We start from the raw sequence: 121,896 nt of genomic DNA on the forward strand, positions 1-121,896 counted from the left end.
AAGGAGGGAAAGTAGTGTACTCAGCATGTTTATACCAACTTCAATGGGTCGTGCGCATGACAGGTGTTTTCATTACCGTATTCTGACACATACAGCCCCATCTAGTGATCAATTTTCACACTATTTTTTACATCTGCCATACGTTTTCCCCCTTCACCAATCATACTCCATTGCAATTTGATGTCATTCTGACCAGTGGTGTTATTTCTACAGCGTTTTGAAAGTCTAACTTTAATTATAATGAACCCGTATTGTGATTCCAACTGTGGATCTCGGCAAAAATAAAACGTATGTACATTGCCAAATACGCTTATGAACACAAAAATTCATTCATTACCATGTACCCAACTGAAATATTATACTTCATGCAATTATAATGTAACTATAACTTCACTCATTAATACTATCATTAACAATCCAGTAATACACACGGTTGGTGCTTAGACTACCATGCCCAAATGAAAGAAACTTAAGTGAAAATTGATTTTTGTGAATGAGCCACAGGACTTAACTCGAGAATCAAGTTTTCAGGCCTTTAAGTAAAAATAATATGTAATCAAAAGTATCCGTACATACCTATAAATGCAGAACTGACTACTACACTACTTGCCATTAAAATTGCTACACCACGAAGATGACGTGCTTAGACGCGAAATTTAACCGACAGGAAGAAGATGCTGTGATATGCAAATGATTAGCTTTTCAGAGCATTCACACAAGGTTGGCGCCGGTGGCGACATCTACAACGTGCTGACATGAGGAAAGTTTCCAACCGATTTCTCATACACAAACAGCAGTTGACCAGCTTTGCCTAGTGAAACGTTGTTGTGATGCCTCGTGTAAGGAGGAGAAATGCGTACCATCACATTTCCGATTTTGATAAAGGTCGGATTGTGGAACGCCGTGCTGGACCCCAACGGCCTCTTATCACTAGCAGTCGAGATGACAGGAATCTTATCCGCATCGCTGTAATGGATCGTGCAGCCACGTCTCCATCCCTGAGTCAACAGATGGGGACGTTTGCAAGACAACAACCATCTGCACGAACAGTTCGACGACGTTTGCAGCAGCATGGACTATCAGCTCGAAGACCATGGCAGCGTTTACCCTTGACGCTGCATCACAGACAGGAGCGCCTGCAATGGTGTACTCAACGACGAACCTGGGTGCACGAATGGCAAAATGTCATTTTTTCGGGTGAATCCAGGTTCTGTATACAGCATCATGATGGTCGCATCCGTGTTTGGCGACATCGTGGTGAATGCATATTGCAAGCGTGTATTCGTCATCGAAAAAACTGGCGTATCACCCGGTGTGATGGTATGGGGTGCCATTGGTTACACGGCTCGGTCACCTCTTGTTCGCATTGACGGCGCTTTGAACAGTGGACGTTACATTTCAAATGTGTTACGACCCGTGCCTCTACCCTTCATTCGATCCCTGCGAAACCCTACATTTCAGCAGGAGAATGCACGACCGCATATTGCAGGTTCTGTACGGGCCTTTCTGGATACAGAAAATGTTCGACTGCTGCCCTGGCCAGCACATTCACCAGATCTCTCACCAACTAAAAACGTTTGGTCAATGGAGGCCGAGCAACTGGCTCTTCACAATACGCCAGTCACTACTCTTGATGAACTGTGGTATCGTGTTGAAGCTGCATCGGCAGCTGGACCTGTACACGCCATCCAAGCTCTGTTCGACTCAATGCCCAGGCGTATCAAGGCCGTTATTACGGCCAGAGGTGATTGTTCTGGGTACAGATTTCTCAGGATCTCTGCACCCAAATTGCGTGAAAATTTAATCACATGTCAGTTCTAGTATAATATATTTGTTCAATGAATACCCGTTTATCACCTGCATTTCTTCTTGGTGTAGCAGTTTTAATGGCCATTAGTTTACAATTGTTTACTCTGGATAATACTTACTTGCAAAGAAGTCTTACCCACTTAAGAATGTAGTCTGCCGCGCGGAGTTGCCGCGTGGTCTGAGGTGTCATGCCACGGGTTGCGCGGCCCCTACCGCCGGAGGTTCGAGTCCTCCCTCGGGCATCGGTGTGTGTGTTGTCCTTAGCATAAGTTAGTTTAAGTTAGTTCAAGTAGTGTGTAAGTCTAGGAACCGATTACCTCAACAATTTGGTCCCTTTGGAATTCACACACATTTTTGGAGAATGCAGTAACACTCTGGAGAATGCGGTAACACTGATTGAAAAACATAGTCGTCGTGCAAGAATGATTTCAGACGCTGATCACCTGCCCCATGAGCTGAGCCACCTCAGCAAAGGATCAGGAACAACAATACTTAGGTCCATATGTAAATGAAGTGATTTCATGGAACACTCACAACAAAACCACCGACGAGGAATAGGAAAAGAAACTTGCTTTCTTGCCGTTCTGTGGCTCCATGTAGGAAAAGGTAAGCCACCTGCTGAAATAACACAAGATCAAATCGATCTCCAAGTCTCCGACGAAAATCCGCCAGTTGCTAAGACCAGTCAACGACGCAGCAGGTCCCAGAACACCTGGCGTCTACAAGATACCTTGTGAGTATGGACATTCTTATGTCGGCCAAACAGTATGCACTGCGGGACAGTGCAGGAAGGACCATGAAAGGTTTTATCGCCTATGCTACCCCGACAAAATGCAAAAACCATGTCAAAAAATGTGCACACGAACAATTACTGTCCCTACAGATAACCGTTCGTTTGCACATTTTTGACATGTTTTTGGATTTTCGGAAATACAATTTTGACTGTGTTACGGTGATTTGAAAACAGTGCTGCCCGAAACTAGTCATCGAGTGAATAAAAAAAAGTGAAATTTGCAACTTGGGCTGGTTTCTCGCTAGTGTGTTTTGTGCCCACAGATGGCATATATACGAGCGTGGATTGAAATGTTCTCAGAACGGAATAGAAAAAAGTACTTATATCACTGAAACTTTTTATTTTTCAATGAAGTCTCCTTGTAAGTTAATGGATTTGGTCCAACGATGTTCCAGTGCCTTGATCTCATCTCGAAAATGAGATTCCTCCTGGCCTGCAAAGTAGTTATCAACCTCGGCTATCAATTCTTCGTTTGAAGTGAATCTTAGTCCAACAAGAAAAATTTTCAGTTTCGGGAAGAGAGGGACGTCTGACGGAGCCATATCCGGTGAATAAAGCGGGTGTGGCAACAATCCATACCTTAGTTCGTGTAATTTTGCCATGGCGACGGCACTTGTTTTTGACCCAGTGTCAAGAGTCGCGGATCCCATCTTCCAGATAATTTTTTCATTTCTAATTCTTCACTTAAAATGTGATATATCTTTTTAGATTATATCTGGCAACCTTGAGCAATTTCACGCACTTTGAATCGGTGATCCTCCCTGACTATTTTGTTCACTTTTGCAATGATTTCTGGAGTAGTGACACATCTTGGCCCACCACTGCGCGGATCGTCTTGTAAGCTCTCCCGACCAAATTTAAATTCATTTGACCACTTGGCAACAGTTGAATATGGAGGAGCAGAGTCCCCTATTGTAATCTGGAAATCGGCGTGAATGTCGTTTGCTTTCATATCTTTTTTTACGAAGTACTTCAGCACTGCTAGAATCTCGATTTTTTTCCATCTTCGCAAATCACCACGCGGGAACAAGAACAGTCACGTGACCGCCACAGCTCTCTTCCAAGAGCATTGACGTGCACGTGTTTACAGGCAAGAGTCCAATGAATATCACGTGAACGACTCGTTGCGCTAGCGCTGACCTCTCGTGGTGATTCAGAGAACTTTTCAACCACCCTCGTATTAAGGATATACAGGGTGGTCCATTGATCGTGACCGGGCCAAATATCTCACGAAATAAGCGTCAAACGAAAAAACTACAAAGAATGAAACTTCTCTAGCTTGAAGGGGGAAATCGGATGGCGCTATGGTTGGCCCGATAGATGGCGCTGCCAGAGATCGAATGGATATCAACTGCGTTGTTTTTTTTTTAAATAGGAACCCACGTTTTTATTACATATTTGGGTAGTACGTAAAGAAACATGAATGTTTTAGTTGGACCACTTTTTTCGATTTGTGATAGATGGAGCTGCAATAGTAACAAACGTAGGGCTCACAATTTTGGTAACAGGTAGGTTTTTAAAATTAAAATACAGAACGTAGGTACGTTTGAACATTTTATTTCGGTTGTTCCAATATGGTACATGTACCTTTGTGAACTTCTCATTTCTGAGAACGCATGCTGTTACAGCGTGATTACCTGTAAATGCAATAAATGCTAAAAATGATATGCGTTAATTCAGTGCATTTGGCAATACATGTAACGACATTCCTCTCAACAGCAAGTAATTCGCTTTCCGTAATGTTCGCACATGCATTGACAATGCGCTGACGCATGTTGTCAGGCGTTGTCGGTGGATCACATCAAATATACTTCAACTTTCCCCACAGAAAGAAATCCGGGGACGTCAGATCCGGTGAACGAGAGGGCCATGGTAAGTTGCTTCGACGACCAATCCACCTGTCATGAAATATGCTATTCAATACCGCTTCAACCGCACGCGAGCTATGTGCCGCACATCCATCATGTTGGAAGTACATCGCCATTCTGTCATGCAGTGAAACATCATGCAGTAACATCGGTAGAATATTACGACGGAAATCAGCATGCATTGCTCCATTTAGATTGTTATCGATAAAATGGGGGCCAATTATCCTTCCTCCCATAATACCGCACCATACATTAACCCACCAAGGTCGCTGATGTTCCACTTGTAGCAGCCATCCTGGATTTTCCGTTGCCCAATAGTGCATATTATGCCGGTTTACGTTACCGCTGTTGGTGAATGACGCTTCGTCGTTAAATACAACACGTGCAAAAGATCTGTCATCGTCCCGTAATTTCTCTTGTGCCCAGTGACAGAACTGTACACGACGTTCAAAGTCGCCGCCATGCAATTCCTGGTGCATAAAAATATGGCACGGGTGCAACGATGTAGATGAAGCATTCTCAACACCGACGTTTTTGAGATTACCGATTCTCGTGCTATTTGTCTGCTACTGATGTGCGAATTAGCCGCGACAGCAGCTAAAACACCTACTTGGGCATCATGATTTGTTGCAGGTCGTGGTTGACGATTCACATGTGTCTGAACACTTCCTGTTTCCTTAAATAACGTTAACTATCCGGCGAACGGTCCGGACACTTGGATGATGTCGTCCACAATACCGAGCAGCATACATAGCACACGCCCGTTGAGCATTTCGATCAAAATACCCTTACATCAACACGATATCGACCTTTTTCGCAATTGGTAAACGGTCCATTTTAACACGGGTAATGTATCACGAAGCTAAACCGTCCGCACTGGCGGAATGTTACGTGATACCTCGTACTTATACGTTTGTGACTGTTACAGCGCCGTCTATCACACAGCGAAAAAAGTGGTCCAACTAAATCATTCATATTACTACTCGAATATGTAATAAAAAATGAGGGTTCCTATTTAAAACAACACAGTTGATATCCGTTAGACTTCTGACAGCGCCATCTAGCGGGCCAACCATAGCGCCATCTGATTTCCCCCTTGAAGCTAGACGAGTTTCGTTCTTTGTAGTTTTTTCGTTTGATGCTTATTTCGTGATATATTTGGCCCGGTCACTATCAATGGATCTCCCTCTATATTAAGGACGCTATAAGTTGGCCGCCGCTCTCAAGTACTGATTGTTAAAAAGTCCGCACCATCAGGAAAACTTCGCGACAACTGTTCTCTGTTTGAGATTGCTGTCACTCTTAGCGACTCCAAAGTTATGACAGTTAATTTCCGGACGAATTTGTATTGTATTGTCTGTGTCAGCCGATGACTGACTGACAAGTTTTTGTACTTACGTTGACATGCATTATACAATGTAAGACACCATCATGGTAGTTAGCTAAATGTTTTGAGTGTCATTTTTCTTCTACTTGTTACATTGTATTACAACAGCCGTAATTTAATTTTGAATTTCTTGCTGGATATATGTTGTTGTTGTTGTTGTTGTCTTCAGATCTGAGACTGGTTTGATGCAGCTCTCCATGCTATTCTATCCTGTGCAAGCTGCTTCATCTCCCAGTACCTACTGCAACCTACATCCTTCTGAATCTGCTTAGTGTATTCATCTCTTGGTCTCCCTCTACGATTTTTACCCTCCACGCTGCCCTCCAATGCTAAATTTGTGATCCCTTGATGCCTCAAAACATGTCCTACCAACCGATCCCTTCTTCTAGTCAAGTTGTGCCACAAACTTCTCTTCTCCCCAATCCTATTCAATACCTCCTCATTAGTTACGTGATCTACCCATCTAATCTTCAGCATTCTTCTGTAGCACCACATTTCGAAAGCTTATATTCTCTTCTTGTCCAAACTAGTTATCGTCCATGTTTCACTTCCATACATGGCTACACTCCAAACAAATACTTTCATAAACGACTTCCTGATACATAAATCTATATTCGATGTTAACAAATTTCTCTTCTTCAGAAACGCTTTCCTTGCCATTGCCAGTCTACATTTTATATCCTCTCTACTTCGACCATCATCAGTTATTTTACTTCCTAAATAGCAAAACTCCTTTACTACTTTAAGTGTCTCATTTCCTAATCTAATTCCCTCAGCATCACCCGATTTAATTTGACTACATTCCATTATCCTCGTTTTGCTTTTGTTGATGTTCATCATATATCCTCCTTTCAAGACCCTGTCCATTCCGTTCAACTGCTCTTCCAAGTCCTTTGCCGTCTCTGACAGAATTACAATGTCATCGGCAAACCTCAAAGTTTTTATTTCTTTTCCATGAATTTTAATACTTACTCCAAATTTTTCTTTTGTTTCCTTTACTGCTTGCTCAATATACAGATTGAATAATATCGGGGAGAGGCTACAACCCTGTCTCACTCCTTTCCCAACCACTGCTTCCCTTTCATGCCCCTCGACTCTTATGACTGCCATCTGGTTTCTGTACAAATTGTAAATAGCCTTTCGCTCCCTGTATTTTACCCCAGCCACCTTCAGAATTTGAAAGAGAGTATTCCAGTCAACATTGTCAAAAGCTTTCTCTAAGTCTACAAATGCAAGAAACGTAGGTTTGCCTTTTCTTAATCTTTCTTCTAAGATAAGTCGTAAGGTCAGTATTGCCTCACGTGTTCCAACATTTCGACGGAATCCAAACTGATCCTCCCCGAGGTCCGCATCTACCAGTTTTTCCATTCGTCTGTAAAGAATTCGCGTTAGTATTTTGCAGCTGTGACTTATTAAACTGATAGTTCGGTAATTTTCACATCTGTCAGCACCTGCTTTCTTTGGGATTGGAATCATTATATTCTTCTTGAAGTCTGAGGGTATTTCACCTGTCTCATACATCTTGCTCACCAGCTGGTAGAGTTTTGTCATGACTGGCTCTCCCAAGGCCGTCAGTAGTTCTAATGGAATGTTGTCTACTCCCGGGGCCTTGTTTCGACTCAGGTCTTTCAGTGCTCCGTCAAACTCTTCACGCAGTATCTTACCTCCCATTTCGTCTTCATCTACATCCTCTTCCATTTCCATAATATTGTCCTCAAGTACATCGCCCTTGTATAAACCTTCTATATACTCCTTCCACCTTTCTGCCTTCCCTTCTTTGCTTAGAACTGGATTGCCATCTGAGCTCTTGATATTCATACACGTGGTTCTCTTCTCTCCAAAGGTCTCTTTAATTTTCCTGTAGGCAGTATCTATCTTACCCCTAGTGAGATAAGCTTCTACATCCTTACATTTGTCCTCTAGCCATCCCTGCTTAGCCATTTTGCACTTCCTGTCGATCTCATTTTTGAGATGTTTGTATTCCTTTTTGCCTGCTTCATTTACTGCATTTTTATATTTTCTCCTTTCATCAATTAAATTCAATATTTCTTCTGTTACCCAAGGATTTCTAGCAGCCCTCGTCTTTTTACCTACTTTATCCTCTGCTGCCTTCACTACTTCATCCCTCAGAGCTACCCATTCTTCTTCAACTGTGTTTCTTTCCCCCATTGCTGCCAATTGTTCCCTTATGCTCTCCTTGAAACTCTGTACAACCTCTGGTTCTTTCAGCTTATCCAGATCCCATGTCCTTAAATTCCCACCTTTTTGCAGTTTCTTCAGTTTTAACCTACAGGTCATAACCAATAGATTGTGGTCAGAGTCCACATCTGCCCCTGGAAATGTCCTACAATTTAAAACCTGATTCCTAAATCTCTGTCTTACCATTATATAATATATCTGATACCTTTTAGTATCTCCAGGATTCTTCCATGTATACAACCTTCTTTTATGATTCTTGAACCAAGTGTTAGCTATGATTAAGTTATGCTCTGTGCAAAATTCTACCAGACGTCTTCCTCTTTCATTTCTTAGCCCCAAGCCATAATCACCTACTATGTTTCCTTCTCTCCCTTGTCCTACTGACGAATTCCAGTCACCCATGACTATTAAATTTTCGTCTCCCTTCACTACCTGAATAATTTCTTTTATCTCATCATACATTTCATCAATTTCTTCATCATCTGCAGAGCCAGTTGGCATATAAACTTGTACTACTGTCGTAGACATGGGCTTTGTGAATATCTTGGCCACAATAATGCGTTCACTATGCTGTTTGTAGTAGCTTACCCGCATTCCTATTTTGCTATTCATTATTAAACCTACTCCTGCATTACCCCTATTTGATTTTGTATTTATAACCCTGTTTTCACCTGACCAAAAGTCTTGTTCCTCCTGCCACCGAACTTCACTAATTCCCACTATATCTAACTTTAACCTATCCATTTCCCTTTTTAAATTTTCTAACCTACCGGCCCGATTAAGGGATCTGACATTCCACGCTCCGATCCGTAGAATGCCAGTTTTCTTTCTCCTGATAACGACGTCCTCCTGAGTAATCCCCGCCTGGAGATCCGAATGGGGGACTATTTTACCTCCGGAATATTTTACCCAAGAGGACGTCATCATCATTTAATCATACAGTAAAGCTGCATGTCCTCGGGATAAATTACGGCTGTAGTTTCCCCTTGCTTTCAGCCGTTCGCAGTACCAGCACAGCTAGGCCGTTTTGGTTAATGTTGCAAGGCCAGATCAGTCAATCATCCAGACTGTTGCCCCTGCAACTACTGAAGAGGCTGCTGCCCCTCTTCAGGAACCACATGTTTGTCTGGCCTCTCAACAGATACCCCTCCGTTGTGGTTGCACCTACGGTACGGCCATCTGTATCGCTGAGGCACGCAAGCCTCCCCACCAACGGCAAGATCCATGGTTCATGGGGGGGGGGGGGGGGGGGGGGGTGGATATATGTACCGCATTTAAAATTGACACTGTCTGTAATCCCGAATTCATGTTACTTCTGGGTCAAAATTTTACCACAGCCGCTAATCGAACGAATCGCGCACGCCTGTGAATTATTAGTGTTGGAAAACGAACAATAAAACATGCCCCCTCTCACATCCTGTAGCCCCACAGTCACCAAGGTACTAACACTTCTGTCCCTTTGCTTAGTTCATGACCGAATTCACCAATTAAAATTAGACATATCTTGATATTACTGTCTCTGTAAGTATTTTTGTTTGTTACTGAACAGGAAAACTACACTCGTCAGAAGCTCTCAGCGTTGGTTGACTTTTTGTTGTCACGGTTGCTGCTCAAATTTTCTATGTATTGTTCGCGTGGACAGTAATAAACGTTTTCCAACTCTGTCAAATTAATAAACGAAAAGCGATAGTTTGCTTTTGTTCTACAGTATTAATTTATTGTTAGCCGGTTTTCGTTTGCAAGGCCATCATCAGACATTTGCTGACTACGGTTGCCAAAGGAGTTAAAATGTTTGTAAACGACCTGACAAAGAAGTTACGCATTTAAATTGGCGCACGAAAGCACAGTAAATGATATCTTTGACAGTGTGGTGTTAATCCAATGTAAAAAGTAAAAAGTTGAAGAATAAATAAATATAACGGAGACTAAACAGGAAAAAACTTTAACACAAAACTGGAAAACCATGCTTACATAACAGGTTATATTAATAAACAAAACCAATAAAATAAAATAAAATTAGTACTAGACAAGAATACTTGAAGAGGTATAAAAGAGCGTGATACAAAAACCAAACACACGAATTAGCAGTTGCAGCTACAGAATATATGAAGAACTTAAGGAATATCAACAAGCTAAACAGAAATGAATAAATGCAAGAAAATAGAGGAACGTAAGAGAACATATAGTAAATGCCATCTTTGAGAATGTAGTGGTACTGCATTTCAAAAAGTAAAAAGTTGATCTATATACAAGGAAGCAAACAGGAAAACCATTAATGCTGTACTCAAAAGGGAGCAAACAAGAAAAACACGCTCAAAAACGGTGCCTATGTAACAGTTCGCATTAAATAAATGAACAGAGTAAAATAAAAACAGTACTTGACGAGACAATTTCAAGAGGTATTAAAAAAATGGTTCAAATAGCTCTGAGCACTATGGGACTCAACATCTGTGGTCATCAGTCCCCTAGAACGTAGAACTACTTAAACCTAACTAACCCAAGGACATCACAAACATCCATGACCGAGGCAGGATTCGAACCTGCGACCGCATCAGTCGCGCGGTTCCGGACTGAGCGCCTAGAACCGCTAGAGAAACATGGAAAGTAATACAAGAGCCAATTAAAAGAAAGAGTTAACAACAGTGAACTGACTGTGGGGAGCAATGAAAAACTCATTTTTTTTATAATTTTGTAACAAGCGTAACAACAGTGTGGCACATATGTTTCTGAGAGTAGAACTGTAAAAAAACAAATCGTCTCTGTTATTTCCTACGAATTCTTTCAAGTGTTTATTGTGCCATCCGAAAAAAATAGTAACAAGTTGATGGGTTCAGAAATGAAGCCCCCAGGTTACGGTCGGTTAGCACCAATTCATAGGTAGGGCAAAGTTTGCAGCGTCACGACTTCAGCTTTTCATGTTGTGGTAAATAATGAAGTTACTCAGGTCACGCCATTGCAATCTGGATGTTTCCACCTGCACTTTTCCATGGCACATCTCGAATGGTATCACATTCGTTACATGTGGAAATCCGGCCTTTTACGTCTTTCTGTTCCAGATTGCAGCTACCATCCCGGTGATCAACCGTTTGTGCGCACTGCGGCGTTTCAGGTCGTGAACTTGTGAACTCGTTTGTGGCGCGATTCTTGCCGCTATAGCTGAGGTAGCCGCTAGCCAGCCACTACGTACCCCCACCAAGCCACCATCGAGCTGTTTTTGTTTTCCTCCTTCCCCCCACTCTTCCGCCTTCATGATACGACTCACGATGCTTAGATGCCTGACGGTTTCATAGGCCGGCGGCTGTATGTGGTAGACGCAGCTTTCTTGCAGCAAGGACGCACAACGTAAAAGCGCGCTAGAGTATCATTACGGAGCCCGTGGTCGCAGGAAACGACACGATGTCTCTAGTTTCCTGTGCTGATGGGAGAAAGTGGCAGGTAAGCAAGGTGTTCGCTGCTTATCGTTCTATTTAACATTTAGAATATTCGCCCGGGAAATTTTTGGAGCTAATTACGGAAGATATTTTACTTCTGTATTTATTGTTCCTGATAAAATTAGGGTTACGAGGCAAACTATTACTTCTAAACTGAGATCCTTCTATAATTCTACTAACATCATGTTAGATTTAGGTTTACACAAATAAAATAACAATGACACTAGGACAGCTATAAGACTATTAGTTGGACAATCAATGGTAAAGAAAGAACTAAGACTGTAAGCAGTTTGTAGCAACTTTAGATTTACGCTGTGGAATATTAATATTTCTATAACAATGCCGAAGTAGCAGACACTTTACAGCGACTGTCTTCATGTCTTTGACGAACGGCCGCTAAAATGAATACAGTACCTGTTCTAAGCTGTTCTTTCTGTCTACCTAACAATTTGAAAAACGTTCTTTTACCCTGCTGAGAAAGAACTAAAACTTCCTTCTTGATAGTTTTCATAGAAATTCCGTATAACTGCTGTGTTCCAAGAATAGAAATTACTGGAGGAGTATCCGGTGTACATGCCGGCTTTCGAAACTGGACCCTGTTAACTGTCGAAGCAGCTCTTCAGTAGCTATGCAGCCGCCAACTGATGCCTTGCCGGCACGGTAGCTCAGCGTGCTCGGTCAGAGCCGGTTGGCCTCTGTAATAAAAACTGAGTGGAAGGATCAGCCACCGAACTTGAACAGGATGTATTGTGACGTCCGCAACGACCAAACTTGAACGATCATTTAAAAAAAAGGAAAATGCCCCCAAGATACCGTACTCGGGGACGAATTCAGCTCTTCCATATTCCACTCACCCAATGTTCGCTCAGCCATGGGATGGATGTCCCGACTTGAAATATTTGCGTAATAATTTCCGAGGAATGTGAAAAGCGCTATTCAGTTTCTCGCTGGGGAAAAGCTATGTAAATGAGCAACATCCAAAAGACATTGTGTTGATTTTAGTGACTTTATGCGACAGCAACACTGATGTAGCGCATTCACAAATTCCATTCTGTTTTATCATAGTTACTGCATGAATATGTTTGGTTGAAATGGAGTGCAAAAGTAGACAAACATGGGCTGTACCCGAAGGTTACGAAACTTGCTGTTTAGTTTCCAGAGGGAAATACAGGGTTGGCCTTAGCTGGAGCGGGGCCATGCCCATAGCTTCCGCGCTGAACTCTCCCCCCCCCCCCCCCCCCCCATCCAACCTCTCTACAACACAGGTAATACATCTCCGTCGCGTTCAAAAGAATTCTAAGTTTCGTCACTGACATATTACCAATATATCAAGACTGTCACTACAGCAGACTTTCCGTTGTGATAAGAAAGTAATTAATCGGAGAAGGAATTTCAATAGGTAATATGATAATTACTAAAATGTCAATAACAAAAACTAACTTAGCTACGGGAATCCTTCCTTTTTAATGAAATTCATAGTAAAATGAGGTTCACAAGTCTTGTTCGGGAAGTAGTTAAATGTTTTCATCACTTGACTCTATATTTACAAGAAATTAAATGAGTTGTAGATTATAAAGTGTTTTCTGCCGTACACACTTAATGAAAACATCTTTTCCTTACTTTTTACGAGCATATTCATCAATATCATCTTCAGAATTCAATTCTGAAGCAAAGTCGTCTTCGACTGACAGCATTGCAAGGGAAACCAGCGTTCTTGCGTGATGCTGCCTCTGGTAAGGTTTAAACGTGAAAAGCTCCTTTCAGCTTAAGCGACAGTCAATGGCACGATTAGCAAAATTCTATAGGTAATATAAATGTTGGCAAATGGCTTTTCAATGTCATTTAAGTATTTCAATATCAACATAGTTTTCACATCCTCTGGCACCATTTCCGTGAACACTTCAGGAGGCGTGATGCAACAACGTCTTTCGAACGTTCACCATTTATGTTTACACTTAGCTCCTTCTCAAGATTTTTACTACGTAGCACTTTTCAATTCTTCGTCCTGTACTATTTTAAACTTTCTGGAGACAACAAGAAGCTGAACATTTCGGAATATAAAGCCTGTTGGCCAAGCTTTCTTTCAAGCTTTTTAACACCGTGTCAACGACAGGGGAGAAAAAATCGATATTGTGTTTCTCTTCTGGAGGTTAAACTGTGAAAACAATGTCGTCCCCTTCATAATGAAACTGCTTAGCCCTCTTGCCAATTCTCCTTTTTTTCAAATTTTGGTTCAATCTGTAAACTATCAGCTATCTCTTTCGCTGTTGTGTGTGCATTAACGAAACCTTCCTCACCTAAATTCTCAATAAACTTCACTAGTCCTTAGATGGGTTTAGTTGCTACTTTAACATCGTTTTCTCATTCAGCTGCCCTACTTGCGTTAAACACCTTTGAGGTGGTCATACCATATCACAATGCATATAACAAACATGAAGCTTTTTAATTCGTTCACAGCAAGCGAGTGTGCTCCGCTCTTTGTTTTCGATTCTATTATGCTGTTGCTCACATCAAGAAGGCTATCTCTGACTTCTCTTGCCTGGTGCCTACATCTTACTTTCCCATCAAGTATCTGAAAGCTTCTCCACTGTTAAAGTTGGTACTCTGTCCGATACGATTTCCCATCTCTGAGTGGATGCACCGAAACATATATATTCTTTGAATTATATCAAAACATGTAAGTGCATTTGCTGTAGATTTTGCCACATCTGATAACACAAGATTAAGACTGTGGTTGGCACGTGGCCTATAAAATTCTCTTGGATTGCACTGTAGGATTGTGGCTTGAACACCACTTCGACAACATTGTGTATTTGCGCCATCATTGTAATTTTGGCCACTCTATTCATGAGTGGCTCAAATGGCTCTGAGCACTATGGGACTTAACTTCTGAGGTTATCAGTCCTCCTAGAACTTAGAACTACTTAAAACTAACTAAGGATATCACACACATCCATGCCCGAGGCAGGATTTGAACCTGCGACAGTAACGGTCGCGCAGTTCCAGACTGTAGCGCCTAGAAACGCTCGGCCACCCCACGCGGCCTTAATCGTGAATATCGAGCGCTTGTTCATGTCTTTTCGACTAAAGGGTATGTCAAACTGTCAGGAGTACAATCAAGTATGGCAAAACAATGCTGTTTTTTTTTTACTTTGTTGGCAAGCAAATTTATGAACTCATTTGAATGTTTTTCCCAAGATAAAGGCCATGAATTGCTTAAGTTTTTTCTGCAAAACAGAGTCAAATTCTGCTATAATTTCGATGAAATAAAGAATATTATCATTATTTTCTTGATAGAGCTTGTCACCGGTTCCCCTTAAGGTCATATTACGTTGAGACAGGTTACCTGATATTGAGTGCAATTCGTTTTAGAACCTGACACCAATGTTACTTCTCTTTTTCCAGTAGTTCAAGGTCAGTTTGATCAATACCACTTTTTTGTTTCAAACGTATCTCACATTCTATAATTCTTTTTTGCTCTTGAAGCAGGTTTCCTCAATGAACCCATTCACTTGACACCTTGTTTGAGGGAGTTCCAAAAGTTTACAACAAAAACAAAAAACTTTGTCGGTAGATTTCGAATACACAAGCCATTTACGATCCCTTTTTTCTCCATTTAGTAAAGTTCTTTTGTAAAAGTGAGTTGAGAAAGTTACTCTGTTTTCATTTAAGGGATACTCAAAATTTATAAATTTTGTAGGGCCTTTCCGTACAGTTTCATTTATCATACAGGGTGTTAATGTTTTAGGCCAGGTGCCTGTGCCCGAATTTTGTGATTACTCCACCGATCTGTACTACTAGGCCTACCTGAATGTGGGATAGCAGGAGGTTCGCACCAAATGGTTCAAATGGTACTGAGCACTATGGGACTTAACTTCTGAGGTCATCAGTCCCCTAGAACTTAGAACTAATTAACCCTAACTAACCTAAGGACATCACACACATCCATGCCCGAGGCAGGATTCGAACCTGCGGCCGTAGCGGTCGCGCGGTTCCAGACTGCAGCGCCTAGAACCGCTCGGCCACAGCGGCCGGCGAGGTTCGCACTCCGATGCTTAATGTTCATTTGTGTCTAAAGCATCACATGATGAGAGGCTGTTGTTCATGCCATTGTCCTTAAAGCACACTTTAGTCTCACTGCCTGAATTTGCAGGACGAAGAAGTTTTTCGAAAGCGCCTTTTTGCGAGTTCAAAAACTGTTAATGTTGTAGCTTTTTCTTGATCTTTTGAGCACCTGAATCGTATTTTCTATATCTGTCCCTTTCGCTAGACATTTCTCGGTTGGCACTTTGAATTTCACAGGACAGGCAAAATCACTATCTTCCCCCAGAGTGCACACACAACACGTAAAACGGGATGGCCTGGATAAGTACCGTACTTTTAAACTGGCGACAATGAACAAATCATTCTGTGGAAAACACCTGCTGACGGAAGAATGTAATGCTTGTTAGCCACAACAACGAGTAGAAAGGTCGCGGAGAGGCGCTGAGAATCACTGAATCGCGTGCGTCTTAATTTACGCATAAGCAGTAGTCATGTGTTGGCAATAGATATTGCTATATCGCATCAGTATCATAGCCGCTGGTTCCCTTGACTCCGATGCAGGCTTCATTTTCTAAGACGTACTCCAGTGGCCATAACCGTGTCACAGTGGGTATATAACTGAATTACATTACACTAAAAGTAGTTTAAAAAACACATTATTGTTTTCAGTTTTTAATAACAAAATTGCGGGTGGCCATTTTCAAATTACCTTCTAATGTGTTGCGCGGTGCCTTTTGCGGTTCCAAGGTTTGCACATGCCTTGAGAAATGCAGTTAGGTATATTACTGGAAACGTGTCTGTGACAGGAAGATTAGTTCCTTCCTGTTAGTGTTTAGCAACTCATTCCGTCGTTAGGTCATTAACGACGGAGTACTTGTTTGTGCGGGATGAAGAAAAAAGCGGCCGTGGGCTTTGAGAGACTCCACTTGTGAGTCACCTGTGTTACGACAATAACAGTTTGTTCGCTAAAATTCGATATTTGACAGGGAGTAAACCACAGTTATAGTCATGTTAATCCCGTCATGAACAAACATGGACAAGAACTCTCAAAACTTCAACCGACAACAGGCACACTGTAATAAGTTTAAAATCAAAATCCGTTATAGTTGGCGACACTGTCGAAGTGTATTGTAGGGGAGGGAGATCTATGGAGTAGGCATCGCATACTGTGCTTATCACCAACATGAAACTGAAATTTGAACTTGACTTTTGGTTGTATTCTTTTGTTTACATTATCAGCAAACGAACGAAACTGTAATATTACACGTGTTTGTTCTGTTTCTGCAAATTTATTTATTAGTATCAACAACAAAGAAATGTTGTACAACGGAAGCATATGCATGAAAGGAGGCAATGTATATTCATTCTTATCTATATTAAAACAACTGTAGCGTGTTCTGTTTTTTAAAAATTAAAGTAGACACTTTAAACAATAATTACAGCTATAGATATCCATAACATCGAGCCAAAACGATACATCGGATTACTAAGTTAAAGTATCGAGTTACATGTATTTACACTGAAGCACCAAAGAAACTGGTACACCTGCCTAACATCGTGTACTACCGCAACACGACGTGGCATAGACTCGACTAATGTCTGAAGTAGCGCTCGAGAGAATTGTCACCATGAATCCCGCAGGGCCGTCCATTAATCTGTAAGGCTCCAAGAGGGTCGAGATTCATCTGAACAGCACGCTGCAAGGCGTCACAGATATGCTCAATAACGTTCATATTTGGAGAGTTCGGTCGCCAGTGGAAGTGTTTAAACTCAGAAGAGCGTTCCTCGAGCCACGCTGTAGCAATTCTGGACGTGTGGTGTGTCGCGCTGTCCTGCTGGATTGTCCATGTCCGTCGGAAATCACAATGGGCGTGAATGGGTCAGTCGTATCTAGAGGTGTCAGGGGTCCCGTATCACTCCAATTGCACACGGCACACACCATTAGTGTCTCCACCAGCTTCAACAGTTCCCTGCTGACATACAGGATCTATGGATTCATGAGGTTGTCTCCATACCCGTACACGTCCGTCTGCTCGATACAATTTGAAAAGAGACTCGTTCCACTAGGCAACATGTTTCCAGTCATCAATAGTCCAATGTCGGTGTTGACGGGCCCAGGCGAGGCGTAAAGCTTTGTTGTGCAGTCATCAAAGATAAACGGCTCCTAAAGCCCATATCGATGATGTTTTGTTGACTGGTTCGCACGCCAGCTGTTGATGGCCCAGCATTGAAATCTGCGGCAATTGCTCAAGGGTCACTTTTTGTTGCTCTTCAGTCGTCCTTGGTTCCGATCTTGCAGTATCTTTTTCCGGCCGCAGTGATGTCGGACATTTGATGTTTTACCGGATTCGCGGTACTTTCATGAAATGGTCGTACGGGAAACTCCCCACTTCATCGCTACCTCAGACATGCTGTGTTCCATCGCTCGTGCGCCGACTGTACCACGACACTCACTCACTCAAATGTTGATAACCTGCCATCGTAGAAGCAGCAACCAGTCTAACCCAGACACTTGTCTTATATCGGAGTTGCCGACCGCAGCGCCGTATTCTGCCTGTTTGCATTTCTCTGTATTTGTATATGCTTGCCTATACCAGTTTCCTTGGCGCTTCAGTGCATTTGTCGAAAGCAGGGCGAGTTCTTAAAATTCTCATTTTTTTGTGTATCACAATCTGTGAATCTGGCGAGGTAGGTCATGAAAATATTTACGAAGGGAGTTAGAAAGGCTTGTACCCGATCCCCATTGTTTTTCAGTCGGTACATTTAGCAAACAATTAAGGGAGCAACAAGTTTGGAAAGGAAATTAAAATGCAGGGAGAAGAAATGAAAACTAGGAGGTTTGCCGATGGCATTTTAATTCTATCGGACGGCAAAGGACGTAGAAAGGCAGTTGAATGGAATAGATAGTGCGTTGCACTGAAGTTCTAAGATGAACGTCAACAAAATCAAAACAAGGATAACAGGCTGTCGTCAACGTCAAATTAAAGTAGGCGATTCAGGGGAATTAATTAGATTGGGAAATGACACTTAAATTAATACCTGTAGACGAGTTTGTGACCAGCAAAATAACTGACAGTGGTCAGATCAGAGGATATAAAATACAGACTGGCAATTGCAAGAAAAAACGTTTCTGAAAAAGGAAGATTTAACAGCGAATACAAAGCTGTGTGTTACGAATTTTTTTCCTTTTTCTCGAAGTATTTGTATTTTGAAAAGTGAAACGTGAAACATGAATGATAAAAGTTCATGTTAGAAACGAACGGAATGGGGTGACCAGATTTCCAAAGCCAAAATATGGAACTCAGGTTGGAATTTTAAATGAATCCACATTTTGTGGAAACTTGTGTTAATACTATACTTATGTGGTAGATTCGTGTTAAACTACTTGGTTTATGCCACAACTGCAGAGATTATCGTACTATTTTCTTAAAATTCACTCTAACAAAATTTCAAAATACCTTGCATTACTAATCGAGAAGATATATTGCTTTATTATTGTCACATGTAAACACAAAATATAACTTCGTCACGAAGTCTTTAACTAGGGTAGAAAATGATTACTATTTACATAGGTTACTTATTTTTCAATCTCAGTTGGGCTGGAAGTTTCGTTGTGAGTAGATTCTGAAAAAAAAAATTTCCATATATATTTCACAGAAGACTGAGTCATTCAGGAGTTCAGGAATCTGTTTTCAATCGGAATTTTATAAGAATCAACATATAAAGTATCCTGCAAATGAATTTCAGTTATAACTATATCCTTAACGGCTTCGGCACTAAACTTCTGCCGGCCGCAGTGGCCCAGCGGTTCTAGGCGCTACAGTCTGGACCCGCGCGACCGCTACGGTCGCAGGTTCGAATCCTGCCTCGGGCATGGATGTGTGTGATGTCCTTAGGTTAGTTAGGTTTAAGTAGTTCTAAGTTCTAGGGGACTGATGACCTCAGCAGTAATGTCCCATAGTGCTCAGAGCTATTTTGAACTAAACCTATTCTTTCCATGGATTTATAAATCATTCGTGATCGAGAACACTCTTTCTGCAGTAGCATTACTGCAAGGTAGAGCTAGCACAAACGCAGTTATGAGCTGCAAATACTTGCAGCAGTTATCCTGAGATGTAAGGAAGTTTGACAATGGTTTAATCAAAGAGTGTATTTTCTTTATCCTTCCGGTATGACCACGTTTACTCTTCATTTTGTTATGCGACACGTTATTTAAAAACGGGGTATTTCAAAACAACGGGACGGTTAATGACAAACGGGACAACATACGTCCCATACGTACTTTGTCGGGTAAACAGGACACTTACGCTAAATAGGGGACGATCACGTAAAAAACGGGAATGCGTCACCCTAGAAAAGAAGCTTTTGAAATGTGGTGCTACAGAATAATTCTGAATTAACTGAGGAGGTACAGAATCGAATGGGGAAAAAAAGAAATTTATTGCACAGCTTGGCTAAAAAGAAGCGGTTAGTTGAGGAGACACATCCTGATGCGTCAAGGAATCATCCATTTGGTAATTGGGGGGGGGGGGGGGGAGAGTAAAAATGGCAGAGGAAGACCAGGGCTTGACCACAGGAAACAGATTCAAATGGATGCAGGTTGCGGTAAGTCAGAGGCGGTGGCAAAGGGCGGGGGGGATATTACACTGGTTAAAATGACTTCAGAAATCAGTGAATATATTACTCCACCAGTTAAAACACATTTTAACAAAAGAATAAAAGTGGCAAATAGCTTACTATCTAAACCAAAATACAGGGTGTCCGGAAAGTTTTTCCCAGATTACATAAATTGATAACTCGGGCTAGAAGTAGGATACAAATATGAAACTGGTGTCTAATTGTTCACAAACTAGGAAAGTTTTTTCCACACACCAGTAAACTTCCACATGAGTCATGAAGTGCACCAGAGGCAGTCCCAAAGGTGAATGTTTGGTGCGGGCTATTGCACGACCGAATTACCGGGCCATTCTTCTTCGCTGACGCTACCATCACATCTGTTGTGTATCTGGGCAACTGTATGCTGTTCCTCAGCTGCTTCAGTATCACCTCGATGTCTTGTTTCAGCAAGACGGTGCACCGCCTTATTGGTGTTTGGACGTCCGTGCCTATCTAAATATGACCTTTCCTGGGCGATGGATTGGTCGTGATGGGCCAACGGTTTGGCCTCCACGCTCTCCTGACATATCCCTATTAGACTTAATTTTATGGGGTTATGTCAAGGACGAGGTCCACCGGACACGTGTACCAGATCTTGAAACCCTGCGGCAACGGATAACCACAGTCGTTGAATCGATCCCTCAAGTGATGTTGGCTAATGTGTGGGCGGAAAAAGAATATCGCCTAGATGTGCTACGTGCTACCAATGGTGCTCATGTGGAAGTTTACTGATGTGTGAAAAAAAAACTTTGATAGTTCGTAAACAATTACACCAGTTTCATATTTGTATCTTACTTCTAGCCTGAGTTGTCAATTTATGTAATCAGGGAAAGACTTTTCGGACACCCTGTATATCATTTAACTTCAAATGGGCGTCTTATTATTTGTTTTTTACCCTGTACTCCAAAACAGTTACCAAGAACTACTTTAAGGAACGCCAAATTTTACCAGTTTGTCGGTGGAGGACTGCAACTCTCCTTTTGTTAAGCGACATTCCATTCCCCCAAACTCCCATCCCCCCTCCCCCATTAGCCCCCCTCCCGCCTTGGCCGACTTCCAGAATCGCCCCTGGTAGTAGCGCAGGGATGAAGAGGCTTTCACGATACAGAACCGCATGGAAAGATACAGCAAACCAGTCTAAAGAAAACAGTAATCGTGTCACAAGAACTAAATTTGAGAACAACACTAACAGTTTTGTATCTTAAACGATTGATAATTACCCACTCAATTTTGTACCTCAAAGTAAATTACTTTGACACCTTTGAGGCAAGTGCACTACTGGCCATTAAAATTTCTACACTAAGAAGAAATGCAGATGGTAAACGGGTATTCGTTGGACAAATATATTATACTAGAACTGACATGTGATTACATTTTCACGCAATTTGGGTGCATAGATCCTGAGAAACCAGTACCCACAACAACCATCTCTGACCGTAATAACGGCATTGATACGCCTGGGCATTGAGTCAAACAGAGCTTGGATGGCGTGTACAGGTACAGCTGCCCATGCAACTTTTACACGATACCACATTTCATCAAAAGTAGTGACTGGCGTATGGTGACGAGCCAGTTGCTCGGCCACCATTGACCAGACGTTATCAATCAGTGAGTGTGCTGGCCAGGGCAGCAGTCGAACATTTCCTGTATCCAGAAAGGCCCCTACAGGACCTGCAACATGCGGTCGTGCATTATCCTGCTGAAATGTGGGGTTTCGCAGGGATCGAATGAAGGGTAGAGCCACGGGTCGTAACACATCTGGAATGTAAAGTCCACTGTTCAAAGTGACGTCAATGCGAACAAGAGGTGATCGAGACGTGTAACCAATGGCACCCCATACCATCACGCCGGGTGATACGCCAGTTTTTTCGATGACGAATACACGCTTCCAATATGCATTCACCGCGATGTCGCCAAACACGGAAGCGACCATCATGATGCTGTAAACAGAACCTGGATTCACCCGAAAAAATGACCTTTTGCCATTCGTGCACCCAGGTTCGTCGTTGAGTACACCATCGCAGGCGCTCCTGTCTGTGATGCAGCGTCAAGGGTAAACGCAGCCATGGTCACCGAGCTGATAGTTGTTGTCTTGCAAACGTCCCCATCTGTTGACTCAGGGATGGAGACGTGGCTGCACGATCCGTTACAGCTATGCGGGTAAGATGCCTGTCATCTCGACTGCTAGTGATACGAGGCCGTTGGGATCTAGCACGGCGTTCCGTATTACCCTCCTGAACCCACCGATTCCATATTCTGCTAACAGTCACTGGATCTCGACCAACACGAGCAGCAATGTCGCGATACGATAAACCGCAATCGCGATGGCTACAATCCGACCTTTATCAAAGTCGGAAACGTGATGGTACGCTTTTCTCCTCCTTACACGAGGCATCACAACAACGTTTCACCAGGCAACGCCGGTCAACTGCTGTTTGTGTATGAGAAGTCGGTTGGAAACTTTACTCATGTCAGCACGTTGTAGGTGTCGCCACCGGCGCCATTCTTGTGTGAATGCTCTGAAAAGCTAATCATTTGCGTAACACAGCATCTTCTTCCTGTCGGTTAAATTTCGCGTCTGTAATATGTAATATTCGTGGTGTAGCAATTTTAATGGCCAGTAGTTTGTTTCGTTGGTATATGGAAAATACATAGTCTTCTACTACTCGTTTGATTATGAGTGCAAACTTTTAAAATAATTGCCGGAAATTACATCCTCATTGCGTTAGCAAATTTATTGGGTTACTTTCGCCCTTCTAATTTTTTTTTATGTTGACTGTCATAATTAATCCTGTGGTGCACTTGTCCACTGCAGTGGACAGCTGTTAACTGTCCAGTTTCTAAGTACCGTATTTTGCAACATTGTGGAGAATATGGACCAGGCAATCAGCTTTGACAAGTTTATCATTTTCAGCTAAAAGAACTGTATAAATGGGAAGCTTTCTGCCGAAACTGACGTTAGTGTTGTTAGCGGCGAATGCCGGACAATCCATTCTTCTCCAGTGTGTCTGTTGGTATCTTCGAAACTTGATAAGCACATTCATCGTCACATTCTACAGATTCCAGTAGGCGGTTGAAAACTCCGGTACCATAATCAAAGAATATCAGCAAATTAGAAACATTTTTCTGTTTTTTTTATTACGTGCATGTGTTGGTATAGCAAAGTACGTATTTTTTCTTGCGTGTTCTTAAAATATTTAACATGTACTTTGACCAGTACTTCGCATACAATAGCTTCCGCTTCTGTTCTTCTGCTGCTAAAACTTTTTGTGATTTTTTTAATCACTGCAGATATACGGTAATAATTTGCGTGAACAGTCCATACTGTTGTAACTAAGAGAACGCTTTACCACGTAATAAACTGATGTCCGTCCCCGAGACAGATTGTTCAGGCTTCAAGAAATATGTGGATAAGTTACTTGACGCCCTATTGCTAACAACAGTCATCTGAGATTTAGTAGATGCATCTTGCTTTACATCAGCAACGCCTACATCAGCAACCGAGAAATCTTTATTGTGCAGGCCATAGTACGCCGTGTATGGGTTCTCTTTTACTTGTGTTACCCAGGACTAATTATTTTGCCGTTCGGATTATACTTTGTAAGCCTTTCGGTTTTCTTAAAAGGTATTACACCACTTCTAGACGAATTATCTGTGTCAGTCACTTAAACTCCCTAATTTTTTTTATACTTTTAGGAATAACCTACAAGCGTAACATGCTCAGCACTCGACAGGTCTCACAAAACAAAGAATGAAACTTTGACAATCAAGAATGGAATTAAAAAATCCTTTCAGTATTGCTAATACGTGTAGCATTTAAACGAGTTAGCAAACGAAGTAAAATGTTGAACCTAAAATTGTAGAAAGAAAGTGAGATGGATAATAAACAAATAGAAGAATGTAAAACAAAAAGACAGAGGTAAACAGAAACTAGCGGCGCCGCGTGAGAGGGTAGGAAATGGTGAATGTCGGCCTCTCCCGGCACTATCATAGACTGATAGACAAGATATTTGTACGTGTCACGCACGTAGATGATGGGTACTTCCCAGCTGAATCGCCAAAGATTTGGCAATAACAATCGAACGAGGTTAGAACACGGGACAGAGCCTGTTTGGGGGATGTTTCGGGAAATAAGGGCTGTCTGGAAACACTGTTTGACAGAGACACATAATGCAGAAGTTACTTTCATTCTTAAGTTTTCCACACCAATTACATGACTTTAGGAGCGATCTGATATGTCTGTCATCATTCTTGCACTACCAGTATTTCATCATGCAATTGTTTCCGTTTTTCTATTCTTCTGAAGAGCCGCATTTTTGCAGCTGCATCGTACTACTGTCGAAGTTCTTTCCATTCTGTTCCAGCCACTATCTATACATCGCATTTCTTTCCATCCTCCTCTTCTATTGTCACAGCGATGACCTAGAAGAATAAGCTCTAGACTGAGGATGATGAATGGAGCCTTTAGATCAACATCGTCTGACAGGCGCAAATTGCTCAAGTCTAAAAGGCAATAGAGGTCAAATATATGACTATATCTCAGCAGTTTCCATGCATCACTTTCTAGCTATACAACGACGAACTACAGCTGCTGAAGCTGCTCAGCGTTTTCTTCGCAGCGCTTCTGGGTTCTTGTGCAATCAAGTAAGAGTATTTCGTCGTCGAGTTCAAACTGTTACGATCGAATTGAGTTGAAAATTTAATCAGTACCTTCTTCGATAGAGTGAAAAATAGTGTGACTGTTCAGAGAACACCGTGTGGCTGTGAGTAATAGCAAAGCAAAACCGCCGGCCGCTCAGTCCGGAACCGCGCGACTGCTACGGTCGCAGGTTCGAATCCTGCCACGGGCATGGATGTGTGTGATGTCCTTAGGTTAGTTAGGTGTAAGTAGTTTTAAGTTCTAGGGGACTAATGACCACAGATGTTAAGTCCCATGGTGCTCAGAGTCTTTTTTTGAAAGCAAACCCTTTGCGCAACAAAAATTGTCCAAGTAAATTCAGGATTTCATTCTAGAAAACCCTGGAAATCTCGTGGAATTATAGCACCGACTGAAAAATCATTTTTCATAATTGTCCGTTCTGTTGAGTCCCCTGTAGGGCAACTCGCAAAGGCTTCAGGCTACACGGCCGTTTCTTAATGCAATTTTTGAGCCACAAATAACGCAAAAAATACGGACCCACTGTTGGGGCATTTGACGAGGCTTTACGGCACGGAAATTGACACACGTTGTCGAAAGAGAGACGCGTTCACAAGCTCGTACCTTAGACGGATGGGACTGTGCCCAATTTCTTGCATCAAGAGACGAAGTGACAGCAGGTACACGTGGTTATAAGCAACGCAGTGTTGCAGCTGCTACTGGTGGCCACCATTGTGGAGGGGTGCTCCCTACATTCACGTTAGTACGCGTGGGCAGCCCGACACTCAGTGTTCATTGACAGTAAAGTGCATGTAATGGAGTTTGAAAGTCACAAATGCTTTTTTTAAATATTTGCGGCGCTAATTGTAAAAATCGTTATAAGAAACATGATTCAGCAGACTGTGGCGTATATGTGCAAGTTTGTATTTTGAAAGGAGGTACTAAGATGATTGTACTGAGATAGGATGCTAATCATGAAACAAGGCTGGACAGTTTTCAAGTCTTCCATGTATTCAGGGTGGTCCATTGCTCGTGACCGGGCCAAATATCTCACGAAATAAGCGTCAAACGAAAAACTACAAAGAATGAAACTTGTCTAGCTTGAAGGTGGAAACTAGATGGCCGCTAGATGGCGCTGCGTTTTTTTAAAAATAGGCTCAAATGGCTCTGAGCACTCTGGGACTTAACATCTATGGTCATCAGTCCCCTAGAACTAAGAACTACTTAAACCTAACTAACCTAAGGACGTCACACAACACTCAGTCATCACGAGGCAGAGAAAATCCCTGACCCCGCCGGGAATCGAACCCGGGAACCCGGGCTTAAAAGTAGGGACGCCCACATGTTTGTGTAGTACGTAAAGAAATATGAATGTTTTAGTTGGACCACTTTTTTCGCTTTGTAATAAAAGGCGCTGTAATAGAAACATATGGCTCACAATTTTGGTAACAAATAGGTTTTTAAAATTAAAATACAGAACGTAGGCACGTTTGAACATTTTATTTCGGTTGTTCCAATGTGACACATGTACCTTTGTGAACTTATCATTTCTGAGAACGCATGCTGTTACACCGTGATTACCTGTAAATACCACGTAATGCAATAAATGCCCAAAATGATGTCCGTCAATCTCAATGCATTTGGCAATACGTGTAACGACATTACTCTCAACGGCGAGTAGTTCGCCTTCCGTAATGTTCGCACATGCATTCACAATGCACTGACGCATATTATCAGGCGTTGTCGGTGGATCACGATAGCCAATATCCTTCAATTTTCCCCACAGAAAGAAATCCGGGGACGTCAGATTCGGTGAACGAGAGGTGCTTCGATGACCAATTCACCTGTCATGAAGTATGCTAAACAATACCGCTTCAACCAAACGCGAGCTATGTGCCGGACTTCCATCATGTTGGAAGTACATCGCCATTCTGTCATGCAGTGAAACGTAGTAACTTCGGTAGAACATTACGTATGAAATTAGCATACACTGCACCATTTAGATTGCCATCAATAAAATGGGGGCCAATTATCCTTCCTCCCATAATGCCGCATTATACATTGACCCACCAAGGTCGCTGATGTTCCACTTGTCGCAGCCATCCTGGATTTTCGGTTGCCCAATAGTGCATGTTATGCCGGTTTACTTTACCGCTGTTGGTGAATGAGGCTTCGTCGCTAAATAAAACGCGTGCAAAAAATTTGTGTATCGTCCCGTTATTTCTCTTGGGCCCAGTGGCAGAACTGTACACGACGTTTAAAGTCGCCGCCAAGCAATTCCTTGTGCATAGAAATATGGTACGGGTGCAGTCGATGTTGATGTACCATTCTCAACAGCGACGTTTTTGAGATTACCGATTCTCGTGCAATTTGTCTGCTACTGATGTGCGGATTATCCGCGACAGCAGCTAAAACACGTACTTTGGCATCATGATTTGTTGCAAGTCGTGGTTGACGTTTCACACGTGGTTGAACACTTCATGTTTCCTTACATAACGTAACTATCCGGCGAACGGTCCGGATACTTGGATGATGTCGTCCAGGATACCGAGCAGCATACATAGCACACGCCCGTTGGGCATTTTGATCACAATACCCATACATAAACACGATATCGACCTTTTCCGCAATTGGTAAACGGTCAATTTTAACACGGGTAATGTATCACGAAGCTAATACCGTCCGCACTGGCGGAATGTTACGTGGTACTACGTACTTACACGTTTGTGACTATTATCTATCACAAAGCGAAAAAAGTGGTCCAATTGAAATATTCATATTTCTTTACGTGCTACACGAATATGTAATACAAAATGGGGATTCTTATATTTAAAAAAAATCAGTTGATATCCGTTTGACCTATGGCAGCGCCATCTAGCGGGCCAACCATAGCGCCATTTGGTTTCCCCCTTCAAGCTAGACGAGTTTCGTTCTTTGTAGTTTTTTCGTTTGATGCTTATTTCGCGCGATATTTGGCCCGGCCACTATCAATGTACCACCCTGTATTTGTGAACTTTTATTTGCGAGGGCTGTCTGCAGTTATTGGATGTATCCACCATTTTTTTCTGTTTCCTTCTTCTGGCAACCAATAACCAAAAAGTCGAATTTGATGTTATGCTCAGTTCTGTCATTGTACTTCTCAATTCTCGACATGTGTACTTCATTTAAGTCGTTGCAAAACGGACCGTGCTAAAAAGGAAACTGTTAACATATTGCGTAGCTAACATTCTCGCAAACTTGTATCATTTACCTCAGGAAATATTGCTTTATTTAACGTATGATGTGGCCAGGTGTCTGCGGTAAAAAAAAAAAAAAACTGCGGTAATTTCCGTAAAATTGTGTTAAAAAACAACGCCCGTTTGGCCTCAGCCGAAGTATCAGTTTTAACACTGTTGTTGTAGAAAATAGTTGACAAACGTTTCCACATGCAAGTTACTACTGCGAAAGAACAAGTGTATTTCTCTTTTTACGGGGAGGGGGAGCTTATGTCAGCAGTGCGACGAATAATGAAGTTAAGGGTAAGTCACCTGGCATTTGTGTACGATTATTTGGAGAAACACATGTCCGCAAAGGATTTTCAAGGACAGATATTTTCATTGTAGACTGTAGTACCGATCCGTTTTGGTATTTGCGTCATTGTTTATTCACGCTCCAGACTTCCTGTCGATTTATTGCCTCAGGGTCGCTCTACCAGTGTAAATCCAATGTAAGACGTTGGAAGTCGTAATAAAATGCTTAGGACCGCTGAACCCTTGAGTAGTTGCGCGGTTAACGTAAGTCACCCAGTGATTTTCTTATTGTTATGTTAACCGCCCGTACGGGTTGTCCAGACTTGAATTTGTATAGCTTCGAGTTACACTTTAAAGGTCAGTGTTTCGCCTTTGTTGTTTGAATTCGGCTATTGTTTGGGAGTATATAAGAGTTGTCATCCACGTGACAAGGTTCAATTTCGACAGGTAAATTGTTTATTTTCCACTGTTTGGTGTCTACATTACTGGGTTTATGCTAAACATTGTATAATATGCTTGAAACCTGTATTGGTTTGCAATCCCATGGACCATACGAACGAAGCAGCAGCCCACATGATGTAGTAATAAGAATGGTGGAGCCAATTGCGGCGCTAACAGAAATGTAACCGCCGATAACTGCGTTTCGACTTTTTTTTTCCTGGAAGTCTCAAAGATAAGGAGACTGGTTATGTGGGACCACTTCACCGAAAGAAACGAGAATTACCGCTGAAGTTTCTTCCAAAGGAACAAAGGACAGACAAATATTCAATTTTAGGCTTTCCAAGGGAAACGACCCTTGTATCGCACCGCCCCTTAGAATAATAAAGCCATGTTTGTAATTTCTGCAATGCACCACGACGATGTTACCGATAGCAGTACAGGGGATGCGAAACTGTCTGAGATCATATCAATTTACAAAATGACAAAGTCATGGACTTTGTTGACCAGCTGTCTCAAAACATAATGTGGCTCGAAATACAAGGCACTGACCTATCATAGTGGTAAACAGTTACTATACTTAGTGTATTTTGCAGTTATAAATTCAGTAAAAAGGAAGATAAAGCACTGAACAAAATTACTTTCGTAACCAAACAAAAAAAAACGCTCACATAATGTCCGATAAATGGCGCTGGACAGCAAAACTGCTACCGTGACGGGTGAGAGGTACGCCGATATGTTACAGAATCGCATCATCCCCAGCCTGGCTGATAAACACCCGCTGGAACGTACGATGTTTATGCTGGATGGCGCTCCACCCCATATTGCTGAACGTGTGAAAGATCTCTTGCGCGCGTCGTTTGGTGGTGATCTGATCGTGCGCTCAGTCACCACTTTCGCCATGCTTGGCCTCTCGGGTCCCCAGACCTCAGTCCTTGCGATTATTGCCTTTGGGGTTACCTGAGGTCGCAAGTGTATCGTGATCGACCGACATCTCTAGGGATGCTGAAAAACATCCGACGCCAATGCCTCACCATAACTCCGGACATGCTTTACAGTGCTGTTCACAACACTATTCCTCGACTACAGCTATTGTTGAGGAATGATGGTGGACATATTGATCATTTCCAGTAAAGAACATCATCTTTGCTTTGTCTTACTTTGTTATGCTAATTATTGCTATTCTGATCAGATGAAGCGCCATCTGGCGGACAATTTTTGAACGTTTGTATTTTTTTGGTTCTAATAAAACCCCATGTCATTCCAAGCATGTGTGTCAATTTGTACCTGTCTATCTACATTATTCCGTGATTTATTCAGTTTTCCTATTTATATTGACTTTTTGATCACCCGGTACTTCGAACGCGGAGTGGTTGTTGGAGCTAGACAAGCATGGGACATTTCATTTGATATCGCTAGAGACTTCGCTGTTCCGAGGTCCATATTGTCAAGAGCGTGCTGAGAATACAAATTTCAGGCATTCCCTCACACCATGGACAACGCAGTAGCCGATAGCCTTGATCTAACGACCGAGAGCTGCGGCATTTGCGTAGAGTTCAAAAAATGGCTCTGAGCACTATGGGATTTAACTTCTGAGGTCATCAGTCCCCTAGAACTACTTAAACTAAACTAAACTAACCTAAGGACATCACACACATCCATGCCCGAGGCAGGATTCGAACCTGCGACCTTAGCGGTCGCGCGATTCCAGACTGAAACGCTTAGAACCGCTCGGTCACAACGGCCGGCCACCTCGCTCAGTGCTCATGTACTTCTGGCGTTATGAAGTGGGGAGCGATCGAGTATGACTTCAGGTCATAGCTTGTCGCGACCGAGGGAACTCTGACAGTACAACAGTACATTAGGAATGTCTTGCGTTCTCAGGTGTTACATCTCATGCGACAGTATCGTTGTGCTCATCCACACATGTAATGTTTGTCTATAAACTGCCTGTGTGATGTTGAGGTACAGTCGTGTACGGCAAGATCACAGATCTGTCTTTGAAAGAACATGAGCAGGATCAGCTCGGACGTCAACTCCATCCCGGTGCCAGTAGCCAGGATATCAAGGGCGAGCAACGATTCAGGGTGTTTCAAAAAGATATCTGCAACTTTAAAAATTCATATAAATTTTATTGAAAGAAGATAGAGCTAGGTTTAGTGTTATTTTCTAGGGAAACGCAACAGTTTTTTTATCTTAAACTAAAGGTATTGTATATGGCTTCCATTGGTTATACTGCATACATCCCATTGGCAATCAATTTCTTCCCAAATTCGCTGCAGTATTGCAGGAGCAATATGCTCAGTGGAGGCTTAGTTACTGCTCTGAGTTCAGGTAGAGAAACAGGCACAGGAGGTAAAAACACGATGTCCTTGAGTCCCCATAAAAGAAATCGCGTGGTGTCAGGTCTGGGGAACGTCTCATTTGCCCAAGACGTCGTCAGAAGAGCTTGGACGACCTGGCATTTTCCCATGTGTTACTGATCACCCTGTTTCTACAAAACATTTATGCCACTCATAAACTGTAGGCCTACTAGGAGGATCTTTAGCCTACTTGGTACGGAAATACCGCTGAACTGTTGTCGCCGACTCCGATTCTTCAAACCAAAACACACACGCTTGGGTCTAGTGAAGGCATCCATCTTTAACGCAACTGCCGCTAGCGCTCCGTACGGTGCGATTCGGCACCAGCGAAATACGCGAGACACTACTTGATGTATTTCCCTACTAATTGACACTACAATCACCTCTGTAAGTACTATTTTCAAAGTTGTAAAGTCATTTTTGAAACGCCCTGTAATTGTGGGGCCAGCTTGCCTCAGCAGAGGAGACAGCGCTAGTATAGCATCGTTCCCAATCAGTACACGCATTGAGCTGAGTAGTAATGCAGCCTCATTCTGATAAGTAGATGCATACTGCCGATATCTTGGCAAACTTCGCTCGATTTTCGAATCTCTGAAATAAAAACAAATATTCTCTCAATTCGTGAGGTTTCATTTTGTTTTTTCTCTCCTCCAGCAAAGTAGCGTTTTTTCGCACTTCTAAATATTGTTAGGGACAAAACTCTTCACTTTTTACTGTGAGTGTCACATTTTAATCTTTGCTTATCCATAGGAAATCTTAGTACTAGTGTTTTCTGTTGTGACAGCTTCAAAAAAAAAACTGATGGTCTGGAGATCGCTTTAATCCGGAGGTAATGAATCACTATCGTACATAAATATGATCTGCAGATGTAAATTTCTCAAAATGTGTATACATTCACTAGTTCGACTGACAGCACGCCCGCAAAGTGCCATATTTATTTAGTATTTATCGCGAAAATAAATTGCAATGCAGTCACACAAGTTAACTCAACGATTTTGTGATTCCATTACACTCTGTGTCGATGTTAATGATGAAATAGAGGGCCTCTTAAGAATATGCTAACTACAGCGCGATCGAAAAAAACCACACCTGAAAATACACGCACGTTCATAAAAATAGAAGACCTTGAACGATTAAAGATATGGCGTTCATTTTCGCATAACATGTACATTAGTATATCCCGTAGAAATGACAAGCATTTGAACCATGTCGGCCTACGTGGTCGATGTCAACGTAGATTTCGCGGCGCAACACCATCTACCGGTAAAATGTGCCTGCAGCTCTCGTTGTCGCTATAAACCGAAGGTAATGGATAAGTATCACTTGAGCAGACGTACAGCATGCCTCACAGGTGCATGCGCAAATCGTACCATAAAATCAGTAAGTTTGAAAGAGGACACATCATTGGCATGAGAGAATGTGATGTATCCACCCGGGAAATTGCTGCCCATGTGAGACGAAGTGTTCCGGCAGTGCAGCGGGTGTATGCAGAATGGTTCACGGAAGGTCGTGGAACACGACGAATGGTGCAACAGTGTAATACATCTTACACTATCAGGAGTGACAGGCCATCGCCATTTATTATGGCATGGGTTACGTGCGCGTCTCAGCTCACCTTCGACGAATATGCAGAAACGTGCTAGGTGGCAATAATGTAGGAACGACGTCACTTGGGACAAGAATGGCGTCAGAGAGTTTTGATGAATCCATGTTCTGTTTGTTTGAAAATGATGGCCGTATTTGGTTCACTGCAGATGGGGGGAGTGGCATTACAGTAACTGCACTCGCACAAGACGTACTGCGTCACCTCAAGGCCTTATGTTGTGGGATGCTATTGGGTACAACCACAAATCACAGTTCGTGCGTGTCCAGGGCATCGTGACCAATGTGACCTGCCTGAATGACATCCTACGACCTGTAGCCATACGCTTTCTACGCAATACCGCAGACGCCACTGTTCAGCAAGACAATGGACGTCATCATGTTGCAGCACGAACACGTGCTTTCTTGGTATCAAAGGATGTCAGCCTTTTGCCCTGGCCCGCCAGATCACCAGACTTGGTGTCAATCGAAAATGTGGGGGATATGGTGAAGCAGTGCCAACCACCTCAGATGGACTTTGGAACCAGGTGATCGCAGCCTGGATGGCTACACCACACGCCCTAGAAGCGTCGATGCCATCATGCATGGAACAAGTTGTTGTTGTGGTCTTCAGTCCAGAGACTCGTTTGATGCAGCTCTCCATGCTACTCTATCCTGTTCAACCTTCTTCATCTCCCAGTACCTACTGCAACCTACATCCTTCTGAATCTGTTTAGTGTATTCATCTCTTGGTCTCCCTCTGCGATTTTTACCCTCTACGCTGCCCTCCAATTCTAAATTGGTGATCCCTTGATGCCTCAGAATATGCCCTACCAACCAATCTCTTCGTCTAGTCAAGTTGTGGCACAAATTTCTCTTCTCTCCAGTTCTATTCAATACCTACTCATTAGTTATGTGATCTACCCATCTAATCTTCAGCATTCTTCTGTAGCACCACATTTCGAAAGCTTCTATTCTCTTCTTGTCTAAGCTATTTATCGTCCATGTTTCACTTCCATACGTGGCTACACTCCATACAAATACTTTCAAAACGACTTCCTGACACTTAAATCTATACTCGACGTTAAGAAATTTCTCTTCTTCAGAAATGCTTTCCTTCCCATTGCCAGACTACATTTTATATCCTCTCTACTTCGACCATCACCAGTTATTTTGCTCCCCGAATAGCAATACTCATTTACTACCTTAAGCGTCGCATTTCCTGGAACAATTTATCAGGTCATAATGGCGGACCCTGTACATACTAGGCAACAGGACACATGCTGAAGCGAGGTGGTTGAAATGCTAATCATTTCTGCAAAACATACTAATGTACGTGTCCTGTGAATGTGAACATCCAATCTCTAGTCGTTCAAAATATTCTGTTTTTTTTTCTGAAAATGAGAATAGAAATGTCTGTATATAGGAGTTGCAATGAATTCATTGTATTGGCCACATCTAGGCAGCCCCACAATTATTACCGACGACAAACGAAGAAGCCATTGTAACGGATACAGGTCACATGATTTCTGTAGATATGGAATAGGTAGGTTGAGGAGGGTAATACGGAAAGCCGTGCTGGATCCCAACGACCTCTTATCACTAGCAGTCGAGATGACAGGCATCTTATCCGCTTGGCTGTAACGGATCGTGCAGCCAAGTCTCGATCCCTGAGTCAACGAGTTTCTATTGTTGAACAGTATTTTGCACGTCGTTTGTATGCACGCGTTCTGGACGCATTTCGTCGAAATGTACAGACGCCACAGTGCCGAACAATTCAACATTATCTTGATAAATCGCCCTTTTCTGGGAATGCGTATCAGTTGCTTAGAGAAGAGAACCGTAAGACCGGCTATTTGACGGACGCTGAATGGCTGAGATAAGGGATTACTGGAACTGTGTTATACGGTGGAGCATTGTAGGACTCCGTTCGATAGGTCAGGCATGTACTACACAAACTAAGCAGCTTTATTGGTGCAATAATTGTGGAATGTGCCCAGACTTTTCTAGACTAGGCGGTAGTTTGACGTGCTCTCATAAACACTCGCCAGATGACACGCCGATAGCGAAATCGTAACGCGTTCAGAATAAAGACAATTTACTTCAGTACGTTGTCGAAGTATTTGTAACAAACATTCAGAATTTACTGCTCTCGAGGAACTCTGTCGCGCTCAAATTATTCTCGGGACCGAGAGCTGGCAGAAACCCACAGTAGAGCTGAAATACACTACTGGCCATTAAAATTGCTACACCACGAAGATGATGTGCTACTGACGCGAAATTTAACCGATGGGAAGAAGATGGTTCAAATGGCTCTGAGCACTATGCGACTTAGCTTCTGAGGTCATCAGTCGCCTAGAACAAATTAAACCTAACTAACCTAAGGACATCTCACACATCCATGCCCGAGGCAGGAATCGAACCTGCGGTCGTAGCGGTCGCTCGGCTCCACACTGCAGCACCTGGAACCGCACTGCCACCCCGGCCGGCGGAAGAAGATGCTGTGATATGGAAATGATTAGTTTTTCAGAGCATTTACACAAGGTTGGCACCGGTGGCGACACCTACAACGTGCTGACATAAGGAAAGCTTCCAACCGATTTCTCATACACAAACAGCAATTCACCGGCGTTGCCTGGTGACGCTTTGTTGTGATGCCTCGTGTAAAGAGGAGAAATGCATACCATCACGTTTCCGACTTTGTTAAAGGTGGGATTGTAGCCTATCGCGATTGCGGTTTGTCCTATCGCGACTTTGCTGCTCGCTTTGGTCGAGATCCACTGACTGTTAGCAGAAAATGGAATCGGTGGGTTCAGGAGGGTAATACGGAACGCCGTGCTAGATCCCAACGGCCTCGTATCACTAGCAGTCGAGATAATAGGCATCTTACCCGCATAGCTGTAACGGATCATGCAGCCACGTCTCCATCCCTCAGTCAACAGATGGGGACGTTTGCAAGACAACAACCATCTGCACGAACAGTTCGAGGACGTTTGCAGCAGCATGGACTATCAGCTCGGTGACCATGGCTGCGTTTACCCTTGACGCTGCATCACAGACAGGAGCGCCTGCGATGGTGTACTCAACGACGAACCTGGGTGCACGAATGGCAAAAGGTCATTTTTTCGGGTGAATCCAGGTTCTGTTTACAGCATCATGATGGTCGCTTCCGTGTTTGGCGACATCGCGGTGAATGCATATTGGAAGCATGTATTCGTCATCGAAAAAACTGGCGTATCACCCGGCGTGATGGTATGGGGTGCCATTGGTTACACGTCTCGGTCACCTCTTTTTCGCATTGACGGCACTTTGAACAATGAACGTTACATTTCAGCTGTGTTACGACCAGTGGCTCTAACCTTCATTCGATCCGTGCGAAACCCTACATTTCAGCAGGATAATGCACGACCGCATGTTGCAGGTCCTGTAGGGGCCTTTCTGGATACAGAAAATGTTCGACTACTGCCCTGGCCAGCACATTCTCCAGATCTCTCACCAATTGAAAACGTCTGGTCAATGGTGGCCGAGCAACTGGCTCGTCACAATACGCCAGTCACTACTCTTGGTGAACTGTGGTGTCGTGTTGAAGCTGCATGGGTAGCTGTACCTGTACACGCTATCCAAGCTCTGTGAGATTTAATGACCAGTCTTATCAAGGCCATTTTTACGGTCAGAGGTGGCTGTTTTGGGTACTGATTTCTCAGGATCTATGCACCCAAATTGCGTGAAAATGTAATCACAATGTCAGTTCTAGTATATTTATCAAATTAATACCCGTTTATCATCTGCATTTCTTCTTGGTGTAGCTATCGTAATGGCCAGTAGTGTATTTAGCGAGTCGTGGAACGCATATCAGAATGAAAGATTAGATCCATAGGAGTGGGAGTGTTCATTGCAGTTGACAAAAACATCGTCTCTAGTGAAGTCGAATTTGATTAGGCTGGTAAGTTATCTGGACCCCTATAACAGGTATAGGTGAGATGATGTTTCTACCGGCCACCCGATTCCGCCTGAGAGTTTTGGCGTCATCCGAAGATGATGAAATATTAGGCTCAAAAGGAGAAAGGAAGGACAAACCGCGAAGGAATTATCACAATGTGACGAAAAGTGGTATGTGATTTACATGTGCATACAAACAGAAGATTACAGTTTCAAAAATTTGGGATGGATTATTCAAGAGAGAGCTTCACAAATTGAGGAAGTCAATAACGCGTTGGTTCACCTGTGACCCTTATGAAAACAGTTGTTGGGTGTCGTTCTGAGGGATATTGTTCCAAATTCTGTCCAATTGGGGCGTTACATCGTCAAAATCGTGAGCTAGTTGAACGACCCTGCCCATAATGCTGCCAACGCTCTCACGTGGGGATAGATCCGGCGAACTTGTTAGCCAACGAGGGGTTTGGCAAGCATGAATACACGCATGTGCGGTTTATTTAAACTAATTCGAAGCCGCTTCGTTGCTGTGTTTCACACTGTTACACACCAAGGATATTGCTTATAATGATATCAAAAATAGATTTTCAGTCGTAGTAAATATTTTAGATGGCGATAGTTTAGACTAATTAGAATAAAACGTTTAGTTTTTTGTTTCAGAGAGTCCTGTATTTACAGTAACAGGTTTTCATTTTGCTTATTGGTACTTCGGTTTCTATGCGTTTGTTTATAGATTATTTTTCTTTTGAAGTTTTAAGTATTGAAGTCACGCCTGTGTTTACATAATTTAATTTCTCATTTGTTCCTGAATATTGTTGGCTACATCTACGGCATCGTTTAACAATGCTGCACGTATTTACAAATGATGAGTGTGCTGATAACTACGTGCTATTTGTATTTTACATAAGTGTGTGGCGGACGTAATGTAAGCAAGGCCTCTGACCATATCGTTAACGGAGGCTCAACACCTTCGAAAAGGAGATGAAATTAGGTGACTGGAATTTTGTTAATAGCTAATTGCAAACCTCCGAGTAATACCATTAAAATTATTTACTGATGAACCCACTTTCTCTCGCGACGGTATCAACGTCACTCGTAACTCACACCGGTGATCCGACGAAAACAGATGTACCTTTGTGGAGGCACGTTTTCAAAAATCCTTCTCTGTAAACGCGTTGTGCGATATAACGGACAGTTGATCGACACGGACTGCTGTGATACCGCATCGTCCTACAGAACAGTTACCTAAACTTTCCTGAACGAACTTACAGTATTACTGGAGGACATTCATTTGGCTACAAGATTGGTATGTTCTTCCAGTGTGATGGGACCCTGCATAGTCTAGTCGTTGGGTGAAACATCCATAGCCGGTTCGTGAAGATTTTTCTACACTCCTGGAAATGGATAAAAGAACACATTGACACCGGTGTGTCAGACCCACCATACTTGCTCCGGACACTGCGAGAGGGCTGTACAAGCAATGATCACACGCACGGCACAGCGGACACACCAGGAACCGCGGTGTTGGCCGTCGAATGGCGCTACCTGCGCAGCATTTGTGCACCGCCGCCGTCAGTGTCAGCCAGTTTGCCGTGGCATAAGGAGCTCCATCGCAGTCTTTAACACTGGTAGCATGCCGCGACAGCGTGGACGTGAACCGTATGTGCAGTTGACGGACTTCGAGCGAGGGCGTATAGTGGGCATGCGGGAGGCCGGGTGGACGTACCGCCGAATTGCTCAACACGTGGGGCGTGAGGTCTCCACAGTACATCGATGTTGTCGCCAGTGGTCGGCGGAAGGTGCACGTGCCCGTCGACCTGGGACCGGACCGCAGCGACGCACGGATGCACGCCAAGACCGTAGGATCCTACGCAGTGCCGTAGGGGACCGCACCGCCACTTCCCACCAAATTAGGGACACTGTTGCTCCTGGGGTATCGGCGAGGACCATTTGCAACCGTCTCCTTGAAGCTGGGCTACGGTCCCGCACACCGTTAGGCCGTCTTCCGCTCACGCCCCAACATCGTGCAGCCCGCCTCCAGTGGTGTCGCGACAGGCGTGAATGGAGGGACGAATGGAGACGTGTTGTCTTGAGCGATGAGAGTCGCTTCTGCCTTGGTGCCAATGATGGTCGTATGCGTGTTTGGCGCCGTGCAGGTGAGCGCCACAATGAGGACTGCATACGTCCGAGGCACACAGGGCCAACACCCGGCATCATGGTGTGGGGAGCGATCTCCTACACTGGCCGTATACCTCTGGTGATCGTCGAGGGGACACTGAATAGTGCACGGTACATCCAAACCGTCATCGAACCCATCGTTCTACCATTCCTAGACCGGCAAGGGAACTTGCTGTTCCAACAGGACAATGCACGTCCGCATGTATCCCGTGCCACCCAACGTGCTCTAGAAGGTGTAAGTCAACTACCCTGGCCAGCAAGATCTCCGGATCTGTCCCCCATTGAGCATGTTTGGGACTGGATGAAGCGTCGTCTCACGCGGTCTGCACGTCCAGCGCGAACGCTGGTCCAACTGAGGCGCCAGGTGGAAATGGCATGGCAAGCCGTTCCACAGGACTACATCCAGCATCTCTACGATCGTCTCCATGGGAGAATAGCAGCCTGCATTGCTGCGAAAGGTGGATATACACTGTACTAGTGCCGACATTGTGCATGCTCTGTTGCCTGTGTCTATGTGCCTGTGGTTCTGTCAGTGTGATCATGTGATGTATCTGACCCCAGGAATGTGTCAATAAAGTTTCCCCTTCCTGGGACAATGAATTCACGGTGTTATTTCAATTTCCAGGAGTGTATAATCAACATATGTTTCGGCGCCTTCCCACTCCCTCGCCTCCTTTTTTCCACGCAGGCGACACGTCCTTCCTTCACACACACACACACACACACACACACACACACACAGATCTGGACGGAATTGCCCCTATTTTTCTGTTGAAAAAGATTTGCACTCAGTAGCCATTCATAGTCTCAACTGTAAGTTGGTCAGTCATCTCCATAGACTTTATCGCTGTAAGACGATGAACAAATCAAAATTTTGGACAAAAAAGTATCGATCTGTTGAAGTCGGTAGGCTTCGGCCGACAGTTTTTTGCAGCCAACGTTACCTACTGTGCTGACAGTAGGTACCCATTGTTGTGTGCTTTGTTACTTAATCGATTTTTACCTCCATGTGTCACGTGTTTTCCCAGAAGCAGCCGTGGCTTGTTCACGCCGCATAGTGGCGGTGGATGTGGAGGCAGGGCTTGCTTTCGGCTAACTTAACGTAGAACTCAGTAGCGACACACAAATCAATCGAAACAGTTGGTTATTGTTACTGGTGTGAAGCATTTTTACAATTGAACTCACCGTCAGCGAAAAGTAATTGAAGTACCAGTGCCAAAAACAAGCAAAAAGTTAAATTGATAGCCAATTTTAATGATGAATGGTGTAAGGTTCACCCGTGGCTTATAAAATGGTAAAGATGATTAGCTATAAGGCTCACTGTATTGTATGTTTCTCATAGTTTAGTGTGTGTCACTGAGACGAGACTACGGTTGCCATCCGTCCCGATGTATCGAGACCGTCACCGTTATCTCACCGACATGTCAAGACCCAATTCTGTCCCGATTTTGCAAAATACTGTTTCGACCTTGAGCTCAAGTACTGGAGTAACGCGGTCTGTTAGCGCAACATGTAAATGCAGTCGCAGTTATTTTTACGTCAACATGTTGTTGACAAGGCCGTCCCACAGATGGCGTTGCGTATCCTTTATCGACGATGCAAGCACATTCTAGATTTAGCACCATCATTCGAGAAAAAACCAGACTTCTTCAGTAGTACAGGGATGGAACTATTTAAGCAGCGCCACGCAGAAGAATCGGGCAGTTCCCATTTGAATAGCGATCTGATAAGACGATTCTTTCCAAACGAAATACGAACAACGAGTGCAAGTTAGTAATGTTTGAAGTGTTTACTGCAGGTACATAGAGCGTGAAGTGTATAGTGACGTGTACTACGATGACTAACGTGTTATTGTCGACTGTTTACCATCTAATAAACTTAACATAACTTACGAAAATTCCTAAGGATGGAGAGTGAGTGTCACTTTCAGGACGATTACACAAAAGAGCGGTCTTCAATCAAGAAAGGACGTACGGATCAGGAAGCGTTGTGTGACATTTGTAACTGTTCCATCTTAGTAACTCACGGAGATAAAGCATGTACGAGGCATCAGTTTTGTGCGAAGACTCATACAAATAGATACGCGGTAGCATTGAAATCGAAGCCTGTTTCTACATTCGGGATTAAAGAAGATACGTAGGAAGAATTGCTCGTTGCTGCTACAGAACTTACAACGACGGCTTATAAAGTTGTCGAGCATCATCAGTCCTTCAGTTGTCTTGGCTGTACTGTAGAACTTAATGCTGCAGTGTATCCTGATCCCAAAGTCGCTGCAAAGCGGTATATAGCCAGAACCAAAGGTACAGCGATCCGCGTCCGAAAAACAATTGCAAGAAGTTGGGCATCGACATATCGAACCACAAGATCGAACAGATGTTTCATTTAGTTGTTCAGTACTTTACTGAAACTGACGGAATTCAACAGAAACTGTTGAAGTTTGATTCGCTGAATACGTAACATAGGAGACAACTGCAAAGTTTTGTCTGGACACTTTGACAACTACAAATTCCATTAGCTAAATTAAACGCTTTTTGTAGAGACAATACAAATACCAACTTCGGAGGGCTTCATCGACGCGATCAGCGAAAGGTGTTTCGCCAAATGAAGAACTAGAAACAATGTAGAAGGAATTGGATGCCCCTGCCCATGGGCTCTACTGAAGTCTTAAATGTCGACATTTAAATAATGGTCATGAAAATATTTATTTTTTCAACACACGTTGTAAGGACAGAAAAGCTGAAAGAGTTCTGTTTGTACGTAGGTGTTATTCCTCAGATTCTACTGTCTCACTCAACAAGGTGGCCGTCGCTAGTGCCCACACTTGAGAGAATTCTTGGGCTTTGGGTTCCATTAAAATAATTTTTTTACGCCGAAGACAGGCCACCTAAAATTTCAGATTTTTTAAGCAGTCCGATCAGTGAAATTTACTTTGTTTCTGCAGTCACACTTCACTCTGTTTGATATAAAGCGCGGAGAGGTATAAAGTCTCGATAGTTGAAATAAGAAATGTATTAAATGTCTCGGTCAAAGATGTCTGAGTGAAAGGAAGACTGTCACTTGTATTGGCATGCAAACCGAGGATGAATTTGAACATATTAAAGAATGGAAACCCTAACCAAGAAATGACTAATTAAATTTCGAAATCTGAGGAAGAGAGAATGGCTTTCTGTACCATAGCATTCATTACTTAGAGAAATGGACTATTTCTTTTAATAAATATCAAGTATTTGATTGGATGACGTTATCTAAAATCCCAGATTGGGTGATGGTTGAAAAGGCTGATTAAAACTGGTGTGAAGATTTCAGGCGACAGTTGTTAATAGGAATATATGTATCTGAAGGGCTTTTTAGAAACTAAGCTTGAATCTGGAGAATGGAAGTCTAAATACTCCGTGGAAGAAACGTGAATTTACTTTCTTACGGGAACCGAAAATTCTGAACGAAGAGAAATTTAACATCGAATATAGATTTATGTATCAGGAAGTCGTTTCTGAAAGTATTTGTATGGAGTGTAGCCATGTATGGAAGTGAAACATAGACTATAACTAGTTTCGACAATAAGAGAATAGAAGCTTTCGAAATATGGTGCTACAGAAGAATGCTGAAGATAAGGTGGATAGATCACGTAACTAATGAGGAGTAATTGAATAGGATTGGGGAGAAGTTTGTGGCAAAACTTGACTAGAAGAAGCGATCGGTTGGTAGGACATGTCCTGAGGCATCAAGGGATCACAAATTTAGCATTGGAGGGCAGCGTCGAGGGTAAAAATCGTAGAGGGAGACCAAGAGATGAATACACTAAGCAGATTCAGTATGTAGGCTGCAGTAGGTACTGGGAGATGAAGAAGCTTGCACAGGACAGAGTAGCATGGAGAGCTGCATCAAACCCGTCTCAGGCCTGAAGACGACAACAACAACAACAACAACAACAACAATGCTAACTGCAAAAATTTTGGGAGAATTTGTTTCCTATTTCTGCACGAAACGCCACTATGAAAAGAGTAATTTTCCTCATGTCGGCCTCTGTCGCGCAGTGGTAGCGATACTCCTACCACTCAAGGGGGGCCGAGTTCGATTCCCGGCAGGGGACTGGGTGTTGTGAGTCCTTCATTATCATTTTCATCATCACTGACACGCAAGTCGCCGAAGTGGCGTCAACTAAAAAGACTTGCAATACGGCGGCCGAGCCCCAAAAGGGATATCCCGGCCAATAAATGCCATACAATAATTTCATTTCAGTGGACTGATGAAAGAAATCGTCTGCTGCCAGGGACTGTTGGATCAGTCTTAAAGTACCAGTTTAACTGCAAGCCGGCTTGCATGAAGTTCTATGAATACGTAAAAGGGAAAAAGACTTGTCGAAAAAGTTGAAATCTTCCGAAAAATATGGTGTACCAACTACTTCTGCCGCAACAAGTTCCATATAATTGTGATCTAAATAAAAAGTGATTACATTAAATAAATTTGTTACTTCATTCCTACACCCCCCCCCCCCCCCCCCCGAGAGTGTCCCGGCGAGGTTGCAGCTAGATGTGGCAACCCCAGGCGAAACGGACATTATAGAGCTTCTTAAGAGTGTATTTTTCTTGCTCAGTAACAAACAAATGTTCCTACCTGAAGATGTGGTTGATGTTAAATGACTAATGAATTCGGTCGTGAGCTAGGTAAAGTTGGTTCTTACCTCTGGGGCAGAGTGGGCCACTGTGGGGTAACAGAAGTGAGAGGAGGATATTTTATTGTTTGTCTTCCAAAGCGAGCATGCGCAACTCACACCTATCTTCATTTTATTTTATTTTTCCACTTAAAAGGCTTGGTGTATTATCTCATGAATTATGTACATTCAAAATGTGTAAGTCATAACTTCTGTCAGTAACCATGGTTTGGTGAAAATTAAATTTCCCTTTGAGTGGCCACTTTATCCCCTTCTCCCCGCCTTCCTGTGCGGTCCGAGATGTCGCCTTATAATGTCAATATCCGCTCTTGAGCAGAAACGTTTGACGACCACTGTCCTATACCATCTCAGAAGATCTACACACGCCGGCCGTTATGGCCGTGCGGTTCTATGCGCTCAGTCTGGAACCGCGTGACCGCTACGGTCGCAGGTTCGAATCCTGCCTCGGGCATGGATGTGTGTGATGTCCTTAGGTTAGATAGGTTTAAGTAGTTTTAAGTACTAGGGAACTGATGACCAAAGATGTTCAGTCCCATAGTGCTCAGCCATTTGAACCATTTGTGAAGATCTAAACGTAATGTTGTCAAAGAGGATTCAAATGATTTGAAATTGGAAGTGAAACTTAACTAAAAGCAGCTTTGAAATTAATCATTTTTCTTTGCTTGACATGGCCCTTGACTATCTATTTGTGTAACTTTCTAACACTTATGTCCCTCTAACCAACAAAAACTCGACACGTGTTACATGGAATGTTTTAGTGACTTAATCTACACTGCCATCTCCTAAAATATTCAGTAAACCATACTGTATTTTCCAATGAAGCTGGAAGTTACATTGAAACCTCAATGAACAGTATTTATTTAGCCGGGCGCTGTGGCCCAGCGGTTCTAGGCGCTTCAGTTCGGAACCACGCGGCTGCTACGGTCGCAGGTTCGAATTCTGCCTCGGGCTTGGATGTGTGGGACGTCCTTCGGTTAGTTAGGTATAATTAGTTCTGTCTAGGGGACTGATAACCTCAGATGGTATGTCCCATAGTGCTTAGAGCCATTTGAAGCATTTTAAGCTCATGTAGAACTTCCCAGACGATACTGTGACTAATAACCACTGCACGCCCAGTTGTTCGAACACTCGTTGACAGGTTCTCTTCAACACGATGAAGTATATCTTCTTCAAATTCGGAAGGGCGGCGTGGCCGTGGAGCAGATCAGTCCGGCCCCCTCACGATGAAGATACCTGTTTCTCGGAGCCGCTGCGCACAGTTTGTGCGGTGGCGTGCTGGGTTGACAGACAACCATGCCAACGACGACGTCAACACACCTGTGAAACTAGGGAGTGTTTGCCCGGTAGCCCCACATCCACAATCGCTGCGGTGAACGCCCATAGGAAAAAAGGAAGCAGGACGGCGCCAACAGATTTGGCCCGATGGCTTAATGTGAATCGTTCTGTAGTTTCTCGGATGTGGCGACGGTTTATAGAGACCGAAACTGTATCGCGAAAACCATAGCAGGGGTAAACATGTATGACCTCAGAAGAGAGGACCGTTATTTGGCTGTGAGGGCACGATATTATCGCCTTAGTACTGCGCGGCAACTGGCTCGTGAGCTCGCAGCATCCACTGGACTTGTATCGAGGCTAGGGGTGCAGAAGGCTTCGGCAGAGTGGCCTTTATTGTCGGAGACAGCTGTATGTCTACCTCTGACGCGTCTCCGCGGATGGGAAAATCTGTACTGGAGTCAACAACATCCCACCTGGACAGTCGAACAGTGGGCAAATATTGTTTTCACAGATGAGTCCCGATTTAGTCTGTAGAGTGATTCTCGATGGATTCGCATCTGGAGGGTACGTGGAATACGATTTCTGGACGCAAACATTGTGGAAAGAGACCGAAATCGAGAAGGATCCCTAAAGGTGTGGGCAGGGATTATGTTGACCACTCGAATCCCTCTTCGTGAAATTCTACGGGTGAATTTGCAAAGTTTAACTGCTGTCAGGATTCGTGAGGAGAACTTCGGACATCATTTGCGGTTGTTACGAGGTGCTGTGGATCCAGACGTCGTATTAATGGACGATAATGTTCGATCTCATAGAGCACGGGTGGCTGATGTTTTCTTGGAAACGGAAGCTGTTGCATACGTGGCGTGGCCTTCTCGCTGTCGCGATTTGAATCCCGTAGAGCATGTCTCGAATGCATTAGGGAAGCGGCTTGCATCACGTCAGCATCCACCAATCACTCTCGAAGACTGCTATATAGCAGCTCTGCCCCAATGTGAGACTGATATCATTCACAGCATACCCGGTCGTTGTCAGGCCTGTATAGCTGCCAGAGGTGCTCACATTCCATTCTTAGCACGTTCACTAGTTCTCGGAATGTGCGTGCAATTCCGTTAAGATGGAAAAAAAAACGGAGAACATTTTTGTCTACCGGTATGCATGTTGCAGTTGTTTGCGTCTATATTCATTACATTCTAGAATGAGATTTTCACTCTGCAGCGGAGTGTGCGCTGATATGAAACTTCCTGGCAGATTAAAACTGTGTGCCCGACCGAGACTCGAGACCTTTGCCTTTCGCGGGCAAGTGCTCTACCAACTGAGCTACCCAAGCACGACTCACGCCCCGTCCTCACAGCTTTACTTCTGCCAGTATCTCGTCTCCTACCTTCCAAACTTTACAGAAGCTCTCCTGCGAACCCTGCAGAACTAACACTCCTGAAAGAAAGGATATTGGGGAGACGTGACTTAGCCACAGCCGGGGGGATGTTTCCAAAATGAGATTTTTCACTCTGCAGCGGAGTGTGCGCTGATATGAAACTTCACAAGAGAGCTTCTGTAAAGTTTGGAAGGTAGGAGACGAGATAATGGCAGAAGTAAAGCTGTGAGGCTGGGGCATGAGTCGTGCTTGGGTAGCTCAGTTGGTAGAGCACTTGCCCGCGAAAGGCAAAGGTCTCGAGTTCGAGTCTCGGACCGGCACACAGTTTTAATCTGCCAGGAAGTTTCATTCTTTACATTGTTTCTAATTTACTATTACTTGTTTATGCTGTTTTGTTGCAAAATAAACGCAACCTTCAAAATTTCTTTTTGTTGCTTTAATTTTGGACACCAGTGTATGCACGGGATTGTTATATTTAACTTTAGCTATTTGAGAGCGCCCCCATCAGAAAAAAGTGATCGTAGGACAATGCAACTCTGTGGAAATATTTGTAAGGGCATTCGGGACAGAAATAGCGAATAAACCAGTCAAAGTATCACGTTTTAATTTCCTCATGAGAGGGTAACATTTTTTAATTTCGTTGCAGGTTAATTTCATTCCTGGTTACAAATGTCGTTTATTGTGACGTATCTGAATCCACGACAGTCTGGAACCGGATTAGGGATACCATTGTACAATTTTTCGCAGCAGTTTTTGAACGGTGGACCATACAATGTTTAGTTGTTGTGACGCAGCTCGTGCGCTGCTTCAAGATCGCTTCCAGTCTTTAGTCATGGCAACAGTAACTTGTTCACCAGTTTGTGGTGCAAATGGCCGTCTGTTTCTCCCAGGAGCAATTCCCAAATCGCTAGTTAATTCGAACTTCCGAATTTTCTTCAACCCAGTGGAGGACGACCCCTCCTTATTCCTTTAATTTGTCGATACTCGAGAAGAACAGCAGCGCCGCTGTTTTGACAAAACAGCTTTACGAGTAAACCCCTGCGCATCTTGTCCAGACTCATGTTAGTGTCTGCAGCTATGCTTGTCTCTTATCCCTACGTCACCGTACCAGCACCGGCGACTAGCGGCAGGTTGTGACATTTAACACTGCTAAGAACGCAAATCCTGCAGCGCACAGTCTAAACATTATTCCTATAAAATTGGGTACCCATGCCGTAAATAGCTTTATGTCTACTCTAGATCATGTAGCATAAGTTTAATTACTACCACCCCGTTTTTCGTGACCCTTACGTAGTCACAGTGAGGGGTTTGCTGCCCGCAATGCTAGAAAGTCTGTACACCTGTTGTTTAAAGCTATCGACCATCCTGCTTTGCTCCCGTAGGCACTACTTTCACAGCAAGAGACATTGGAATTTCTCCTCGGAGGAAACTATGAAGCAGTAGCAGATCTCTCCTGTTTCGTAATGCGCGTACGGCAGTTAACAGTCACGCTGAATTTTATCTTCTGTCTCCGTTATCAAGCTGGTTGTTAGAACAGTGTCGTCTACGGATTACCAGATGGACCATAAATGTTATACAGTATTTATACCATACGTACTTCTTTCGCCAACTGTAGTATGTTAAGGGATGGCCGTACATGAAAAATTGTGGTACCTTAAGTAGAATTACAGTACTTAGCCATTTATCTTACTTTTCAAAATACCTTCCCCTAATGTTCTGTTCATATATTCATTCTTCGTATACAGCCTCATAGACAAAATTATTCAAAGCGGTTTCCGACCATATACAGTGCGTGCAAGTTTAGTGCGTCCGCAGTAAATATTTCATTTTAGTCTTCAAGGCAAAGCCACACACGACAGAACCAGAGCTGTGCGGTGGTTTCCAGGAACTTGCAGCTTTCATTCACCGACGAGAGGCTATTCGTTATCACTGTAACCATTCGACTTCTCTCTTAATGTCTTGTTAATTTTGACTTCTTCTTTAAATCTATCCCCACGTGTTTCAACATTCTCCTGACATTGAATGAACCACCTACAATCAAAGCCAAACAGCGGAAGAGAGAACTTGCGTTAGTTCCTCGGCTAATGCATTGCACTGCTACCAAAGCGTTCTCTAGTTTCTCTTTAAATCGTTCTCGCTTCCGAACTGAAAGTTCTCCAGTTGCTGTCGAAAGCCTTGGCAACAAAGATTGACATAGCTTCACAGCCTCCAATGCATTTTCGATAATGCAAGTTACGCATTTCTCGGAATGATATTTAAACTAAACTAAAAAATTAAATTCCTCCAGCACAGGCCATGAAGGCCAGTAGGCATCGACTGGCCGCCGTGTCACCCTCGGCCCACAGGCGTTACTGGACGCGGATATGGAGGGGCATGTGGTCAGGACACCGCTCTCCCGGCCGTGTGTCAGTTTCCGAGACCGGAGCCGCTACTTCTCAATCTAGTAGCTCCTCAGTTTGCCTCACAAGCGCTGAGTGCTCCCCGCTTGCCAACAGCGCTCGGCAGACTGGATGATCACCCATCCAAGTGCGAGCCCAGCCGGACAGCGCTTAACTTCGGTGGTCTGACGGGAACCGGTGTTGCCACTGCGGCAAGGCCGTTGGCGTCGGAACTATATTTACGGGATTTTAATTAATTTTCGATGCTAGTGTTACCTGACGTGGAGCTAGTTACGTGATGGGGAAAAAGATAGGGAAAATTTTCTCATTTAACATTCCTCTCGACTGCTAGCAGAACTGTTATCTCGATACACATTATGGCTACAGACTTCAGTAACCTGAAAAGTAAATCAGACTTCTTCCGCAAGTTTTGAGGCCTACCTGAACAGTGAGTTGTACTGGTTATCATTGTGCCGCACCATTCTTTCTACAGGGCTGCGCACGAATAACTGACACACATTGATGGGGAAAAAATCACAACGCCAAAAATTAATGAATGTAGATTGTAGAGTAACGGAATATTGGGAATATACACTCCTCGAAATTGAAATAAGAACACCGTGAATTCATTGTCCCAGGAAGGGGAAACTTTATTGACACATTCCTGGGGTCAGATACATCACATGATCACACTGCCAGAACCACAGGCACATAGACACAGGCAACAGAGCATGCACAATGTCGGCACTAGTACAGTGTATATCCACCTTTCGCAGCAATGCAGGCTGCTATTCTCCCATGGAGACGATCGTAGAGATGCTGGATGTAGTCCTGTGGAACGGCTTGCCATGCCATTTCCACCTGGCGCCTCAGTTGGACCAGCGTTCGTGCTGGACGTGCAGACCGCGTGAGACGACGCTCCATCCAGTCCCAAACATGCTCAATGGGGGACAGATCCGGAGATCTTGCTGGCAAGGGTAGTTGACTTACACCTTCTAGAGCACGTTGGGTGCCAAGGGATACATGCGGACGTGCATTGTCCTGTTGGAACAGCAAGTTCCCTTGCTGGTCTAGGAATGGTAGAACGATGGGTTCGATGACGGTTTGGATGTACCGTGCACTATTCAGTGTCCCCTCGACGATCACCAGAGGTGTACGGCCAGTGTAGGAGATCGCTCCCCACCCCATGATGCCGGGTGTTGGCCCTGTGTGCCTCGGTCGTATGCGGCCCTGATTGTGGCGCTCACCTGCACGGCGCCAAACACGCATACGACCATCGTTGGCACCAAGGCAGAAGCGGCTCTCATCGCTGAAGACGACACGTCTCCATTCGTCCCTCCATTCACGCCTGTCGCGACACCACTGGAGGAGGGCTGCACGATGTTGGGGCGTGAGCGGAAGACGGCCTAACGGTGTGCGGGACTGTAGCCCAGCTTCATGGAGACGGTTGCGAATGGTCCTCGCCGATACCCCAGGAGCAACAGTGTCCCTAATTTGCTGGGAAGTGGCGGTGCAGTCCCCTACGGCACTGCGTAGGATCCTACGGTCTTGGCGTGCATCCGTGCGTCGCTGCGGTCCGGTCCCAGGTCGACGGGCACGTGCACCTTCCGCCGACCACTGGCGACAACATCGATGTACTGTGGAGACCTCACGCCCCACGTGTTGAGCAATTCGGCGGTACGTCCACCCGGCCTCCCGCATGCCCGCTATACGCCCTCGCTCAAAGTCCATCAACTGCACATACGGTTCACGTCCACGCTGTCGCGGCATGCTACAAGTGTTAAAGACTGCGATGGAGCTCAGTATGCCACGGCAAACTGCCTGACACTGACGGTGGCGGTGCACAAATGCTGCGCAGCTAGCGCCATTCGACGGCCAACACCGCGGTTCCTGGTGTGTCCGCTGTGCCGTGCGTGTAATCATTGCTTGTACAGCCCTCTCGCAGTGTCTGGAGCAAGTATGGTGGGTCTGACACACCGGTGTCAATGTGTTCTTTTTTCCATTTCCAGGAGTGTATTTGTCTAGGTAACATATTTACATGATTAACATTACAAGATCACAGCTTAATGCAATGTTGTTGTTGTGGTCTTCAGTCCTGAGACTGGTTTGATGCAGCTCTCCATGCTACTCTATCCTGTGCAAGCTTCTTCATCTCCCAGTACCTACTGCAACCTACATCCTTCTGAATCTGCTTAGTATACTCATCTCTCGGTCTCCCTCTACGATTTTTACCCTCCACACTGCCCTCCAATGCTAAATTTGTGATCCCTTGATGCCTCAAAACATGTCCTACCAACCGATCCCTTCTTCTAGTCAAGTTGTGCCACAAACTTCTCTTCTCCCCAATCCTATTCAATACCTCCTCATTAGTTACGTGATCTATCCACCTTATCTTCAGTATTCTTCTGTAGCACCACATTTCGAAAGCTTCTATTCTCTTCTTGTCCAAACTAGTTATCGTCCATGTTTCTCTTCCATACATGGCTACACTCCAAACAAATATTTTCAGAAATGACTTCCTGACACTTAAATCTATATTCGATGTTAACAAATTTCTCTTCTTCAGAAACGCTTTCCTTGCCATTGCCAGTCTACATTTTATATCCTCTCTACTTCGACCATCATCAGTTATTTTGCTCCCCAAATAGCAAAACTCCTTTACTACTTTAAGTGTCTCATTTCCTAATCTAATTCCCTCAGCATCACCCGATTTAATTTGACTACATTCCATTATCCTCGTTTTGCTTTTGTTAATGTTCATCTTATATCCTCCTTTCAAGACACTGTCCATTCCGTTCAACTGCTCTTCCAAGTCCTTTGCCGTCTGTGACAGAATTAGAATGTCATCGGCGAACCTCAAAGTTTTTACTTCGTCTCCATGAATTTTAATACCTACTCCAAATTTTTCTTTTGTTTCCTTTACTGCTTGCTCAATATACAGATTGAATAACATCGGGGAGAGGCTACAACCCTGTCTCACTCCTTTCCCAACCACTGCTTCCCTTTCATGCCCCTCGACTCTTATGACTGCCATCTGGTTTCTGTACAAATTGTAAATAGCCTTTCGCTCCCTGTATTTTACCCCTGCCACCTTTAGAATTTGAAAAAGAGTGCTGGTACATTAACAACAGGTGTAACTGCCAGAATCTTGAATACAAGCGTGCAAATGTACATGCAGTGCGTTGTACAAGTGCCAGATGTCAGTCTGTGGGCAGGAGTTCCATGTCTGTTGCAATTGGTCATCCGCAGCTTGTGGTCGTGCGGTAGCGTTCTCGCTTCCCACGCCTGGGTTCCCGGGTTCGATTCCCGGCGCGGTCAGGGATTTTCTCTGCTCATGATGACTGGATGTTGTGTGCTGTCCTTCGGTTAGTTAGGTTTAAGTAGTTCTAAGTTCTAGGGGACTGATAATCATAGATGTCAAGTCCCAAGTGCTCAGAGCCCTTGAACCATTTGCAATTGGTCGGCCAATACAGAGACGGTTAGTTTTGCTTGTGGATGACATTGGAGATGTCGTCCGATGTCCCATATGTGCTCGACTGGAGACAAATCTGGTGATCTAGTAGGCCAAGACATCAAGTAGACAACTATAGAGCATGTTGGGTAATAACAGCGGTATGTGAGAGGGGGAGAAGGGGGGAGAGAGAGAGAGAGAGAGAGAGAGAGAGAGAGAGAGAGAGAGAGAGAGAGAGAGAGAGAGAGAGAGAGAGAGAGAGAGAGAGATTTTTTGCAACATAGCTTTCACATTTATGCCTCAAAAATTTTCACGCTGTTGTACTTGCTATTAAAATAATTTAAGCAAATACCTTTGTTTACTCTAGAGAATTTCTATGAGCTCAGCACTCCCAGACCAAAATCTTGGGTTTGACTAAGGGGAAAGGCTGTATAAAAACGAACTTGAAGGCAATATTATTGAAAGGGAAAAGGTTTTAGATGAAGATGAGAGGGAACATTTGATACACTGAGAGTAGTAGGTTAATGCAGATTATACGCCAGTTTTGATGTCAAATTGCTGTTAAATTCACAAATTAACAACCCCTCCTAACCCACTCCCCCTCTGGGAAATTCCCAGCCCATAGGGGAGTCCCTCCACCCTCCCCCTCTGGGAAAACACCCGCCCTCCCCCCTATGAAATCAAACATGTGCGCTAGATCAGGACTCGAAACTTGGACTTTTGGCCTTGATGTTTGGAAGGTAAAAGAAGAGGTTCTGCCTCAATTCTGATATGAAATTAATTCACTGACTAATGAAACTGATCAATCAGTTACCTCTTTCCACTCTTCTCCATCTGGAAAAATGTCAGGAAATTCAAAATTTCCTGGTAAATTCAAATGTCCATGGTAAACTCTAATACTAATTACATTGTATTGCAGAGGACAAAATAATAATAATAATAATAATAATAATAATAATAATAATAATAATAATAATAATGTATTCATTTCTGTACAGGATGGTCCATTGATTGTGTCCAGGCCAAATATCTCAGAACATAAGCATCAAACAAAAAAAACTACAAAGAACAAAACTTGTCTAGCTTGAAGGGGGTAACCAGATGGCGCTATGGTTGGCCCGCTAGATGGCGTTGCCATAGGTCAAACGGATATCAACTGCGTTTTTTAAATAGGAACCCCCATTTTTATTACATATTCGTGCAGTACGTAAAGAAATATGAATGTTTTAGTTGGACCACTTTTTTTCGCTTTGTGATACATGGTGCTGTAATAGTCGCAAACATATGTCTCACAATTTTAGACGAACAGTTGGTAACAGGTAGGTTTTTTAAATTAAAATACAGAACGTAGGTACTTTGAACATATTATTTCGGTTGTTCCAATGTGATACATGTACCTTTGTGAACTTATCATTTCTGAGAATGCATGCTGTTACAGCGTGATTACCTGTAAATACCACAATAATGCAATAAATGCTCAAAATGATTTCCATCAACCTCAATGCATTTGGCAATATGTGTAACGACATTCCTCTCAAAAGTGACGAGTTCGCCTTTCGTAATGTTTGCACATGCATTGACCATGCACTGACGCATGTCGTCAGGTATTATCGGTGGATCACGATAGCAAATACCCTTCAACTTTCCACACAGAAAGAAATGTGGGGATGTCAGATCCGGTGAACGTGCGGGCCATGGTATGGTGCTTTGACGTCCAATCCACCTGTCATGAAATATGCTATTCAATACCGCTTCAACTGCATGCGAGCTATGTGCCAGACATCCATCATGTTGAAAGTAAATCGCCATTCTGCCATGCAGTGAAACATCTTGTAGTAACATCGGTAGAACATTATGTAGGAAATCAGCATACATTGCACCATTTAGATTGCCATTGATAAAATGGGGGCCAATTATCCTTCCTACCATAATGCCGCACCATACATTAACCCGCCAAGGTCACTGATGTTCCACATGTCGCAGCCATCATGCATTTTCCGTTGCCCAATAGTGCATATTATGCCGGTTTACGTTACCGCAGTTGGTGAATGACGCTTTGTTGCTAAATAGAATGCATGCAAAAAAAAAAAAAACTGTCATCGTCCAGTAATTTCTCTTGTGCCCAGTGGCAGAACTGTATATGTCATTCAAAGTTGTCGCCATGCAATTGCTGGTGCATAGAAATATGGTACGGGTGCAATCGATGCTGATGTACCATTCTCAACACCGACGTTTCTGAGATTCCCATTCCTCATGCAATTTGTCTGCTAATGCTGTGCGGAGTAGCTACGGCAGCAGCTAAAAAACCTATTTGGGCATCATCATTTGTTGCAGGTCGTGGTTGACATTTCACATGTGGCTGAACACCTGTTTCCTTACATAACATAACAATCCGGTGAATGGTCCGGACACTTGGATGATGTCGTCCAGGATACCAAGCAGCATACATATCACACACCCGTTGGGCATTTTGATCACAATAGCCATACATCAGCACGATATCAACCTTTTCCACAATGGGTAAATGGTCCATTTTAACATGGGTAACCTATCATGAAGCAAATATGGTTCGCACTGCGAAATGTTACATTATACCATGTACTTATACGTTTGTGACTATTACAGTACCATCTATCACAAAGCGAAAAAAGTTGTCCAACTAAAACATTCAGATTTCTTTATGTACTATATGATTACATAATAAAAATGGGGGTCCTATTTTTAAAAAATGCAGTTGATATGTTTGACCTATGGCAGCACCATCTAGCGGTCCAACCATAGTGCCCTCTGGTTTCCCCCTTCAAGCTAGAAGAGTTTCGTTCTTTGTGGTGTTTATCTTTGATGCTTATATCGTGAGATATTTGGCTCGGTCACTATCAATGGACCACCATGTATATAAAAGGCAGTGTCTTTACTGACTGAGTCATCATCGTCCAGCCCAAACTGCTAGGTATAGAAACTTGAAATTTAGAGGTGGTGTGGATCACACTGAAGGTGAAACTTCCTGGCAGATTAAAACTGTGTGCCCGACCGAGACTCGAACTCGGGACCTTTGCCTTTCGCGGGCAAGTGCTCTACCAACTCTTTCAGGAGTGCTAGTTCTGCATGGTTCGCAGGAGAGCTTCTGTAAAGTTTGGAAGGTAGGAGACGAGGTACTGGCAGAAGTAAAGCTGTGAGTACCGGGCGTGAGTCGTGCTTCGGTAGCTCAGTTGGTAGAGCACTTGCCCGCGAAAGGCAAAGGTCCCGAGTTCGAGTCTCGGTCGGGCACACAGTTTTAATCTGCCAGGAAGTTTCATATCAACGCACACTCCGCTGCAGAGTGAAAATCTCATTCTGCACACTGAAGGTGTCGTTTAAGGAGGGAATTTTTGAATTTTTTTGAAAAAATGTTGGTAAGGCAATTTTGAAGCTAGATGTACAAAAATTAGTGTTTGGTTTCTGGATCAGAAATAGAGAAATATTTTTGGAAATTTAACCCTAGGGTGGGGGGGGGGGGGGGGGGGGTGACATAGGGAATGAAAGGTTTTTTTTATAAATATATAATTATTAAAGAGCTATTAAAATATTTTTAAAGCTACATCTATGAAAATTTAAATTTGGCTTCAGAGTTAGAAAAAAAGTGATTCATTGTTTTTGGAAACTCAGCCCCTAAGGGGGTGAAACGTTTTACGAAAATATTTCGTTGCAAAAGCGTTTTTGAAGCTAGTTGGTGCTTGGCTTCCTAGAGGTGAAAAAATGTGTTGAACAGTGTATTTTGGTAATTCACTCCCTAAGGGGGTGAAACAGGGTCAGATTGATTCACTGACTCGTCATTGCCTGGCCCAAACTGCTAAGGATACAACTTGAAATTTGGAGAGGGTGTGGATCTTATGCTGCAGGCATCGCTTAAGAAGGGATTGACTGAAATTCCACTCCTAATGGGTGAAATAGGGGATAAAAGGCTTTTTGAAAGTATATTGCTGTCAAGGGAATTTTGAAGCTAGAAGTACGAAAATTGGTATTTGGTGTTTCAGCATTTTTGGAAATTTGACTGGTTGAAAGTTTTTTGAAAATAAATAATTATTAAATAACTACTAAAGTAACAGCCTCGTTAAAACACCAAGGTTCACCTGGCCAGGGTGATAGCACCTTGTAAGGGCTCCTTGCTAGGACTACAGTGAAGACCTCAACGGTAGTGAAGGTGGAGGGAATAGTTCTCGATACTGCGGAACTAGTGGAAGACGCAACCAAAGAAAAAAAATATCCACGTGGCTTCTGTCTTGTAACAAGCGGCTAAGTGGTCAGCGTCTGTCCATCCTTTCCTCGGAGCTAGCAACCTGGAGTAGAATCCTTAGGGGACTTGTTCCCTTAACCCAACAAACAATCAACAATGGACACGCACCAAGTAAGAGATTTTACCTCAGGGAGTATCCAATCTCCAATTTCTAAGGAAATTAAAAGTAGACATTCAGATTCTGGGGGCCTACAGCAATGTGCGAAGGACGAGTTGGAGCATCCTGAAACCTGCCTTAAGCAAGCAACAAATAAAACTAAACACAAAAATATAAACTATTTGCCAACTTTCAATGTAAACTCACTTATAAAAACAGGAAAACTTAAAACGTTAATAAATTTTATAAAACAGAAAAATATAATAACTGCACTCCAAGAAACAATGTATACTGATGAACATTCATTTGATTCAGAGGGATTCAGAATCTTAAAAGGGAAGCCAGGAAAAAGAGTTATGAAGAATGTACCCCAATTTGGAACAGGATTCATTGTAAACCAAAATATATTAAACTCGATAGTAGAATTTAAATCTGTCAATGAAAGGCTTTCAACATTAACCTTCAAATCAGTAAACAAACTGCATACCATTGTAAACTCACATGCACCAACAAATGAGAAAAACTGGACACAAAAAGAATAAAAAGAAATTTTTTGGCAGGAACTGTCAAACACCTTAGACCAGATTTCATCCAAAAACACAATAATATTGATGGGAGACTTTAATGCTCAAATCGGCAAAGAATGTCATCACCAATCCATAGTAGGCAAATTCCCTGCACGTAAAAGAACCAATGCAAATGGAGAAAGACTTATTAGTTTATGCAGAGAACATGACATAGTTCTGAAGTGTACATATTTCAAAAAATTCCCTAGAAAACAAACTACATGGGTATCCCCGAATCCAGTCTGTGGGGAGAAACAACTTGACCATGTTGCTATAAGCAGACTGTCTGCATCAGAGATACTCAATGTAAAAGTTGCTAAGAGTGCAAGTTTAGATTCAGATCACTATCTATCTGTCGTTAAATTCAAAATTAGACCAATATATAAAAGAAAGAGAATATCAACCTAAAAAGGTTGACACTCAGAAATTAACCAAGGAACACAATTTAAGAACACTTTTGGAAAAGAAAACACCTAAAACATGGGAACAACTTCAAAAAGATATAGTACAGACAGCAGAAGAAACCATTCTCCTTACCAAAAAATGGAAACATGCCTGGTGGAATGATGAGTGTGACAAACTAATCCTAACAAGACAACAAGCGTGGAACATTTGGAATGCAAACAAAAATTATAAAAATAGGAACTCCCTAAAAGAAGCCCAGAAGCAAGCTTCAAAAGGCCTTAAAAAGATCAAAGTTCAATACATAAAAGACCAACTAGCATCAATAGACTCCAACTTCAAACAGAACAATGCTAGGGACTTTTACAAAACTTTCAAAAGTAACTTAAAGAAATACTCTCCTCCTAGTCTATTTTTCACGGACCCAAAAACGCAGAAAACTGCATACAATAGCATAGAGGACTGTAGAATACTTGCTGAATATTTTGAAGAACTACATAACTGTTATCCACCGAAAGAAAAATTTAATTTCAATATTGTAAACCCAACACCACCAGACTCCAAGCCGCCAACCACAGAAGAAATAAGAGAAATCATAAAAGAGCTTAAAGATAATAAAGCCCCTGGAGAGGATAATATAGTTGCTGAACTATGGAAGTACTCTAGTGAAAACATGATAGTGTCTATCAGAACTCCTAAAAGAAATCTGGACAACACACAGATTACCACCAGACTGGACATCTGCATTACTACATCCATTACATAAAAAAGGGAAGAAAACAGATCCTAGCAATTATAGGGGAATCTCCCTCTTACCAGTGACCTATAAGATCTTGTCTGAGGCGCTTTTAAAAAGAGCAGAAGAGTTACTTGACAAACAGCTAGGAGAGTATCAGGCTGGATTTAGGAAGGGAAGGTCATGTGCAGAACAAATACTAAATTTAAATAACATAATAGAAATGAGGAAAATCAGGAACTTAAAATATGTTATTACTTTTGTGGATTAAAAAAAGCCTATGATTCAATTGACAGAAATACACACCTTGATATCTTAAAAGAATTGGGACTCGGTGCTAAAACAACTGCAATAATTAAAGGTACTTTGACAAATACAAAATCGAAAGTAAAATTTAGGGGAGAGCTCTCAAAATTGTTTGAAATAACGTCAGGTGTTCGACAGGGAGATGGTCTGTCACCTCTGCTTTTCAATTGTGTCTTGGAGAAGGTAGTTCGAGAATGGAGGAAGGCCATCAATACTAAGGGGATTCAACTAGGGAGAAATCCAAACAAGATCACTGTCGACTGTTTAGCCCTCGCAGATGACATGGCATTGATTACAGATTCACTACACAATGCCCAAGAACAAATAAGAGAACTACAAAAACAAGCTGCCAAAGTAGGACTACAAATATCCTATGAAAAAACAAAGTTTATGATAAACATCTGTGATGCTCCTCAAAATATTGCAGTTGACAACAACACAATACACAAAACAGATTCCTTTAAATACCTAGGAGAGTGGATTACATACAATGCCAAAGAAAAGATAGCTATAGAAACTAGAATGCACAAAATGGAAAGAGTGTTTCATATGACCAAAAATGCTTATAATAAAAAATCCTTGTCCTGGAACACGAAATTAAGACACTACCAAACAGTGGCCAGACCTGAAGCTCTCTATGCGGTAGAAACACTTAAACTAACAAGAAATGAAGATCTTGAGAAACTAGAGAAGGTTGAAAGAAGAATTTTAAGGAAAATACTGGGAGCTAAAAGAAACGATAATGCTGAATACATGTGAAGATCAACCAGAGAGCTATATCTGAAAACGGAGAAACTAACTGATGTAATGAGGAAGAGGAGACAACAGTTTTTTGGACATATATTCAGAATGGATAACAACAGACTAACCAAGCGGATATTCACATTACTCAATAGCTACAAATCCAAGCCAGCATGGTTCATAGAGACTGAAAAGGACATTGAAAATGCTGGAGTTACAATAGCCACAATAGAAAACAGAACACATTTCAGAAAGGCAGTTCAAAAGGCAGAATTTCAGGAGAGAAAGAAAATAACTAGACGAAAGTGGACTCGAGAAGAAAGGGAACAACACTCTAAAAGGATGAAGGAAATTTGGAAACTGAGGAAATCTAATACAATGAAGAGTAGCCAAAGTTGATTCATCATACCCTCCAAATGGGTTATTCGGGGGAAAAAAAAAAAAAAAAAACTAAAGTATTTTTAAGGCTACATCTATGACAGTTGGTGTTTGACTTCTTGGCCAGAAATAAAGCAATATTTGATAGGGGATTAAAGTTACTGTTGAATTACATCCACAAGAACACAGTAGTCATGGTTAACAAAAGCTTTGGACTCCAGCTATGAGAATCACTTTTTGGGCGGAAGTACATTTGCAAAATACCATGCTTATATGGTCTTAAATAGCGTGAAAAGCTTATAAGTTGTTGCAATTTCTGAACAACTTAAAAATCTCTGCACTTACTGCCATACAGTCTATGTGAGTGAAGCAGAGGCTCAAAGCCAATTATTTATAAAAAATCAATTTGCATATCACTGGTGTGGAAGGATGTAGGCACTCTATTTCACCATCATTGGACCCCTGGCACAGTCTAATTATGACATTACAACTCAAGATAGCCCACTCAGAATACTGGTGGTAAATCAAAAAAATCAGTGGGAAAATTCATTGTTTTCCTCTGGCTGTGAAACATGGGAATTGGGGAGGGGTAGTTGCTGTTAATCGAGCATTAGAGAGTAGTTGTAGCCAGTCTCGTCAAAAACTGCTGGATGTAGAGAGGATATTTTTGCTATTAGTCTAGCAGTAGACAGTTGTTCCAGCCAGCCTAGCCAATAGCACTTTGTGGAAATGATGGGATATAATAATAGGACAGCAGAGTATCACTGAAGTGCTGGGGAGTAGCCTCCTGCCAATCTACAAAGCGAATAACTGCTGGGAGGGACATAAGGAGGGGTAATGACATTAGGACAGCGACCCACTGTCCCAGTGCAGCTATATATTTTTTCTTCTTCTTTATTGTGATTTCATGTCCCTGCCCCATATAGGGCAGGGGAGTGCTAGCAGTGGCACAATCCACCACTCTTCAGCCAAGGGCCATCACAGACACGAAAAAGGATGAAACTATATACATATGTAAAAGGCAATAAAAGGGAACACACACAAAAAGATGGGAGACAATGGAGTTTAAAATATATGCTTATACAGAGACTTTCTTGAGGAGACACAGTTTAAAAAGGCCACATAAGACCACAGTTTGCAATGTGTGTAGCATCTAAAATACATCTAAGCCTCAAGCACAAGATAAAAGTTGGTCACAGTATTAAAAATCCACACCAGACTGACAGCACTGTTAAAATTCATTGCTGCTACACTGAAGCTCCAAAGAAACTGGTATAGGCGTGCATATTCAAATACAGAGGTATGAAAAAGGCAGAATATGGAACTGCGGTCAGCAACCCCTATATGAAACAACAAGTGTCTGGTACAGTTGTTAGATCGGCAGGTTTTCAAGGTTTAAGTGAGTCTGAACTTGGTGCTATAGTCGGCACATGAACGGTGACAGAAGTGCAACCCTTCCAGAAATTGCTGCAGATGTCGAAGCTGGGCCGTCTTTGGCTCATGACAGAATGCTAAGAGTACACTCTGTCACATGATGCCTCCTGACCTTCAATCTTTCTTAAGGTAGTCAAATACTTAAAGATGGCCAGAAAGCAGCACATAGTTGAAAATATTGGGTTAATACTACATATCACTTTATAAATTTGATAATGTAGGTGATTTTATTATGATGGCTGTCTCTCCATGTGTAGGTGGGAGATTGAAGTTTCATTTAAAGATTCACCACAACGAAAAAACCCCTGATTACTGCTCCAACTCATGAATCATATCTGTGGACTCTTGCCCTCATTTCTATCTACCCAGCAGCACATCATTGATATCAAAGTGAATGAGTAATTAAATTGTTCATGAGAGTCCCTTTGGATGGTGAATTATTTTTTTTTTTTTTTCTTGCAGTCAGAATATACTTGCCAAGTAACTGTTGGACACTTCTATGACATCTCTGATGGCTTCCCACAGGCTAGGTTGTCACTTCCTCTGATATCAAAATGGGTTGCCTCGTCATGCTGGTGGAAGTAAGTCACTAAGAATTCTGGTATATTGCTCCAAAACTAGTTCTGCTGAGATCTGTCTGTGAGGGCAGGAGGATGTTTCTTCTCTGCCCCATGATGTCTCCACCTCCATCCCTGCCATTGCCACTGGTTTGCATGCGAACAGCCGCCACCACCGCCACCACCACCTGGTCATAAATGTCTGCCCACTTGTCAGGGCTATACTGCTCCTGGCCCACAAGCCACCACTTGCAGTGCTGGACAGCTGTTCATGATTCCACACTAGCAAAGACTGTCCTATCCTCCTTAGAACCACTGTGCACTTAAATGTCACTGGGGTAAATATTAGGATTCTGAACAAAGTCCTCTTGTCCCACCTACAAACCGAAACATTTTGAGGTGTTTTTTCAAGGTATGCAGGTAGGCTGACCCAGTGAACAATTGCAAAATACCTGTCTGCTGACCACCCCATCTCATACATGTAGCAGGCTGCAGACCTGGTTTTCCTTCTGAATACAATCCTGTAGAAGCATTCCTATTGGCTCTCACCAAATTAGTGGTTGCATGCTTTGAGAACTCAAATGGGAATCACTGGAGATAATATTATGTTCTTTTCAAGGAACACTAATGAGAAATTTTAGGGAACCAACGTTTTAAGGTGACTGCAGGATTCTGCTGCTGTCAACATTTCGCACATGGACCACAAAGATAAGATACGAAGCCATATATATTATCTTCTTACCCTCACTCTATTTGCAAATGAAACAGGGGAAAAAATATGATTAGCAGTGATAAAGGGCCTTCTCCACCACAAACGTACAATTGTTTGCAAAGTATGCATATGGATGTAGAGGTAAATTTAGTCTACCTATTATGATGTCATTCCACCCATTTATAGGCACAGAAACTCACAGAAGAATGTTGTCTCCTATTTATCAAGAAAACAAAGGACTAAACTGCTGACTGATAACTGTCTCTTAGTAAAAACCATTGTATTAGCCTCTAGTTTTCTCACTGCACTCACTTCAGAGAGGCTGTAATATGTTTACCCACAACATTTAGAAGAAGCGGTATAGAGCTCACTCTCCACCCCCCTTTTGTGAGAGTATCACTTACCCACCCAATTTTCACAACTCTTCCAGGCTGTGAAATATAGCATCTGAATCGACCTGAGTCTGAGGACTGAGAGTCACAACCGCCTGATAATTTTCTGGAAACCTTATTATGTTCAGACAGCACTGTTCAATTTGTTAGAATACTGTCTAATCTCCCACCTGTCACTGTCCAAGTAAAGATCTCTCACAATGGGAAAAAGTAGTGTACTCATAGACAGGAAGAAATTCATTACCGTGCAGAGTATATGAGGACTGACAGAGAAATTCTACACCTGCATCGACATCTACAAAAATACTCCACAAGCCACCTTATGGTACATGGTGGAGGGCACCCTGTACCACTAGTAGTCAGTTCTTTTTCTGTTCCACTTATAAACAGAGAGAGAGAAAAACTGCTATCTATATACCTCTGTAGGAGCCCTGATTTTTCAAATATAATCTTCGTGGTCCTTACATATGTTGTCGGCAGTAGAATTGTGTCATTCAGCTTCAAATGGTGGTTATCTAAATTTTCTCAAAATTTTTTTTCGAAAAGAACGTCACCTTTCATCCAGGTATTTTGAGTTGTGTCCTGAATCACCTCCCAAACAATTGTTGTTTGAACCTGCCAGTAGCAAAGCTGGCAGCCCACCTCTGAATTGCTTCTGTGTCTTCCTTCAATCCAGCATGGTATGGATCCCAAATACCTGAGCAGTAGTCAAGAATAGATCACACCAGCATCCTATATCTGGTCTCCTTTACAGGTGAACCACTCTTTCCCAAAACTCTCCCAATAACCTGAAGTTAACCAGTCACCTACCACAGCCTCACATGCTCGTTCCATTTTTATTGCTTTGTAATGTTACACCCAGATATTTGAATGACTTTATTATGTCAAGCAGGACACTAGTACTTCTGTAACTGAATATTGCAGGTTTGTTCTTCCTATTCACCCACCATAACTTAAATTTTTCCACATTTAGAGCTAGCTGCCATTCATCACACGCACTAGAAATTATGTCTAAACCGTCTTGTATCTTCCAACAGTCACTCAACTTCGACACATTACTGCACACCACAGTGTCATCAGCAGACAACTGCAGTTTGCTGCCCACTCTATCTGCCAAATCATGTATGTATATAGAGAACAACAGTGGTCGTATCACACATCTCTGGACCACTCCTGACAATACCCTTGTCTCTGACAAACATCACCATTGATTACTTAAGAAGTTGTCGAGCCACTCAAATATCTGTGAACTTATTCCATATGCTCATACCTTTGTTAACAGCCTACAGTGTGGCACCATGTCAAATGTTCTCTGGAAAGCTAAAAATGTGGAAGCTGCCTGTTGCCCTTCATCCATAGTTCGCAGTATATCATGTGAGAAAAGGACAAGCTTAGTTTCACACAAGCAATGCTCTCTACAACCATGATGATTCATGGACATGTTCTTATCAGTTTCAAGAAAGTTTATTATATTTGATCTGAGAATATGTTTAATGATTCCCCAGCAAACCAAAGTTGGGGATATTGGTCTTTAATTTTGCAGCTCTTATATACTGGAGTCTAATGCCCTTTTCTCCAGTAGCTTGGGACTTTGTGCTGGGCAAGAGATTCACGATAAATGCATGCTAGGTAATGAGCCAATGCCGTAGAGTACTCTTCGTAAAACCAAATTGGGTTTCTGCATGGACCTGGAGATTTATTTGCTTTCAGATCTTTCAGTTGCTTCTCTACGCCGGGGAAGCTTGTTACTATGTCAACCATATGGGAGTCTGTCCGAGTGTCAAATGATGATATGTTTATATATTCTCCTGTGTGAATGATTTCTTGCACATGAAATTTAAAACTTTGACTTTTGTTTTTCTACATCAACATATACATCCATATTCCACAAGCTACCTGACGGTGTGTGGTGGAGGGTACTTTGAGTACCTCTATCGGTTTTCCTTTCTATTCCACTCTCCTATTGTTCGTGGAAAGAAAGATTGTCGGTATGCCTCTGTGTGGGCTCTAATCTCTCTGATTTTATCCTCATGGTCTCTTCACGAGATATACGTAGGAGGGAGCAATATACTGCTTGACTCCTCGGTGAAGGTATGTTCTCGCTGCCACACTGGTGAGCAATATTCAAGCAGTGGGTGAACAAGTGTACTGTAACCTACTTCCTTTGTTTTCGGATTGCATTTCCTTAGGGTTCTTCCAATGAATCTCAGCCTGGCATCTGCTTCACCGACGATCAACTTCATATGATCATTCCATTTTAAATCACTCCTAATGCCTACTCACAGATAATTTATGGAATTAACTGCTTCCAGTTGCTGACCTGCTGTATTGTAGCTAAATGATAAGGGATCTTTCTATGTATTCACAGCACATTACACTTGTCTAAATTGAGATTCAATTGCCATTCCCTGCACCATGTGTCAATTCATTGCAGATCCTCTTGCATTTCAGTACAATTTTCCATTGTTACAACCTCTCGATATACCACAGCATCATCTGCAAAAAGCCTCAGTGAACCTCCGATGTTATCCACAAGATCATTTATGTATATTGTGAATAGCAACGGTCCTAAGACACTCCACCGTGGCACACCTGAAATCTCTCTTACTTCAGAAGACTTCTCTCCATTGAGAATGACATGAGCTATCTTCAACTGCCACACCGTGCGGGTCAACGGGTGACTGAATGGAAGCCTTAGACCTGCTTAGCGATTTTACATAGGACCAAAATTTCCTTGGGTTCTCATTTGCTAAGGTGTGATGGTGATAGTAGTTTTTGTTGCATGCTTTACACACAAATCTTTTCACAGATGCAAGAATCTCTACTAACCTTTGCTTGTGGTCATTTGTGCATTCACTTTTGTACAAGGAGTGCAAAAGCCTCTGCTTCCACCACATGTTTCAAATTTTGTTATTAAACCATGCTTTACTCACTTACTAGGCACATAATTCTTCAGACTACAATTTACAATCTCCTTAAACTTTGCCCACGATTCCCCTATGATTTACTGGAACTAAGTGATGTCAGTTCACTGTCTAAATGAGATGCTAACAACTGTTCATCTGCTGCATCTGGCAGAACCACTTTCCTAGCTTTCTTGACTGATATACTAACTTTTGTAACCATAGTTGATACAATGACATCATGGTCACTAATTCCCTTTTCTACACTGACACTGTCGGCAAGGTTCAGCCTGTTTATAGCTAAAAGGTCAAAGATATTTCCGTTGTATGTGGGCTGCAGAGCTAGCTGCTCAAGATAGTTTTCAGAAAATATGTTCAAAAGTATTTTGCATGACTGACTGTCTGTCTGTACACCTCAATGGGAATCATTAGACATCGCAGTCTATTCTTGGTAGGTTAGAGTCACCTCCAACGTGATCTGGGTATTTCCGCACTACTGACTGCAGACTTTCTTCTAATGACTCTAGAACTGTCACAGCAAAGTCGGGTAGCTGGTAAAAACATCCAAAAATTAACTTGGTGTCACCTACACCTATTATACACAATCATGTAACTTCACTGTTACACTCAACTTCGACCTCAATAGAGACAATAATTTTGTCAACTGCAAAGAACACTCCCCCTCATATGACCACTAAGCTGTTTTTACAATATATGTTCCACCACTTGCTAAATATCTCAGAGCTTTCCACATTGGGTTTGACAGCTCTTGGCCCAAAGAATAATTTGAGTGCAAGAGCTTTCCTGCAGGGCAGTAAATTCGGGAGCTTCATTATGAATAAGGTACTTAGACTGTCAGAAATTTATCAGTAAACTGTCGAAGTATTCATAACAAAGTTCTCATGCTCAGATTATTCTTGGGACCGAGTGTTGGCTGGAACCCGAACTGGAAAGCTCAGAGATATTTAGTGTGTCGTGGAATGTAACTGGATGTATCTTGTTGATTCTTAGTGTGAAAAACCTGTAAAACAGTATGGCATAGTCTGTTTCTTGTAAGTGTAAAAAATCTGTTTTTTCAGCTTAATATCTTTTAAATCCTGCATCACAGGACTAGAATTTTAGACTTATTTTTGGCTCATGACATGGTGCTAAAAGCATGCTTTTCCTCTGTCACAGGATGCCTCATCATTTTTCAACTCTCTTAATGTAGTCAAATGCCTTATCACCTATGAAGTCTCTTGACTCTTTCAGATCTGAAATATTTCTGGAGGAAGGACAATTTTTCTTTATGTGGTAATGTTTCTAAGTGACTCTTTTTACTTTAGATGTAAGATGTATACAGAAGTATGTATGCATTTGCAAAACTTACTTTGTTCACCTGGCTTTATTTCACAGACTAAATTAACTAATTATGGAATATTCTTTGTTGTGATAAATAGTAAAATAATAACTCAATAATTACCTGCAAAATAACAGTAACAATATTCAATTAAATAGTGTCATTTAGTGAACCAATCACATCCATGTATTCTGATGGTATCGACTGCTGTGTACTGCTAAATTGACTGGCTGATATTTTCTTAGTGATGCCGAGCAGCTGGAAGCACTTGCACATGATTAAAAGATTGAACATTCACAAATGTGTATCTCAGGTTACTATTGGGAAAACATAATACAGTAAATTGCAAAATGGTAGGAATTTAAAGAGATGGGACCTGGATCAGCTGAAAGAACCAGAGGTTGAAGATAGTTTCAGAGAGAGCATTAGGGAATGATTGATAAATACAAGGGAAAGAAATACAGAAGAAGAAGAATGGGTAGTTGTGAGATGTGTGAAATAGTGAAGGCCGCAGAGGATCAAGTAGGTAAAAAGACGAAGGCTAATAGAAATCCTTGGGTAACAGAAGAGATATTGAATTTAATAAATGAATGGTGAAAATATAAAAATGCAGTAAATGAAGCAGGCGAAAAAGAAAACAAATGTCTCAAAAATGAGATCAACATGAAGTGCTAGAGTACAAATTTAAGGAGGTAGAGGCATGTATAACTAGGAGTAAGGTAGATACTGCCTACAGGAAAATTAGAGACCTTTGGAGAAAAGAGAACCAGCTTTATGAATATCAAGAGCTCAGATGGAAAACCAGTCCTAAGCAAAGACAGGAAAGTAGAAAGATGGAAGGGGTATACAGGGCGCCTATATAAGGGCAATGTACTTGAAGGCAATATTATGGAAATGCAAGAGGACATAGATGAAGATGAGATGGGAGATATGATTCTGCATGATGAATTTGACAGAGCACTGAAAGACCCAAGTCAAAAAAAGATCCCGGCAATAGACAACATTCCATTAGAGCTACAGATAGCTTTGGAAGAGCCAGCCCTGACTAAACTCTACCATCTGGTGAGTGAGATGTATGAGACAGGTGAAATACCCTCAGACTTCAAGAAGATAATAACTCCAATTCCAAAGAAAGCAGGTGTTAACAGATGTGAAAATTACCGAACTATCAGTTAAATAAGTCATGGCTGCAAAATACTAACTTGAATTCTTCACAGACTAATGGAAAAGCTGGTAAAAGCTGAACTCATGGAAGGTCACTTTGGATTCCGTAGAAATGTTGGAACATGTGGGGCAATACTGACCCTATGACATATCTTAGAAGAAAGATTAAGGAAAGGCAAATCTACGTTTCTAGCATTTGTAGACTTGGAGAAAGCTTTTGTTAATGTTTACTGGGATACTATGTTTAAAATTATGGAGGTGGCAGGGGTAAAGTACAGGGAATGAAAGGCTTTTTACAATTTGTATGGAAACCAGATGGCAGTTACAAGAGTCGAGGGCCATGAAAGGGAAGCAGCGGTTGGGAAAGGAGTGAGACAGGGTTGTAGCCTCTCCCCGATGTTATTCAATCTGTATATTGAGCAAGCAGTAAAGGAAACAAAAGAAAAATTTGGAGTAGGTATTAAAATCCATGGAGAAGAAATAAAAACTTTGAGGTTTGCCGATGACATTGTAATTCTGTCAGAGACAGCAAAGGGCCTGGAAGAGCAGTTGAATGGAATGGACAGTGTCTTGAAAGGAGGATATAAGATGCTCATTAACAAAAGCAGAATGAGGATAATGGAATGTAGTCACATGAAGTCAGGTGATGCTGAGGGGTTTAGATTAGGAAATGAGACACCTGAAGTAGCAAAGGAGTTTTGCTATTTAGGAAGTAAAATAACTGATGATGGTCGAAGTAGACAAGATATAAAATGTAGACTGCCTATGGCAAGGAAAATGTTTCTGAAGAAGAGAAATTTGTTAACACCGAGTACAGATTTAAGTGCCAGGAAATCGTTTCTGAAAGTATTTGTATGGAGTGTAACCATGTATGGAAGTGAAACATGGATGATAAATAGTTTGGACAAGAAGAGAATAGACGCTTTCGAAATGTGGTGCTACAGAAGAATGCTGAAGATTAGATGGGTAGATTGCGTAAGTAATGAGGAAGTTGTTGTTGTTGTTGTTGTTGTTGTCTTCAGTCCTCAGACTGGTTTCGTGCAGCTCTCCATACTACTCTATCCTGTGCAAGCTCCTTCATCTCCCAGTACCTACTGCAACCTACATCCTTCTGAATCTGCTTATTGTAGTCATCTCTTGGCCTCCCTCTACTACTTTTACCCTCCACGCTGCCCTCCAATACTAAATTGGTGATCCCTTAATGCGTCAAAACATGTCCTACTAACCGATTCCTTCTTCTGGTCAAGTTGTGCCACAAACTTCTCTTCTCCCCAATCCTATTCAATACTTCCTCATTAGTTATGTGATCTACCCATCTAATCTGGAGCATTCTTCTGTAGCACCACATTTCGAAAGCTTCTATTCCCTTCTTGTCCAAACTATTTATCGTCCATGTTTCACTTCCATACATGGCTACACTACATACAAATGCTTTCAGAAATGACTTCCTGACACTTAAAGCTATACTTGATGTTGACAAATTTCTCTTCTTCAGAAATGCTTTCCTTGCCATTGCCAGTCTACATTTTATATCCTCTCTACTTCGACCATCATCAGTTATTTTACTTCCGAAATAGCAAAACTCCTTTACTATTTTAAGTGTCTCATTTCCTAATCTAATTCCCTCACCATCACCCGATTTAATTTGACTACATTCCATTATCCTCGTTTTGCTTTTGTTAATGTTCATCTTATATCCTCCTTTCAAGACACTGTCCATTCCGTTCAACTGCTCTTCCAAGTCCTTTGCCGTCTGTGACAGAATTAGAATGTCATCGGCGAACCTCAAAGTTTTTACTTCGTCTCCACGAATTTTAATAACTACTCCAAATTTTTCTTTTGTTTCCTTTACTGCTTGCTCAATATACAGATTGAATAACATCGGGGAGAGGCTACAATCCTGTCTCACTCCTTTCCCAAGCACTGCTTCCGTTTCATGCCCCTCGACTCTTATTACTGCCATCTGGTTTCTGTACAAATTATAAATAGCCTTTCGCTCCCTGTATTTTACCCCTGCCACCTTTAGAATTTGAAAAAGAGTATTCCAGTCAACATTGTCAAAAGCTTTCTCTAAGTCTACAAATGCTAGAAACGTAGGTTTGCCTTTTCTTAATCTTTCTTCTAAGATAAGTCGTAAGGTCAGTATTGCCTCACGTGTTCCAACATTTCGACGGAATCCAAACTGATCCTCCCCGAGGTCTGCATCTACCAGTTTTTCCATTCGTCTGTAAAGAATTCGCGTTAGTATTTTGCAGCCGTGGCTTATTAAACTGATAGTTCGGTAATTTTCACATCTGTCAGCACCTGCTTTCTTTGGGATTGGAATTATTATATTCTTCTTGAAGTCTGAGGGTATTTCGCCTGTCTCACACATCTTGCTCACCATATGGTAGAGATTTGTCAGGACTGGCTCTCCCAAGGCCGTTAGTAGTTCCAATGGAATGTTGTCCACTCCGGGAGCCTTGTTTTGATTCAGGTCTTTCAGTGCTCTGTCAAACTCTTCACACAATATCATATCTCCCATTTCATCTTCATCTACATCCTCTTCCATTTCCATAATATTGTCCTCAAGTGCATCGCCCTTGTATAGACCCTCTATATACTCCTTCTACCTTTCTGCTTTCCCTTCTTTGCTTTGCACTGGGTTTCCATCTGAGCCCTTGATGTTCATACAAATGGTTCTCTTATCTACAAAGGTCCCTTTAATTTTCCTGTAGGCACTATCTATCTTACGCCTAGTGAGATAAGCCTCTACATCCTTAAATTTGTCATCTACCCATCCCTGCTTAGCCATTTTGCACTTACTGTCGATCTCATTACTGTTTTTTTTGAGACGTTTGTATTCCTTCTTGCCTGCTTCTTTTACTGCATTTTTATATTTTCTCCTTTCATCAATTAAATTCAATATTTCTTCTGTTAACCAAGGATTTCTACTAGTCCTCGTCTTTTTACTTACTTGATCTTCTTCTGCCTTCACTACTTCATCCCTCAAAGCTACCCATTCTTCTTCTACTGTATTTCTTTCCCCCATTCCTGTCAATTGTTCCCTTATGCTCTCCTTGAAACTCTGTACAACCTCTGGTTCTTTTAGTTTATCCATGTCCCATCTCCTTAATGTCCCACATTTTTGCAGGTTCTTCAGTTTTAATCTACAGGTCATAACCAATAGATTGTGGTCAGTCCACATCTGCCCCTGGAATTGCCTTACAATTTAAGACCTGGTTCCTAAATATGTCTTACCATTTTATAATCTGTCTGATACCTTTTAGTATCTCCAGGCTTCTGCCATGTATACAACCTTCTTTCATGATTCTTAAACCAAGTGTTAGCTATGATTAAGTTGTGTTCTGTGTAAAATTCTACCAGGCGGCATCCTCTTTCATTTCTTAGCCCCTATCCATATTCACCTACTACGTTTCCTTCTCTCTCTCTCCTTTCCTACACTCGAATTCCAGTCACCCATGACTATTAAATTTTCGTTTCCCTTCACTATATGAATAATTTCTTTTATTTCATCATACATTTCTTCAATTTCTTTATCATCTGCAGATCTAGTTGGCATATAAACTTGTACTACTGTAGTAGGTGTGGGCTTCGTATCTATCTTAACCACAATAATGTGTTCACTATGCTGTTTGTAGTAGCTTACCCGCATTCCTATTTTCCTATTCATTATTAAACCTGCTCCTGCATTACCCCTATTTGATTTTGTGTTTATAACCCTGTAATCACCTGACCAGAAGTCTTGTTCCTTGTGCCTCCGAACTTTACTAATTCCCACTATATCTAACTTTAACCTATCCATTTCCCCTTTTAAATTTTCTAACCTACCTGCCCGATTAATGGATCTGACATTCCACACTCCGATCTGTAGAACGCCAGTTTTCCCCTGTAGAATGCCAGTTTTTTTTCTCCTGGTAACGACATCCTCTTGAGTAGTCCCCGCCTGGAGATCCGAGTGGGGGACTATTTTACCTCCGGAATATTTTACCCAAGAGGACGCCATCATCATTTAATCATACAGTAAAGCTGCATGCCCTCGGGAAAAATTACGACCGTAGTTTCCCCTTGCTTTCAGCCGTTCGCAGTACCAGCACAGCAAAGCTGTTTTGGTTAGTGTTACAAGGCCAGATCAGTCAATCATCCAGACTGTTGCCCTTGCAACTACTGAAAAGGCTGCTGCCCCTCTTCAGGAACCACACGTTTGTCTGGCCTCTCAACAGATACCCCTCCGTTGTGGTTGCACCTACGGTACGGCTATCTGTATCTTTGAGGCACGCAAGCCTCCCTACCAACGGCAAGGTCAATGGTTCTTGGGGGGGGGGGGGGGGGGGAGTACTGAATGCAATTGGGGAGAAGAGGAAATTGTGGCACAACCTGACTAAAAGAAGGGACCGGTTGTTAGGACATGTTCTGAGCCATCAAGGCATCACCAATTTATGGTATCGTGGAGGGTAAAAATAGTAGAGGTAGGCCAAGAGATGAATACACTAACCAGCTTCAGAAGGATGTAGGTTGCAGAAGTTACTCAGAGATGAAGACGCTTGCGCAGGATAGAGTAGCAGGGAGAGCTGCATCAAACCAGTCTCTGGACTGAAGACAAACAACAACAACACTTCTGTTGCAGCTAAGACACAGTAAAATTTAATGTACACAGTTGTGTAGATTAACCAGTGGGTCTGAAATGGTTAAGGTAGCCAAATAACAGCACAGAGAAGTTGTAAATATCAAGTTCGTACTACATATCACTTCATAAATTTGATAATATTTTATTACTGTGGCCACCTCTCCTTGTGTAGGTGGGAGATTGCAGTTTTGTTAAAAAACCTCATCCCTATGAGAAAATGCCTGATTTCTGCTCCAGTTAGCAAATCGTTTCTGTGGCACTCTTGCCCTTGCTTCCACCTGTAATGCAGCACATCATTGATATCAAACTGATTGACTATTTAATGAATTGATCATTAGAGTCCCTTTCCATGGTTGGTAATTTTTTTTCCTGCAGTCAGATTATACTCACCAGATAACTGTTACAGACATTTCTATGGCATCTCTGGGGGCTTCCCACAGGTTAGGTAGTCACTTTCTCTGACCCCAAAATAGGTAGTAACCAGTCATCAGATAGCTGAGGTTACTCAATGCTAATTATGTTTTGTCTGTCAGTTGCCTTGCCATGGTGGTGGAAGTAAGTCACTTAGAATTCTGGTATACTGCTCCTGAACTTAATCTGCTGTGACCACTCAACCTATGAGTGCAGTAGAATGTTTCATCCTCTTCTCCAGCCGCGTGATGCCTGCACCTCCATCCCGCCTCCACCACTTGGTCACATATGAACAGTTGTCACCGCCACCAATAGGTCATGAACATCCACACACAGATCAAGGCTGTCCTGCTCCCAGCCAACAACCACCACTTGCCAGGCCAGACAGCTGTTAATGATTCTAGACTAATGTCTATGGAAGACTGGGCATTTTAAATGTCGCTGGTGTAAAATCCAGGATGTTGAACAGTACGCTTCCCCCATCCTACTTGCAAACTGAAATGTTTGGAGATGTTTTTTCGAGGTATGTTGGAAAGGCTGACCCAGTGAAAAATAGCAGAATACCTGTGAGTTGAGCACCCAATCCCAAACGTGTATGAGCCAGCAGACCTGATTTTCCCTCAGAGTACAGTCCTGTAGAAGCATTCCTATTGGCTCCCACCAAATAAATGGCCGGACGCTTCAAGAAATCAAATGGGAATCCCTGGAGGAAAGGTGATGTTACTTTTGAGGAACACTGTTGAGAAAATTTAGGGAACTGACATTTAAAAGTGACTGCAGGAGGATTCTATTGTCATCAACAAGAATTTCACATAAGAATATGAGAAATTAGTGCTGGTATGTAGAGTATCTTTTTTCTCCCCTCAACTATTTGCAAGCAGAATAGGAAAAGAAGTGACTAGCAGTGATACAGGGTACCCTTCCCCACACACCATGTAATGCTTGCGAAGTATGAATATAGATGTAGATGTAAATTTAGTCTACTACTTTAGACGCCAGTTACCCGTTTATAGACACTCAAAACTCAGCGAAGAACACTGTCTGTTATTTAGCGAGAAAACAAACAGAGCTTCTGCTGGTGACTGTCTCTCAGTAAAAACCTTCATATTAGCCTCGACTTTTCTCATTGCGATGACTTTGCGAGGTGTATTTAATATGTTGTAATATGCTTTCCCACAACACTTAGAAGAACTGGTATAAGAGCTCACCTCTCCTCTTCCCTTTTGTTAGAGTATCGCTCACCCACACTGTTGTCATTAACCTTCCAGGCTTTGATGTGTGACATTTGAATCCATCTGATTTTGACGTGTGCAAGATGTTCCCACGAAGTCGCATCCAGTTAACGAGCAGTACAAGCAAGACTAAATCAGTGTCTGTTTCCTCCAGCAACCTCTTTACGCCTCACTCTGAATTGTAGTGTCAGTGTCTCTAGGTGACGTACCGAAGGGATTTGTGGTCACTCGCCTCCTTAGTGAGCGAATTATGCCCACTGATGGCACAGTGCATTAAAAAGATAGTAGAGTACAGCGTTGTACCCAAAAATGTCTTTTGATGGAGAGGCACAGCGCAATAGCTGGCAGGTCAACTATAGCACTGTACCAGACTCCGTTTCAGGCAGTGGGTGGTACAGCATATTCAGTATGTAGATTGAATGATAGTCTATAAATAACCCTCTGCATGTGTTCTAACCTTCTTTATTGTACTCCTGTGATTATTATGCTAGAAATATGACAATATAATGGGCTCAGAGTCTTCGCTGACAGGTAGTGTTTCTTGAGATATAAGAAATTCACCACCCTTTCTTCAAATAGATCATACCTTCATAATACAAACCTAGCAGTATCACACAGCTCTCAATACACTATCCGTTGAATTATTTACTGATGCAATAGCCTCACACCTCCATGCATAATTCAGAGTGACTGCAAAACTAGGGGAAGATTTGGAACCTTTCCAGAAGGCTTTCAACACCGTTCCTCACAAGCTTCTTACAACCAAACTGCGTGCCTATAGAATATCGACTCAGTTGTGTGACTGGATTCATGATTTCCTGTCAGAAAGATCACAGTTCGTAGTAAGAGATGGAGAGTCATGGAGCAAAACAGAAGTAATATCCAGCATTCCCCAAGGAAGTATATAGGCCCTCTATTGTTCCTGATCTATATTAACGACATAGGAGACAATCTGATTAGCCCTCTTGGATTGTTTGCAGATGATGCTGTCATTTACCATCTTGTAAACTCATCAGATGACCAAAATGATTTAGATAAGATATCTGTATGGTTTGAAAAGTGGCAATTGACCCTGAATAAAGAAAAGTGTGAAGTTATTCACATGAGCACTAAAAGATATCTGCTAAATTTCAATTACACAATAAGTCACACAAATCTGAAGGCTGTAAATTCAACTAAATACTTATGGATTACAATTACAAATAACCTAAATTGGAACGATCACATAGATAATGTTGTGAGTAGAGCAAACCAAAGACTTCGATTCATTGGCAGAACACTTATAAGGTGCAACAGGTCTACTAAAGAGACTGCTTACACCACACTTGTTCACCCTGTTCTGGAGTATTGCTGTGCAGTGTGGGACCTGCATCAGGTGGGACTGATGGATGACATTGGGAAAGTTCAAAGAAGGGCAGCTCATTTTGTATTATCGTGAAACAGGGGAGATAGTGCCACAGGCATGGTCTGTGAATTGGAGTGGCAATCATTAAACCTAAGGCATTTTTTGTTGCGACAGGATCTTCTCATGAAATTTCAATTACCAGTTTTCTCCTCTGATTGCGAAAACATTCTGTTGGCACCCACCTACATAGGAGAAATGACAATGATGATAAAATAAGAGAAATCAGGACTCGCGCAGAAAAATTTAAGTGTATGTTTTTTCTTGTGCAGGGTTAGAGATTGGAACAGTAGAGAGACAGTTTGGACGTTGTTCATTGAACTGTCTGCCAGGCACTTTATTGTGAATGGCAGAGTAATCATGTAGATGTAGATGTAGGAACTTAGTCACAGCATTGCTCATTTTTACCACCATATGCTGTTCAATAATGGACCGACCATGATACTGTTATCTGTCTAGAGGCGGTATATTCACATGGGAGTATCCATATGTCTAGCGGTAATTCTTTATTTAGAAGCAAACCCAGTGCTTACTCTTACCCAACTATTGTGCATCGAGAGCCAATTAACCAGCAAGTACAAGCCAGACCAAACCAGTGTCAATCTTTCTTCCAGAAACAGAAGTAATCTTAGTATCTCTTACACCTCGATCTGAATTGTATTGCCACAGTCTGTAGGTAACATACCAACGAGATTTTTGGTTACTCACCTCCTACACTGTCACTCCTTAGGGCAGATTACGCCACCCTTAAAAATCCATGTAAATGAATTTGAACGTCATCCTTACATACGTATGGTACAGTGCATTAAACAGACGGTAGAGTATAGCGGTGTAGCCAAACATGTTTTTCAATGAAGTGGTACAAAGCATTAGCTGCCTGGCAGAATATAGCACTGTACTTGAAGTCTGTTTCAGGTGGGGGTGGTACAGTGTATTAGACCAATGGTATAGTGTAGAGCTGTACCCCAAAGCAGTGTGAGATTATGTGGTAGAAAGCTGGGTGATGCTCATGAGGGGCAGCCCTCCCTCCCTGCCACTGACGATATGTATGTGTGGTTCACTTGTTCGATACATGTGCATGTCTGTGATTCAGAGGAGTGAGTTCCTTAATAGGGAATGGTTTTAGTCCGACACATTGGTTCTTTCCCTTAACATTTGTGGAATTACACTGTTTGTGGGAACCAGACCAAATTTGGCAGTATCTGTATTTGATGGTATTTTGCAGAACAGTGCCCTAGATTGTGAAAAATATGGTTCACCTGCTTTAATACATAACTTCTTTATAGCACTTTCATCATCTTTGTTGAAGTCAGTGATAAGATTCTCCACATAGTTTAAGGTAGACAACTGAAACTTTATGAAGACGGAACACAATTTATAAGCTTTTCCTGCTGTTGAGAGTCTGGCAGACTTACTTGTAGACCAGTCAATTTGCAGGTATTCTTATTACCCAAGTAGACAAACTACAGAACATTGTTAAATACCACCCAGCAGCTGTTCTGCAAGTTATTAGTTAGCTAACACTGCATAGATATTACTGACACAGAACACAATGGAGCATAGTGTAAATACTGTTTGTTAGTCTAATATGCTTAAACAGTCTTGCATAGGATCGAACACAAAATCCATTCTGTAGTTCTATAATGTAGCCACAAGCCTGGTAATGCCATACTCCCTTAGTGAAGGAAAACATAAAAGTTTTTCCTAGTCACATGTCTAAACACACGGTTGAACACATGAGCCTTTCTGTGGTTGTATATTGTAATCACCAACCTGGTAATGTCATGCTCCTTGGCTGAGGAAGATGTCAGTTTCTCATAGTCGCACGTCTGACCTATAAGGTGGTTATCAATAACTTTGTTTACTCCTGGACTTGTCATCTAATGTACAAATTTATTGTATGTATTTACTCTACAATTAGAAGCTATCCACGTTACACAATTTATTCCAGCTGTGTCTTATCGTTGTCCACAATCGCATTACTGTTTCACTGGTGGTCACCTTCCATTAAGAAGTTATGATTTGATATTAAGTAGTCACACATCTTCATTTTATTGAAAATTCCAGAAAAGTCTTAAGTTACATCAAAAACAAAAAGGTAAGAGTAGTCTCCCCCCATGAACCATGGACCTTGCCGTTGGTGGGGAGTCTTGCGTGCCTCAGCGATACAGATGGCCGTACCGTAGGTGCAACCACAACGGAGGGGTATCTGTTGAGAGTCCAGACAAACGTGTGGTTCCTGAAGAGGGGCAGCAGCCTTTTCAGTAGTTGCAGGGGCAACAGTCTGGATGATTGACTGATCTGGCCTTGCAACATTAACCAAAACGGCCTTGCTGTGCTGGTACTGCGAACGGCTGAAAGCAAGGGGAAACTACAGCCGTAATTTTTCTCGAGGACATGCAGCTTTACTGTATGATTAAATGATGATGGCGTCCTCTTGGGTAAAATATTCCGGAGGTAAAATAGTCCCCCATTCGGATCTCCGGGCGGGGACTACTCAGGAGGATGTCGTTATCAGGAGAAAGAAAACTGGCATTCTACGGATCGGAGCGTGGAATATCAGATCCCTTAATCGGGCAGGTAGGTTAGAAAATTTAAAAAGGGAAATGGATACGTTAAAGTTAGATATACTGGGAATTAGTGAAGTTCGGTGGCAGGAGGAACAAGACTTCTGGTCAGGTGATTACAGGGTTATAAACACAAAATCAAATAGGGGTAATGCAGGAGTAGGTTTAATAATGAATAGGAAAATAGGAATGCGGGTAAGCTACTACAAACAGCATAGTGAACGCATTATTGTGGCCAAGATAGATACGAAGCCCACACCTCTGTGCGAATTGGTGTGGGTGGAGGTTATACTTAACAGCCGAATTAAGTTAATAATTGGCTCCTTCTACCGACCCCCAGACTCCGAAGATACAGTTGCGGAACAGTTCAGAGAAAGTTTGAGTCTCGTAACAAATAAATACCCCACTCATACGGTTATAGTTGGTGGGGACTTCAACCTACCCTCGGTATGTTGGCAAAAATACTTGTTCAAAACCGGTGGTAGGCACAAAACGTCTTCCGAGATTGTCCTAAATGCATTCTCCGAAAATTATTTAGAGCAGTTAGTCCACGAACCCACGCGAATTGTAAATGGTTGCGAAAACACACTTGACCTCTTGGCCACAAACAATCCAGAGCTGATAGAGAGCATCATGACTGATACAGGGATTAGTGATCACAAGGTCATTGTAGCTAGGCTCAATACCATTTCTTCCAAATCCATCAGAAACAAACGCAAAATAATTTTATTTAAAAAAGCGGATAAAGTACCACTAGAAGCCTTCCTAAAAGACAATTTCCATTCCTTCCGAACTGACTATGCGAATGTAGACGAGATGTGGCTCAAATTCAAAGATATAGTAGCAACAGCAATTGAGATATTCATACCTCATAAATTGGTAAGAGATGGAACGGATCCCCCGTGGTACACAAAAAAGGTCCGAACGCTGTTGCAGAGGCAACGGAAAAAGCATGCGAAGTTCAGAAGAACGCGAAATCCTGAAGATGGGCTAAAATTTACAGACGCGCGAAATTTGGCACGTACTTCGATGCGAGATGCCTTTAATAGGTTCCACAACGAAACATTGTCTCGAAATTTGGTAGAAAATCCGAAGAAATTCTGGTCGTATGTAAAGTACACAAGCGGCAAGACGCAGTCAATACCTTCGCTGCGCAGTGCCGATGGTACTGTTATCGACGACTGCGCCGCTAAAGCGGAGTTATTGAACGCAGTTTTCCGAAATTCCTTCACCAGGGAAGACGAATGGAATATTCCAGAATTTGAAACACGAACATCTGCTAGCATGAGTTTCTTAGAAGTAGATACCTTAGGGGTTGCGAAGCAACTCAAATCGCTTGATACGGGCAAGTCTTCAGGTCCAGATTGTATACCGATTAGGTTCCTTTCAGATTACGCTGATACTATAGCTCCCTACTTAGCACTCATATACAACCGCTCGCTCACCGATAGATCTGTACCTACAGATTGGAAAATTGCGCAGGTCGCACCAGTGTTCAAGAAGGGTAGTAGGAGTAATCCATTTAACTACAGACCTATATCATTGACGTCGGTTTGCAGTAGGGTTTTGGAGCATATACTGTATTCAAACATTATGAATCACCTCGAAGGGAACGATCTATTGACACGTAATCAGCATGGCTTCAGAAAACATCGCTCTTGTGCAACGCAGCTAGCTCTTTATTCGCACGAAGTAATGGCCGCTATCGACAGGGGATCTCAAGTTGATTCCGTATTTCTAGATTTCCGGAAAGCTTTTGACACCGTTCCTCACAAGCGACTTCTAATCAAGCTGCGGAGCTATGGGGTATCGTCTCAGTTGTGCGACTGGATTCGTGATTTCCTGTCAGGAAGGTCACAGTTCGTAGTAATAGACGGCAAATCATCGAGTAAAACTGAAGTGATATCAGGTGTTCCCCAGGGAAGCGTCCTGGGACCTCTACTGTTCCTGATCTATATAAATGACCGGGGTGACAATCTGAGCAGTCCTCTTAGGTTGTTCGCAGATGATGCTGTAATTTACCGTCTAGTAAGGTCATCCGAAGACCAGTATCAGCTGCAAAGCGATTTAGAAAAGATTGCTGTATGGTGTGTCAGGTGGCAGTTGACGCTAAATAACGAAAAGTGTGAGATGATCCACATGAGTTCCAAAAGAAATCCGTTGGAATTCGATTACTCGATAAATAGTACAATTCTCAAGGCTGTCAATTCAACTAAGTACCTGGGTGTTAAAATTACAAACAACTTCAGTTGGAAGGACCACATAGATAATATTGTCGGGAAGGCGAGCCAAAGGTTGCGTTTCATTGGCAGGACACTTAGATGATGCAACAAGTCCACTAAAGAGACAGCTTACACTACACTCGTTCGTCCTCTGTTAGAATATTGCTGCGCGGTGTGGGATCCTTACCAGGTGGGATTGACGGAGGACATCGAGAGGGTGCAAAGAAGGGCAGCTCGTTTTGTATTATCGCGTTATAGGGGAGAGAGTGTGGCAGATATGATACACGAGTTGGGATGGAAGTCATTACAGCATAGACGTTTTTCGTCGCGGCGAGACCTTTTTACGAAATTTCAGTCACCAACTTTCTCTTCCGAATGCGAAAATATTTTGTTGAGCCCAACCTACATGGGTAGGAATGATCATCAAAATAAAATAAGAGAAATCAGAGCTCGAACAGAAAGGTTTAGGTGTTCGTTTTTCCCGCTCGCTGTTCGGGAGTGGAATAGTAGAGAGATAGTATGATTGTGGTTCGATGAACCCTCTGCCAAGCACTTAAATGTGAATTGCAGAGTAGTCATGTAGATGTAGATGTACTACAGTAGTACAAGTTTATATGCCAACTAGCTCTGCAGATGATGAAGAAATTGAAGAAATGTACGATGAAATAAAAAAAATTATTGAGATAGTGAAGGGAGACGAAAATTTAATAGTAATGGGTGACTGGAATTCGAGTGTAGGAAAAGGGAGAGAAGGAAATATAGTAGGTGAATATGGATTGGGGCTAAGAAATGAAAGAGGAAGCCGCCTAGTAGAATTTTGCACAGAGTACAACTTAATCATAGCTAACACTTGGTTTAAGAATCATGAAAGAAGGTTGTATACGTGGAAGAACCCTGGAGATACTAAAAGGTATCAGATAGATTATATAATGGTAAGACAGAGATTTAGGAACCAGGTTTTAAGTTGTAAGACATTTCCAGGGGCAGATGTGGACTCTGACCACAATCTATTGGTTATGACCTGTAGATAAAAACTGAAGAAACTGCAAAAATGTGGAAAATTAAGGAGATGGGACCTGGATAAACTGAAAGAACCAGAGGTTGTACAGAGTTTCAGAGAGAGCATAAGGGAACAATTGACAGGAATAGGGGAAAGAAATACAGTAGAAGAAGAATGGGTAGCTCTGAGGGATGTAGTAGTGAAGGCAGCAGAGGATAAAGTAGGTACAAAGACGAGGGCTGCTAGAAATCCTTGGGTAACAGAAGAAATATTGAATTTAATTGATGAAAGGAGAAAATATAAAAATGCAGTAAATGAAGCAGGCAAAAAGGAATACAAACGTCTCAAAAATGAGATCGACAGGAAGTGCAAAATGGCTAAACAGGGATGGCTAGAGGACAAATGTAAGGATGTAGAAGCTTGTCTCACTAGGGGTAAGATAGATACTGCCTACAGGAAAATTAAAGAGACCTTTGGAGAGAAGAGAACCACGTGTATGAATATCAAGAGCTCAGATGGCAGCCCAGTTCTAAGCAAAGAAGGGAAGGCAGAAAGGTGGAAGGAGTATATAGAAGGTTTATACAAGGGCGATGTACTTGAGGACAATATTATGGAAATAGAAGAGGATGTAGATGAAGACGAAATGGAAGATACGATACTGCGTGAAGATTTTGACAGAGCACTGAAAGACCTGAGTCGAAACAAGGCCCCCGGAGTAGACAACATTCCATTAGAACTACTGACAGCCTTGGGAGAGCCAGTCCTGACAAAACTCTACCATCTGGTGAGCAAGATGTATGAGACAGGCGAAATACCCTCAGACTTCAAGATGAATATAATAATTCCAATCCCAAAGAAAGCAGGTGCTGACAGATGTGAAAATTACCGAACTATCAGTTTAATAAGCCACGGCTGCAAAATACTAACGCGAATTCTTTACAGACGAATGGAAAAACTGGTAGATGCAGACCTCGGGGAGGATCAGTTTGGATTCCGTCGAAATGTTGGAACACGTGAGGCAATACTGACCTTACGACTTATCTTAGAAGAAAGATTAAGAAAAGGCAAACCTACGTTTCTAGCATTTGTAGACTTAGAGAAAGCTTTTGACAATGTTGACTGGAATACTCTTTTTCAAATTCTAAAGGTGGCAGGGGTAAAATACAGGGAGCGAAAGGCTATTTACAATTTGTACAGAAACCAGATGGCAGTCATAAAAGTCGAGGGGCATGAAAGGGAAGCAGTGGTTGGGAAAGGAGTGAGACAGGGTTGTAGCCTCTCCCCGATGTTATTCAATCTGTATATTGAGCAAGCAGTAAAGGAAACAAAAGAAAAATTTGGAGTAGGTATTAAAATTCATGGAGACGAAGTAAAAACTTTGAGGTTCGCCGATGACATTGTAATTCTGTCAGAGACGGCAAAGGACTTGGAAGAGCAGTTGAACGGAATGGACAGTGTCTTGAAAGGAGGATATAAGATGAACATCAACAAAAGCAAAACGAGGATAATGGAATGTAGTCAAATTAAATCGGGTGATGCTGAGGGAATTAGATTAGGAAATGCGACACTTCAAGTAGTAAAGGAGTTTTGGTATTTAGGAAGTAAAATAACTGATGATGGTCGAAGTAGAGAGGATATAAAATGTAGACTGGCAATGGCAAGGAAAGCGTTTCTGAAGAAGAAAAATTTGTTAACATCGAATATAGATTTATGTATCAGGAAGTCGTTTCTGAAAGTATTTGTTTGGAGTGTAGCCATGTATGGAAGTGAAACATGGACGATAACTAGTTTGGACAAGAAGAGAATAGAAGCTTTCGAAATGTGGTGCTACAGAAGAATACTGAAGATAAGGTGGATAGATCACGTAACTAATGAGGAGGTATTGAATAGGATTGGGGAGAAGAGAAGTTTGTGGCACAACTTGACTAGAAGAAGGGATCGGTTGGTAGGACATGTTTTGAGGCATCAAGGGATCACAAATTTAGCATTGGAGGGCAGCGTGGAGGGTAAAAATCGTAGAGGGAGACCGAGAGATGAGTGCACTAAGCAGATTCAGAAGGATGTAGGTTGCAGTAGGTACTGGGAGATGAAGCAGCTTGCACAGGATAGAGTAGCATGGAGAGCTGCATCAAACCAGTCTCAGGACTGAAGACAACAACAACAAGTCTACACGTAGTTGCTACAATATTCCAGGCAGCTCTTCCATCCAATTTAAATGTTGGCTAATTCCTCTCTGTATGCAATAACCATTGGATGTTTATGTTCCCTGGAAATGGCTTCCAATGCTTCCTTGCCAATTTTCTCTAGTATTCCCCATGTTGTCACTGTTGTACCTATGTAGGTGTAAAGGTAGCTTTGCTTTCACCCAATGTCTTGTAGTGATAAACTTGGGGAATTTACTATGTAGGTAATAGTTAAATGATCCACACATCTCCTCCTCTCACATTGCAGACAACTCCTTCTCTAATTGCTCCTGACAGTCCACTTGAACAGCTATTTCCAACTTTATGGATGATCACAGGTCTTTTGACGCTTTCTTGCTGTTACCTAGTATTCTGACTGCCATCACATTGTCATCCCAATGGAGGGGGACACGGTTTCTCAACCTTGACAGAGATGCACTAGAGATAATTTTAAAAATCCATAATATTTTTGTAGAACAGTTATGTAATGGGTGTAGGCACACTTAAATTCTTCTTGCTATGACGCATCCTATTTTCAGTTACAACCACATAAACGAAGCATGCTATTTCCTGCTTACCTCCACCCCTAGACTGCTACCCCTGAAAGGTCTAAGAGTTATATTTTCTGATATGGCTTCTCACAGTTTATTCCAAAATATGCCTGTTATCAAGTATCATTCTGTCAAACTCTACAGAAGTAGGAAGATCTGTGACACAGTCCCTACCAGAAAGTTAGATTTTTGATGAGGTGGTGAATAGATGTTTGAAACTCTGAGAAATAGGTGACAGCTATAGGAGAAAGAATTGTAAGATCTGGCAGCTACTGCAATATTCCAGACAGCTGCTCCATCAGATTAGCAGTTTTTTACATCAGCCATTTCCAACTTACATGGTTTGACCAAAGGTCTTTCAGTGCTTTCTTGCTGTTTTTACCTAGTATTCTGACGGACATCACATTGTCATCCCCATGGGGGAGACATGGTTTCTCAGCCTTGACAGAGATGCACTAAAGATTTTTAATACACAGACACCTGTTAAAGAAACCAGACACATTTGAAAGTGTCATTGGTTGGACTCCACCTTCTACCAAGAAGTTGAAGGCTGCTAGACACTTTAGAGAAGAACAAGCAAATGTGATGAGTCAGTCATATACATGTATTGAACAAATGAACCACACCCACATGGTGTCTGTGGAAGGCAGGGATGGAGGAATGGAGGGGAAGGAGGGATTGCCCCCTCATGAGCATCACCCTGCCCTGTACCACATATTCACACACTGCACCTGGGTGCAGTTCTACAGTCCACCAGCCAGCTAGTGTAGTGTATTACTCTGTCAAAAACCACATTCAGGTACAGCATTGTACTCTACCATCTGCTTAATGCACTGTGGAACCTGTATGTAAGGGTGAGGCTACCCTTAAAAGACTTTGTAGGTGATGAGGCATCTGACTACATTGTGATAGTTCAAATGCAGGGAGGCATCCCTGTGACACAGGTAGAGAATACTCTTAGTACTCTGTCATGTGCCAAAAATAAGTCTTGTGATATAGGATTTAAAAGATATTACGCTGAAAAGAACAGATTTTTATTTTTACCGCATAAGAGAATACTTACAGGAAATATAGCCTATGCCATACTCTTGTACAGGATTTCCATACTAAGAGTCAACAAGTAACAATATTTTAGTGATGGGAAAATGCATAAATGCTTCAATTTGTTTTGTCTTTGAAAATAAATGTAAAAGGGAAGAATCTACATTTCACATGAGAAATTTTGAGGTGTATGGGCAACAATATCCTTGTCTTCGATTGGGTAAAGTAGATTTTTTAAACTGGGGAGTCTGCATTGAGGGTATAATTGGAGTTAGAAATCTATCCAGTTGCACTAGCTTGTCTCACAGAGACAGCAGGAGATAACATTGCTGGTCCATGGCCAGCAGCAGGCATGGTCACTGGAAACCCCCATCACCACAATCATATACACCTCCCCTACCCCTGAACCCACCACTACCTCCTGGAGTGCTTCCTCCGGGCTTTCCCCCTCTGCTCCAACTCCCCTCCTCACAGTCTCCTTCCATCTCTTCCTCTCCCCTGTATACTAACCCCGTTCCTGCTCCTCCCTGTGCTCCAGCTCATGTTCCTGCCCCCACTCCAGCCACTACTACCCTTTGGGACGACTTTTCCCCACTGCCCACTCACCCTGCTACAACTGCCCCGCCTTCCCCCTCCATTTTCACCACCAAACACGCCACAGTCACCACCATGGAGCACCCACCCACCCTTCAAAGTGCCTCCAGCCACCACCTCCCACTCCAACCAGTCTGTCACCCCTCCTTCCAGACCACCCCCACAAAAACTCTTCAAACAACCGAGTGCCAAACTTACCCCTACCCCCTCCTCCAAGAAACCATCACCCACGCCTCTTCCTTCTGATCGCCTTACGGACACCACCCCTCTCCTGAATCTCGAGCCCTTATTCTGCATACATTCATCCTTTCCAACCCCAATCCCAAATTCCTTGATGCCCTCACCCTCGTGCTAGAAATCCAAAAGTGTATCTCCAGTGTCCACATTGGTCAGCTTATCCCCAGCAGAGACTCCATCCTTACCAAATCTCCCTCTCCCTCTTTTCACACTGGCCTCCTCTGAAAACTTCCTGACATCACTTTTGGCCCACATGGTCTCTCTCACCTTTCCTTACATCCTTCTCTCCCCATCAGCCCTAAACCCGTCCTCATCATCCGCCAACCACTGTGATTACAAAGCTCAACCCTGTGGTCATAGAGGCAGAGGTGTTGGCGGAATTAAATGCCTAAATTGTCCTGGAAATCTGCGCAGTTAGACGCATCTGTAACAACTCTGGCCCTACCTCCAGAAGGGAGGGAGGACTGGGGATCTCCAGTAGGGAGGGAGTAATTAATGATCAATTAATTTGGTATCAAAAGTGGTGCAGAACTGGCTCCATCCCACTATTAGTGAGAAAAATAGGGAAGAGTTTTGAAAGGCCTAAGATGCAACAAGATACCTAGAACAGACAACACTGCCTCAGAATTACTGAGGTAAATACTAGAACATACCATGACAAAGAATTCATCTGGTGTGGAGGATGCACTGCATGCATTAAAGTTATATGAACATCTACATCTGACCTGTGCAAACTGCTGTGAAGTGCATGGCAGAGGGTATGTCCAATTGTACCAGTTACTAGAGATTCTTCCTGATCCATTCACATATGGAGTGTGGGAAGAGTGACTGTTTAAATGCCTCTGGAAAAAAAGAACTAGGAGAAGGTGGATGTGAATTTGCTATCTTTGTCTCCTCAACTCAGATCTCATGACACTATCAGCTATGCTATAATGCTATATGCAATGCTATAATACAATCTGATATTTATTACATTGACAGAAAGTTGTGGCAGTATGGAAATATTTTAGGAGTAAAGGGGCAATGACTCACCAAATACCATTATAATGTGTTACACATTTTGAGATAGATATCACTTGTGATAGATGTTGTCATCTTCATATCATAGATAAGGACTTCCAAGTGTGTGTGTGTGTGTGTGTGTGTGTGTGTGTGTGTGTGTGTGTGTGTGTGTGTGTGTGTGTGTGTGTTTTTGGCTGTCTGCAAGTCAATGCCTTCCCTATGTGCTGACTGGCAATCAATTGTAATTAAAAATGCTGTTAACCTTAGATTTTCTATAAAAAGGCTCTTTTTTCATAAAAATCATTATTGTACTTTTTATTTGGAAACTGTCCTTTTAAGCTGTACTGTATTTTCACAAGTGTTTATTGGCTTTGTGCATCAGTCCTACACATTACAGGTGTGACACATGAGACATATTACATGAATTCCACATCCCTAGTTGTCAGTATTGTATGAGTGAGGAGGAGCTTATTTTCTGCACTCACTGCATAACTTATCGTGAGTGTTGGAGACTTGTGTCCCTGCCTATCTTTAAAAGTGGCAACAAGAAAGTGGGCTGATAGTATATGATCTGTTGACACTAATTCGCTAAGACTATCCAATGACTTTTACCATGGTAGTTAGGTGCTAATGGAATAGTAAATTAGATTAGATTAGATTAATACTTGTTCCATAGATCATGAATACGACACTTCGTAATGTGGAGGAACGTGTCAGGTTAATGAAAGATGTCTGTAAAAGATATTACATTACACAAAATATTGCGTGACACTAATGCTTAAGTTAGTTTTTTTTTCCCTCCCTTAATTTATATCTAAAAATTCAGCCAATGAGTAGAAGGAGTTGTCATCTAGAAATTCTTTTACATTATTTTTAAATGTTGGTTGACTATCTGTCAGGCTTTTGATGTTGTTTGGTAGGTGACCAAAGACTTTTGTGGCAGCATAATTTACCCCCTTCTGTGCCAAAGTCAGATTTAACCCTGCATAGTGAAGATCATCCTTTCTCTTGGTGTTATAGCTATGCACACTGTTATTACTTTTGAACTGGGCTGGATTATTAACAACAAATTTCATAAGTGAATATACATACTGTGAGGATCCCTAGATCCTTAAATAGATGTCTGCAAGATGACCGTGGGTGGGCTGCAGCAATTATTCTGATTACACGTGTTTGAGCAATGAATACTTTTCTACTCAATGATGAATTACCCCAGAATATGATACCATATGAAAGCAGTGAATGAAAGTAGGCATAGTAAGCTAATTTACTGAGATTCTTATCACCAAAATTTGCTATAACCCTAATAGCATACGTAGCCGAACTCAGACGTTTCAGCAGACCATCAATGTGTTGCTTCCAGTTTAACCTCTCATCAATGGACACACCTAAAAATTTTGAAAATTCTACCTTAGCTACAGACTTCTGTTCAAAGTCTATATTTATTACTGGAGTTGTGCCATTTACTGTACGGAACTGTATATACTGTGTTTTATCAAAATTTAAAGAGAGTTCATTTGCTGAGAACCACTTAATAATTTTATGAAAAACATCATTGGCAAGTTGTTACAAAATTCCAGTGTTTAAGGGGGCCTTTCCAATCTGCAATAAAATATTACTGCCATAGGTGAAACAAAGCAAGTGGTAAACATATATTAAAGAATTTCCTGACTCTGTTAATGACAGTCCAAAAAGAAGTCTGATTATGAAGTGTATGTAGTTGTAGCATTCAAATAATTGCCAGGAAATTTTTTTTTGGGAAATATTCTTCCTCCAAGCAATATGAATAAAAATAACAGAATACAGTATATAACATGGTTAAAATAAATTGTAATTGTACTTGTGCTTGGTTCTGAAGTGATGAAAGAGGATAAAGGATAACATGTGGTGAGGTAAATAATGTGGCACCGTGTGTTTAACTGCAGGTGTATACCAGCCTCTAACTGATTTCAGTTTATGTGTTATGTTGATATTTTTTTCATCTATCTACTGTTGTTGTCATTGTTGTTGTTATCCATCATGCAGATTTTGGTGTCAAATGTGTTCTATTACATATATTCAAATCATCATCTACTGAAATGACAATCATAAAACCTGTGAATACAATGATCAAGATTTGATGCACATAAGTAATTAATTTAGAAAAATATCCAATGTATAGGTAGATTTATTTAACTGATCAAAACAAGTTAAATGATAATTCATCTTGACGAGATAAGAGTTATTCAAATGTTATGGTTAGGTGACCTTATGACAACAGAGGAATGTGAGTGTGATACGTAAAATCTTTTATCCCTTATCCAGTGACATAAAACGTCTGACAGACAGAAAAGTAAAATTTGTACACAAACTGAAAAGTTTCTCCTTGACAGTGCCTTCTAATCTGTCGGAGAATTTCTATTATTTGTAATGTGGTAAAGGTGGTAATAATAATAATAATAATAATAATAATAATAATAATAATAATAATAATAATAATAATAATAATAATAATAATAATAAAAAAAACTACTTGTAAATGTTCAGCATAAAAATGCATTTACAAATTAATTTGCAATGTTAATGTAAAATGACTCATTGCACATCATTACAATTATTTACCATACAAATGATCCATGGAATATGAAAGAAACTAAATGGTTAAAAACTAAATAGCTAACATACACAAAGATTTTATTTTCCTTTTTCTTTTATGTTACAGAGATTCTGGCAATGTGTACTTCTGCTAACTGGAGTTATCACACAGTGCCAGGGAGCTAACATTCTGTCAGTTATGTCAGTTCCAAGCAAGAGCCACATGGTCTTTTTGTCACCACTGCTTCATGAACTAGCACAGAGAGGACATAATTTGACTGTGATTAGTCCATTCCCACAGTCTCCCCCGGTCAAGAACATAAGAGATATTAAATTGAACGTCACAATGGACAGCTTCCGTAAGTAAACCAGTGTTAATATAAAGTATATATACATGGTAGAATAAAGCTCATATCTGATGTACAGCATTACCTATTATTGCCTCACTTTACTATTTACAGGAAAAGAGAGAAACATGTCCCTGTTCGAAATGGGTGAAGTTAACCCATTTATTTTACTTCTCTTCTCTAGCACCATTGGAAGTTCAATGTGCAAGAAAGCTATCAGTGCACCAGAAGTACAAGATCTAATAGCATCCAATAATCAGAAGTTTGATCTCCTCATAGCTGGAGTTTTCACAGAGTGTTTTCTTGGATTGGCTCACAAGCATAATGCCAGTATTATACAACAAATTCCTAATACTCTAGCATTTGTGATGGGTGATGCAGTTGGCAATCCTGCTGCATATTCCTACATTCCTGACATAATGCTTGATATTCCTGTGAATATGAATTTTTTACAACGGACATTAAACAGTGTGTATGGGCTCCTTGTTGAATTACTGCGATTCTTTGTTTATGTGCCCAATCAACAAGAAATTATGTTGTCATATTCTAGGAATATTGATAATTTACCATCTGTTGAGAAATTGTTCAAAAGCAGTTCCCTGGTTCTCATCAACAACCACGAAAGCATAGGCCTTTCCAGGCCACTAACACCAAATACAATTCAGGTTGGAGGAATGCATATTAAACCTGCAAAAGATCTTCCAAAGGTGAATATAAGATCAATATCCAACTAAAGCAATCTTGCATTTCCTGTTTGATAGATTTAATACTGAAATTTTTGTGAGTCTGTTGAAAATAAAAGTAGATATTTTGTAAACAGTTGACCTCAAAATCTAAAACTTTATTTTATTGCTTATGTTACATATTCATAGTTGAAAATTTCATTTTTAATGCCAAAGCTGCATTTTACTTCTGAAAGTGTGCAGAAATGGGAATTTGGCGTCAATGCACACATTAGAGGACACATACTTTCCTGTGTTGGACTCTACAGAAATAGAGGGGTCTGATGGTATAATGGTGGAAAATTGAAAAAAAAGTGACTATTTAGTCAAAGAAAGTTACTTAGGGCCCAGCAGACAGATCCATTGTAAAGTTGTACGAGAAGTAATAATGTACTGTAAGTAGCCTCTGTTGTCACAGATGTAGGTAACTATTTTCATGGAAAAATAAAAGCGTAGTCATGTAAATGTAAGCCCTGACTCATTCAACACCCCTGAAAGTCTTTTTCTTGATAAGATCTACAGAACATGAAGAATGAAGATATTTACACTTGGCAGCACAAATAGTAAAAGTTGCCAAATTTTGAATTGCCCACCATGTTACACAGGTGCCAGTTACTGTACAAAGTGCACAGTACTGCTCATAAAATAAAAGGCCACTTGTAACTGCATGTGTTACTAGGATATTTGTGCCTTATTGTCATTCAGCACAGAGCATGCACCCTCCAAAAACCCACAGAAAGTTTGTTCAGATGGGGAAAATGGATTTGAAGTCAAAATCATGAGGTGGAGTCAAGGACAGAATAACAGTGAGAGGTACCTGAATATTGCCATGCTTATTGTAGTGACTTCATACTTTGGTGGCATAGTTGAGAGACTAATAAACAAGTCTAGAACCGCAGTCTTTGAGTTGAATCCCACTTTCAACAATTATTCCTTGTTTTACTGCACTGATTTGTTTGATCTATGTAAAACATGAAATTTACACAACAAACAGCTCACAGTTCTTAACAACATTCATTTGGTGCTCAGAACGTCACATCATGTGGCTTCTTTACCACTTAATATCTCTTCCAAATGCCTTCCACTTCCAGAACATCTGCATCCTGCGAAGAAGTAAGTTTATGATGTGAATACTAAATCTTTCATTTTCTGGTATCCCATCCCAGAAAGTTAGGGCACTATTGCAAAGCTCTTTGGGGTCAGTATGTTTGAGTGGTTGGACTTGTAGCATCAATATGGTGTCTTGGAGAGGTGAAGGTAGGGCCGAATCTGGCTTGACTCACTTGACTGAGAGCTTTGTGGTTTTGTATGCTCTCGGTGGTGTGATTGCCTCATCACAGCATTGAACAGGGGTTTGTGTAGAGTGGACGGAGTGGTGATTTTATGTGATCAGTTCAGAGCCTGATGTGAGTACATTTGTCCAAATCTTTGTGGACAAAAATGGGATGTTCACTATGGTGCTAAGCAGGTAGCCCTCAGATCTTGGCCACAGGTCTCAGAGCTGTTCCATCAACTCTCCAGACAGTAACGGTGTAGGTGTGAGGTAGTCTGCCAGAATGTGTAACGGCTTCATGTACATCATTTCTGCTAACAGTTCTCTGATGTCTGACTGGTACACTGTGCAAAGGTGTAAAAGAATGAAGGGAAGGGCCTCTGACCATTATGCGCAGTGGCACAAGAGAGCCATTGTTAGTGTCTCATGCCTTCTTTCTAACATCCCATTGCTGGTGGGACTATATATTGTCACATGATGATGCTGGATGCAGCAAAAGTTGGGTAATTCTTGGAACAAAATGGATCTGAATTGCTGGCACTGTTCTGTAGCAATGTGGAGGTGACAACCAACTCCTGCTATCCAGGTAGCAATGAAGGTGTTTGTTATTGTCTCAGCAGGAATATGTATGGAGGTTGCAGCTTCTGCCCACCAAATACACCTGTCCACTACTGTGAAAAGGTTTTTGTAGCCAACCATAGTTGGATGCAGGCCTATGAGATCAGTGCTTACATGGGTGCATCTGCCTGGAGAGCCTTGAAATGACCTAATGTTGGCAAGTCCACATTATCTAAATTTGCATTGCTGGCATTGGCTACATGAATATGCCCATGCATTGGCATCTTTTTAATTAATAGCCACACAAAACAGCCAGTCAGTAACTTGATAGTCATATTTGCTGGTTGCTAGTGCAGAGTCTGAACACTATTGACAGTTACTTTACAGATTTCTGGCACACTGAGAACTTTACTACTAGGATATGTAAATGCTCTGAGACTGCTATTGATAACATACATTTGTAGACAGATCTAGGGAAAAAGAGTCATATCACATAACCAATAGTAAATGTGCTGTCTGATCATGACATGCAGCATCTTATGTTAAATGTTGAAACTTGTCAGGATAAAAAATCTATTAAATCTGAGTACAGGAGGGTAATAAATAAGTTGAAAATGGCGAAATTCAGGAAACTGCTCAAATATATATGAAATGAATAGATGTTTGTAATACTTAGGACTCAAATGGAAAATACAAAGCATTCATTAATAAAGTTCCCTCCACTTTTGAAAATTGTTTTCCCCTAAAGGTAACTCAAATCACACAGAAGTCAAAAAATAAACCATGGATTACACAAGGAATAAAGATATCATGTGGGACAAAAAGGAGACTGTATAGACTATATAGGAACAGCTCTGTTGTTAGAAATGTAATGAATTACAGAGTATACAGCAAAATAGAATCAAGTAACCTAGAAATCGAAGAAGCTTTATTATGAGAAAAAGATAATTACATCATGCAACAAAATAAAAACTGTATGGGATTTAGTGAAGTCAGACAGGTGGGACCAAAAAGGAAGAGGAACAGATAGCTTTAAAAATAAGTCTTTGGTAAAAAGTACATGTAGTGTTGCAAACCTCGTGGACAAGTACTTCATTTCTGTTACTGACAGCTTGGGATTATCAAGTTTGGTGAACAGTGCAATAGAGTATCTGTGATCAGTCTTTAAAAATAACTTGAATAAAATGAAAATAACACATCTCCCAGAGAAGTAGCATCCTTAAAACCTAAGTATTCGAGTGGGTATGATAACATATCAACAAAGTTAATCAAAGAGTGCTCATGGAAGTTGAGTTCTATCTGAAGTTATTTGTGTAATCAAACTCTTGTCAGTGGAACACTTCCAGATTGGCTAAAATATGCTGAAGTTAAGCCTCTTTACAAGAAGGGGATACCATCAAACCACTGACCAAGTTTACTTTTGCCAGCTTTCTCAAAAATATTTGAAAGGATTGTGTTAAAGTGTCTCCTTAAGCATCTGACTGTAAATAATATATTGTACAAGTCACAGTTTGGATTTCTTAACGATTCTGATATAGAGAAAGCTATTTACACTTACAGTGAGAATGTACTTAATTCATCAGATAATAAATTAGAGGCTACTGGCATTTTCTGTGACCTGTGAAAAGCCTTTGACTTTGTGAACTACAGCATTCTCTCAGTGGTGTGTCTTAAGTATGTGGCGCACCTCACAAGAATTTAAAATGGTGACCTCTAAAGAACCCCCCAGTAAACAAAAATTGCACCCCCTTATCAATAAAGAAAGACTGATATTTTCCCTTGTTCCAAGAAAATTAATGAGACCAGTAATATTAACAACGAATCTTGTTTATAGGTGTATGTGATAATTGTTATTAAATAGGTCTAATATGACTTTCTGGGTACTTTAAGGTAACATTTTGCAACTGTTGCCATAAGCTAATATAACAAGTAAATAATATTTACTTGCCATGAATATAGAGTATATGTTTACATGCCCAATTAAACAAGAAATATGTAAACTGGATCTGACCACAATCACACTTCATGCATTCGCAGGAAGACGAAGGTGTCAAAACTGGTTTGCAAGGTTATGTGCTCTCGTGCTCTGATAAAAAAGTTAATGGCACATTCTGTTTTGAGCAGACTGCACATCTACATCGTAGTCTGTGTTTCTTGGACTGGTCACTTGGAATGAAATGAGGAAAGTGCCTGCCAGTAAAACGAAGAGGATTCTTGTCACCAGACTGTCTTCCTTTACTATCTCTTCTCCATTCTGAAGAAAAATTTGTCGACAATTCCTAGTACCAGACTGACCGCAGCACAGAATTATTTTTTCAGAGGGCGGCACGGCACTCTGTCACGTCATTGTCGGCAGCCTTTGGAATTTGCGCACCCCCCCTCCCCCCCCTTCTTTTCTTTGCTCCCCTGGCAGGGGCCACTCCTGCCAACCCCTAGGTACACCCCTGCATTCTCTTAAGTAAATTAGAATAAGAATATTATGGTGCCACCAGCAGTGCTGCAAAATGGTTTGAGTCTTATCTATCTAACAGGAAGCAAAGGGTGTTATTGTGAAATACCTGTGCAGTAAGCAGTCAGTTTTCATGTGACTGGGAATTAAATACATGGGGTGTTCCTCAGGGTTCCATGTTTGGTCCATTGGTTTTCTTGGGTACATTAATGACCTCTCAACTGTTGCATTGCCAGATGCTAAGTTTGCTTTGTTTGCAGATGATACAAACATTGCAGTAAGTAGCAAGTCAAGTACAGGTTTAGAAATAGCTTCTAATCAAATTTCCGCTGACATTAATAAGTGCTTTGAAGCTAATTCACTATCATTAAACTTTGAGAAGGCCCACTATATGCAGTTCAGAACCTGTAAGAGATTTCCTTCCCGCATGTGAAGCAGCATATGAAGATATGCAGATAGAAGAGGTTGACAGTGTTAAAATTTCTGGGATTACAACTCGATAATAAATTCAGCGTCCCCCCCCCCCCCCCCCCCCCCCCGCGCCATCATGAACCATGGACCATGGACCTTGCCGTTGGTGGGGAGGCTTTTCGTGCCTCAAAGATACAGATAGCCGTACCATAGGTGCAACCACAATGGAGGGGTATCTGTTGAGAGGCCAGACAAACATGTGGTTCCTGAAGAGGGGCAGCAGCCTTTTCAGTAGTTGCAGGGGCAACAGTCTGGATGATTGACTGATCTGGCCTTGCAACATTAACCAAAACGGCCTTGCTGTGATGGTACTGCGAACGGCTGAAAGCAAGGGGAAACTACAGCCGTAATTTTTCCCGAGGACATGCAGCTTTACTTTATGATTAAATGATGATGGCATCCTCTTGGGTAAAATATTCCAGAGGTAAAATAGTCCCCCATTCGGATCTCCGGGCGGGGACTACTCAGGAGGATGTCGTTATCAGGAGGAAGAAAACTGGCGTTCTACGGATCGGAGCGTGGAATGTCAGATCCCTTAATCGGGCAGGTAGGTTAGAAAATTTAAAAAGGGAAATGGATACGTTAAAGTTAGATATAGTGGGAATTAGTGAAGTTTGGTGGCAGGAGGAACAAGACTTCTGGTCAGGTGACTACAGGGTTATAAACACAAAATCAAATAGGGGTAATGCAGGAGTATGTTTAATAATGAATAGCAAAATAGGAATGCGGGTAAGCTACTACAAACACGATAGTGAACGCATTATTGTGGCCAAGATAGATACGAAGCCCACACCTACTACAGTAGTACAAGTTTATATGCCAACTAGATCTGCAGATGACGAAGAAATTGAAGAAATGTATGATGAAATAAAAGAAATTATTCAGATCGTGAAGGGAGATGAAAACTTAATAGTCATGGGAGACTGGAATTCGGTAGTAGGAAAAGGGAGAGAAGGAAACATAGTAGGTGAATATGGACTTGGGCAAAGAAATGAAAGAGGAAGCCGCCTGGTAGAATTTTGCACAGAGCACATAGGTAACACTTGGTTCAAGAATCATAAAAGAAGGCTGTATACATGGAAGAAGCCTGGAGATACTAAAGGTATCAGATAGATTATATAATGGTAAGACAGAGATTTAGGAACCAGGTTTTAAACTGTAAGACATTTCTAGGGGCAGATGTGGACTCTGACCACAATCTATTGGTTATGACCTGTAGATAAAAACTGAATACTCTGCAAAAAGGTGAGAATTTAAGGACATGGGATCTGGATAAGCTGAAAGAACCAGAGGTTGTACAGAGTTTCAAGGAGAGCATAAGGGAACAATTGACAGGAATGGGGGAAAGAAACACAGTAGAAGAAGAATGGGTAGCTCTGAGGGATGAAGTAGTGAAGGCAGCAGAGGATAAAGTAGGTAAAAAGACGAGGGCTGCTAGAAATACTTGGGTAACAGAAGAAATATTGAATTTAATTGATGAACGGAAAAAATATAAAAATGCAATAAAAGAAGCAGGCCAAAAGAAATACAGATGTCTCAAAAATGAGATCGACAGGAAGTGCAAAATGGCTAAGCAGGGATGGCTAGAGGACAAATGTAAGGATATAGCAGCTTACCTCACCAGTCGTAAGATAGATAGTGCCTACAGGAAAATTAAAGAGACCTTTGGAGATAAGAGAACCACTTGTATGAACATCAAGTGCTCAGATGGAAACCCAGTTCTAAGCAAAGAAGGGGAAGCAGAAAGGTGGAAGGGGTATATAGAGAGTCTATACAAGGGCAATGCACTTGAGAACAATATTGTAGAAATGAAAGAGGATGTATATGAAGATGAAATGGGAGATACAATAGTGCGTGAAGAGTTTGACAGAGCGCTGAAAGACCTGAGTCGAAATAAGGCCCTGGGAGTAGACAGCATTCCATTAGAATTACTGACGGCCTTGGGAGAGCCAGTCCTGACAAATCTCTACCATCTGGTGAGCAAGATGTATGAGACAGGCGAAATACCCTCAGACTTCAAGAAGAATATAATAATTCCAATCCCAAAGAAAGCAGGTGTTGACAGATGTGAAAATTACCGAACTGTCAGTTCAATAAGTCACAGCAGCAAAATACTAACATGAATTCTTTACAGACGAATGGAAAAACTAGTAGAAGCTGACGTCGATGATCAGTTTGGATTCTGTAGAAAAATTGGAACACGTGAGGCTATACTGACCTTACGACTTATCTTAGAAGAAAGATTAAGGAAAGGCAAACCTATATTTCTAGCATTTGTAGACTTAGAGAAAGCTTTTGACAATGTTGACTGGAACACTCTCTTTCACATTCTGAAGGTGGCAGGGGTAAAATACAGGGAGCGAAAGGCTGTTTACAATTTGTACAGAAACCAGATCGCAGTTATGAGTCGAGGCACATGAAAGGGAAGCAGTGGTTGGGAAAGGAGTGAGACAGGGTTGTAGCCTCTCCCCGATGTTATTCAATCTGTATATTGAGCAAGCAGTAAAGGAAACAAAAGAAAAATTTGGAGTAGGTATTAAAATCCATGGAGAAGAAATAAAAACTTTGAGGTTCGCCGATAACATCGTAATTCTGTCAGAGACGGCAAAGCATTTGGAAGAGCAGTTGAACGGAATGGATAGTGTCTTGAAACGAGGATATAAGATGAACATCAACAAAAGCAAAACGAGGATAATGGAATGTAGTCAAATGAAGTCAGGTGATGCTGAGGTAATTAGATTAGGAAATGAGACATTTAAAGTAGCAAAGGAATTTTGCTATTTGGGGAGCAAAGTAACTGATGATGGTCGAAGTAGAGAGGATATAAAATGTAGACTGGCAATGGCAAGGGAAGCGTTTCTGAAGAAGAGAAATTTGTCAACATCGAGTATAGATTTAAGTGTCAGGAAGTCATTTCTGAAAGTAATTGTATGGAGTGTAGCCATGTATGGAAGTGAAACATGGACGATAACTAGTTTGGACAAGAAGAGAATAGAAGCTTTCGAAATGTGGTGCTACAGAAGAATGCTTAAGATTAGATGGGTAGATCACATAACTAATGAGGAAGTATTGAATAGAATTGGGGAGAAGAGAAGTTTGTGGCACAACTTGACCAGAAGAAGGAATCGGTTAGTAGGACATGTTCTGAGGCATCAATGGATCACCAATTTAGTATTGGAGGGCAGCGTGGAGGGTAAAAATCATAGAGGGAGACCAAGAGATGACTACACTAAGCAGATTCAGAAGGATGTGGGTTGCAGTGGGTTCTGGGAGATGAAGCAGCTTGCACAGTATAGAGTAGCATGGAGAGCTGCATCAAACCAGTTTCAGGACTGAAGACCACAACAACAACAAATAAATTCAGGGTGTACCACAGAATTGCTCAAGCACCTAAACAAGTCTGTATTTGCAGTGAGAATGATTTCAGATGTTGGAGATATAAATATAAAAAACTTGTATATTTTGCTTAGTTTCATTCTTTTATGTCATATGTGATCAACTCATCAAACTGAGCAAAAGTTTTTAGGGAGCAAAAGTGTGTAATAAGAATCAATGTTGTGTAAATTCCAGACCATTATTAAGAAATCTGTTCAAGGAACTTGGTAAACTAACCACTGCTTCTCAGTATATTTAGTCCTTAATGAAATTTTTTGCAAGTAAGACTTCTATTTCCAACCAATAGCTCAATACATAGTGTCAGTACTAGGAATAAGAAAAATCTACATAAAGACCTAAAATCACTTACATTGGTCCAAAAGAGGTCCGCTATTCAGGAACACACATTTTCAATTAATTGCCAGCAACCATTAAAAAATTAGTTTCAGATAAACATTGTTTAAAAAGAGTTTGAAAGTCTTTTCGATAGGCAACTCTTTCTACCCTACAGATGAATATCTTATCAGGGACTGTTAAGCCAGCTTGAATAAAAATGTCTTTTAGATTTCAGTTTTCACAGCACTCGGTCACAACAGTCAAGATTAGTTATTTTATGTATGATAAATTTATTAATAGTGCATAACAATGTTTCATTCTGACAGTGTGTTAATTCTGTAAATATTAGCTGTTCCAGTTTACCGCATTGTATTCATCTGTTTCGACAATCTCCTGACAATGATCAGGGTAGTAAGTATTATATTCAAATGTTTGATGTTTTTATGTTATACTTTCTGCCAAGTTCCACAGCCACGAGAATCGTCTCATTTTTTGGGCCTATGGAACGAAAACTGAATCTAATCTAATCTAAGGGCCTTGGCTTCCACCAAGAGACATATCACCATCACATTAACTTGGTTCCTGACAGTAGGATTCAGGCACGTCAGTCCTGTGAAGGGTCAGCCAGTAAATGCTGTTGTTATGGATTGCAGTCTGAGCAGTGGTGAGTTCTTTGTAGTGTATGGTATTTGCACAAAAAGTAATGAGCCACAATCTTTTTTGCTCCTTTTATATGGTGCACACATCCATCATAAACTAATAGACACACTCTTTGTGTCTGAACTGCTAGGGTACACCAAAGGGTGTAATTACCAGTCTCCAGGATGTCACAAGGCACTGCAGTTATTTGGTTGTACACTTTGTGGCAGTGTATGATACTTAAAACTTTTGGACCAGCTACTGCACACCTTAAATCTGGAATGTGTGGTGTAGGGTAACTATCTAGGACTTTCCTGGCATTTAAAGCATGAAAAACACCACAGGGGTGCCATTAGGCACATTTCTTGAGAATGGGGTAAGAAGGTGAAGACCATGGGCTGTCAAAATAATGAATTATCCCAGCTTGGACCATTTCTTCAAATATGGCCTCTGTTTCTGTTAGGTGTTCTAGGGCAATTATGTGTGTGTGTGCTGTGAAATGGGTTAACCAGATGTGGTATTGATATGATGCACATTTCTGTGCTGTGCTGGTGTCAGTAAATTGGTTAAAGCATTTTTTGCAGTGTATCATGGACACTGCTGTTGTCTATCATAATGATTCTGGTCAGTGTGGGGAGGAATAAATACTGGTCAGATAAATACAGTCATACCACATACCAGTCTTGAGAAAGGTGGAAGTAATTCTTCACATGCAGCAGTTCCATTGCAACACTGTTCATTACACTGCAATTGGCTATTTTTCACAATATAAGCACAAACACTTTAGTACTTTGTTTATTCATATACTTCCAAACTGTTTCATTATATCTTGGGACTCCAGCAACAATAGCCATTTAGCACACTAGCCACTACTCATCTTCCCCCCAGGGGGTCCACAACTCTTTTTGTGGATACGTGCGTAGCGAGCACGGGACCCCGAGCTAATGTGGCCCTCCTTCCTTTCCGGGTTGCATACCTTCCTTTTCCGCATCCTTCCATATCCCCCATCTTCGCCCCCCCTCCCCTCACCTCTGGCTCTTTCCTTCCCTTTCTCCCCCTCTGGGAGTATGGTTTGTGCCTACGTCCAGAGACGGACGCTCGTAAATGTAACGCATTCTTCGCCTCTGCTTGCATGTCTTCATCCTTCGTCTTTCTCTTTTTCTTACCTCTTCTCTTTACCCTTTCCTCCGCTGTGGCGTTTGAGACCTCTCTTCTTTCCTTTCCCGTTCTTTGTTTTTCCCTTTCTGTTTCTTCCTCCCTGTGCGTGTCTGAAGGCTGACCTATGCATTTTCGTGCATAGCCAGTGACGGGGTAACGCGTAATTCCCCGCCCCAGGTAAACAGGCAGGACACGTACGGTACCCCCTGGTAATGGCCAGGCCCAGGGAGGGGTGATACCTTCCGAAAGTGCCGATTGGTCCCTCCAGTCTCAGCCACAGACAGTTCTTCAATCGTTGCCACAGTTCCTTGTTGTTTCTCGGTCTGACGAAGGTCACGACTTCTCCACGGTCAATCCTTTCATTATTCAGAAAGGTGTCGATGCAATTGCAAGTCCTGTAAAGTCTTGTTCCAGATTACGGAATGGCACCTTGTTGTTAGAAACAGTAAGTGCCCTCCAGGCACAAAAATTGCTGTGCACTTCACTGCTCCACACCTTCCCTGTTCGGGTGGAAGCACACTGCACTTTAAATTCCTCACGTGGAGTCGTTTATACATGCTCCCTCGACAGATTGTCTGACGAGGAAATTCAACACTACCTGTCTGACCAGGGCGTAACGGCTGTTCATAGAGTTATGAAAAGGATTGATATGAACATCGTTCCAACCTGTACTGTCTTCTTGACATTTGACAAGAGTTCAACTCCCATAGAAAATAAAAGCAGGCTATGAGATAATTTCTGTTCACCCCTACGTCCCAAGCCCTATGCGTTGCTATCGGTGCTAGCGGTTCAGTCATACCAGCCAGTCCTGTTCCAACCTGGCCAAATGTGTTACGTGTGGCAAGGATGCTCATGAGGGTGCTTGTCCACCTCCATCCCCTCATTGCATCAACTGTATGGCTGACCACGCAGCTTCATCTCGAGATTGCCCCATTTTTAAAGACGAAAAGCTCGTTCAGGAAATCAGAGTGAAGGAAAAGGTGTCGACCTTTGCTGATCGAAAATTATTCGCAAGTCGAAAGCCCACTGTGCCTCAGACAGGAAAATACAGCACTGTCCTTGCCTCTCCTCGGCCAACAAAGGAGGTGGCCACGCAGACTTGTGATCTCACCTTTAGTGCCACAGTTGTCAGATCGGCCAGCACAAAGATCGCCCGTTCTGCCTCCCCACTTTTGCCTGCTCAATCTATGGCTCACCCTTCATTGGGTTCTGCTAAATCTCGATCCCAAAAGTCGGACACCCGGACTTCCAAAAAAGACCATACTCGTGAAGATATTTTACGTACCCCATCTTCACAACCATCGGCTCTTCCTTCATCTAAACATAATGTTTCCAAGAAGGCTAATAAGAAACCCAGTTCCTCTTCTTCTCCGCCACGGCGTGTCTCATCTACAGATCCACCTGGCGGTAAACACCCTCGGCCGTCTTCTGTGTCGCCGAGGCGCGCTGCTGGCGGCCGATCAACCGCCTGATCGCTGGTGGCAGGAGCTGCTCCTGAACAACATATGGATCAGGATTTTCTGCCTTCGGCTGAGTGCCGTTCCACGCTGTCGATCGCAAGCTCTGAGCAGTCGTTGAGCTGACGGCAACCTTGGTCACATTCTTCCTATGTCCATTATCCATCGGAATATCCGCGGCATTCGAGCCAATCGGGATGAATTGACGATCCTCTACAATCCTACTCGCCGGTCATCATCTGTCTTCAGGAAACAAAGCTGTCTCCCCACGACCACTTTGTCTTCCCCCATTTTCAGTCAGTCCGATTTGATCTCCTCTGTTGAAGGCACTCCAGCACATGGAGGACTCATGGTTCTTCTCCATAATACTCTCCATTAATCACCCAATCCCCGTAAACACTTCCTTCCAAGCAGTCGCTGTTTGTCTTTCCCTTTCTGGATACACCTCTCTTTGTACTGTATACATTCCATCGTCCATATCAATGGCACAAGCTGATCTCCTTCATCTTCTTGGTCAGCTTCCACCCCCCCCCCCCCCTCCCCCTATTTGCTGGTTGGGGACTACAATGCCCACCACCCGCTTTGGGGATCTCCACATCCTTGTCCACGTGGCTCACTATTGCTAGACGTCTTCCACCAAGCAGATATTGTTCACCTCAACACTGGGGACCCTACATTTTTGTCTGCCTCTACGACAAATTTCTCTCATTTGTACCTTTCGGTCGGTACTGTTCCGCTAGCTCGGCGCTTTGAATGGTTCGCCCTTGCTAATACAAACTCGAGTGACGACTATCCATGTGTCCGATTGCAGCCACGACTGCCATATATGCGCCCGAGATGGTGGAAGTTTGCCCAAGCCGACTGAACACTTTTTTCGTCTCTAGCGGCATTCCATGACCGTCACTTTCCTAGTGTCGACGATGAGGTCACTCATATTACAAACGTTATTCTTACAGCCGCGGAACACTCAATACCTCGTACCTCCGAATTGCCCCTGCGCCCCCCAGTTCCTTGGTGGAATGAGGCATGCCGTGACGCAATACGTGAGCGGCGACGTGCTCTTCGCGTTTTCAGACACCATCCTACTTTGGCCAACTGCATCCCCTATAAGCAGTTCCGTGCGTGATGCCGTCGCGTCATCCGCGATAGCAAGAAGGCAAGCTGGGACTTCTTTACTAGCTCATTTAACACCTTCATTCCCTCCTCGGAAGTTTGGAGTCGGATTCTACGGTTATCAGGTGCGCCTAGTTTCTCCCTGGTCACTGGGCTCAGTGTCGCGCATGATACATTAGTGGACACCATCGCAATTTCTAACTCATTGGATTAACACTTTGCTGAGATTTTGAGCTCTTCAAATTATCCCCCCAGCGTTTTTCCTGAAGAAACGTGCGGCGGAAGTGCGACCTCTTGCTTTCTCCTCTCAAAATCGCGAAAGCTACAATACTGTTTTCTCCATGCGGGAACTCCAACATGCACTCTCTTCTTCTCGCTCCTCCGCCTCAGGACCGGATGGTATCCACATCCAAATGTTGCTGCATTTATCATACCATAGTCTGTGTTACCTGCTTCGCCTTTATAATCGAATTTGGACCGACAGTACTTTTCCCAGATGATGGCGGGAAGCTATCGTCGTTCCTGTTCCGAAACCTGGAAAGGACAAACATCTCCCCTCTAGCTATCGCCCCATTTCTCTCACGAGTAGTGTGTGTAAGGTTTTGGAGCGTATGGTGAATTGCCGTTTAGCTTGGTGGCTGGAGTCCCTGCAGTCTTTTAACACCTGCCCAATGCGGTTCCCGAAAGCATCGTTCTGCAGTCGAGCATCTTGTTGCTCTCTCCACTTACATCATGAACAATTTTCTCCGGAAACGCCAAACAGTAGCAATATTTTTTGATCTGGAGAGGGCATACAATACCTGTTGGAGGACAGGCATCCTCCGCACACTATTTTCTTGGGGCTTTCGCGGTCGGTTGCCCATTTTTCTTTCTGTAGTGGTTTTTTAAGCTTTCCATCTGGTTTTAGTTTCTCCAATTTTTTGAGTTTCGTTCCCATTGCTGCTGGTTTCCATTTTCGTTTTTTACCTTTACATAAGTCACAGACCGGGCACTAATGACTATAGCAGTTTTGCGAAAAAAACTCATCTTTCCTCAAAGAATATCCAAGGGCAAAGATGCCCAGTGAGGCAAGCATATCGTACACTATTCTTTGTACTGTGCTGTAGGCTGAGCACTCCTTTGTACCAGTTACTGTGTTGTCGATGACTGTGGTCTGCAGTCATCCTTTCCTCTAATCCACCATTAATGCATAATGACCAAGGAAATTGGCACCTAATAAGGGCACAATGATGTTAACAAATACAAATGTCACTGTAAAGGGTGTGGCAAGATCGAAGTTGATAGTCAGTACTTTGTGGTTGCATATTGTGACTGCAGAGTTTATCACCTTCAGGCACGAATGTTTATCTGATTTATTGTAAGGCGCACACCACCGATGTCAAACATGAAGGTCATGTCTATACACCTGTCTGATATTTGTTGTTTGTTGCAGCACAGTGGGTTGTGCTGACGCCCATTGTGTTTGTGGAATTGTGTAGACACTATACTGCTGCTGTTGATATGCTGTCTGTTGTGGTGCAGTTTGTTTACTGTTGTGTGAGGATAATCCACTATTTACTTATCTTCCATCTGTAGCTGATGGCACTTCTTGTTCAATTTCTTAACATGAACTCAATCCTCTAACCAGTTACAAAGACTGCCACATGACATTCATTCAGCTATAGTGGCAGCCAGCAGAAGTTTCCCTCTTAAGTGCTTATGTAGCTAATAACAGCATAGTTCATTTGCAGAAAGGTTGTTCTATTTTCTTGGGATAGCACTAGAATACTGACAGAATGAATTATCTCTTAGTACATTGTGTTTATTATGAATATTAGATCTAGTTTCTAATCCAGTGTGCAATGCTCCACAGAATCTGCAGGTGCATCAACAGAATCTGTAAATAAAGAGTAATTTATGGTCAGAGGGACTCCTCACTGCGGGCCCAAGTAGTGAATCTGTCCAGCTCTCACAGTGGATCTGTGAAATAGTATCAACCATGGTGCAGGGTCAGCCACAGCACCCCATGTCCTATAGAACCCATTCCCCCTGAAAACTGACATTGATTAATAAAATGAGTAGATGATGTAACTGAATTGGAGGCTCGCCAGTGATCTCGTGATGATGACTTGGTATTTTATTGCTCCTTCTCTTTACAATTCAATACCAACCACTTTCCATACATGTACACAATCTGATTCAACATTCCTGGAGTAACTCAAATACACAGTCACTAGTATATTTACAATAGGTACACAATCTTTGTTAGACTACTGCCAGCCAATACAGGTAATTACCACAATAATTCTATGTGTTTTCAGTGTAATACAGGAAAATGGCATGATACATATCATTTGTGTCAGTGCTGTGTTAGACTTCGACTCTGGCTGTGATTTTCCATTTCCAGTTTTGTGTGCTGTCAAGTTTACATTTGAATGAATGAATGTACTCATTTCACTGTATGTGTTCTGTTAAACTTCATGAAGCATAGGTTATTTATTGTATTAGTAATTATGAAACTTTATTTGCAATGAAAATTAGGTGTTGTATCAAAGGAAAGAATGTATAGTATTTATCAGCCAGTAATAAAGGTTTTAGTAATGTTCACTTTTTGATGTTGCAGAACCTTAAAACAATTTTGGATAATTCAAAAAAAGGAGTTATATTCTTCAGTTTGGGATCAAATGTTCAAGCTTCTGAAATGCCAAATGACAAGTTCATTGCCTTTATGAAAGCTTTCTCAAAGCTGAAGCAAGAAGTACTGTGGAAATGGGATCAAGATACTATGGTTGGGAAACCAAATAATGTACATCTTGGGAAATGGTTTCCCCAGAGTGATATTTTGGGTAATATACTTAATTTTTGGTCTAAGATTGTCTTATCCTGTCATCATTGAGCAATGAATTTAAAACATTTAAGCTTAATGATTTTATTATTTAATAGTTAGTATTGAAAGAAGGTGTTTGGTATACCATAAACTCAATTTATATTTCTTGCCTCATTCTAGAATCCTGAACATTATCTGTGTCCTTATATTTACAATACCCAAATTTTATCTGTGCCTTGTGTTTGTAACATACATAAGGGTTTCTTCTCATTCCATTTGCGTAACAAATTGATTAGGTATATTTTTTCTGTGTGAGCTGTTACTGCTCTAATTTGATTGACAGTTGAATAAAAAGGAAAATTCACTCATTGAAACTACAACTGAAAGCTAGGTTAGTGCATGTATTTTTGTGTGTCTGATGGCAGTACTAAACTATCACATCATGAGGATAAGTACTGGCCACCTGTTTTGTCTCATAATTTTATATTCACTTTATCAATGATAATGATACACAAAGGGCTAAAGAACAGTTGTAGATATTATTCTCAAAACAAATCCTTTGAAGTTTTAGGTGTGTTTTCCTACAGTATGTGGAAGTTCAGAATTCTCAGCATTTGAAACTCCAACCACAGCAAAGCAAAGTAGACTGTGATAGTTAATTTTGCTTTTATTTATGTGTGCTTGGTTCCTGCCATTTGTCTGATTGCTGACTGGACATGTTCCCAACTAATAGCACTAAATTTTGAGCCACATAAATGTTTTATAAGGGATCTCTTTTGTTGACAGAATTCACTTACCCAGTATTTATTAATAAATAACTGCTTTGTCCTGCACTTGATCTAAACTGAGAATTTGTTGTCTTCATGTGAGATTCTAATACATAAGTGTGACATGACTGAATATAGTTGCAATTAATTAATTCTATATCCAAAGATTACTATTTTTTAACATTTTTTGAAGTTCAAAACCTTTCTTTGGTTTGTCAAAAACTGTTTACCTTTTCACATGGTTGGTTTTGGCCCAGATCTGATTCTTGCTACAATATTGACTGAATAACGCTTGTTAAGGATATAAAATCATCCATAAACAGTCTGTACATAATAAATTCTCTATTCCATCAGTTACCAATGGTACGAACAGTAATAGCATTGTTACAGTTTCCTGGGGCAGACCTGATTTTACTCCTGTGGCTGTAGATGGCTGTCCATCCAGGATTTCTTGCTGCTGCATTCTGCCCCTCAAGAATTTTTCTATCTAGTTACAAGGCTTGCTAGATATCATGTAGCAAAGTATCTTGTTTAACATTTGTCAACTTACAACTTTATATGGGTCTTGTGAATAAAGTTTACTTGCTCCTTCTGCCCATTTTCCTTAGAATACCATGTTTATAGAAAGAATGATTTAGGTTTTGAAATATGTCCTAGTTACTATTGGGGAGGTCACCTAGTGATCACCTTGTTACACGTAGATCATTGAACTTGTATGTCTTTTTAGTCCCCCCCCCCCCCCTCTCTCTCTCTCTCAATCTCTCTCTCTCTCTCTCTCTCTCTCTCTCTCTCTCTCTCTCTCTCTCTCTCTCTCTCTGTCTGTGTGTCTGTGTGTTTGTTTTCTAAGATATATGGGGGAAAAACGTGTCAATGTTATTTTATTTTGTACAGGACATAAAAATGTTGTGTTGTTTATATCACATGGTGGCTTACTGAGTCTTCAAGAAGCTGTCTACCATGGAGTTCCAGTTGTAGGAATACCACTATTTGGTGATCAGAAAGTGAATTTGATTCGAGCTGAGGCCAAAGGATATGCAGTTAAATTACTATTCCACAATGTAACAGAAGAGTCGTTACTGTGGGCAATCAATGAAGTTTTAACTCAGCAAAAGTAAGTTAGCTCATTCATTTCTATTAGCATGTCCATCATTACCATTCTGTTCAGTGCTAAGCTAGGGCAGTTTATTTGGTTATTTATAGAGGGAAGTAAATATTCACCTGAAGAGATAGTTATTTAGATCATCAAAAATTTCACAAGTGGAAAGTAAGCACTTTTTTAATAATGATATTTATATTATAAATAATGAAGTTTAGGGTTTGATCCCTGACCAGTCTAAGAATTTGTTCTGTAAGTTAAATCATTTATTCTTCTGGGTATGGTTTCTATATGTGAATAAACGCCAAGTTACATTGTGACATAGCTTTCATATTACAAGTACCCCAGGTTGAAGGTGAAGGCTTATAAACCCCAGTAGCACCAGGCATAGAAAAGCACTTTGTTTTTGAAATGACCTTTGGGTCAATGACTGATTTTACAGTTTTATTCTTATTTTTGTGCAATTGCAGGCACTGAGACCTAAACTTCAGTGGAAACTAGATAATAATAAAATTAGTGAACTGAAATGCATTTTCGGGGTTACTGTCAATAGTTTTTTTTTTAAGATTTGCTTAAGATGTGAGGTCATGCTGAAAAGTAATGCCTCTGATGATTTTTAGTGTGATAACTATTAAAGATTTTTAAATAAAACAAATATTATTAATATTCTACACCTTTATTCTTCACATCTAGCTATTTGCAGCCCTCTGCTAGTAGAGGACCTCGAGTTGTAGCATGTACAGGGTGACAGTTATTGAACTACCTGAAATAAAATTGTCATAACTGCTGAATGGTTTGCATTGGGACATTCAGATTGCATGGTTGGCTGTGGGTGTGATGGGAATTAGTGTGCACTGTGTGGTTTGGTTTAGTGACGAAGCCCAGTTTCCTCAGGAAGGGTTCCTCATTAAGCAAAAGTGGCACATTTGGGGGAATGAGAATCACCCTCAACAGGTGACTGTGTGGTGTGGAGTGTCCAGTTAGGGAATAATTAATGTGCTATTCCTTGATGGCATGGTGACTACCAATCAGTACATGATAGAGCACTTGCCTGTGAAAGGCAAAGGTCCCGAGTTTGGGTTTCGGTCCAGTACACGGTTTTAACCTGCCAGGAAGTTTCAGTATGTGAAGATTTTGGAAGATGATTTCATCCCCATTATCCAAATTGACCCTGATTTTGACAAGATGTGGTTCATGGAAGATGGATCTTGACCACATTGAAGCAGGAGAGTGTTTGATGTCCTGAAGGAGCATTTTGGGGACTACATTCTGGCTCTGGGGTATACAGAGGCCATTGGTATGGGCTTGATTGACCACCACATTCTCCAGACCTGAACACATGACTCTCGTTTGTGGGGCTGTATTAAAGAGAAGGTGTACAGCAATAACCTCAACACTATTACTAGGCTGAAAACAGCCATTCAGGAGGTCATCGACAGCATCGATATTCCGACACTTCAGCGGGCCCGGCAGAACTTTGCTATTCATCTGCGTCACAGCATCGCCAATAATGGCAGGCATATTGACCATGCCATAACCTAAGTCCAAATATGCATAGTGATGTTGAATAAAGTGTGCACATGATGTAGTTTTTAGCTAATGTTTTTTTTCCATATAGTTCGATAAACGTCACCCTGTACATGGCGGTGTAACGTAATTATATTGGTGGATGAGAAACAGTGTGTTGTAATCAAGTTTTGAATGTGAAGAGTTCATCCAAATATGAAATGTCACCTCCTTCAGCATCACAGTGCCAGACCACACATGAGCATTGCAACATCTCCAGTAATCCAACACTTTGGGTTCACTACCATCAGTCACACTCCATACAGTTCTGACTTGGTCCCATCTGATTTTCTTCTGTTTCCATAAATTAAAAAACACCTTCGAGGACATCACTTTGATAGTGATGAAGCGGTGCAAGTAGAGATGAGGTTGTGGCTCTGTCAACAGTCTTAAGTTTAGTGATGGTATTCATTTTCTCTCTAAAATTTATTGACCATATAAAAAGATTTCTGTAATAGGTACTCTTTCAGAATTTGTTTACATTTTGGCAGTTGTTTATGAAGGCATTTGATATGCATTGGGGGTGCATTAAACAGCTTAATGCTGGAGTAATAAACTCCTTTTTGAAGCAGATTTAGACTTTTCAATTCAGTGTACAAACTACTTTGGTTCTAGAATGAGATTTTCACTCTGCAGCAGTGTGTGCGCTGACACAAAACTTCGTGGCAAATTAAAACTGTGTTTCGAACAGAGACTTGAACTCAGGACCGTTGCATTTCGCAGGCAAGTGCTCTACCATTTGAGCTATCCAAGCACAATTCATGCTCCATCCTCACAGCTTTACTTCCACCAGTACCTCATCTCGTACTTTCTAAACTTCACAGAATCTCTCCTGCTATCCTTTCTTCCAGGAGTGCTAGTTCTGCAAGGTTCACAGGATAGCTTCTGTGAAATTTGGAAAGTAGGAGACAAGGTACTGGTGAAAGTAAAACTGTGAGGACAGGGTGTGAGTCTTGCTTGGGTAGCTCAGGTGGTAGAGCACTTGCCCGCAGAAAGCAAAGGTCCTGAGTTCGTCTCAGTATGGCACACAGTTTTAATCAGCCAGGAAGTTACTTTGGTTCTTCTATTGTAGTCATGATATTCACTGTTACTTTTTACGGAGAAAAGTTATTAGAGACAATGAGGAAAACTTACGGGATCCTCCTCTTTTGAAACAAGTACTTGTGTGTCTTTGATGGACAAGACTAATTATTCTGATAACTTATTTCTGTGCAGTGATGTTTTTTGCGAGAGGTTGGTTCCCCTAGAATATAACAGCATGCGACATTAATGAATGAAAGTGGCTACTTCAGCCACAGAAGCAATAATTTGTAGAGCAAATATTGCTGAGCTAAGACTGTTAAAAAGATGAAGAATGTGGGTTGACAAATTACATTTGCAGGAAGTCGGTATCCTCAGCTGTATGTTTTGGTTGATCTCTACACTTCATATTAATTTCTTCAAGCTTTAGTTGTGGTGAACGAAACTTCAAATAATGGGTTTTATCTGCATTGAGTGAGATGCCATTTGAGGAAAACCAATTTAAAAATCCAGTGATTTCTTTTGCCAGACAATTCGTTAATGAGAATTGTAGTGTCATCTGCAGAATGAGTAAATGTACTCTTTGTATTGGAACAAAGAGGGAGGTCATTAATGAAAATTAGAAACAGCAGTGGAACTAAAACAGCCTTGTGGCACTCCACATTTTAAGGTTCCCCACTCAGATGAGGCAGATTCTCAGGATGAGCCATTCAGAATTACAGTCTGCTTTTGGTTCTTCAGGTATTGACTGAAGCCACAAACCAACAGCACCACCTAAGCCATAATATTCTGCCTTTTTCAAAAGAATTTGATGGTTTACACAGTTAAAAGCTTTTGAGAGATCACAGAAAATACCTATGGGAGATATTGTTTTGTTAATGAATTCCAGATCTTGATTGTGAGAAGAGAATATTGCTTGTTCAGTAAAAAAAAAAAAAACCAGCAATAGACCTAAACTGACTATTGTTGAAGATATTACGGCAGTTGAGATGATTAACAATCAATCTGTGCATAAGGTTTTCAAGAATTTTTGAAAAGACAGCTAAAAGGGAGGTTGGATAGTCGACTGTAACATCATTTTATCACCTTTTAAGAGCGATATCACTGCAACCAGTTTTAGTCTATCAGGGACAACTCCTCCTTGGAGAGATGTGTTGAACTTGTTGCTTAAGACTGGACTTAAATAACAATGAAAACAATCAATTTTTGACAATATAATGTAAGCAGATACATAAAAATCTACTCATCAATAGTATAACCTACATTTATGTGTGTGTTTTCCTGCCACTGCTTGGTGAGTACATTTTTATCCATCCTATTACATTATAAGACTGAACTTTTTATTTTTTAATTACTTAGTTATCCTTTTACTCTCATTTAATGTAATAAAAGGTAAGGATATCTCTGGGGTTATTTTTCTGATAATTTTCTGTAAAGAGACAGTACTTCGTCCATGGATCCTTTACAGCCTACCTTTCCCGCTGCTGTCAAAAAACGTTTGTTCAATATTTCTGCAAATATTTCAACTTTCTTTATAATATTGTCATCTTGTTTAATTTCTGTCTGTGTCATGTTCCCTGTTTTTCTTCCAGTTTCCTTCTTTATTGCATCTCAAATTCAGTTTTTATTCACATACTCTTACATTTATTTATTACATTCTTTAGAGTGCTATATTGCTGCTGTTTCTTTCAGTCATACAAGTTGTGAAAGAACTATATAGTATGGTATCCTCTTCGTTCTGCAGGGTGTTTTTATTCCTGCAGTGAGCCATGTCTTCTTGTCAGTGATTACATAGTAGTTTCTATTTTTTTAATTAGCTTCAAAGAGAGAAATGATTTCATTTTAAAATGTATTATGCTTTTTATTTACATCTGTTTCACTGTAAACCGGACTCCAGTCTATCTGTTGCTGGCTGTAGCTATAATTTTTAAGGTTATCAAAATTTATTATTCTAAAATATTTCCAAGAATGCTCAGAACTGTTGCACAGATTGAGGTCAGTGAGTGTAAGTAATTGGTTAGCATCATAAGAAACCTACAATGATACTTTTGACTCTTGACTTATCTGTAAATCTACTGTCAATCAAGCTTTGACATTTATTAGTAACCCTAATTGGAAAATCTACCAGTGGCATCAGCTTAAGAGATTCAACTAAATGTTCTAAACCTACTTTACTATTGCTCTCATTTAGAAAACATACATTAAAATCACCTGTAATTATTGAATTCTTGGACTTCGAACACACCTGGGATAAAAGAGAATCTAGTTGCCTCAGGCACACATTGTAGGAGTTCTCTAAAGTGCTACACTAAAACTGAAAAATCATTTATAATAATTTCTATTCCACATATTTCAATATGCTGTTCTATACAGTGACCATTTACTTCGAATGCTCTATAAGATATGTTATTTTTATGTAAATTATAACATCATCTTTCTCCAAGATAGTTCTAGGGTAATGGGTTGCTAGACGGTAACCTCTAAATTGCAAAATTTCGACACCTCCCTTAGGGTGTCCACTGAAACATAATATAGTAGCATCTTTTATCTCCAGTGATCCTCTAAGAAAACAGAAATTTCGTTTAGTTTACTTGCAAGTCCCCTTATATGTTGGTGAAAAACTGTCATTGCTTTGCTGTTAGTTGAAAATGCTTTCTTTTGCCTAAAAAAAGTAACTGAGGACCTTGAGGCAGCAGGCTCATTGTTAACTGATTCGTGTATATATTCAGCTGGACATGAACAATAAAGGTGTAGAATGTTAATAACATTTGTTTTATTTAAAAAGTTTTAAGAGTGTTTTCATAAAAAATTCAGAGGCATTACTTTTCAGCTTGCTGCTTCTGCTGTAGGTAGGTAGGTAGGTACCAGACTGCTAGGGCCATTGGTCCCCATGATGTTGTATTAAGTACTAAGAGTCATAAGTTCTTCCTCTTCTACAACAAAGAATGTGGAAAGAGAAAGGGAGGGAAGAACAACTACTAATAGAATAATAAAAATAGGTTCCTAACAGTTTATGAAAAGTCACCCATGCTTCTTGAGCAATCATAGATATTAACATAATTGAGCAGCAGCAGACTTTGAGCAGCCAGTGAAGCAGTAATGAGATGATTTTCCTTGATCATTCAAATTACTAGCAATCAGAATATATGCAAATTGTATTTATGAGGGAAAATGTCGTTGTCCAGAGTAAATAGATACAAACACACAGAGAATTACACTTAAGTTCAGAAAAAACAGAACACCATGAATGACTAGAGATTGGATATACATATTCACAGGATATGTATGTTAGTATGTTCTGCAGAAATGAGTCACCTTGGTTCAGTGCGTGTCCTGTTGCATAGTCGGCACAGGGTCCAAGGACATGTGTGATGGCATCGTGTGTAAGGTGCAAATACCATCCTGTAGTATAGCCAGCCATGCTGCATCAACTAGTTCCAAAGTTCATCTGTGGAGGTTGGCATTGGGTCACAGTGCTGCAGCTGTTGTTTCACCATGTCCCACAGATTTTTGATTGACATAAAGTCTGGTGGGACGGGGCAAAAGGCTGACATCATACAGCAAGTGTATGGCTCTGGAAACGCACCATCTGGGATCTGTGCTTGTACCCAATGGTACCCCACATCGTAAGTCATTGAGCTGGCACTGTACGTCTTGTGCAAATGCTGTCACTCCTGTCTGCGGCAAACCAAAATGAGGTCATAATTTTCAAATAAACAGAACTTGGATTCATACAAGAACACTACCTGGTGCCATTCTTGTCCCCAGTGACATCATTCCATACACCATTGCCGTCTAGCATGTTTCTACACCTTTGTCAAAGATAGGTGGAGAACTGGACGACACGAATGTAACCTGTGCCATATTAAAGAGTGACATTCACCCCTGATAGTGTATGATGTGTTACACTGTCCCACCTTAGCAGATTCAGGAATTGTTCTGGACCACCCTAGAACATCCTCCCTACAGTCTGCACTTACCGACCTGTGATTTTCATGTGTTTGGGCAACTAAAGGGTAAGTAGACAGAGGACACAGATCTTATGTGGATGGCACTGTCGAAGTATTCTTGTGCAACTGGCTGCTGTAATAGCCACATTCATTTTACGAAAATTTCATTAAGAAACTACTTATCCACTGGAAAAACTGTTTTTCCTATTCATGAGACTATATAGAAAAAAAAGTTTGTGTGTACGTGTTTTCCTGAAGCTTAAATAAACGTACAAAAAACATTTCTGGTTTATGTTTGATTCACTATCATAGTCTGACTTCTATTATTTCCAATCACTTCTTTACAATAAAATGAAAATACTTTCAATAAAATACTGCTAAAATTCTTACATAGCAGAAGTTAAAACATAAATGGGCTGTGTAGCATATGTTGTTAATCATTTTTGACCTTTATCTGAAGTGTATTTCTTGAATCTGATTGCAATTTTTAAGTTTAGTTTTAAATTAATTAAACATTTTACAAACGCAGAGAATGCAAAATTGTACAATTGATTTTAAATAAAAAATTGAAAATTGTCTCATCGTAAACTACTTTTTTGTATTGCAACACATGAAATATTGGTTACTATGTTGTTGAATATGTATTATTTCCATAGCTGTGTAGAGGAAAGTTATAATAAATTTCTATATCTGAACTACTTGTTGCACATAGAAGGAAGACGGATGAAGGAAAAGGACTGGAGAGGTTTAGGGAAAGGGGTAAAGTTCAGAAAAATCACCCAGAACCCCAAGTCAGGGGAGACTTACCAAATGGGCTGAGAAGGACAGACAGATTGTTGGGAACTGCACTGGATGAGATTTGAAAACCTGACAGCTTAAAGGTGGAAAACACAGTAATATGCGAGAGAGAGATTACTAATAAAACACTGTGCATGATTTAATAGGAGTGAAATGCCAAGTGCATTGTATGTAACAGAAGTGGGAAGGTGGATGGTGAAAATTAGACAGGGCAGAAAATGAAAGGCATACAAAACTAAAATGGAATGAAGAAAGGAGTAGTTACTGTGAAGAAATGCTGAGATGGAAGGAATTAATGTAAATTAAGGCCAAGTGAGTGGCAACAACCAAGGTCATATTGTAGTGCTAGCTCCCATCTGTGGAGTTCTGAGAAACTGCTGTCCGGGGTAAGAATAGGTCATGACTGCCATGTTGTACAGTATACTTTCAACAGGATAACATGTTATGCTATTGCAGAGTACGGTGTACAACATGACATTCATGAAGTCGGTGCCTGTTTCACCATACACAGCACGTGGATTCTTCCCCCAGACACGTTTCTCAGAACTCCGCAGGTGATAACTAGCACTACAACGTGTCTTTGGTTCTCACCACTCACTTGGCCTTAATTTCAGTTGACTTTTGTATGTGCAAAATTAATTATACTTCTGCAGAGCTACTTTTATAAACGGGGAGGAAGTGAGGCTTACTCCATTCTGATTTGTGCTGCCTGTATTACGTGTTCTGTGACAAGGAGCATGAGTGCTCTCATAATTGAATCACCCCTCTGAAAATTGGAGAAAAGTGGGCACATAGGGCCCTTATAGAAGTACTTGGCATGAAGATTTCAGTCTTCACCTGTGTTTCTGCAAGTAAAGAATGATTGCACAGAATGATTTGAATTGTGGTGGAAATTGAGCTATTTGTCACTCTTTTGCAGTGTGTCAGTTCAGTTCAGTGCAGTATTTGGTAGATTATCATACTGAAAGCACATACTACTACTTGCAAACTGCACCTGTGACAAAGCTGAGAGAACCCTGTGCACTGTTATATATTTAGCAATACGACAGTGTATCTGTGGATTTCCAGCAGCAAGTCTGGATGAGAATTATTTGGTATTGACTATTTTTGTGGCTAGTTGAAAGCACTTAACCATGTACAATATGAAAACCACAAAAATATAACCTAGGAATTCTGTTGTGAAAAGAATTTGGTGCTTACATGTGGGGAAAAAAGTGTGTGAGAAATGATTGTATTAAGTTGTCACAAGTGACCAGCATTATCTTTTGAAACCATCATACAAACACACCAGCCATAAAACATAAGAAATATAGAGAAATTACTGGCTGTGTGAGCCAGAGGTGATCACGTTATGGACTCAGTGTAACTTCATACAGTTAAAACCATGGGCTTGGCGATGATGATGATGATGATGATGATGATGATGATGATGATGATGATGATGATGATGATGATGATGATGATGATGATGATGATGATGATGATGATGATGATGATGATGATGATGATGATGATGATGATGATGATGATGATGATGATGATGATGATGATGATGATGATGGCAATCTGACAATGTTCTTTCTCCTTGGAGCTTCTACAAATGGATGTGTATGTCATGCTGCTACACACAAATCAGGGGCTCTTTGGGACAGCACCTGTGGTCCCAATACTGACAGTCTGGGGTACTCCATGTATCATCGCACTGTCCTTGTGAACACTTACCTTGCTGGAAAAAAGTCCATTCACTAACTGAAGGTATGTGACATGACTGTTTTTTCCTGCACAGCTGAGCAAACTATGTACTTGTCATCTTGGGTTCAGTCACATGGGAGCATTGCATGGTGTTGAGTATGGCCCTCCTGAACCCATCTATTCCACATCTGCAAGACAATCAATGAATCTTGACCAACATGAGCAGTAACACAGGTGAATGATAAACCACTATCTAGACAGGCCACAGTTGTGTCACTGTTGAATTGTAGCATGTGCTCATCGACATTTCTCATTCTTAAATGAGACATAACACAATCTCCACACAAACAACATTAAAATGTGATTTCTGAATTAAGTGCCTGCTGCATAATCTTTCCTTGTATATGGTATGTACACGCCATTTCTCCTACCTACTTTACATGACTTTGTTGAAATGTTAATAATTTGTGTGTAGTACAGTTCATCCCAATCTGTTGTTTGTTCCTTTCAGCCTCCATGGTGTTGAAATTTCAGTGGCTAGCCCTGTACATTACCTTTCCAGTAAAAAAGCCAGTGTGTCTCAAGATGTGAACCTCATGCAGCTTGAACTTTTATGACGTTTCAGGTACCAGCAGCGTGCAGCAGAGCTGTCGCAACTGTTCCGTGATCAGCCCCAGCAGCCTCTGGAGCGCGCCATCTTCTGGACTGAGTACGTGTTGCGGCACGGTGGTGCGCCACACTTGCGCAGTGCAGCACTGGACCTCTACTGGTGGCAGCTGGCGTTGCTTGATGTTGCAGCAGCAGTTGCAGTCTGCACGCTGGTACCAGTGTTGCTCTGCCTCTTTGTGGTCCGCAGGTGCCGCCGAAGGCATGCTACACCAGAAGTCCGTGCTGAGTCAAAGAAAAAACGGTGATGATGTCAACAGTTTGAGACCACAAAGCACTGCATACCGAGTTCAGTGGGATAGATCAGTTGCGTGTCACATGACCTGACTTTCTCTTCACTGCAGTTGTGTAAATATAATCAAAACATATTGTCAGTGTGCCTCACCATGCCAAGTTAGCAATTTTGTGACACAGTGTTACGGGCTGAGGATGGATTGGTAAGCTGAATGTAAAACATAATAAATATTTTTATCAAAAAGTACCCTGTTTCATTATCTCCATCAATATGCACTTCAAAAGATGTCTTTTGTGAACATTAATAAAAGGTTCATAGCCAGTTTCTTGTCACTAACTTTGAAAAGATGCACTACATGTTGTTGAGAGCTTGCGAAAGGTTTCCTTTCAGGATATGTCTAAGATACAGCTAAAATGGTTGATGGTGATAGTCCTGGGATTACAACCTGATAATAAATTCGGTTGGAAGGAGCACAACACCAGACCGGTGAAGCACCTACACAAATTTTTATTTGCAATGTGGATGTTGTCAGGCAAAGTGATATAAAAATAAAAAGAAGCCAGCATACTTTGCTTACTTTAACAAAATCAGAAATGCCACCATCTTTGATCTTTAGAGTGTAAAGGAGGCCTCTGTGACTGTGGATAGTATTAATATGTCTTCCTCCAACATGTTGGACATCTCGCAGCTATTATGGAGGGAGACCAACTGATGAAAGCTTTGGTTTGTAGTTACTACTAGAGAAGATACCATCATCACACCTTAGCAAAGGATCTGGCAGAGGACCCAAAATACTTCTGGCTGTATATAAAATTACTAAGTGGATCTAAGGCTTTCATCAGTCCCTTGTTGACCAGTCTGATGTGGCAGCTGAAGTTAGCAAAATGAATGCCAAAGTTTTAAATTTCATGTTCAAGAAATCATTCACGCATGAGAATCATACATATATACCATCATTTGACCATCGTACAGACTCATTTATGGACGATATAGAAATAAGCATACCTGGCATAGAGAAGCAACTTAGATTTGAAATCAAATAACTCACCAGGTCTGGATGGAATCCCAGTTTGATTTTACATAGTGCTCAACGGTATTGGCCCCGTACCTATCTTGCATTTATCGTGTATCTCTCACCTAGCACAAAGTCCCAAGTGACTGGGAAAAAGTGCAGGTGACTCCAATGTATAAGAAAGGTAATAGAATGGACCCACGAAACTACAGGCAAATAACCTGAACTTCTGTTTGCTGCAGAATCCCTGAACACATTCTCAGTTCGAATATAATGAACTTTCTTGAGACTAAGCAGCTTATATCCATGAATCAGCATGGCTTTAGAAAGTATCACTTGTGTGAAACTCAGCCCTTTTCTCACGTGATATATTGAGAACTATGGATGAAGGGCAACAGACAGATTACATACTTCTAGACCTCCATAAAGTGTCTGACATGGTGCCCCATTGCAGGCTATTAACGAATGTATGAGCACATAGAATAAGTACACAGATATGTGAGTGGCTCGAAGACTTCTTAAATAATAGAAGCCAGTATGCTGCCCTCAATGGTGAGTGTTCATCAGAGAGAACAGTATCGCCAGGAGTGCCCCCAAGGAAGTGTAATAGGACCACTGTTGTTCTCTCTCTCTCTCTCTCTCTCTCTCTCTCTCTCTCTCTCTCTCTCTCTCTCTCTCATATATATATATATATATATATATATATATATATAGAGAGAGAGAGAGAGAGAGAGAGAGAGAGAGAGAGAGAGAGAACTTCCACATGGGAAAAATATATTAAAAACAAAGATTCCAAGACTTACCAAGCGGGAAAGTGCCGGCAGACAGGCACATGAACAAAACACACAAACACACACACAGAATTACTAGCTTTCGCAACCGATGGTTGCTTCTTCAGGAAGGAGAGGGAAAGACGAAAGGATGTGGGTTTTAAGGGAGAGGGTAAGGAGTCATTCCAATCCCGGGAGCGGAAAGACTTCTCTTAGGGGAAAAAAAGGACAGGTGTACACACACACACACACACACACACACACACACACACACACACACACACATATCCATCCGCACATACACATACACAGACACAAGCAGACATATTTAAAGGTAAAGAGTAAGGGCAGACATGTCAGTCAAGGCGGAAGTGCAGAGGCAAAGAAGTTGTTGAAAGACAGGTGAGGTATGAGCGGCGGCAACTTGAAATTAGTGGAGGTTGAGCCCTGGCGGATATCGAGGAGAGAGGATATACTGAAGGGCGAGTTCCCATCTCCGGAGTTCGGAGAGGTTGGTGTTGGTGAGAAGTATCCAGATAACTCGGACAGTGTAACACTGCGCCAAGATGTGCTGGCCGTGCATCAAGGCATGTTTAGCCACAGGGTGATCCTCATTACCAACAAACACTGTCTGCCTGTGACCATTCATGTAATGGACAGTTTGTTGCTGGTCATTCCCACATAGAAAGTGTCACAGTGCAGGTAGGTCAGTTGGTAAATCATGTGGGTGCTTTCACACGTGGCTCTCCCTTTGATCATGTACACCTTCCGGGTTACAGAACTGGAGTAGGTGGTGGTGGGAGGGTGCATAGGACACGTTTTACACCGGGGGCGGTTGCAAGGGTAGGAGCCAGAGGGTAGGGAAGGTGGTTTGGGGGTTTCATAGGGATGAACCAAGAGGTTATGAACGTTAGGTGGACGGCAGAAAGACACACTTGATGGAGTGGGGAGGATTTCATAAAGGATGGATCTCATTTCGGGGCAGGATTTTAGGAAGTCGTATCCCTGCTGGAGAGCCACATTCAAGGTCTGATCCAGTCCCGGGAAGTATTCTGTCACAAGTGGGGCACTTTTGGGGTTCTTCTGTGAGAGGTCCTGGGTTTGAGGGGATGAGGAAGTGGCTCTGGTTATCTGCTTCTGTAAGGTTGGGAGGGTAGTTGCGGGATGCGAAAGCTGTTTTCAGGTTGTTGGTGTAATGGTCGAGGGATTCAGGACTGGAGCAGATTCGTTTGCCACGAAGGCCTAGGCTGTAGGGAAGGGACCGTTTGATATGGAATGGGTGGCAGCTGTCATAATGGAGGTACTGTTGCTTGTTGGTGGGTTTGATGTGGACGGATGTGTGCAGCTGGCCATTGGATGGATGGAGGTCAACGTCTAGGAAAGTGGCATGGGATTTGGAGTAGGACCTCAACTCCTTTGGTTCCATCAGATTCACCTGGTCATATATATATATATATATATATATATATATATATATATATATATATATATATATATATATATATATGATTTGGCAGGCAGGGTGGGCAGCAGTATGTGGTTGTTTTCTGATGCCGTGATGCCAGTAAGGTGTCAAAGTGGAGTGACTGTAGGAAAATACAGGACGACTTAGACAAAATTTAAAGTTGGTGTGATGAATGACAACTAGCCCTAAATATGGAAAAAATGTAAGTTAATGCAGATGACCATGAAGAAAAAACCTGTAGTGTTCAGATACAGTATTCCTACTGTCAAGTCATTAAAATATCTGTGCGTAATGTTGCAAAACGATACGAGGTGGAATGAGCATGAGAAAACTGTGGTAGGGAAGGCAAATGGTCGACTTTGGTTTTTTAGGAGAATTTTAGGAAAGAGTGGTTCATCTGTAAAGGAGAGTGCATAAAGGATGGTGGTGTGACCTATTCTTGAATACTGCTCAAGTGTTTGGGATCTGTACCAGGTCGGATTGAAGGGAGACATGAGAGCAGCTCAGAAGAGGGCTGCTAGATTTGTTACCAGTAGGTT

At 41.7% G+C, this 121,896-nt stretch overlaps 1 protein-coding gene across 1 annotated transcript; it reads left to right on the forward strand.

Moving 5' to 3' along the window:
* The first annotated feature begins 11,206 nt into the window (after positions 1–11,206).
* On the forward strand, positions 11,207–118,361 carry LOC126279537 (UDP-glycosyltransferase UGT5-like). Its single transcript, XM_049979686.1, has 6 exons — positions 11,207–11,491; positions 89,744–89,975; positions 90,078–90,670; positions 106,117–106,339; positions 107,979–108,198; positions 117,835–118,361. Exons 1-6 carry the CDS (start codon positions 11,453–11,455, stop codon positions 118,121–118,123), a joined length of 1,596 nt encoding a protein of 531 aa, XP_049835643.1. The 5' UTR covers positions 11,207–11,452; the 3' UTR covers positions 118,124–118,361.
* Positions 118,362–121,896: the final 3,535 nt, after the last annotated feature.

Source organism: Schistocerca gregaria, chromosome 1 (assembly GCF_023897955.1).
Source record: "Schistocerca gregaria isolate iqSchGreg1 chromosome 1, iqSchGreg1.2, whole genome shotgun sequence".
NCBI lineage: Eukaryota > Metazoa > Arthropoda > Insecta > Orthoptera > Acrididae > Schistocerca > Schistocerca gregaria.

Bases quoted from the DNA above. Each gene is read 5' to 3' on its own strand.
- LOC126279537 (XM_049979686.1), top strand. From the start codon at position 11,453: ATGTCTCTAGTTTCCTGTGCTGATGGGAGAAAGTGGCAG. The intron at 106,340-107,978 runs GTAATATACTTA...TATTTTGTACAG, and splicing joins TCCCCAGAGTGATATTTTGG to GACATAAAAATGTTGTGTTG. The intron at 108,199-117,834 runs GTAAGTTAGCTC...ATGACGTTTCAG, and splicing joins GAAGTTTTAACTCAGCAAAA to GTACCAGCAGCGTGCAGCAG.